At 35.5% G+C, this 132238-nt stretch overlaps 3 protein-coding genes across 24 annotated transcripts in view; 2 read left to right on the forward strand and 1 right to left on the reverse strand.

Moving 5' to 3' along the window:
• Positions 1-66201: 66201 nt before the first annotated feature.
• pitx2 (paired-like homeodomain 2) lies at positions 66202-77277 on the forward strand. 3 transcript variants are annotated; one of them, XM_073921145.1, is made up of 5 exons: positions 66202-66272; positions 68148-68357; positions 70588-70656; positions 74980-75179; positions 76055-77277. In XM_073921145.1, the coding sequence occupies exons 3-5, from the start codon at positions 70611-70613 to the stop codon at positions 76616-76618; spliced, it is 810 nt and encodes a 269-aa protein (XP_073777246.1). In that variant the 5' UTR covers positions 66202-66272; positions 68148-68357; positions 70588-70610; the 3' UTR covers positions 76619-77277.
• A 16566-nt stretch (positions 77278-93843) lies between these two features.
• Positions 93844-115185, forward strand: elovl6 (ELOVL fatty acid elongase 6). Its single transcript, NM_199532.1, is given in 4 exon segments — positions 93844-94056; positions 106496-106627; positions 110788-110939; positions 114383-115185. Coding segments are annotated over 4 exon segments (801 nt in total). The 5' UTR covers positions 93844-93973; the 3' UTR covers positions 114817-115185.
• A 10599-nt stretch (positions 115186-125784) lies between these two features.
• egf (epidermal growth factor) overlaps positions 125785-132238 on the reverse strand; it is a 47980-nt gene continuing 41526 nt past the window's right edge. For 12 of the 20 annotated variants that reach the window (XR_012389430.1, XR_012389429.1, XR_012389428.1 and 9 more), the window contains 3 exons: positions 130051-130150; positions 129873-129972; positions 128380-128624 (listed from right to left, as the gene is read on the reverse strand). Coding sequence is in view for 8 of the 20 variants with exons in the window: in XM_073921303.1 (XP_073777404.1) it covers positions 128455-128624; positions 129873-129972; positions 130051-130150 (370 nt within the window). In the remaining 12 variants the exon portion in view is untranslated. 20 annotated transcript variants of the gene reach the window in all.

The following is a 132238-nucleotide window of genomic DNA, read 5'->3' on the forward strand; positions in this document are numbered from 1 at the left end:
CAGAAAATAAATCACAAAGTATGGAAACTGTTAATAACAGATAATTTTTAGTGTATTCACATTTTCAATTTGCATATCAGAATGTTTAGCATCTGTCACATGGGATCATTCAATAATTTTTAAAACATGATGCTGAGTGCTATTCACTTTTTTTTTCTCCTTTTGGAGTCTGGGGGGAAAAAAAAGAGTATATGTCATTGAAACAACGCCAGTGTGTGTAAATGATGAATGACTTTTTTATTGTTAGTTTCCTTTCACAAATTGAACTTTTACTTGGTAAATGGCGAGACTTTATTTTTGATTCATTCAGAAGAATCAGACAAAGACAGTTTTTCCTCCCTTTTGTGTCATTCAGAAACAAAGCAGAGAGACTAAATAGAGATAATTATTTTATGAATTATTTCTTTACTACTCCTGCTAAACTTTCACACACAAACGTCCACAGTTTGTTAGCCAGAAAAAAAATTGTTACAAATGGACAGACAACTCATAATGTTTTTTTTTTAGTAGTTCATCTTTGGCGCACACCTGTTGGTGTGTATATAGTTCAGTCATCACTGGCCTGCTGCTCTGACAACATCAGCTATTGCTTCTCTTTCCTCAAACATTTTCAAACAGTCTCCTCGAGCGATTAACAGAGTGAATGTGAGTTCATTCTCCAGGCATAAACGCCCAGCATGTCTACATGGGACATTTCCTGTGCTAATGAAATCCAGAGCAGAGCAGTCAAAACTTCGCTGACCTCTCAGCATGAGGAATCATCTCCAAAAACACCCTAAACATTCCCGCTTTCTAGTGAGCATCTAAAAACATCTCCCGTTTGGTTTCAGGATTTTTCAGCTTGTTGGTAACAAAAAAGCAATACAAACTGTGCAGTCGATGTGCTGCCAAACTGGCTGCGGCCACTGAAACTGAAAGGGGAAAAAGAAAAAAAAATTGGACAGACTTCCACAATTTGTAAAAGAAGGAAAGAGAAAAGCCATAAAAATGTTGTAAATGCATGAGAAATGCATCAAAAGTACCTCAGCCGACTAAAACACACAAAAAATAAAAGGCTACAGCAAATGAGAAACAGAAAATACCATACGTCACTCTTTTACCCAAACATGTCATTGCTCCAGAACCAGTTAAAGGCTGTGTTAATGTTCTAAAAGCATTAGTAATGAAACCTTCAAAGTGTCTATCAATGCAGTGCGCATAGGGAAGCCGAACTTTACAGGCTCTGGCGTTGGCAAATAGTTTCCGAAATACATATATGTAAGCATTTCTCTCTTTTATTATTCAAAGAGATTTATAGAGCTCGAGTAAATTACAGTGGCCTTGAAAAAGAAACCAAAAATCATCTCCTCCATCAGTTTGACTCTGCGTGTGCCAAAACTTGGCCTTTTAACTCCACAAGCCTCTCTCTTACTCGAGCCCCCTTCTCTGCCGTCAGCGAACACAGCATGTGAACAACAGATCTGACATAAATGAAACAGCAGAGAGGCATAAAACAACACCACTCTTTTTGCTTTTGGAGACTTCATACTGCACTGGGCCACAAAATCTGAAACCACACACATTCACAGTCAAACAACTGCACAAACTAACATTCTGTTGACTATAAGCAACTTTGCAATTACATGTGAACTAACTTTTATTAGTGTATTAGCCAGCTGTTCGGTTTAAGGCTAGAATAAAGTATTGTTGTACTTACAGATTTATTTCAACTCAGTAGAAGGAATCTAAACAAAGTGTTAGCAAATTATAATATCTACAATTTATTTTATGCTCATTATTACATAATTGGGTCTTTAGTGACCCGGACCTATATTTATCTATCATGTATTAAACTTGTAAAGCTGCAAAAGCATAAAAAGTGCAAAAAGATTACAATAAAGTATATTTTGTTATCCTTTTGAAATTTGAAAGGTTTAACAGGCAACAAACCCCCCTGGTTGACCTTTTATCCATATGTTATCATTATTATTTTAATTGCTTTATTACTATTTATCAGAGTTGTGGCAGCATAATACTCAATCCAAGATGCGGGCCAAAAATGTATTTTCAGGGAGTGCACCTTAAAGGGTGAAGGTGAACAGAATATTATACCATATTGTGATTGTAAGAACACTACCCCAGAAATACCCTAGCATCTGGCTCTATTTGCAATCTTATCCATTTTAGCAAACATACAGTTGCAAACAACTTCAAAATTAAAATTTTGATCACTGACATTGTATTCTCCAAAGCCACCATCAAAATACACTTATATTTAATTGTGTACATTAGTTGCTCTGCATGAAAACCCTTTGAGCCATTTTATTTTTGCTGATTATTTTATTTTGTTCTACACTACCTGACAAAAGTCTTGCTGCCTAACCAAGTCCTAACCCAGTTTTAGGAACAACCAATAATCTTGTTGATCATTTGGTATCAAAACTGGCTTATATGAAAGGCAAAGGCCTCTAGATTACACTTATTTTAGAAAAATAAAATATGATTGTATCTTGGACAGTAAGGTCTGACTTTGCTACGACAAAAATTCAATTCAGCTTTATTTGTATAGCGCTTTTACAATGTCAATTGTGTCAAAGCAGCTTCACATAAATGGTCATAGTAACTGGATCAGGGTAGTTCAGTTTTTAGTGTTTAAGTTCAGTTCAGTTTAGCTCAGTTCAGTGTGGTTTAAAATCATTACTGAGAGTCCAAACACTGAAGAGCAAATTCATCGATGCGTAGCTCTACCGATCCTGAACCATGTAAGCCAGTGGTGACAGGAGTCCTGTCACTTAACATGAGCTTGAACGACTGCATCTACATCTCTGCAATGACTCAAATAACTCATTAAAAGTCATCTGAAAAAGCAAAGAAAGCAATCTTGCAAGTCTCCCAGAGTACATCAAGATTCTTTGGATTCATCTGCAATGCCTCCTCTATCTTACCCTAGATTTGCTTAATAATGTTCATGTCTGATGACTGGGCTGGCCAATCCTGGCAAACCTTGACCTTCTTTGCTTTCAGGAACTGATGCGGAGGCAGAAGTATGAGGAGTGCTAACCTGCTAAAGATAATTTTAAAGTTTTATGTTATACTCTTTAGATTAGCAAATACTACTTATTAATGACTTTAAAAGAGAGTTCACAAAAAAAGAAGAAAAAAAGAACATTTTCTTTAAACTTACAGCTAAAGTTAAAGTTTTCAAAAGTTAAAAACTTTCTTCACAATGCTTTACAGAAAAAAAGAGTCACCTACATCTTAGAGAGCACAGAGTGAGTAAATTAAGACCACAATGTCATTTTAAGCAGACAAACTACTAATACCTCAATGACAGAAACTTGACATTGCAAAATAACTTATAGTCATCAGAATGTCTAAAGGGGACCATCAAAATAAAGTGTTACCGAGTTTTGACATGCATTCAATATGATACATGTATATTATCAGTATGAAAGTGGTGCTATTCGGTTGCAGATGTGACTACGATGCAATTTTGGCTACAAAACGCAAATGCCAAACAGATGAATGGAAGACATGGTAACAAACACACACACATTCAAACACACGCACCCCCTCGCAACCACCCGGCATTTGGGCTAAGATTAGACAAATTAAATAGTATTATTCACGTCAGTGGCGCAGCTGTGCTTTAAAGTGGCTTCGTGTTAACTATCAAAATGGTTTGCTTTGAAAGCCACAGTCTTCCCCTTCATTGGTTAAATGAAAAAGCCCTCCTGCTCCCGTTGGGTGGGAAGTTTTTTTTTTTTGCTCATGCAATGGAAAAAAAAATCATGGCTGCCTTCTACAGCAGGCTTTGGAACGACTCAAACTTCTCTGGATGAGGTTTGCAGGGGTGGTATTGGTTTTTCATCTGAATTGACAAGACGTTTTTTATGGTGCATGTAAGCGATTAGGAACATGTATGCGTGTATGGGAGTTTGTTCTGTAAATGTGTGCACAATGTCTAAATTTCCCGCTGTGGGGACAGATGATCATGTCAGTCTCTATGTGCTCTCCCTCTGTGCTTAGAATGGATGTTCGGCTAGACACAAGCCGGAGGGGTGAAAATGTGTGTGTGTATGAGCACCAGAACATCACCCAGGGACAATGATGGATCTCCAACTCTCAAGCATATCATCACCTGCATGCATGTGTAGCACACTGTGTCAATGTGCTCACACATATGAAACACAGAGGGAGAGAGTGGGTGTGTGTGCGCTCGCATCAAAAACAGAGAATAACTGAGAAGATATAAAAAGTTCTGGAGGACAATATTTCTTGAGTCAACATGAAATCGAAATTGACCCTATCTATTTTCTTAATGCATGTTCCTGGACTTATTGTGAACGATTTATCAGCGAGTGTTATTCCAAAGATGAAGAAAAATCTCTGTCTTAACAATATTTCATTAAAATGTAACATGCTCTCCCTCTAAAACAACTTTCCCTTTTCTGCTGACATCTTGTTGGCCGAGCAGACTATTGGATGATTTTAGCCAATAGTCAAAGAGCTATTTAGTCACTGTTTTAGCGAACTCACATTCTTTTGTAATATGTAATGCCAAGTTTTAACAACAACAACAAAAACACACAATTACTAAATATATAGTACAAGACTTATTCCAGAACTGCAGGTACATTTAAATTTTACTTTAACTTGATTTATAAATGTATAATTTACAGTAAATTAAAAATTATTAATGTAAAAATTGCAAAATGCTTAAATGGGATAGGGAACATTTAATTGTGTTAATAATTGTTGTTTAACTTGTAACTTTTCAAACAACTAACAGAGTGGACATTTTCCCCAATTTTGTGCTTTAGCTTAATACGCTAACCTCAATACACATACCACATATGTCTAAAACATAAGTTTATGCACTTTCATCATATTATTGTTTTTAAAAAGTGAATGAAAAAAAAATGCTTTTTTTTATCAGTGCTTTAAAAATTGTCTTGCCTTTTTATAACCGGCATAAGAGTTGACCAAAACATAGATACAAAAACAAAATATATTATTTAAAACTAAAATTACAAATATAGAAAATATGTTTCGTGCAAATGTTTATTTAACTTAGTAAAAACTCATAAAAAAATATTAAAAATATACTTTTTTCAAGATAACTAAAGCTGAATGTAGAACCCAGGAAGTGAAGACAATCAAAATAGGTATACTGGGAGTCTTTAAAGTTAATAAACTTTAACAAATAGTACATAACCAATAAGAAAGAAAACAATAAAGATAAATGCATTAAACATTATGAATGAATGAACGATAAAACGAACAAACAAAACGGAACAGAACAGAATGGAACAAACTAAATGGAAAGAACAAACAAAACAAAACGAAATTAAACAAAGGGGCGAACAGATGGACGAATGAATGGAACAAACGAACTAACGAATGAATGGGCGTACATTCATTCATTCATTTTCCTTCGGCTTAGTCCCTTTATTTATTAAAGGGTCGCCACAGCAGAATAAACCTCCAACTATTCCAGCGTGTTTTACATAGTGGATGCCCTTCCAGCCACAACCCACAACTGGGAAAAACCCATACACTTTTGTATTTACCCTTGCACTCATACACTATGGCCAATTAAGTTTATTCAATTCAATTTAGTTTATTCAAAGCCAGGACTTGAACCAGCAACATTCTTGCTGTGAGGTGACCGTGCTAACCACTGAGCCACTGTGCCAGCCAAGTTAATAAACTTTAACAAATAATACATAACCAATAAGAACGAAAACAATACAAAAAAACAAATGCAATAAACATGATGAATGAACAAACGAAAACGAAACGAACGGACGGACGGACAAACGAATGGAATGAAAAGAAACAAACAGACGGACAGACAGACAAACGAATGGATCGAACGTACATTCATTTTCCTTCCACTTAGTCCCTTTATCCACCAAAGGTCGCCACAGTGGAATGAACCGCCAACTATTCCAGCGAGTTTTATACAGTGGATGCCCTTCCAGCCACAACCAAGAACTGGAAAACACCCATAGACTCTTGCATTTACACACGCACTCATACACTATGGCCAATTTAGTTTGTTCAATTCAATTTAGTTTGAGGTGACTGTGCCGGCCAAGTTAATTAACTTTAACAAACAATACATAAACAATAAGAAAGAAAACAGTACAAATAAATACAATTAATGTGAAAAATGAATACATGAATGCATAAATGAATGAACGTACAAATTGGAAAAAAATATATACAACAGAAAATGTAAAATACGTGTACAGATAATGTCAGTGTTTGCTACGGAAATCGAACTGACAAAGCAGTTATGAGGTAAATGAATTGGACTGATTGTTCACTGTGGAAACACAAATCACAGGGCTCTCGTTTGCTGACAGAGGATGTAGTTGCGCAGACCAGTGTGATGTGGACTGGACAATCCTGTGGCGAGTCAGATTAGTGTGTGGCTGAGCCAGTGCCCTCAATGACAATCCTTGTTTTGAACGACGATGTGCTTATGTTTTGAAGCTGAAGTTTACGCAAACTTCCCAGTTCAGCTGACCGACATGATCAAATGAAAGTTATACGCATTAAAAATAATGTGCTGTGTGTTAAAGATTGCGGTCTGGGTTGAGCGTTTCCAACTTTTTGATTGAATCCGGCCTTCCTCACGCCTCAGAGAAACTCGATCCGGCTCTCGGGCTGCTCAACACTGCGCCTTGAAGCATAACAAAGATTTCACATTTACTGAGGGATTATTCACCCTGTCTGTGCGCTTGGATCCCAGAGCTAATCATTTTTACTTTTACTGCCTCCATTAGAGAGAGGGGGTGATGGCAGTTAGCCGTGTGTATTTAGAAAGCAGTCAGTGTAATGGTGTTGTTTGAGACCCATGGTAACGTGACAATCCAGAAGTGAGTCAGAAGGAAACGTTGCGTAAAATAGGTACCAGGAAAAACAAGTTGAGCAAAAACGAAAAAATACAACACAGAAGTTTAATTTCGACGTTGATTTTTTTTATAGGTTTGTCCCTTGAGGAGCTGTTTGCTATTAAAGGGACAGTTCATTAAATAATTTTTTACTGAATTTGCTGTCGATTTAATTAATTTAGATGTAGGTGAACATACTTTTAACTACATTATTTCATATAAATGTAAAAAAAAAATCATAATAATAATAATAATAAAAGATCTTTGCTAATAAGCCAACACAATTTAACAGTAATTCATAATCTTCTGATTTAGTGGCTAATTTGTATGAATTTGTAAGATCTCATTTGTACAATTTAGTATGATTTGCTTATCCCCCAATTAGGGTTGGGTTCCAAGCCTCCTTTTTAAAAATGTACATTTTAGCCACCAAACTGACAAAACACAAAATAGTTACATTTCCTCGTGAGAACAGGGTAAATATGCTCATTCTGTTGCTAAGGCTTCACAATTTCAACCATTAAAAATAAAATTAACTAGCAACATTTCAACACCAATTTCTACTGCAAGTCAAGTTAATTAAACTTTCGAATAATGTGGGTGTTCTGGCACAGATACTGGAAATTGTTTATACTGAGAATTTTGTATGGGTTTGAGAGGTTGATATTTTCAAAATATATTATTATTAATAATAATAATAATAATAATAATATTAAATTATTATTATTTATAATAATAATAATAATAATATACTAATATAATATTAATAATAACTTTAATGCATCAGAATAAATATTGTCTCTAACCAGACCTATGCGAAACCAATAATATGAAAAATCCACAACAATGGGATTATGTAAACAGACTAATTCAAAAGGTTAAAATCTTTCAAATTAAGGATTTCATGATGAAAAAAATCTATGTGATAGCAGAAAAACACTTCTCTTTTATGTGTGAATGTATGATATTATTATACAGTATTTGTAACATTATTAACAACATAATTACCTTTAATCCATAACATCTGTTTATTATTCAGTTATATTATTTCTGTTGTAAACAATGTCATCTCACGTCTCCTTATTCATACTCACACATTGCAGACCATTTGTAAACAATAAGCATTTTCTTGTGCAGAATGTGCAAAGACCTCTATGTATCACCACACACTTTCGCTGGTTGTTCAAACTACTTATGTAAAATGACCCGAAACAACACAATTCGAGATGATTTTTAGGGACAACTTAATTGTTTAATGTTCATTGCACATGAAATAATTGTGTAGAATCCTGTGTGAGTGTGTATTTGTTATTTTTCACTCTCAAAGTTCCACAAGCTATTAATTTGCATTTTATGAACCACCAAGATCTATAGTTTCAGCTAAAAACAAAACTGAACACACACACACACACACACACACACACAAAGAAAAAAAAAAGAAACATTAACTGTATGGGTGTGTAAGCTAACGTCAGTTTTCGTTTTTAGCTGAACTATCTCTTTAATAACCATACAGGTTTGCATGTGCAGTTGTGAGAATGATGACAATGTGCATCACAATTCCAGAGGAGCAAAGACACCCACGACGTTAAACGAACGGGATGATTGCCAAAGACAAGACTTGTGGCGCTCGGCTTCCTGCAACACAAGGGATCATTCTTCAGTTAGTGCTTGTTTGAAAAGCTGATAGTCCCTCCCAAATGAGCCATTACTGATTGATGACTTTTTTTGTCACCATAATGCACACACAGTGTTCATTCAGTGGTTTAATGTGCGCATTAAGGAGCGAGGGTGTGTGCGAGTGTGAATACATGTGTGCTGGGACATAACTAAATGCATTTTTACACTGCCGAGTGTATGGGTGGAGCCCAACCGTTCAACAGCAACCATTCAGTATGAACGCATACGATGACTCGGAGAGTGGCTGAAATGTTAAGTGTCCAGTTGTAGGAGTCATTTTGGTAATTTTCCACATCGATAAATTATGCATTGACAAGAAAAAAGTAACTGCACAATGAACGGTGAATACTTATCTGTAGCTGACTAATGCATATATACTAATACACTGTGCACTACCTGACATAAGTCTTGTCTATCCATGTTTTAGAAACAGCAAATAATAACTTGACTTCTAGTGGAACATTTGGTATCAAAAGTGGCTTATATGAAAGGCAAAAGCCTTTAGATTAAGCTTATTTTACCAAAATGAAGTATGATCATGCTTAGATTTTTATTTTTTTTATTAGAACAGTAAGGTCTGACTTTGCTGAGACAAAAGTCTTGTCACTTTACAGAAATAATGTACAGTATAGAATATAAAGTCGTGGACCAGTGGAAAAGAACAAATATTGTGTATGACTCCCATGAGCTTGGCCGACTGCATTCATACATCTCTATAATAACACAAATAACTTATAAATAGTCATCTGGAATGGCAAAGAGAGTGTTTTTGCAAGATTCCCAAAGTTCATCAAGATTCTTTGCATGTTTCACATGCCGTCATAGTGAATGCAACCCTAAACCATGATTTTTACCTCACCAAGCTTGACTAATTCTAAGAATATTGAGTCCATGCAGGTTCCAAAAGGTATTCTGCAGTATTTGTGATGATTGGGATGTAGATTTATCTGAAAAATCTACCTTCAGCCCCTTTTCCAAATTAACACATAAACAGTAATACTTGAGAGAATACAACCAAGTAATACAACAAAGAAACAAACAAAGTGACAAAGAATGGCAAACTTTAAAATTAAACAGAAAAAATAACAGCAAAAACATTCAAATTAATGAATCAAGTTAAAAACTAGCTTGCTGTTGTGGAAATCTGATCTATTTTTATTACATTTTGATGAATTAAAGGTTGAAAAACAATGATATTTTGTAACATTATAAATGTTTTTACTGTCACTTTGGACGTTTAAATGTACATTTGTTGATAAGCAGTATTAATTTATCTTTAAAAATGTAGTAGTTTCAGAACATATTGTAATGGCATAGATATTTCACAAAAAAATGTAGATAGTCTGTAATCTTAGTATGGTCTGCTTAGTAAGTCTGCTAAAATGGGCTATTTTGAGAAATAATATCAGCAATTGGTTTGCACCCTCTGGATCACAGTGTAAAAATACTTCATATCAGTATCAGCTTTAAATTTCCTAAATTGGTGCCCCACTAATAGCGACGTACCAACTGAAACTGTGACCACAAAACCTTGATAAACAGCGAATTGGGAGAAATATGAACCATTACACCACTACTATGTTCAAAAGTGAAAGCGGCAAAATTTCAGACAAAGATTCAAAAGTGAGTCAGAATGTTTGTGAGTGTGTGCGTTTTGGATGGAGTGGAATCATCTCCCTCCGCAGGCTGTGATTTATGCAAGGCACACTTGAAAGTGTGAGTGGAGTCAGCGTTTTGAAGATGGTGAAAAAAGAAGAGGGAAAAAAAAAGAGGGGTGACGCTAGAACCGCACTGTTTAACATTCACATGTTTTACATTTCCAGCCTCTGCGAGGATGACATTTCATTTCTTACTACAAGTCATCTCACCCTGCCTAATTCAATTTACTCCACAGCCTGTCCCCCATTACCATCCTCCATCTGAGAAGCCTCTTCAATCTCCAGAAAAAAAGTAGCACATTTTTCTGTTTTCATCAGCCTGAGTGGAAAGCTTTGATGTCATTGGTTGCAAATAATTGTGTAAATAAAAATGGAATTTGCCTCTAATTTGCTTTTCCTTTTATCTCATAGTTTGATATTTCAGACTGGACAAAGCAAGCTCAAAGTCTCACACTAGAAAGAGGTTAGTTAACCCAAATATGAACATTTACCCAGAATTTACTCTCAAGATGTTCTAAATCAGTTGGTTTCCCGCTTTTTTTGTGACAAACACATACAAACGAATATATTTAAAGCATGTTGTTAACTAGGCAGTTGATGTTACCCACTGGCTTCTATTGAAAAAAAAAATACTTTAGAAATCTATGGCCATAATTTATCATTTATTTACCAATAATTAAATATTCTTTAAGTTAATTATTACAGAATTTTCATTTATGTGTGAACTATCCATTTACTCCCCAAAGTTTACTTCAGATAAAATGCATACATATACATTTCATTATGCCAACACTGTTTGAACATGTCATTACATCAGCAAGCACAACAGCAAATGGCACTGCAATATTAGACTAAAAATAACATATGTGACAAAGGTATGTTAGCATTAGCACTATCAAACTGTATGTGTTGAAACTACTGCATTTTAAGACTTGTATATGCAATGGTGCAAGTCAAGATTTTTGGCCAATCTAGGCTCATTCTGAAAACGTACCTCTATATAAATTTCTGCAGACCATCAAATACATCCCAAGAGCTAAGTTTTTTTGCAGTTTTTGTTTTTGCGAATCCACGAGAGGCCGCTGTGTATGCTTTTTTAGATCTAAAATTATTCTTGTGAGTGCCATTCGCGTCTTTTGTTCTTTCGTAATTCCACCAAAGGGCCAATGTCCACTGACTGTTTGACTGACTGAATGACAGATCGACTGAACCAACCTCCCTCTTCCCAAAACCCAACCAATAGTATTTAAAACAGATTGCTGCGCCCACCCACTTCCCTAAACCCAACTGACAAATTTAAAAAGCAATTCAGAAAAAGAAAAGCTATCATCTGATTTTACCATGTTTTTCTCACCCTGTTATTTACTTGTTTATTTTATTTTTTAACTTCTGTTTTTGTCTTACCCAGTTTCTGGAACTGTTCTTCACCCAACTCGAACCCCATACGCTTATTTCACGCGGCCGCCATTTTGAAAAATCAAAGGGAGGCTGCGGTGGGAAGAAACCCGGAAGTGTAGGTCCAGCACTGTAAACATTGCAGTAACATGCCGTGTACTATAAACCTCCAGCTGTTGCAGAGATTTCAAAATGCAGAAATGGTGTAAACATCACTTTAATATTATTCAGTAAGTTTATTTTAAACAATTAAAAGCAATTTAGCATCAAACAAGATCACAATCTCAGTGATACGCTTAAGTGTCCTCCTAGGCTTCAGCTCATGGCACTAGTTAAACACCGTGAGGACGCTTTCCTGCTTCAGCCTGTGTAACCCGGTGAGTGATAAAACAATGCAGTCCTCTGCAACACACCCTCGTGTTGTCTTTAATAGTGTTGTCCCAGTACTGAAGTTTTAAACCTGGCTATTTCCCGCTAACATGGAAGCGCCGCTGAGCGCGGATGACTGGCCTGATCTTCAGGGCTTCGCGCTTCAGTCTCCGTGTATTTGTGTTTGGTTTGCGCTCAGTTTACCGCTCTTCACCCAGTGCAAGCACAGATACACGGACTGGAGTGCGGAGCAGCCGTCAAGATCAGTCGAGTCATCACGCAGATCGCTCGGCTTGTCTGTGTTTGTGCTCAGTATACAGCGGTGGGTGAACTGATGACCTTCTCGGACAATCACAAGCATTTCTGTTGACCACGTGAACACAATGGCAAATCAGCGCTGTTTCAGGAAAGCCATCAACCGTGCCTTAAATGTTAGCGCGAAATTGCCGGTCTTTCTTTTAATTCAGTATCGTGACAAGTCTAATATAGTGAAAGAATCAGTTTATTAACTCGAGTTTGATGAATAGCATCTAAAACGTGTGTTTGGGAAAGAAAACGTTTGCTAACTAGTGCTATTTCCCTTAACTTAGCTGAAAATGAGGTCTGATATCCCTTTTTACATTCACCATTCATTCAGAACGGACCTTCGGGTCACCCGGAAGGCGGAGAAATGATAAATTTGTGTCACTTTCTCTTCGCTGATAAGATATATAGCCAGTTACACAACATTCCTATGTAACTCCCAATGACACTTACGGGTTTCTTCCCACCGCAGCCTCGATTTCGCTTTTGAAAATGGCGGCCGCGTGAAATCAGTCTATTGTCATGGTCATCTCCTCTCTGCATTGCAAATCCACTGACGTACATGGTAAGCTACTAGACAAACTGGTAACATCCGAGAAGCAGTCCATGCGCAGGTAAGTTGTCAGCTGGTAAGCGTGAAGAGGAACAGCATCATACCACCCCGCAGCATTCATTGAAAAAATAAAATGCAGCCATACATACTTCTGGCTATATAATTCCCGATCTCCAGAAATGTATATACTCTAGGGCTACATTTTTAGAATGAGCTTATGTTGCTTTAGGCACCAACTAGCTTCCATACACAGTAGTGCAAGTATGATGCGCATTGCTGGCCCTAGTTACACTCACCTCATCATTCGGGTCACGGCACTAATATAAGTTCACAGTTTTTTTTTTTTTTACATGACCCCAAGTGGGATTCAAATGTGAGTATCTGGCATGGATGCTGGTCAAAAAAAAATCTACTAAAGGCACACAGCTCTATACTCAATTTAGAGCAATATACTCCCATATTCACTTAGGATTGTTTTTACATTCCTTTGTCCACAATGTAAAACACTGAACAAAACTGTTCTTTCATGGTCAAAAAACAAACAAAAAAAAAACATGGCCATATAACAAGGGATTAAATATTATCAAAATTAAATTTTAACCAAATATAAAGTGTTTTGTCAGTCATAACTTTTGAAGAAACAAATGCAGAAACTGGACAGATATTAATATATCTAGTGCACAAAAAATGTGTTCATTGGATTTACTACATTTTCATAGCAATCTCACGGCAATAAAAACTGTTTGATTTAGTGGCTAATTCGTATGAATTTGTACAATCTAATTCATAAAATTTAGTATGATTTGCTCATCACCCAATGACGATTGGGTTTAAGGGTGGGGTTGGGTGCCAAGCCTACTTTTTAAAATCATACATTTTTATATGAATTTGCACAAATTAGCCACTAAACTGACAAAACGTAAAATACTTAAGTTTTCTCGTGAGATCAGGATGACATTTTTTAAGGTAAGTTATTAAGGTAAATAATTAATATGGGCTGAATTTAAACAAGGAAATTAAATTTAGTAATGTTCAAATTAACTTAAATTCGGCCCATATAAATTGTGCAACCACTTACCTTTAAAAAAAACTAAATCCAATGAACTGTTTTCATCAATGTGTATGCATACTCTTATCAAATGGAGAACACTTTAAAAAGGCTGTGCTTTCAACGGTGTGCATTGAAGAATACCCTGGGTTTAAGGGCCACACATCTTTCTCTAGTTAGATGAAGTGGATTGGCGAAAAGGGTGGGTGATAAATAGAGGTTTGGGGGGGATTGTTTCTCTGCGGTGCATTCCCTCAAAAAAAGCCCCACAACACCATGTTGTTCATTTGTCTGTCTGTCTCTTGATATTACTTTGTCTTGATGTCTGTTCAAACAATCAAGACAACTTACATTAAAAAAAAAACCTTTCTTGGAGCTTCCAAACTGTCTTATAAACCTGCCCAGTTAAGTTTTTACAAAGCCATCTTTTCAGTGATAGTTCATGTCAAGCTGTCTTTGTAAAGCCATCCTACCAATACCATTTAATTCGTTCCATCCCACACACAGATTCACTTCTGAAGGTTATAGCTAATCTAAAACATAGTAAAGCCATTACCAGTACACTCAGCTAGACAGACAAGAATCACATGCTCGACACTGGCATGAGTCAGAAATGGTAAATAGTGTGCCACTGCATGCGTGCTGTAGTGATATTGCAATGAAAACTCTTTGAAACCTATAAGATTAATGTTATTCTGGGAACATTTAATGGCAGAAAAATACTGCACAAGTTATCAATTCGCTAAATGGAGTGTGGCTGTGGGGCCGAGGTGGCTCAGTGGGTCGCACTTACATCTTACAGCAAGAAGGTGCTGGTTTGAGTCCTGGCTGGTCCTGTTGGCATGTTCTCCTCGTGTTTGTGTGGGCTTCTTTTGGATGGTCCAGTTTCCCCCACAGTCTAAAGACATGTGCTATAGATAAATTCAATTATTCGATAAATTGGCCATAGTGTATGACTGCGTGTGTAAATGTGAGAGTGTATGGGTGTTTCCTAGTATTGGGTTGTGGCTGGCAGAGCAACCCCTGCGTAAAACATACGCCGGAATAGTTGTTAGTTCATTCCACTGTGTTGACACCTGATAAATAAGGGACTAAGCTGAAGGAAAATGAATGAATGAATAAGTGTAGCTGCTGATGTGTGCACACTACATGATGAATTGGTGACAGTTGGTCACACATTGCACAACATATCAAAAGGATAAATTATTGATATCTTTGCCTTGACAACATACTACTTTTCAGCCAACAAGTGATTTAATAACATAAGTTAGAATTCTCTCTTGCAAGATAGGATTTATACCTGTCAAAAGCTTGTGATCAAAGCTGTGTGTTTGGTTTCCACAGCCTGATTTCACAAGAAAACAAAACTATTTTACATATTGTCAGAAAAGTGGCTAATTCCTGTGAATTCTCACAATCCTCAAACTAGGACTGGGCCAATAAACAATATTGTAACAAATCGCGATAACATTTATATCAATAACAATAATAGGCTCTGGACTTTTTTTTTTACTTTATATTGATCTAAGAGCCAATAACGCATCAGAAATGTTCAACAATGGAAATCTAAAAGTGTGTTTTTTAGAGATGTACCGAATTTTTGGCCATTAAAAATTTATCGGCCGAAAACATGTTATGCCATTCAATGGACCCTTTGGGTTTTTGTGGCTTCAGTCATTGTTGGGGTACTCTTTTAAATCTGGAAGCATCAACAACTTATATCAAAATATATATCGTTATCGTTCAAAATGGAAAATGATTAACGAGATAGCATTTTTGCCATATCACCCAGACCTACTTAAAAGTTTCAACAAGAGGCATGGCTAAACCTCAACCCTTAATCCAACCATCAATATGAATTAGCCACTTATTAAAAAAAGTAAAAAAAAAATAAAAAAAAAATACTATGTTGAATTTGCAAATAAATAAATAAATAATCAATTATAATGATAATGAGTTATTTTGCCGTTTTAAACCAAGTTGTTGGGTTAAATATTTTATTTAAAAATGTAACCAAGTGTTTGGGTTTGTCCACATTTTAAACTATTTTTATCCTTTATACTTTCAAAGTCTGTAAAAAATATTGTGCTCTATACCGACACTGAGGAGAAGAAACATGAATAAAGTTATTTATGTGCACACAAAGGTGTTCTCGCAGCTTCATAATATTCAAATTGCACCACTTACGGCATATGGTCTGTTTGAAGATGTTTTGGGTATTTTTCTGCATTTTGAAAGATAGATTTTGTTGGAGCATTTTAATGATGGAAGAAGAAGAGCATTTTGACCATTGTTGTCACTAGAAAATGAGAAAGCTGTCAGATTTCATCTAAAATATCTTAAAGGGCACCTGTTATTTAAGATAAGTCTTTTGTGTCTTCAGATTGTGTCTGTAAAGTCTCAGCACAAAAAACCCATTGGATTATTTATTATACCTTTCAGAATATTGGAATTTTCTTCTCTGAACACAATGTAGCTGTTTTTGTTGTCTGTGTCTTTAAAGGGTCACGAAACACCAAAACACATTTTTTGAGCTGTTGACAGTCGTATATGTGTCCCACACTGCTAAAAACACTTTTAGGACACCTATATTTCACTAAAAAGTGTAAATTGGTTGTTTTTGCGTTATTTCAAGCAAATTCGTACTTCCGGTTTGAAACTAATTTTTGAAGCTGCGTCACGGTCATGACATAATAGCGTTGTATTCCAGCGTGCAGACTGGGCGTCTGTGCCAGAGTGAGTCTTATTACGTCTTCCAGTGTGTTGCATTAATGCATGAGTAAGGCTTGGTTCAAACCAATCAGCGCGCTCTATTGTGCAACTTCATTAATATTCATTACTGTCAGAGTTTAGACGGCAAAGACGCCACGTTGTGTTGGCAAAACAAGCGTGAAGTGTTGCTTTTATAGTTTGCTGCAGTTAAGTTTTGTTTTCATTTTCTCTCTGTGAGAGCTCAGCTGGATCACGTGTGGATTAACAGTCAACGCGACGCTCGACAACAATAACTTACGTGTCTAAGGAGGATTATTGTTTACCTGAGAGCTGTTCTCATCTGCAAACGCTGAAATCTGGATTCGTTTGTAGTATTCTCTCCATAAAGACGCGGCTCTAGTTGCTGGTGATTGTCCTGTCTCTACAGATTTGGTAAGTGAGCGACCAGTGCTCTTTGTTTATTCAGTTCGTATTTTATTCGTATCAAACAAACTATTGCACCGAGTGCAATAGTTAGCACTAACAGTTACAACCAAACTATAACCTCGTGTTGGATTTTGTGACTGGAATAACACACGCGGCTTTCTGACGCTACCTGCCGTGTGTATCTAAGTTTCCGGGAAATGCTGAGGTTTTTTTTTCTCTCATTCGCCGTGCGGTATCAAACATTGCATGAAAAATACACGCTTAGAGCAGCGCCTCGAATCAAATATCACGTTTGTCGGGAGGGACATGAATTAATTTCCTGAATGAAAGAGCCAAACTGCAGTTAAAGTCCACCATTTAATCATTTGGCAAATAATTCGACAACAGATGTCCATGTAAACACAGTCACATTGTCCGCTGTGGGTGTGTGTTTTGACTCTGAAATTCAGCGCGCCCAAATAGACACTCCCACACCAAGCCTCTTTTCTTCCTCCGACACTCCCCCCTAAACAGAGCTGGACACGCCCACTTTTCTGACTTTTTCCAAAGTAGAGGTGTGAAAACACACTGCTGAAACGAGGGGGTTTCATGGCCCTTTAATGCTAGTTCCCTCCACCCACTGTTCCCACATGCCTGTCAGAGTGTGCCTCAATCTCCGCCTCGGCTGTATCAGATAAACAGACAGACATGAAGCAGATATCATGTAACGTTTGTGAGAAAAACTACAGTAAGAACTTTCCCAATGAATATTTAATTGCTTTGATTAGTTGTGGAGTTCATTTAAGCCAGGGGTCTCAAACTCGCGGCCCGCGAGCCATTTGCGGCCCTCAGTGCAATATTTTGTGGCCCGCGCCGACCGCTGTACTCTGACAGAATCAGCGGAGCGGGGAGAGAGAGCGCTCCCCGCTCCGCTGATTCTATCCGTACACAGCGCGCTTGTCACTCAATGCGCGTTGTCGCGTGCGTTCTGATCAGCTGTGTTGTCGCGCGCGTACTCAAGAGCGGTGTTATCGCGCGCCTACTGAAGGGTGGGACCGAGGGTGTGTCGCGTTGCGGGGGCACTTTTGATCATTTTGGAAGGGCACTTTCTATGCAAGACTAAAAAGGGCATGTGCTCTGCACAGGTTGAGCCCTATGTGTGCACGTGCCTGCCCTGCATCTTATAAATATTATCAGCCTGATCTCACGAGAAAACGTAAGTATTTTACGTTTTGCCAGTTTAGTGGCTATAATTCGTACGAGTTCAGTCGTACGAAATGGTATGATTTTTAAAAGGAGGCGTGGCACCTAACCCCAACCGTCATTGGGGGATAAGCAAATCGTACTAAATTGTACGAATTAGATCGTACGAATTCATACGAATTAGCCACTAAATGAAAAAGTTACGAATTGCCGTGAGATTGTGTTGATATTATAGGTAGATACAGACTGGAGTGGGGTGGGGGTGTTTTATTTATACATATATACGGCTTTTTTTTAGGTGAGGGAATGGAAGTTTTGAGTGAGTTCCCCCACTTTTTTCCCTAGGACTTCAATAAGTAAAAGTACAGGTCTAGACTTAATGATGATCATCTTCAAGCCATACTGAGGGTCTCAACTGCTTCCGCTCTAAAGCCATATGTGGTTCAGATTTGTGAGAAGAAGCGCTGTCAAGTCTCTGGCAGCAAGAAGTAGGCAAAAGATGCCATGTTCAGAAGAACTGTTCATAATCTTCACTCAATGTTCTATTAATGTTCAGGACACTTCATGTTCAGAAGAAATAATTAAAACTGTTAATAATGACATTTGAGGACTTTTTTTTGTGAAATCCCTTATGCGGCCCAGCCTCACCCAGACTTTGCCTCCTGCGGCCCCCAGGTAAATTGAGTTTGAGACCCCTGATTTAAGCCTTTCAATGAGTCACACACAATGTCATTACAAAGTTAATGCACACACAGACACAAACACACACAGCGGGCGCATTTAACTTTGCACTGTTTTTGCATGGCAAATGTGACAGGATTCACGTTAATATCCATCGCTGTATGAATTTTCGTTATGTTAATGTATAAAATTGACAAACCGGGATTGACTCATCTTTTATAATTGTACTGATATGCGGCTGTGGTGATAAAAAATGTAAAATTGCTGTAACTCATTACACACATGCACTGTTTTAAAAACACTTTAAATTTGTAAAACTCATTCTTGATCACATTTGATGATGATTGATGATCACAGAGAGCTGAAATGATCTTTTATTCCTAGTTGCTTTGTGTATGCCCTGTCTCGTTAATATGATTATACAACTTACTATAGAGACATTTGATTAGGCAGCTGTTAATCAAACCGGTGTGCAGGAAAACCGCACTCCTATGTCACGTTGTGGTAGGCCTCAAAATGGGAGGGATTTTGATTCTATTTTAACATCAGGAAATTTGAAAAAAAGAGACTTACTGTGGACACACAATACCCACACATAGTTCTATCCAAACAACTTCAAAAAAGGATTTTCATCATAGGTGCCCTTTAATTTATGTTCCCAAAACAAAGGTTTTCGGGATTTGAAACGAAATGAGGATTAGTGGAGCTATTCTATAATATTGATCTCCACTGTATACCAAAAATAGCATGATATTCCTTATAAGCATTACTTCAGATCACATTTCTAAACATTACACGGCCATTTCTGTTGACCTTACTGCTGACCATATCCAACTTATCAAGTTGCAAGTTTGGAATCTTTGCGTGGAACAAGCGGTATAGTGTTCATAACCTCTGTTTAGGCTATAGAGCTGACAAAATGTTAACTTAATCTGACTTGACACAAACGCTTTAGGTCTGTGGCCTAGGGGGTCGTGAAAAAGTGTTAGTGGGGTTAAGTGTGCAGGTTAGCAGTGGGCTATATAACAGACAGGAAAGGGGTGTAGCAAAGCAGTCAATGCACAGACCCAGTCGTCTACTGCTAGCATGTCTATAGCATTCTCTGCTTCAACCTGTGACAAATTAGCAGGTTGTGCTACCAGCAGATGTTGCTCAAAACAATCATGATTGATACCAGGAAAGCCTTTTCATTTTGTCTGCCTTCTTATACTTTTGTTTTGTTTTTTGATCCAAGCCGAGAGTCAAAATAATACCAGAAAAGGCTGTCTGACTAAAAAAAGAGAAGCAAAATGGCTGTAAATATCAGATTCAAAGTGTGCGGTGATCTCTAATGTGTGTTTGTGAAAGGGATTAGCAGCGCTGCTTCACAACTACAGCAACGACTGGTCTAAATCTGCGCCCTCTTTGAATCCGTGAGGTACTAATGAAACATTTTACATAGCAGAGGGAAAACAGAGAGCTAGTAAAACCAAGAGAGAAAAAGTTTTAAAGGCCTCAAGAAGGAAAGCTGAGAAACCAAACCCTAGCATATGCTGTGCCAAAAACTGGTTACCGAGCCTGTTAGCTTTTCTAAGGCTGTAACTTTTCTGTGCTACTTCCATGTGTTCTTCTGGAAGCAACGTTTTACTGCTAACACATTTCAGTACGCACATCTATAACAGGCAACGGTGCGCTAGATGTCGCTTTTCAGAGGGCGATGCCAAAAAAAGGATCCATGTTTATGAGTAGATCTTTTTCTGAGATGCATTCTAATATTTTAATTCCAAAAACATGTCGCATGCGAGATATTTATGCACATCATGTGCATCGGCGGTTTGTCGGCAACAACTTGAACGTGCTTGGTGGCGAACATTTGTTTGTGTTTTTTTGCGCAGACGTGCTCCCAATTTCAAAGGGAAGCATGCGTGAAACTCTGTGTGGCTCAGAGTCCCGCTCCAATGAGAAACACATTTAAGCATTCAGCGCTGAAATGTCAAACCCAGCGCTGCGCCAGCACAATAAGGGGAATGAGAGAACAGATTAATGCTTGAACCCTGCCTGTTGTCAATTGATGGAAAATAAATCACAAGGCTTTAATCATCGAGATTGTACATCTCAAATCTTCTACATCCCAAAGTGGGATGCACATGAATAACGCGGAGGAAACTTTGCATGCATACACACAAACTTAGCAAGAGACACATGCGGCAGCACATGAATGTGTTTTAAAAATTGGAAGAAAGTAGAACTGTATCAGCTCAGAGAACTTCCTAGTTTGATTATTTTTGCTGCAAGGCCATTTGGTTTAACAGTTTTCAACACACCTCACAGATTAATTACTTGAGAGATGACAAGCAATGTCATTGGCAAGACCACCGGGGCTCTACTTTCATTGTGAGAGAGAGGAATTCTGCAAACTTAATTTCAATGTAATAATATTAATAAAAAGGTGTGAAACTTCTTGCTTAGTTGTACAACACTGATTTTTTTTTTTTTAAACAATGGAGGCACTTCAGCGTAGAGGGTTTTAAAATTAAATTAGGATCCTCTTGAAGTCACATTTACCACGGCTGACATTTAACAACATCCTGTGACCTGATGGTTGACAAGCTTTTCATTAAGGACTGCTGTGCTCTGCTCTTGCATATTAAAGACATCTTATTTCCATTAGAGAATGGCACAGTAGCTCATTGAATTTCTCTCACATTTATTAAAAAAAAAAAGAGAAAGCAAAAAAAAAGGTAGAATTTAATTTGTAGTTAATATGTATTAGTGTAAGAATAAAAAAACTTCAATACTTAATTAAAAAAGTGCATGTTTCTGTTAAAAGTACTGTATATCTGTTATTATTAGCAATATTAAAAACTGAATTCAGAAATCTGAAATCATAACAATGTTTTGTTATAACATAATAATAATAACAATAACAACAATAATAACAATAATATAATAATAATAATATTAATAATTATTATTATTATTATTATTATTATTATTATTATTATTATTATTATTATTATTATTATTATTATTAATATTCATTCATTCATTCATTTTCTTTTCGGCTTAGTCCCTTTATTAATTAGAGGTCACCACAGTGGAATGAACCGCCAACTTATTCACCATTTGTTTTATGCAGTGGATGCCCTTCCAGCTGCAATCCATCACTTGGAAACACCCATACACTCTCATTCACACATACAGTATGACCAATTTAGCTTATCCAATTCACCTGTACCGCATGTCTTTGGACTGTGGGGGAAACCGAAGCACCCAGAGGAAACCCACGCAAACACAGGGAGAACACACAAACTCCACACAGAAATGCCAACTGACCCAGCTGAGGTCCGAACCAGCGACCTTCTTGCTTTGAGGCAACATTGCTACCCATTGAGCCACTTAATGATATTTACTGATTGTTTCACCCGTTTGCTGAATCAAACATTAATTAATTACCACTGCCCAAGGTGAACAAATACATTTTGTGTCCAGCTATAAGTATTTAGGCTTATTACTTAATCAGAAGCTTTTCTTCAAAGCACACGTAGCAAATTTGGTTCTCAAATTGAGAGTTAAGCTTGGCTTTTACTATCGAAATGCATCCTGCTTTTCTCTTAAAGCTTGTAAACATTCGTGTCTGCAACATCATGGTCAAAAAGGCATTATGCCTTACATTCAAGTGAATCATCATTTGACTGTTCCCCAGGTTTAAATTGAAATGGGGAGGCGAGTCTTTAGTCATGTCGCCCCGTCATCCTGGAATACTCTTCAGTCCGAACCAAAAATATCTGAGCTCATCCCAATCAATTTCGCTTTATCCCTAATAACAAACAACAACAGTCCATTTTTCAATGTATGGGTTTTTAACATATTGCAATGTGGTACAGCTGAATAACTAAACTGTAATTTTATATTATCTATACTTTTTATTTATTATTATTTTTCATAAGTCATGTAATGAGATCTTGATCTCAATGGGTTTTACCTAGTATAAAGAAAAAGATTATATAAATATATATATATATATTTATATATAAATTATGTGATTAATCGCGATTAATCACATTTGAAAGACTGAAACTTGTAATTTTGGCTATTTAAATGTAAAATTAAAGTAAGCGCACAACAAAAACTATTTAAATTCAAAATATAATTGTTTATTAGAATTTTTGTTTAACTTGTAACACAGATTTCTTTATGTAAACAACATACCCACAATAAACCATCAAGATCCTGTCTTTACATCCATATTTATTACAGAAATAAAAACACAGGGATGTTAATGCCATTTGAATTTCAAAACAATCAATGCCAAAAAAGCAAACATTGATTTTCAAGTTGGATTCTAAGTGGACTGCAAAAAACTGTCAAATTACAGTCATTGCAAATATGGAAAATGAAAAATTATAATAACAATAAAGTATTCAATACAAACAATTTTACACATTGAAAAATTGTATTGCTGTGAGTTGAGAACATTAATTATAAAGTAGAAACAATTTTGCTTAGTCCTCCTTTACATTCAGCCAGTTTCTAAAACAGTCCAGTCTGTTGACATTATCTGGGGACAATGTGGACCTTTTTTTTTTAAATGATGTGAGTTCAACGCAATCTCACGACAATTCGTAACTTTTTTGATTTTGCTACGGACAATGACGTTTAGGCAGGTTTGGTTTAGGCAGGTTTGTTGCTAAAAAATGCGCACGCACACACATACACACACACGCAGAACGAGCGCAGGACAGGGCAGCCGGAGCGACTCCCTTCAGATTCAACACGCATGACTGAGTTCATCAAATTTGCTTAAACTAAGCGTTCTAATGTATGGCTGTATTTCACAAGGATGCTGAAAGGCAGAGGAATGCGCTGTCTTTGACAGCTCGTGACTTCATCTGGCACTTTCTGAGTGCATTTACATGAACACCAATACTCCGATTTTAATATGATTAAGATAATACTCTACCACAGCAATTTTGATTGTCTTAAAGGACCACCGAGTCATGAAATGTGTTCGCCATGCGGTATCAAATTCCATTAAAACAAAAGTCGAAAGTTAAAAATGAAACACTTGAAATTGCATAAAACTCTGGAGGAAACGCTGGATAGCCTGGTCATGCGACATTAATTGTCTTATATTAAAACTTGCCTTCAAAAGGTGCTTCCTTGGTTTTATCCATATTTCTTTGCATGTTGATCACACATCGGCCACAACAGGGAAAAAAAAGACAAACTGTAACTGCGTTAATTGTATTCATTTTTTTTACGAGGTAAATATTTTAAATTAATCGCATGCGTTAACACACTCATTTTGACAGCGCTAGTAAAAATGTAAAAAATGTAATTATGTAAAACTGCAAAATATGTAAATATGTAAAAATAAAAAATCCAGACACTATGTTGATATAAACTACAAGAAAATGTCAACAAAGCCATTGCAGAGATATATTTTTGCGGAGTTTAAATCATGGTCCCATAAATGCAATTATATAAGCATATAAAAACAAAAAAACATGTCATAAATTATGAAACAATAAGTACCAAATTGTTACAAAGCACCTTTTATTTTTGCATAATATTTATAATACTGACACAAAAATGAAAATGCATCATTTATCAATGTGCCTAAAACATAAAAGTTCCGTTTGGGTTGTTTCATTTTTATTGGGACAAAAGACAGACATCAACATAAAAACAAACTGGATTTATAGCATTATGGAAAACATTTGAGGTCCGTCCTTAATCTGGTTTACTTCCTTTTTTCCCATTGTTTTTCTGTCTACTCTCACACCATTCAATCGAAGATAAAAGGCTAAAAATATAACACACACTCAAAGACATCACACTGAAAAAAAAATACTACTATTGTACAGTCTTTTTGGACACACATACCCTTCCTAAAAAGTCTGCCTGCTTTAATTTCACTCAAGGGGAGATCTGGGAGAAGATCAATGACACTAAACCCAGGACATACCCTCCACATACACACACACACCGTCTGCAAATGAAATGCAGAGGCTCGAGTGAAAACACGCGTCTCCACACACAAACAAACGCTGGCATGTGTACACACACGGTGCACTATTTAAATCATGAACGTCCTGTACAGTGTTTCAGCAGAACAGTGATGGTGACAGGACGAGCGTGTTGATTTACCCCAGAGGAAATGTCAAATGATTGACATGCCGGCCCACCTACTACCCATCACAGCAGGGTCTCGGCTGACCGGGCCACCCCGGCAATCACTACCATCGGCCTCTGCACTGGCGGATTAATGAAAAAAGAAAAGAAACAAAAAAGAAAAGAAACAAAAAAAGGAAAGGGGGAGGGGGAAAGTTCTGAAACTAAACCCAAGGTCCACCTGTCTGTCGGCTGAGGGGGGCTGGACAGAGCTGAAATAAAGCCCTTATGAGAGCACTGTGATCATAACCTTCACAATCCACAAGCCTTACAGCTGTCTCAAACTGGGCCGAGACCCTGACTGCACACACACACACACATACACTTTAGCACATGTGAACATACATAAATGCTTGCAGACAAACAACCACAAACCACTACATACACACTAGGGTTGTCACGATTTCAGAGTTTTCACAGCACGATTACTGTTGCCAAAAAACTCATGATAATAATGTATTACACTATATATATATATAAATACAACACGTTCCAATATGTTCATAGAAAAAGCCTAAGAAGGTTTTATTATGCAATTTCAAAATACTACATAGGAATGTGTTCGACAAGAGAAAAAACCTATAGGGATCTCACAATGAACTTATATGGTGATACAGGATCAAATACAACATAAGCATGTTTAAAAGTAAAAAAAATATCAACTTGGGTACAACAAAAAAGGTGCTTTCACACATGTAGATTGATTCTTTTGTTCAGAAACAGGGATTCAAATTGTTACAATGTTTATATTTGTTTATGGTGCGGTTTGCTTTCACACTACAAAGTTTCTAAACGGACCAAAATCTTTCCAATAAGCCACATGCGAGTTTTGGGGTCCCACAGATTCACACACAGCTGTCATGTGTCGTTATTTTAATTCATGGAGATAAGCAATAAGACAGTTTTAGCGAAAAGGTGCACTTTAATTTAGACCCCCATCGACATGGTCACTAAATATAAATCAGAGAGGTAAGACTTTCTCATACATAGCCTTATTTTAGTTGTCAAGAGTGTAAATCTACTATTGAAACAATCAATCTATTTAAACACATTGGGTAGAATTATGCATTATAGACTTAAAATATAGGTAGAAATAACAGATGAACTGAGACTGCAGTCAGATCATGAAGCAGATCAATGCTGATCTTTCTTTTGAGGTGTCGGTGTAGAAATGAACAAGACAATAGGCCTAATACAAAATATTATAATATGATATCGACACGTCTCTCTGCAACTGGGTTATGGACTTTCTGACTAACAGACCCCAGAATGTTAGATCAGGCCACATCTGCTCCACCACCGTCACACTCAACACTGGTGTACCACAGGGCTGTGTGCTGAGCCCTTTCCTCTACTACCTTTTTACCATCGACTGTAAGCCTGTGAACAGATCCAACAACATTATCAAATTTGCAGAAAACACCACAGTGATTGGTCTAATTAGCAATAATGATGAGACTGCATACAGAGAGGAGATACAACATCTGGCCACTTGGTGCACAGACAATAATCTGCTCCTTAACACCAACAAGACCAAGGAGCTCATTGTGGACTTCAGAAAGGGACGAACAGGCTCACATGATCCCATCCACATCAATGGGATGGCCGTTGAGCCTGTCTCATCCTTCAAGTTCCTGTACCCACATCTCAAAGGACCTTTCCTGGACCACCAACACCTCCAGCCTGTCAAGAAGGCTCACCAGCACCTATTTTTCTTAAGGAAGAACCAGCTTTCATCAGCCGTCTTGGTGAACTTTTACCGCTGCACTATAGAAAGCATCCTGACCAACTGCGTCACAGTCTGGTATGGAAGCTGCTCAGTTGCTGAACGTAAGCCACTGCAGCGGGTGGTGAAAATTGCCCAATGCATCGCAGGGACCACACTGCCAGCCATAGAGGACATCCAGAAGAAACACTGTCTGTGCCAAGCACGCAGTATTCTTAAGGACACCTCTCACCCTGCTCACAGACTGTTTTCACTGCTGCCTTCAGGCAGGCGCTTCAGGCTTCCCCGGACAAAAACCAGCAGACTGAGGAACAGTTTTTTCCCCAGAGCTGTCATCCTCACTGACACTTTTGCCACGCTAACTAGGCAAAAGGTTCTGAAACAAAAATCTACATGTGAAAGCACCCTAATAGTCAGTTGTATAGTACTCTAACCACTGCTGCTGACGAACCCATTAATGAACAGATAAATCTTAAAAGAGATTAACCATTTTTGTGGGAAAAAAGAATGCAGTTTTGAACAGAGAAGATTGACTGTAAGGTTTTTTAATAATAATTTTCAGACTAATGTCAAATGTTCATTGACTAAATCAGACTTTTTATTGATTAAAACTAGACTAAAACTAGCAATAATAATTAAGAAAGACTAAAATATGACATCTGGTAAAGTGAAAAGGCACTAATGCATTCTATTAGAGATTGAATTTTTAGTGTTATTACTCCTCTGAACATCCCTTGTGGACTTTGTGTGAGAGGGTGCCCTCTGGCCTCAAGTATGAATTAAACAAATTGCATGCTAGAAATTAAAGCTCAATAACTGAACCCGAGTACATGCTCGATTATTTATATTATTATAAATAATATATATATATATATATATATATATATATATATATATATATATATATTAGGGATGTAACGGTATCAGAATTTCACGGTACGGTAATACCTCGGTATGAATGTCACGGTACGGTATTTATTGAATCATTTACAGGAAAAAACAAAACTTATGAAAATACTCCAAAAAAGAGCCAAAAGTGTCAATGACATACAAATTAGCCATCTATCTGTAAGCTTTGAAACAGGAACTTCAATTTTATTAACAAAAAAAATATTAAACCATGTAAAAAAAAATTTAAGTTTTTAATTTAGTATTGTTGAAAACTCATCACATTCAACATTTAATCACTCACTCACTTAGATAGAGATGGGTTTAAAGGAAAATTATCATATAAATATAATCTGGTAAAAGCTGGTATCTCTGGGCATTTACAATGTCCCCTGCAACAGAAAAAAAAACCTCTCATTTGGTACTGAGGTTTCTGGGACAAGAGAGATATGACTTAGATGACTTATTTCTCGAGCGCCGAAAACGGAGCTTTTTGAAAACGCTGGAGAGGCCGTTTTCATTCTGAAACCTGCTGCTCCGTCTCAGTGTGGATGGGGAAAGACGGAGACATCTGAAAACGGAGGCGGGGCTGCAAACGTTCGCCTATCTGATTGGGGCTTTTCCTCAATATTAAGTAGCCCACACACAGTTCAGTCTCGCATCCTCTTCTTGTAAGTTAAGACTTCGCAAGTTTGATCAAGGCTGCAGTCTCCCCCTTTTCAGTTTGATATGGAAAACATACCGAGGACACGGGTAAATCTTCAAAGGGAACAGTGTACTTTATAACTTCATTCACATCACCTTGGCTACGTTGTTTCACTTTCTCAACAATAAAATGTAAACATGATTTAAGGAACTGCCTATTTCCTTTTTAATATTAGAAAACTTACAGACAGCAGAAATGTTGAGGCGTCGTGCTGCATATATGAGCGTCATCTTCACTGTGAGGATATTTATAACAAAACGGAGCCTATAACAACTACCTCCTTTCAATTTCAGTGAAAATACGAAACGCACCCTCACTTTTGTTGAATATCAGTTTTAATAATCGACAATTATAAAAGTATCACATACAATAAGTTTATACATTGTAGGAAATAAAGGCAAGCGATCAGTCAATGTACCTGGATTAATCATTAACTTATCTTTGCGCTTAACCAAAACATGTTACCCGTGAACAAGTAACTTAATAGATTCCAATGACCAAAGTCAGGAAATTGGCCTATGTCGTTAGATAAAGACAACAAGATGAATGAAATATCACGTTTAGCAAATATAGTGAGATTAGATCCAGCGGAAGATGCTTGATGAGCAGTCCGACAAGCAGAGCTCTCATCTGGGTAGAAATGCTGGAGCGCTTGCCCGAGAGTGTCTGTGGTCACGTGATGTGCGTTTTCAGCGTTTTGGTGTGGACGGAGAGCTGTTCAGAAACGCTGGGTAAAACGCGAGTGTGGACGCGGATCATTTTCATTCTACAACGCCGTTTTAAAACTAAAACGCACTCTTGTAAAAGGGGCCTTAGAGTTTGACAGCTCTTTTTGATCCCCGCTTCTAGCAGCACACTCCATTTCCGCATTACTGGATCTGTAGTGACAACAGACCGCAAGGGATGATGGGGATTGTAGTTTTCGCTACCTCCCGTTCGCTTCATTCGCCTGAGCAAATTTTCTCAGAAGACCTATAGTTTTACCGAGTCATGCGACTTCGGTAATATCGAAAAAAATTAATATTGCGGTATGACGGTATTTACAATACCGTTACATCCCTAATATATATATATATATATATATATATATATATATATATATATATATTTACGCCATATACAGTGCTGAATATTAATGAGTACACCCCATTTAGAAAATTTTGATTTTTATTAATTTTATTAGTGAATATAGGTCATATATTTTGGTGCATTTGAACAAAACAGATTTAATAAACAAATATATTTATTCAAATAATATTTAAGTCACAAAACATCCTTATAAATAGAAAGATAATGCAATTGGATTCATGTGAAATATTGGAGAAAAAATAAACTAAAAAAATTCTACAAAATTTTATACATTTTTTTGTTCGTTTTTCTTGAATTTTGCTCTTATTTATTTATTTTTTATTATTTAATTTTTTCCCCTAACATTTAAATTTGGGTGTACTGATTTTGGACCGTTATCATAAGTTATTTTGTTAGATTAGCTCCCGGCTTCAGTACCGACTAATCTAATGCATATGCGCAAAGATCAAATTGTAAAGCTTCCTATAGAAAATATCAATCTTAATGAGAGATTTCTGAGGGTTATACTCATATGTTGAGCCCTGTACATGTCATCAATACTGATATATTGCACCCCAGGCTCACTCTTCCTTAGAGAAATAAATACTAACATACTTGTCCAAGTATTCAATTTAACAGCTAAGATATGCCCGAAATATATAGGCCAATGGGCAGAAGAAAAGGTCTTTTATTTTTAGGCCCCAGAACAAGACGGTAACAAGCACTGTGCTCTTTAGCATCTCACTGCACACACAAACACACCACCTTAAAATAGCTAAAGCACATCCACTTATCCTGCGAAGGGGATTTGAACCCCTAAATAAAAACGAGGGATGTTTACTCATCCGTATCTCACCCTCTGCTCTCTCCGACAGGGGGAAAACAGGCGCTAAGCTCCAATCAGGCTCAAAAAGGCTGCGAGTCTGTGAGCCAAGGCTCTGAATAGCAGAGAGGGTAAAATGTGCCTCCAGAGAACACGGCCCGCTTCGGGCTAATTAAAAGTTGGCCTTCATGCAGAAAAAATGATTAGCACATTTGTGTGATAATGTAATTGCTAAAGTGGATGCGATGTGATGCACCTCTAACATTTTGTGTCAGTCAAAGCAAAGGAAAATTTTAACTATATGGAAACTTTGTGAAATGTTATGGAGAGATGGATTGACTTTCACTGCCAAAGACAGATGTCCTGCTCATCACAGATGACAGAATGTGCTTCGATGGGAGCTGATACTGATATGAATTATCTCAAATAGTAATTCAGTCATTCAGAGAACATTTGTAACAAGTGATACAGTATAGGGTCCAATGGTATGTGACCATTAAAGATTTTATTTCACTGTTAACATTGTCTTAATAATTATGTATATTTATTTATTTTATTTTGAGTTCCTTGTTTTGTTTTAAACATTGAGAAATTAATTTACATTTCAATGAGATATGAAACTAACATTTTATCAACATGAAAATCTGAATGTTTGGATACATATATTCTCATATTTGATATCTATTTGTGTACGATATATATATATATATATATATATATATATATATATATATATATATATATATATATATATATATATATATATATATATATATATAATTATAATTATATGAAAACAATGTTGAATATTAGTATTAGGGCTGTCACAATACCATTAATTCATCTTACGATTCTATACCAGCTGAAGAATCACAATATCCAAGTAGTATAGCGATACTGTATTTCATAACTCAAATTATAAAGAAATTTGTCAGAAATACTACATTTTACATGTTATAACAAGTCTTAAATTAATTTCAGAATTCCCCTATTATTGAAATAAATATTATTTGCACGTCACTTGCTTATTTTGTAAATAACTGAACAACAAAACATACATTAAAACAACGATACAAATTAATAACGCAATAATTACGTTAATAATTAATAACGTTACAAATATAGCAGTGTCCCCACAAAATCAGGCTCTATGAAGTGGTCAAAAATTGTTTCAATGTTTCCTGTTGCTATTTTGGGTTTTTCATCTATTGTTTTTTTTTTTTTTTTTAGAAAGGTAACAAGCTAAAGCAATTAAAAATTTCACTTTGTGAGTTGTTATTTTTAAGAGATTGCCGCGATTGTTGTTACTAAATCATATTGAGAGGAACAGAAATGAACCGATTCAGATGCGAGTTTGAAACGTCAGAAAACATGCAACCTTAAAGGGCTTCACAGACTATAAAATTAAAATGATCTACTGTTGCACAAACATGTAAGCATTTTAGTGACTCCTCCACATCCAACATTATCTATTGTAGATAGAGGTTAATGACTATGCAACAGTTTACAAACTACAGTGGCACCACCAGTATTTTGGAGCCATAGTATTGCAATACTACCATAGTACCAGTAAACCGTGCAACCCTATTAAGTATACATTTATTATGCATCACAGTGTGACCACATTTTTGTGGTCTAAAATCATTCTAAACTCATTTATTTTGCTTTTAGTAGTAACCCGTAAATGTGCTTTAAACACATGCAGTGGTTAAGTTTAGTTCCCATAAACTACACTCATCAAAATGCTTTATTTTTGCCTATTTTTTCTGTTGTGTGTTTTCCTAGGATGTCAGTTTTCCCTTTCAGTTTTTCTGCACATATATATTGGTGCAAGGGTGGTGAGACATCAAGGGAATGATCCATCTTCAGGTCAGGTTATTTTTTGCCATCTTCTGGAGTGGAAATTCTCAGGGGCAGGGTTTGATTTTCCGTCCAGTTTGGAGGGGATTACCTGGGCTTTGGACGCTCACTCAGCCGTTGCCCACCTTCCACGGGCTGACTGTGCCGAGACGTCTTGTGGCCGGGGCGTAAAGTATCCGTCATTTAGCAGCTAAACGTCCCCTCGCTTTTCCACAGCAACTCCTCCTTCAACTTTCTCTCTTCTTGGCCGCTGCTTCTCGTCTGATATCCAATGTGTTAATAAGGGAGATTTCAGAATAATTCAAGCCAGTTGTTGGCTTCCATGACGACCGTTACATTGCTTACTGCTGCCTGATGAAACTGTTCATTGCTGTGAAAAAAAAGAATGCTTCACATTCCACAGAAAATGCTGGCAAACATCTGACAGAGCTGTATCTGGTGACTTTATTATTTTTTGCCATGAAATGGATGGCGGAGATGTGAAGGCTGTCTGCCTTTTTTCTCTCTCGTTGCAATAACTCTTCTTCATCTTTGCCGTCTACCACCATTTTACAGAGGCAGCATGAAACTCCAAAACAGTCTGAAAGATATGGATCATGTAGCTTCATTTAGGCCTAGTTTTAGAACAGATCGCATTTGAGAACCGATCGAATGTTTAAACTGATAAGCCTGGACTTCATTTAAAGGGGACATTTTATGTTGCTTTTCATAAGATGTCAAATAAATCCCCAGAAAGTGTGAAGAAAAGTCTCAGCTGAAAATATCGGCCTTGTCCAATTTGAAGCTATTTGCTTGTAAGCAAAAACACAGTTGCAGTGCAAATGAGCTGCTGCCTTCCCGAAGAGGGCGAAGCATTTAAGCATATTCTGACACTCCAGAAACAACAAAACATGTGAATGTTAAAATGTCAGAAATGACCAGTAGCAGGTTTTGCACCAAGACTTTCTAAACAATTAGTGAATATATTTAAGCTCTTGTTGAGGCATGATCTTAGCAGGTTTCACAAAGTCAAATTTAAGACTTTTTAAGACCATTATGAATCAAATTTCAAACTTATACAGACCTTTTTTATTATATATTATATTGTAATAAGATATTTCTTATTTCCACAAGTTTTAAAAAAAATTGTCAAAACAAGCAAACCCTAGTTGAATTCATACACATTTCACATACAAATTTTTAAAAACTATAATACATTAAATGTATGCAAAACAGTCTGTCCAGGTGAGTGCCCTCACCATATATGGACTATAAATATACAGAGAGCACACAGGCTTTTTCAGAACTTTTAAACAAACATCATTGTAAGGATGATAATTAAGCCAAATTGGTAAATACAGTTTGGTTAAAAGTTCTTTTAAGATGGATTGTAGGTGATTGTATGCATGTTAGCATGATTGGATAGTTTTTAATGGACCAAGTCAAATTAAGACCTGATTACAATAATTTAAGACCAACAATAGTAAATTTCAGTTCCTTTAAGACCTTTTAAAACCTAATTTTTTAAAGACTTTAAGACCAAACAGACACCCTGTGAGGAGTTGTTAAAGAAAACATAAAAAGTCAGTCAACTGACTATACGGTTTATAATAGAAGCAGTTTTCAGATAAAAGAACAACATGGCTTGGGCCTCTGTAAACAGTCAGAGACAACATTTACATTAGCTGCATAGCATGTTTAGCACATTCAGAAAGCTTTTGAAAATAGCATTTGTTTTGTATGTTAACTTGACGCATTAAATGTTGGTACTGATCAATCCTTTAAAAGCCGACCCTCATTGGTAAAGTAGTAAAATCATAACATACATTCGGTTTAAATTTGAAACATTTTACAGACATTCCTTAGTACATTTCCCCAAATAGTTAAATTCAACCACAATGTCCTCAGTGGCTTGAATGTTAGGAGCCTGTATGGAGACTATATGATCGAATACAGTTAAAGTCAGAATTATTAGCCCCCATTTATTTTCCCCAAATTTCTGTTTAACAGAAAGAAGATTTTTTTCAACACATTTCTAAGCATTATAGTTTTAATAACTCATTTCTAATAAATGATTTACTTTTTCTTTGCCAAGATGACAGTAAATAATATTTGACTAGATATTTTTCAAGACACTTCTATACAGCTTAAAGTGACATTTAAAGGCTTAACTAGGTTAATTAGGTTAACTAGACAGGCTAGGGTAATTAGGCAAGTTATTGTTTAACAGTGGTTTATACTGTAGACTAGAAGAAAAAAATATTATCAGACATACCATGAAAATATCCTTGCTCTGTTAAACATCATTTGGAATATATTTAAAAAGAAAAAAAAATTCAAAGGGGGCTAATAATTCTTTAACTGTACATTACATACAGAATATTTGAAATGTTTTATTTCTATTTTTTTCTGGTGCACACACACTGCAAGTAAACAGAAATGATGTAGTGCTGCAGTGACACTGAGAATGGAAACGTTCAGATTGTAGGAAGATCCTTTTTCTAAATCATAGTGGAGCAAAATATAAACACTAGAAACACATTTGTTTCACACTTTGTTACAAAAAAGTTTTATTAAAACATTACTGGGTTGTCCATCATTTACTGGATTTAGATGCACTTGGCACCTGGTTATTGCACTTAAACACTGAAAAAGTCAGAGTTTCATTTCATGTCCACTTTAACAATAAAAAGTGTTGTACAGTTTCAAACTGAACCTACAATTAGACTGTAAACGATTTCACATCAGTGCTAGACATCCAAGTTTCCTGAACACACCTCGCAGGAAATCTTTAGTTACGTAATTCTATATTGAGCACATCAAATACTTCATTTATAGTGAGGCACAGGCTATTTGTAGTGTAGATAATATTTCATCACTCTGTGGTAAAAAAACTAAACAGACCCAAAAGCTCACGGTATGCGGGCGCCTCTTGCCTCACTTGCTCCACCTCTATTTATTGCTAGTGCAAAGGGCACGTTTGACGTCTCGTGTTGCCTCCCAGACAGAGAGTAGAGACCTCATAAAAAAGAAAAGAGAGCCCGTCTCACCCACCTGTTGTTGCTGAGGCGGGATGCCATAGTATGGCGGTGAAGTGGGCTCGTTAAAACCCACCTGCAATAGAGACGCTGGAGCAAGACTATGGAAACTTCATATGCCGCATCAGACCAGGCCCTGAACATGAGGATGAGTGGAAGTCCCCTCATAAAAAGATGAGCTTCCCGCTTTCATTTACACTTATTTAATGAGCTCATAAGAGCTCATATCAAGCTTCATTAATGACACAAACAAGTTCACTACAAGTGTTGTATAGTTATTACATAAAAAAGAGAAATAAATCCAAGTCAAATAGTTTTTGGAATACCAGGGGATGAAACTGATCTATCTGGCAGTGTAACTGATATGTGGCATGTAATACATTGTACAGCACATTAAAATAGCATCAATGTAGCATCTTTATTTAAACTGAATATTTTATTTATTTTTTAATTATTGTTAATAATAATAAAAATAATAACAAATAATTCTCATAATAGTAATTTGAATATCATTAGTAAGACTATATATATATATATATATATATATATATATATATATATACAGTTGAAGTCAGAATTATTAGCCCCCCTTTGAATTTTTTTTTCTCTTTTTTTTAAATATTTCCCAAATGATATTTAACAGAGCAAAGAGATTTTCACAGTATGTCTGACAATATTTTTTCTATTTTTTCTTCTGGAGAAAGTCTAATTTGTTTTATTTCGGCTAAAATAAAAGCAGTTTTTAAAATTTTAAACACCATTTTAAGGACAAAATTATTAGCCCCTTTAGGCTTATTTGTTTTCCGATTAGTCTACAGAACAAACCATAGTTATACAATAACTTGTCTAATTACCCTAACCTGCCTAGTTAACCTAATTACCCTAGTTAGCCTTTAAATGTCACTTTAAGCTGTATAGAAGTGTCTTGAAAAATATCTGATAAAATATAATGAACTTTCATCATGGCTAAGATAAAATAAATCAGTTATTAGAAAATAGGTATTAAAACTATTATGTAAAAAATAAATAAGGGGGGCTAATAATTCAGGGGGGCTTATAATTCTGACTTCAATTCAATACTATGAATTATATATATTCATACTAGGCCTATATAAATAGTGCTACAATGAATGCACATGATATTTTTGTCCTCCTCACTCTCCCCATTTGTTTAGAAGCCTCTTTGACATTGATTAGTTTTTTATGGGACACTGTGACTCTGAAACCCTAAACGGGTCGTCGTCAGCCCCCTGCAGTGAGATGACTCATCCCTGTCCCGCTGCTGGAAACACATGAGCGCACTTGACTCTCTGTATGTTTGGTGATGTGACTGTCCGCTGTTGGAACAATGGCTGGATTACAACAGATGACTATTAAAAGACCAAAGCATCCATGCCGAACAATGCTGGGGTTCGCTCATGATCTCCAGCAACTGCCAAAAAAAAATGCTTCCAAGGCTCCTGATCCCAAACTGAACAAATAAGAGCTGGCAAAAGCAATCCTGATTTTCTATATGTAAACTAATCGATTTAATTCCCCACTTTCTTGATTTTCTTTGATGTTTTTCTTCTTTTTTTAGCACGTGCGTCTCCAAGTATGCATATGTCGAGCTCGAAACTTGAGATGGACATAAATTAATCGCAAAGAAACTTTGGCAAATATTCAAACAAAAAGCTCCCTTATTTATTACGACATAGAGATTGACCCATTAGGAGACTCATAATTTTGGGCTGTCATGGCATTGGCATGTTTTTAATGGCAGAGGGACTACCTCTCTCTGAGTGTCATGACAATTATTGATGGCTGAATGAAACCTCGTCCAGACAACAAGCAAAATAGGAGCCACTTGTGCTGCATTGTTTTAAAGCTATCCATGCCACCTATTTTTAGCCGCTTATACAAACTATTCCACAGGTCCTCAAATGGTCATTCTTACAAGCAGCCACATTTTCACTAGGACGCAGTGGGACACCTAACCATTTGTTTCCACTTCTCATATACATTGTTTTTGTCCACTGTCCTTTCCCTCCCTCCCTCTCTGCCATTTAACAGATAAGCAGATATTCAACTGACTACGTTGATTATTTTTATAGAAGTGTAAAAAGCTCCAATATTGCATTCACACAAACATGTAAGCATATAATATAAAATAATAATAATAATAATAATAATAATAATAATTAAAATAAACAAAGTCAGGTTCTAAAATAATAAAATGTCATTAAAAACAGTAAATAAACAACCGACAGAGACAGACAGATCAACCTACAAATAGATAAACAACAGAGATAAATAAATAAATAAATAAATAATGCATGAAGGTAAATAAATATTCCCCTTAGATTTACTCAAATCAGATTCAGGCCTTGTTCAATTGTAAAAATTTATCCAATATGAATCTGTGCCTCATTTCTGCAGTGTAAGCAGGTATAGATCAGATTTTCAATGTGAATCGTGCATCAATAAAAACCTTAGAGAATGACTTTTATAAAAGTTTATAACCAATATAAACTAATATTAAACTGTCGCTAATATTAAACTAATATTAAACAAAATCGTAATTGACCATCAAGATCTGCAGGGTAAATACAGCCTATATGTGTCAACCATAATAACTTCAGAATTTTGAATAGTTGCATTGTGATATAATTACTTTACTGTGTATTAACGACCAGGACAAATTTAAAGTCTATTCAAGTCCACCATTCCAAGTCTGTACAAAATCTTGCATTTTAACCAACAGTAGACCTACATAGACTTAATATTATCATTGCTGCTTTACTTTTTGAGAATTAACAGCAATTATAGTCTACTCTTATTAACCTTTATTTTACATCTACAGAATTGTGAGAAAATTGTGATCTTGACTTTAAGCAAAAAAAAAAAAAAAAAAGTTATTCTCATTTTTGCCAGAATAATGTACGGAGACCCGGAAGGGACGTAAGGGGGGAGGGGGTGAGGGGTGGATAAAAAAAACTGTGTGGTGGAAAAAAAAACTGAGTGATAGGAAAACATATTACTAAGGTTTTTGCTTTCCCTCGCAAAGATGTTTTGCGTTTTACCATTCTATCCCACTTTTTTTACAATAAAGCTGTGCGTCAATCGTCGCCTTTCATACGAAACCTCTGAACCAGTGAATGCATGTATAACCGCTGATTGACAGAAGCGCTTCGTACAATAAACTGATCCCAGATCAGCTTCTGTACACGCCATTTAATGTAAAGAAAGCACGAAAAAAATTTGCGAGATAACACAAAACATCTTTGCGAGAGATCGCAAAACATCGTGGTGAGGCAACGCAAAAAAACTTAAAAATATGTTTTTCTATTGCTCTGTTTTTTTTTTTCTCCAACCCAGTTTTTTTTTCTTCCATCAATTTTTTTCCCACCATCACTTACCTTCCGGGTCTCCGTAATCATGCAGCCCTCATAGAAATTAAAATAAACTCTAAAATGTACCTCAAAAAATTACTTTATACAGCAACAATAATAATAACAATAATAATATGAAAATCCCAAGGGACCCCTTTAACCCTATGACTTCAAAAGTAATATAGCAGATAAGATAGTATCTCCCCAAAAAAGTCAGCTGTTCAGCATGAGTCAGAGTTCATTCAGCGGTTCAAAGTTTACATTCAGGGTTCATTTTACAAAAATTCACACATGGCAGCTGAACTGCACCTAATATGCATTAAACTAAACAAAATAATTAGTCCGTCTAACGCTAGTGATGTTTTGACTATACAAACTTGCTCCTCCCCGCACAAATATATTACATATACTGCTTGGCCTAATTTGTGACAGTAGTTGATGGAGTGAGGCATTCAATGAATCATAAAAGACAGAATATTACTTCAAATCCATATTGATTCTGCTTATAGAAACAAGGTGTTGTGTGGGTGTTGAGTCTGGCTCTGAAAAACTACACAGCGTTAGGAGGTATCGCTTACAGTGGCTCAAAAAGAAACATCTGGACAGGCACGACTCCAAAAAACACAAACCCTGCTGAGACTGGAGGAATACTGGAGACCTGGCAACCCGCACTATTAAACTCCACCTCTTACTACACGTACATAAACAGACTAAATATATAGCTTTCCGTAGCGCTGCCGTTTTCTCCAGAATTTGTTAGGTTTGCCATTCAGTAGGTGTGTGTTTAAGGTTAATAACTAATAAAGCTGAAATATTACAGATCGTATACATCACATCTGGTTTGCATTGGATTTTGGAGATATGTCAAAAGGGTGCAGCTAATATAAACCCTACATTCGTGAGGATAATGTACTTTAGCTATTAAAGCACAAAGAGCAAAAACTGTTGGGACTGGCAGATTTTCAGGTGATCATATCGATTGGTTTTAAATCATTTAAAAAGCGTTGATAGATGATTATGAATAGGCAAAGCTGAATGTTTAGCCACTGGATTGCTAACAACCCTTTATTAAGACAGAGAATTACTAGTTCTCATAAACACTCTCTTAGTCTTGCTGTTGGCCCTCTGCTCCTGTTCAACACACCACCTTACTCAGAAAGAATCTTCCTCTCCAGCTCTCATAAAACTTAGTGGGGTCACACTGTGCCATCACAAAAGCTGTCCAGCCAAACAATCCTTTGAGTGATCTAATGGTGTGTTTAAACTTGTAGTTTGGTTCTCTTAGTTCATTCATTCTTAACAAAAAAAAGACTAATTTTACTCATAGTTTGCTTATTGTGTTCACATTGTGAATTTTTATGTTTATTCCAAACTTCCCTCCGAAAAAACAGCTTACAGTCATCCAAAACCAATGCTATATGAGTGACTGTGTTTTTGTAATTGTATATTTTGAAATTGAGAACTGAAGAAGCAAGTATAAAATGTTAGAAGGTATTAAATAGCAATTCCTCTGAACCTTTGTCTTGGCCCACCATCCTATCTGAAAAGAGTGTGAATGATGAAGAGGATTGGGTAGAATGCCTTTCGTCATGTTTAATTTGACATTTTAACATTTTATTTTAGAAGTTTGTTTCATTGCTACAAAAAAAAAAAGGTTTTAATTAAATGTCGTAAATGAAACCGGTTTCTAAAAACGTAAATACTGTCACTTGACGGATAGCGGACTATGCAGAAGACATCAGCAAGCAAATTACAGCAAATACATCAAATACATAAGATCATTATAACATGTAAAAAAGCATATTAGCTAATAAAAAGCAATGATTTCTAGTTATTTTAAAATATTATAAAATAAATTAGGAAATTACCCATGACAACTATATTCATCTTCAGCCCACTGGCCTCAATCAAGTTGTTTTTGGCCCTCATAAGAAAAAATTTGGGCACACCTGCAATATACAAACAATACAGAAGAAAGTAAAATGATATTAGATAAATAGAATAAAATAAATAATAATAAAAATATAATATAAAAAAATTCTGACCTTCAGTTTTAATATAAATTAGTCTAAACCTCTTCAAATTAACCATTTCGTGTAAAAGACCCTTTTCACACTTCCAAGTTTCTTAGTAGCGTCAAAATTATTATTAAAACCCCTGAATTATAAGCCCCCCTGTTTATTTTTTCTCCAATTTCTGTTTAATGGAAAGATTTTTTTCAACACATTTCTAAACATAATAGTTTTAATACCTCATCTATAATAACTTATTTATTTTATCTTTGCCATGATGACATTAAATAATATTTTACTAGAGATTTTTCAAGACACTTCTATATCTTAGCATGACATTTAAAGGCTTAACTAGGTTAATTAGGTTAACTAAGCAGGTTAGGGTAATTAGTTATTGTATAACGATGGTTTGTTCTGTAGACTAATCAAAAAAAATATAGCTTAAAGGGGCTAATAATTTTGACCTTAAATGGATCTTAAAAAAATTAAGCTGCTTTTGTTCTAGTCGAAATAAAACAAATAAGACTTTTTTTTCCAAAAGAAAAAAAATCATCAGACATGCTGTGAAAATTCCTTAAACATCATTTGGGAAATATTTAAAAAAGAAGAAAAAAAAAATCAAAGGGGGCTTAATTTTGATTTTACTTAAGAGTGCAGTGAATGGGAGAGTACAAAAAAATTTTTTTTACAATCTTATTTGCTAAAATAATAAAAGAAAACTCCACAATGATGTTATAAAGACTTTCAGAAAAAGGAAAAAAAAATTGTGCGAGACTGAAACCTTAGACAGAAGAGAGAATAATATCAAACTTACTTTCCTGTACTACTACATTAAAAACATTTTTTTCTTTTTGTAAATTGAAGCAAAGATGATATAATACATGCATAAATGCATATGAATGTTCACACTTTCTTAAAAAATGCATATAATAATATTAAAAAAAAACTTTTAAGCATTTAAGATGCTGATGACCGTTAAATGAGCCAAAACAGGCTTTTGAAAAGGGTCTATTTATGTATTTAAAATAATCTCTGAAAAGTTTTATAGAATTTGTCTTCTTTCTTTACTAGAGAGATTCTGGTTTTCTCTTTCTGTTGCATTTCTGATGCTTGTATTCATGTCTTCGGTCTGTATCACATTAATAATTTAGGGTGTGTTCACACTTGGCACGTTTGCTTTAATTAAAGTGAAATCTAGTGCACTGATCTTTTAGTGCGGTTCATCTAAAGTGTGAATGCTGCCATCTGAACCCAGATGCGCACCAAACAAAGCAAGACCACCAAAAAGATGGGCCTCGTTCCACTTCCAAACAAACTCTTATGTGGTTAAACTGAAATATTAATGCAACACAGGCTATAAAGACATCTAAAGAGACCCAAAATGTGACATCACAAAATTCAGCAGTAAATAGGATACCATATTTTTTATCAACACAGCAGCAGTGTTGCCTTCTGTATTTCAATACAGCTGTTGGGAATGTGTCTCCTGCAGCATATCTTCATTTTTGTGTGACAGTGGATTTTCTGGCTCTGTTTTGACTCCTTTACACATTTTATAAGCTCTTCACGAGTTCTCAACTAATAAAAATACCATCAATAAAAATACCACAACGAGCGTGTTTAGCCCAGCACACAGCATCGTTTTAGCTGCTTGGAGAGTTCCAATACAATTTGTTAAGCAAAAATAAACAAATAGATAAACATATGCTCTAAATTAGTATTTAGATTTTAAATTTGAAAGAAATTTTATTAGACATTTACAAAATACAACAAAAAATTATAATATTTATTATAGTTTTCAAGTGGACTCTTACATTTTCCCATAGCTGTATATCTTGATCTGTGGTCTTAAAAACGACACTAAACCCGGACTAAACGCTTTTTTTTTTTTTTGGACTGAGCCAAAATAAGAAATTACAAATGTAAACACACCCTCAGTAAGACAGCAGCATTGGTTAGAAGAGGAATGAGACCCACTTTTTCAGAAGTGTTATTTGGTGTGCGCCAGTGTTTAGATAGCAGCATTTACAGTTATAAAAAGAACTGCACTAATTGTGCGTTCACACCGAAGGCGACAACAACGTCAAAGTTAGCTCTGGCCCCCTTTACTGCTCCGCCAGCAAGAGCGCCAAAATTCGCTACATTGATCTTGTATTTAATAAGGTCATTGCAACATATCAGCAAATCAGTTACATTACCGCATAAAACATACTTTCTAGCATGAAAATGTTGCAAGCTTTTTACCAAATTCATTTACTATGGAAGATCAAGCTGTTGGATGTGGTGTGGTTTCATAACTCATTACCATAAAGTTGACTTGATTTCAACTCTCAATTCAATTCTTCTGTTTTTCAATAAAGCATTTACAATGTAGATTGTGTCAAACAGCTTAACATCAAAGTTCTAGTACATTGAAACTGTGTCAATAGAGTTTGAGATGAAATTCATTTTAGTGTGGTTTAATTTTCACTGTAGGCATAGGACGATAACCGGTTCCAAGGTTTAACACGGTTTGGAGAAGTCAAGGTTTTAAAACCACCAAAGCTTTCTGTTATACCATTCCTAAAGTATATGTAAGTTTGTTTGTTTGTTTTTGTCACAACTATTCTATTTAGTTTTTAGGGCAACAATATCTCCCGCAGAAAAGGAATGTCGACATACTGGTCCAAAATATTTTAAATGTTTCCCAAATTAAAATATAGTGTGTTTAATGGGGGGAAAGTTTTAGTGTTTTTACCCAGACATTGAAAAAAACTTATTTTGGAGCAGTAATCAAAATAACGTGATACGGTGAAACCGTGATATTTTTATTCAAGGTTATCATACCGTCAGTATCTTATATCACCCCATGACTATTTCACTGCTGAAGTCTAAAAAATAAAAAGCCATTGAAAATAAATGACTTCTGACTACTTTGATGCTCTTGCCATGATAATGAAACCATATTGTTTAACAGAGTTACTGAATAAAACATTTGTTAAAGGTTTGATTGTTGGTGATTGGAAAGGTGTTGGCTAGATTAGGGTAGCTTCATTTGAACATAGGAAAATAAAGATCTGTTTAAAATGATTTAAGATACATGCAACACAATATTTCAATCAATTTTGGGTACAAAATTATATTTTGGGGGCAGCACGGTGGCACAGTGGGTATTGCTTTCGCCTCATAGCAAAAAGGTTGCTGGTTCAAGCCTCGGCTGGGCCAGTTGGCATGCCTTACAGGTAAATTGGGTAAGCTTGGCCGTAGTGTATGTGTGTGAATGAGAGTGTATGGGTGTTTCCCAGTGATGGGTTGCACCCCTAAGGGCATCCGCTGCATAAAACATGTGCTGGAAAAGTTGGCGGTTCATTCCGCTGTGGCGACCCTTGACTAATAAAGGAACTAAGCCAAAAAGAAAAGGAATAAATGAAAGACATTTTAAGTTTTTAAGACACCCTGTGCACTCCAATGTTCAGATGGCAGCATTCAAATGAACAATCGTACCAGAGTTAATTTTAATCTAACCAAACCGGTCAGGTGTGAACACATCATAAGCATGCACTCTGCAGATATCACTAAAGAGTTTAGGAAGGGAGGCGTTAGACCAGAAAGAGCTTTTGCACAGCGAGCTGTAGTTCCTAGAAAGCAAAGTGTTAATGCACAGGGTCAGTGTCACTATGTTTGACACTGATGAGGACAAAGGGAAAGCTTATGTAATGCAAACTGCACACACAGAATTTTTCCCCTCAGCCTGACCTAATTCTTCTCAAAATAGACCAAGTCCCAGAGAAAGGAAAGAAACGAGGGATCTACAAAAGAACAGCTAAGACCAGCGGAGAGAGGAAACATTAAGGAGGAGGAGAACAGCAGGATTCTTGGAACAGTTTCTACAACTCTGACACGTCGGGTTGTTGATTGACCGCAGAAATCTGGCCGTGAACCACCACTGCCTATTATTGTTGTATGGATTTTCTTTTCTTTTTTTTTTAAGACTGCGTTCGACTGCAATCGTTTACTGCAGTATCAGCATTTTCCCCAAAACGACATCTGAGGGCAGTCCTTGCACACACCAAACTTCCAGGGCTGCACTGGAGACTACTTTGTGGGAGCGATGCAACATTTCACTGCAATAAAAGTGAAAGTGACTCAGTCAGCAGTCAATGAATGCCTTGTGAAACACTTTTACCCATACAGTCTGTAAAAATAGAAGATGCAGAAATAGAGCGGGTGAAACAACCATAATTCAATACAGCTTAAAAAAAAAGTTTGTCAAGACCAGCTTTGATGTTGGTTAAAGAGTGCCTGTAAACAATTTGCAATCATTTTAAAATCTTAAAACTATACTTAAAACTTTTCAGTTGCATATTTTTATTAGTAGATTTATTCGGACTTGTGGAACTTGTAGTGTATTTCAATTGATTAAAGTCCTTCTACTGACAAATTTGTCAAACTAAGTGGTTTGAAGGATAGTGGCAAAGGAAATATTTCGAATGATCCTCACTTTAAGTAATTTATATTTACATTTACATTTAGTCGTTTAGCAGACGCTTTTATCCAAAGCGACTTACAAATGAGGACAAGGAAGCAATTTACACAACTATAAGAGCCACAATGAATAAGTGCTGTAGGCAAATTTCAGGTATGTAAAGTGTAAGAACATTAGTAATTTTTATATATTTTTTATAATTATTTTTTCCTGTAATACAGTTAGCGGTGGAGCCAGAGAGGCAATTGCAGATTAGGAAGGAAAGCGGAGACTAGGGTTGTAACGGTATGAATTTTTTACGGTATGATAATCGTCTAAAACAATACCACGGTTTGACGGTTTCGCAGTATACGGTATTAAATAGTAATTCTCATAGCAAAGACCCTGAAAAGAATAAGAACACGTTTTCTGACTGAACAAAGGGTTTATTTCAACAAACTTTTGAAAGAACCATTTTAATAGAACTATAGAAGTCTTTTATAAAAAATAAACTGAAAAATCTCCCATTTTAATAAATTAAATTAGAAGGAATAAACAAGCAGGGTCTTTTAAGATTAGACAAAAATAAACTTAAACTGTCCTTCCTTATAAGCAGGATAAATGGGAGACCAAAAGTGCAATACCAAGTTTATGGCTGTAAACATGTATTTAAAGCGTTGTTTTTTTCAGTCTAGGTTGTGATGAAGAAATGTAAGCATGTTGAGATTTTCAGGACTTAATCTTGACCGCTGAGGTGAGAGAATGTGTCCACTTGTACAATGAACAAATAAAAAAATAATAAATAATGTGTCAAAGTCCAAATAAACATGGTGCAAATCCTCAGTAAAAAAATAGATATAAATATTTACTATACTATAATAAGTTACATAACGAAACTAGATTCAATATGGAACATCCTTAGGTTTTATGTGCCAGCATGGATATGGTTGTCTGTGGATATGGATTTGGATATGGTTGTATGCAATGCAGACAAACAGCTGCACCTTCATTTGTGTCTTTTGAAAACAGCAAGAGCAGCAGTTCGTCTTTGCTGTGTCACTGTTTTGTCATGTTTCTGTGCTGCTGTGCATGCAAAAGTACTTAGTATGAGAATTATTTCATGCAAAACTTTTTTTTTTTGCGTTTTATTTAGCCGCGCAGAAATGTATGCCTATCTCTCATTCCGTGTTGTTCAAAAAGCTCAGTGTTGGTCCACAAACAAAAGTGAAACCTATTATTGGTTGTGATATAGCGAGTTTGAACCAATCTGGGCATGGAGGAGGGACAATGCATCAATGTATCATGTCTGGTTTGTCCGGAGACACAGTGACGAGCGTTTCTTTGTCATATCAGCGTTGTCAAATTTTGATGACGTAATCGCACTGATTCCGAAGCCTCTGAAAGTCCGCAAATGTTATGTGATACAGCACTGGAAAGCTGAGATTCTCTTCTTTATGCCAATCTTTGAATTGTATGAATCAGATCAGCGGATCAAAAGTTATTAAACATTTAAGAGCAATACTTATTTTTAGCCGCGGGCGCCTGTCTCGGTCTTTAAGGGTTAAAACCGTTGATATGCAATTGTTCATGGTATGATAATCGTGCACGTTCAAATCGTGGTAAACCGTCATACCGGTATATTGTTACAACCCTAGTGGAGACTAAATAGTTGAGTTTTTAGTCGTTTGAAGACAGCGAGTGACTCTGCCGTTCTAATGCAGTTAGGGAGTTCATTCCACCAACAGGGTAGATTAAATGCGAGAGTTCAGGAAAGCGATTTCTTCCCTCTTTGGGATGGAACCACAAGGCGACGTCATGAAATGATTCTTGTTATGAATATACCTAAAAAGATTGTTTTAGTATATAAACTATTGTTAAACTGTAAGATAATGTCAGTTATTCTGTAATTTATTGAGTTATTTGCTCAGAAAAAAGACCATGTAATCATCATACTTAAACACAGACCATCTGCAGCTGCCAGCTTGTAAAAATCATTGCAGTTCTTATAGTAAAAAGCAAGCTAATGTGTCCACTGCTTTTAATGCATTTTAACTTGGAAATCTTCAGTCATTTCAAAACAATCATAGACTAAAACAACTATAAGCATGTACGAGCACCTCTTCATGAGAAAACGAAAATGTTTCCTGGCGAGACACTGAAGCTTATTTCAAATGACGAAGGCTTCTGGTCTGCAGAGCACAGGCTGTGGGCTAAGATTACAGACATCTCAAGTTTAAAAATGCCACAGCTCTCTCCCGCTCAGCCGGCAAACTGCATCCCGCTGCACTTTTGCAGACGCTCTACAAATTAATTGCGTATGAGCATTTCTGATTGAGCCATGTCTGGGAACTTCTTTGTCCACTAACAGACTGAGAAACAATTTGAAGAAAGCTGGCATCTTTCAGCAGCAAATTTATGGCTGAAATTTTCTGCTCCTTTTATGTTTTACATGCTCAATTTTTACCAATTTACATTGGCAGTTCTAAGCGGGGAACAAGTCTGCACAAGATGTTGCTTGTAAAACTGATTTAAAAAATCTTGTTAACTTTTAGTGATTTTATGGCAAGCAGCATTTCTGTTGAATAAAAAACTGTAGCCTAATATGAGAGAAGATATTAGCGAGAAAAATGTAAATACTCAAAAAACATGGCACGCAAAAGAAAAACAGGAGCATTAGTATTATTAGGTGGAACTACTATCATGTTTTTCTTTTCTTTCTGGGAGCATTCTTGCCAAAACACAGCACTTTTTTATTAGCCAAGCTTTTGTCTGGAAGTCATCCACTAGTTCCATTTTCAATTTATGCAAATATTATAAATGGCAATTGATGATTAGGAAGCATTGTGTAGTTTCGTAACCAATGGTGGGTTCAAATTATGTCATAAAGAGAATATATTTGTTGAGTTACATGCACATGAATGCAATGACAAAAGTTATAAATAAGAGGAACCTTTAGTGACGAAATCAGTGAAGCATCTTTATCATCTGAATGGACATTATTCCGAATTATTTGGAATGCTCTTCCCACAAACATTAGGAATTCTGGTTCATTGGACTGTTTAAAGAAGCTATTTAAAACAAATTTTTAGGATTGTTTTTATTTGTCATATTTTTTTTTTATCTCACTGTTTTTTACTGAATTCTTTATTGTTTTATTGTGCTTTGTTGTTTTTTTACTGTTTGAAAGCGCTTTGGGTATTAAAAAAGCATCTAGAAATGTTTGTGCGATTGCAATGACAATTGATTTTACAACTTACCTTTTTAAAGCTAAATAAGTCATTTGCTTAATCATTTTATACATGTAAAGTAAAAAAGTTAAAGTATGTCATTAAAAGTTACGTCACAACCTTGCAATCTTGACTCACCAAAGTGACTTTAAAGCACCTGACATCATGCTTAAGACTTGTCAACTTGCAAATATGAACCTCCCAGGAGGACGATTGCGCCACAAGACAAGTCAAGAATCCGGGATTTAAAATCCTAACAGTAACCTGACACAGTGACTATCATAACAGACTAAAATATTGTGTAGTCTGAACCTGTTATTAGTGAATCAAAAACATGAAACAATGATACTATTGTAGCCTGATCCTGAAAGGTTGTCTAGTAATCAAAAAATACAACGCAATTGGGAATCTCCAACAAATAATTGTTTTTAATCAATCAAGCATATTGCTTGCATTTATCAATGAAGCGTCTACAAGTAAAATTACATAATGACTTTATATGAAATGCACAGTTAAAGAGTTTTTCTTTCCTTTGGAATTCTATAAAATGTAAATTAATGTAGCTAAAAAACCCTGTATTTTGGTTTAAATTGCCTCAGTAAAAATATTACATGTGTAAACAATGGCAGTGATGCACACATGCTAAACTCCTTGGGTTGTTTGTAATCTAATATGATTATTTGTTATTATAAATGCGTTATTTGCCATTTGTTATTGTATTCAGTTTGATCTGCATATTTATAATGATTATAATGAGTGCATGTGATGGCTATCAGCACACACACACACATAGTGAGCCGACAGAGCCTTCAAAGCATCCCAAACAGCAGGGGAGACAAGTGCTAGACACTGAATCCAGCATAACCTTCTGCCACATTCTGGCTGTTTCTCAATATGCGTTCTTCAGCGGTCTTGCGTCCTCGTGTTCTCGTGTAACGTCATCATCAGCTGCCAAAGTTCAGTTCCAAAAGTTCAGTTCCAATACTCAAGACCGCAAGTACAGAGGACGCGTGAAACTTCCCGGATGTGATCTTGATATCGAGGACGCACTGATGCAGACTTGAGCACCGAACTCGCTCTGGAAGTCCCAAAAGTCATTGCGACTGGAGGTGGGAAGCGCAGCATTTTATTTAGATTTATTATTAAAGTTCAGAGATATCACTTATTTACCTCAGGAGTTTCCCTGAATGAAGCGGTGAAAGTAAACATCAACATGAATATCTTAATAAAGGAATAAACACATTAAGGGTTGTTTGTTTGCTGAAATTCGTATTAAAATTTGTTTTATTTATATTGTATAGTAGAGTATATTTATAATGTTTTTATGCAAAATAGATATTTTGAAGAGGGGGGAAACAATAAATCGTTGTATGAGTGCTGTAATGTTTAAATTATTTCCATTTAAAACGTGTGAAGGTCACATGACCATCAGGAAGAACGCAGCATCCCATTTCTCAAAGGACGCATTATCTGCCCTCGCGGTCTCCTGAGTTCGTTCTTCCGAAGACACCTGGCAAGACCGGTCTCCACAAGAATGCAAGTCCGTTCTCTGCGTTCTTGGAATTGAGAAACAGCCTCTGTCTTTATATTATGCACTGTGTTTGTCATAATGTCATCTTTGCTCAATCCACTGAACGCTTTTTCAGACATATTTCTACATATGTACATTACTTAAACACATTTTATTCAAGAACATTTGAACTGGTATCAGTTGTTAGTTCTTTCTTTTTTATTTTACCTAAAGTATATTTATATTACTTGTTTGTAGCCGGCAGCTAGCTCTCTGCAACTCTCATATGGTCGCCTACTGAAGCTAAGCAGGACTGCGCCCGGTCAGTACCTAGATGGGAGACCACATGGGACAACTAGGTTGCAGCTGGAAGTGGTGTTAGTGAGGCCAACAGGGGGCGCTCAACCTGTGATCTACATGGTTCCTAACACCCCAGTATAGAGGAGTAGTCAATATACTGTTAGAGCACTGTCTTTTGGATGAGATATTAAACCGAGGCTCTTTGGTCGTAAAAAAAATCTAGGATGTCCTTCGAAAAGAGCAGAGCTTTAACCAAATTTGCCCACTGGCCTCCTAAATATTCCCATTCCATAATTAGCTACATCAATCTTGTCTCCTTTCCACCAATCAGCTGGTATATGGTGTGCAGTCTGGCGCAATATGGCTACCGCCACATCATCCAGGTGGATGCTGCACACTGGTGGAGGATGAGGAGATTCCCTACCATGTGTAAAGCAGTTTGACTGTCCCACACCTTTCAATTTTGAAATTATGGCTTTTTGCTTTGAGTAGGCTATTCAGTTCATATGATCAGATCAAACTTTTATTAAGTTTTTTATTTTTATTTTATTTTTTTATAAAATTAGTCATTCACTGTATAAATAAAAAATAAAAATAAAAAACATTTTGAAATATTTATATTTTTCGGCTATAGTATATCCCAAATCTTAAGAGTTATTGGTTATCGATATTGGTCAAAAAAATCCATATCGGTGCATCCCTAACAATAAACCAGGAAAATTACATGATATATGATCCCAATCCCTAGTTTTCAACATGTTTTTACTGCCCCAACAAACTAAAAGTAGAATCATCAAACAAGCATTCAGGCTTCATATTAAAACTGTTGGTCTTCTGGGATGTAAAGGTTGAGCAGCAGCAACTGGGGTTGTGATCTCAGATATGGAAAATAATAAAAAGCAGACACTAACATATTCCCCTGGCCAAGTCCTTCAGCCACAGCATCACTCCTTTTCCCTTTCCGCACAATCAACACTTTTTATAACTTCCCTAAAGCTGTCAGCCCAGCTAAGAGAGGCGAGGAGCACTCAAGAGTGGAGTGGAGGAGGAAAAAGAGGAGAGCGATCATCAGTGACGGCTGCTGAAAAAGAGGGAGGAGAGTCTGCCAGTGCCTCTCTGACCTCCACAGTTTGATTTGGCAGAGACGACGGATAATAGGTCAACATCAAGCATGTAGAAGAGGGTCAGGACGAGACAAAGAAAACGGAGATGAGAGAAAGTCTGTAGATGGAAAGAAATGAGGGGGTACGGTATCCCTTCACCAGTCTTTTGGCCCCCTGCCCTGCTGGTGTCTTCTCCACAGTGTCGGATCTCAACTTCACACCGTAGACAGCTGGAGGCGTCAACACTTGACTGGGCCTAAAGCTCTTCTACCCGCAAACCCAGCCTCTGTTTATGCTCACAAAGCAGCCGCCTGTCACAATACACACACACATCCCTCTGATGCAAAGCCTTGTGTATCTTGGTGTAACTCTGTGGGTCTGCAGGCCCCTCCCTGACATGAGGTATCATTTACTTCCAGAGCAATTTCACAACTGTAGCTTTTCAGCGTCTTTGTCAGAAAAGCACGAAGATCCCTGTAATATGTTTGGCCGAATGCCCCGAGTTGATGAATTTCAAGTAGATTGCTCAACAGATATTCTTTTGTTGGGCAAAAGCTGTAAATGTCTGACTGTAGCATCTGCAGAGGTTTCGCAGTGCAAGCCGTACTTCTCAAAGCTACAGAGAATAAGGCTATCGCCATGAGGGGGCAGGAAACCCGTTTGGATGATGCCAAAAACAATAACATTAACATGAACTATCTCAATCCAAGCTATCAGTTTCCTGTCAGGGCTCCGCATCTACAAAAGCCTCAATACTAGTTAGGGGTTAAAGATCCTACTACAAATCACGCTGTGTGGGAACACACTTAATATACTTTCTTAATAGGTTCCAGAGAGGCGAATGTCTGGTAATCAAATGTGCTTCCTTGAAATGAGTCCCATCCACCTTTTAGAGCAGACGGCCCGGAGAGGAGAATAAACTGGAGAATGACAAAAATGACAGATAAGATGGGGGTTATTTTCATTTGCGTTTTAATTTAATAATGATAAAAAAAAATGAATGTCTGAAGTTAAAAGAAGCATGTGCTGTCTTGCCACAGAGCAAAAGAAGATATGGAGAGGAAAAGAGTGGAGGACAGCACATTCCTGCGGAGTGAGTTGGACTGGCTGGCAGAGATGGCCCAGAAAAGCTGAGTGATGAATACCATAGGTTTGTGAAGTTGAAGAACCAGACAGAATCCTCATCCGCACTTTAACAAAACCACTATACTGAGGTAGTTCCTCAAAATATAATTAAATTTAATTAAATTATACAAAACAAAACAAAAATAAAATAAAAAATGAAATAAAATAAAATAAAAGCATATTAATTGACATCAATTTACTAAAAACAAAAACACTTTTTTTAAGTAGTCGTTTTGAGTTTATCTGTGTATTACACATGCTAGGTCAGTAGCTGGCGATGTCTTTTTTTGTTAAGAGAAAACACATACCTGCATACGTATGGTCCTGTTGTCCCCCATTGTCGTTTTGGTTGTAAAGCACATCAACATTTTACACAGAGATGATAATGGAAACATTTTTATAGGCTCACATTTACCCTTGTTTTATTCATTAGCATAAGCATTGTAGGCACCCAAAAATTTTCCTTTATGCCCCACAAAAGTAATGAACTGGCAAAAAAAAACTTAAAAAATCAGTTATCTTGTTGAAAAAAGTGTATTGCAACCAGTGCAAAATTTTATCGAAATGGGTAAGGGATACTTCACCCCAATAATTTGAAATGCTTTAGTGTTTTTTTTTTTTTTTTCCATACTGTGGATCTCAATATAGTACAATTCATTGCTTATGTTCTTAAAAGCTATTTATTTTGGGTAAATACCTCCACTTGTTTGTTATTTATTTACTTTAATTTAATTATTTTATTTTTATTTTCTGATATTGTTGGGGTTGCTATTTTTATACCAGTGGATTTCTTTTGTACAGTTTTTGTATTTAAAAAAGAGGTTTGACATGATAAAACTATCAATCACAGTTTACCAAACACAGAGTAATTCACAATGCAGGGAAATGTTTGGCTGATATCCAAGCACAGCATTGGAAAGGCATATACAAATCAAACACTTCCTCTTCAGTGGCATCTCTGCAAAGAGAGGTAGATCAAAGGACTATATTTTCATCTCATCTCTTTAGAAAAGCTTTCAAATTTAAGTTTCATATCGCTAAAGACATTATAAATGTTTAAAGCAAAGCCTTTAAATGCCACTGATGCTGCTGTGACTGAGCAATTTTATTGTGAAGAGTGTTCTTTTTCAATCTACAGGTAAAATACATGTTTAAATATTTTTTGTTTTTCTGTTTTAATTACGCTAGGCACATAAGCACGCACATTTTCTAAACCTTGTATTTCTACTTGACCAAGTCTGACAAGATTTGAATCTAATCTCTTGTGATATACTTCCATTTCCAACATTTTGGTCCCACATCACCTATACTCAAGTCATCACAGGGACACAATAAATAATAAATGATCCTGAAATTTCTGATGGAATTCCCATTTGCTGTGCGGACGATTTTTTCAGCACTAAGGATTACTGTTCATTTCATCTGGTGTCCTTTTCAAAAGTATCTGCTTGTCGGCAAGCACAGAGATCTCTTACAATCACCAACCGCAGCACAAATTAAACCAAGCACACAAGCCTCAGATATTTTCAGATATGATTTTAGATGAAAGTTTCCAAGGTGCTGGAAGTAAAGCCACTTTCGATGGATCACTCCCGCTCAGATGCTCAGACTCATTTTCATTAGGGATTCCCACCCTTTTGAAAGACTGAGGTCACAGACTGTTTTATGATTCCTCCTCAAGATACATATTTTGGTGTTGTGGATGTGATGAAGCACCAAGAATTTCCAATCAAGAGATTCTTCAGTCTAACTATCAGTCCATTTTCCTTACAGGAAAATAGCCATGTGTCATTTTACATTCTTTCAAGCATTCTTGTTACTTTAACACACTGCAACATAAAAGTCTAGACCAAATCTTGATTTCCTCTAAATAAACAAAGACAACCATCAATTTGCCATTGGAGAAAAATCTGGTTACACTTCATGTGTGTTCTCGTGTTTGGCTCAATTAAAACAAACATTGGTGTGATTGCTCTGTTAGTGCAGTTCACTAAATAAGTGTGAACATTGCCATCCAAATCCTGGTTAACATCAAAAAAACTTTGTTCTTTTTTGCCTTCATACATACAGTAAGTCAAACAGGATTATGAAACTGAAATACGAATGAATGAAATACAACAACAAAGCATCTAATCAAGAACAGGAAATGATGTCACTATGCTGACGCTAACTAATTACAAGCATTACAAGATATTAAGAAGGTAGTCTACTAATGACTGGTGTTTGACGTGTTGCAAAGTTACTTACATTCAGCAGAGTGTCTACTGGGGGACCATCAAAATACAGTGTAACTGAAAGTCACGTTTTCTAGCGCTCAAGGTGCCGTAGGCTGGGTGGCGAAGCAGCGGGGGTGACAGTGATTGATTGAAAGATGATTGATGACTGCAGCTGACCGTTCAGCTCACATTTCAATTGTTGTGATTCAGGCTCTTCGCACCTTGTAAAGCACTTTGAGAGGAGTGTGTTGCATGAAAGAGCAATGGAAATGGAGGAAGGCAGTGGGTCCAACAGGTGCCAGCCAGCCCCCCACAAGTTCATCAGCATGTTGCCATGGCGCCACTACTGCCCGGCCTGTTCATTGGGTCAGCAAAAAAAAAGCAGATGAAGTGGGGGCTTGGAAAAACATGGCAAAACTTAAAGAAAGAAACTGTTGAGAGACCAAAGTAGACAATCATTGAGTTAAGGTCTGATTGATTTGATCAATGCAATACAATTAGCCATTTCAGATTCCTTTTTATGCACATTAAAGATGTCATAATCAGTCAAGTTCACTTGCTTGGTTGAAGGGCAATGATCTTTTTAGTGACGTCTATAGACACTGGATTGATTGGCTTGGATGGGATTGTGCTGAGGCAGCTGGATCAGGGCTCCAAAGTGACCCCAATGGTGTCACAAATGGCCTCCATCCTTCAGTAATCAACCCCTGAAAGAGGAGTCAGGGGTCATCCAGCATCCAGTGTTCAGCAACACAACTAAACCCACCACAACCCATAGGATTTTGGCATATATGTCACTAAACCAGGTTCATGAGCTAAAATTAGAGTGTTAGTCAATAAGATGGTCTTTTTCAGACAGTTTATCAAAACTAGAAACAGTAGATATGAAAAATTACATCTAGGGCAGCATATCAAAGATGGTACCTCTGAAGATTCACTTGTCTGAAGTGTGTGAAGGCAAGGTTAGTTAGGTTTTAAAGAATGTTTATATTTGCATCAGTTTAATGTGTGAATTAGAAGTTATGTCTTAAAATACACCATAGTTAGTCCACTTTTCTCAAACATTCTCAAAAAATAGTTCATACAACCATTTTAAACCAACAATATTACATTTCTTGGAACTTCACCCATACATTTCCAACTTATTTTAATTTGGTCAGTCTTACAAAAACTTTCTACTTCATATATTGGGGAGAAAAATGATGTAATTACATGTTGTAACCCTTTGATTTGTATTGTAATGTGCAATATATTCTCATTCTCATCGTGTACACTGAGAAACGGAGAAAAGAATTGGACAGACATTTAGATTACAACCCTGAGGTTGGGTTATGGTGAAAATTAGACTCCCCCCTCTTAAAATCATTCGAGAGCTATTCATCTGCAATTTAAGTACAGCAAGATGAGGCCAGAAATATCACAGAGCATCCTCCTCTCAAATACCCCTCATTGTCAGAGTCCAGATAACTCTATCAAGATACACAAGGTGATTTCAAAGGCTTGTCTGGCTGTACAGACTCATGCCACAGGAATGCAAGGCAATAAGAACAAATAATGACAATAATGAAATTGCATTCTTGTCAGGGTACCAATTTATCATGGACACCCGAGAAAGTCCCACTGGGGGTGACTGTGGTCAGAGCCAAAACCTTTCGCCCTCTTCCAGACATGCAAAATGAAGTCATTTTCTACACAGATGGACCTAAAACAGAGAATTCATGCCTAATTTGATGAAGCTGAATTCTGGCTAGAGCAACTACACGTGTGAAGCTTTCGAAAGCCTTTGAAAAGGTGATAAGTCTAAAGGCCCTTTAGTAAATCAGTGGTGTGTAAGCATGTGTGTGAAGTTTGGGGCACACAATCAGACAGGCTCTTGTCTTTATAATTTTAGCAGCACCGACAAAAAAGGCGCATTTGGTAAGTGCGGTTCCACACACCTTGAATTGTATGTCATCTTTGAAGGGCACTTGGACAGAAGTAAAACTCTTCCTGTTAGCCAAGTAGTGGCGTGACAACTCAAACTGAGGTATTGCCACACACAAGGAGCAGAGACTGAAATACTCAAAGTAGCCTTGAGCGTTGTATTGCTATACACCAATAAGAGCAAAGCTACGCTTGGCAACGTTCTCCAGTGCACTTAGAGAAAGGCAGATGTGGCTTTGAAGTGAGCAAAAGTTCACTTTACTCAAAGAATGTCACATTATTGTTTTGAAAGATGAAGAATGATTGAATAGAACTCCCATTAGTATCATACTAGAGTATTGACTGGTAGGTTAGTAAGTTGACGTACAAGTTGCTTACAATTATTTAATAAAAAGTATGTAGGCAACTACAACAAAAATTTGCAACCTGATTAGGAGCTCTTAATACAACATGTGCCGTTCTGTTTTCAGATAGACACACTTAAAAATAATTCTGGAGTTAAAGGCAACTGAAAACTTACTCTAGCAAATGAATTCAAGGAGGGGGAAGAGTTTGTATTCCAGCTTCGGAAAGCCCCCCTGATGTTTGGCTGCATTTGGTACATACCAGGGGTTACTTGCCATGCGGGAGAGCAAGGTGCCATCAAGATCGCTTGGAAACATTTTATTTTAAGCAAAATTTACGAGGTCAGCACCTGCCATCAAAGTAAATTATGATAACGCTTAAGCTCGGCCCATTAGGCATTTATTCAGAACTATGTAGCACTCAACAAATCACAGACAGTCAGAGTGCGATTTATGATGCCCGTCGCCCTCCATGCATTACAGCTATAAAATTTGAATGCAGTGGCCGTGCATTAAATGACACTAGTGTGGCTTTAACATTTTTAGATCGTTGATGGTTGACCTTTACGACCATGCTGAAACATAAAACCTAAAATCAAGAAGATATAGAGTATAACTTACCAGTGTGGCAAGTCTGTTTTAAAACATATTCTTTATGATTGTTAATGTAGTGATATTATTTAAACTGCAAAATGTGTTGAGCCACATCAATAAAAAAAAAAATTACAATAAATGCAGTACCAAACGATTTAATATTGTAGGTTTTATTATGCCAGATTTTAATTTTGTAGATTTAAGATAGTGTACGTTTTACATGGAAAAACAAACACTTCACTCTTGTACTACTAGATTCATTGTCTTATTTTCCTTTTATTTAAAATTAAAAACTAGATCGATTATAGGTTCTGAATGTCGATTTTGTTTACTTTTTGATTAATCTTATTTGGTGTTTTTTAAAGCATGATTTGCTGTGATGAATATTAACAAAATGCAGTTTAAATGACTAACATGAAATACAGCATGTTACACCATACCCAACAGGGACGTCAACATGAACCCCAACATCGTAGGAGGTTGCATTTTGTTTGGAAATGAAAATCAGGTTGACCCAACGTCAGGCCGACGTCAATATCCAACGTCAGACAGACATTGCATATTGGTTACTTTAAACACAACCTAAAAACAATAAAACGTCAACGTCTAACGAGGTTACAGCTTGACGGTGTGTGGACATTACCAATATTATGTTGATTTGATTAGACATTGGATTTTGGTTGCCATACCTGACGAATAAATGTCAGTATTTGACGTCAATATGACATTGGTTTAAGATGTTGGCTTGACGTTGGATTTTGCTTACCTTCCATCACAAACTAAAATCAACAAAATATCAATTGTTATTGGACGTCAAAATAAAATAACAAAATAACATTCTTGGACACTGGTTGCCTAAATCTAACCTAATATTAACGTCTTATGACATGGTGTGTCTGATGGGTAGGTTGTTAAGAGCGGCAGAATTTTAATTCAGTTAATAAGGTATGCCACTGGAAATTAATTGACTAACAATGAAATTAGTAATTTAGTTTGCAGCAATCAGATCAGACCTTCAAACACAAACATTGAGTCAAAATTCAACAGCTTTTCTTCTCCGTCAGTGCAAAGCATTGAGGTGAATCAAGCATTGACTGCGTTTTTTAAAATTAGACAGGAACATGTTACAAAACCTAAATGCACACTGCCAACAAGCTTGTGTCTTTAGCAAGCAGCACCCTGCGCATGTGCCAAGAAAAACATCTTCAGCTTGGATAATTACAGTGACTTCGAGGGATTCCAGTGCAGTTATCTAAAGACAAAAAGATTATAAAATAACCTTGCTATTTCAACTCATTCGCTACACCTAGAAGTAGCAGTAAAAACACCAGTCGTTTTCCCCCCAAATATGCCTACGCATAGCCAATGTTATTGAAACATCCTTCCACCATTAAGCAAAGTCAAAAACAATTCAAGCACGAGCACATAAGTGGGTCAGACACTTCAAACGCATAGCAGCGATGCTTGTGAGTGAAACATCATACCAACAATGAACAGGCTCAGAGGAGCAGGCCATGCTAGATTAAAGTCTGAATGATGCTTAACCCTGGCCTCTGCTGAAATGAACGGGACTTTAGCTCTCTCGCGCGCACACAACGCACGCACCCATACACCCGCACAAAGGCTTTGATCCACAGTAAAGTGGCTTTGATGGCTGAGGTACAGGAGCCTTGTGGAATCATCACAACCTCATCTAATCTTAGCGAGCAATGCTTATTTGTACTAAGCGTCTTAGAGTTACAGTGTCTTACTCAGAGATACTTTATACAATTGGGCTCATATCCGAAGGCTGGGTTTGATAAATTAGTGATATGTATATTATTAAAAGTTGTGATTTGTATGCCACTGTGCATATTTCTGAGTGCTGTTTATGTAATTTGTGTATTATTGTATGTGCGTGTCTATTTTAGACATAAACAATGTTAAATTATTTTCCTTCCATCACAAATGAAAAACACTAAGCTTACTAAGGCAGAATGTATTTCAATCAACCATGTAGTCAAACAATATGTTTTAATAGGTTTTAAATTCATTTTCTTTCTATGGCAGGAGAGTATTTTCAAATCAACCATGATCTTTCGGAAATCTATTTAATATGCTGATTTGGTGACAAATTCTAAAATTTTTCTAACAATTTGATATTTTTGATACATAATATGAAAATTATATATCATTTTTAAACCAGTAAATATTGTCACAGAGTTAAGGACATGCTATTTCAAATATGATTGATTTTAACATAATATTTCAACAAGTTTAGCTAGTGCACTTTTTTTTGTTGTGACATTGTCTTAGTTTCATCACATTTACAATTTAGTGAGACAAAAAATAGATTATTATAATGGCCAAAACATATGATTATTCCTAATACAGGAATTGGCAAATGACTGATAAAAAAAATAATAAAAATAGTTGTAGTTTTCATTCCTTAGACTAGTATAACAGCATATTCTTACAAGCAAACAATATAACTAATATCAGTGAATTCATCGTTTTTTATACCAATTTTGTTATTAAAGAAAAAACTATTAACTTTATAATACAATAGAGCAAAAACACTAAATAAAACAATGCCTATTGGTTTCCAGGTCTAGTGCCATGGTCAAACTCGAGTTTGAGCATGCAAAACTCTGTCGTATGGCACTGCGAAAAGGGGCTGGATTAAACAAGATGATTAGACATTTTAGAAAAGCAGCAATTGGTTCATAATTTAAATTTCTGTCAAGAGAGGTCAAGATTTGATCTTCAATTGGTCTCACGCAATCATGTGATGCAATTTCGCAGGTCAGAGTACACCAAGTTTGAACTTTGCAATGCAACGAACTGCAAAACTTGTCGCTCAAGCTTGCATTTTTTATCTGCCACATTCGCATGCATATGAATGGATGACTATCGGATGAAAAGTCTAGTGTAACTGCAGCTAACAGTGATGATCTACTTGTCTTCTGTTGTTTAACATAGACAGTAATATTTACATCAGGTTGCAGTCAATTTAATGCCCAATTTAAGACCCTATAAAAAATAAATAAATTTCATACTCACTTAAGACTAGACATGTACAATTTGTCAAATCCGCTCACAAATGCAGTTATATTTATAAATTTTAACACAAAACACATGAAAGAGAAATGTAGCATGCAGGATAAAACTAATTATATTGTATAGCTTCAAATACTTTAGAATCAAGCATTGAAATAATGTTTTTACAACACTAGTGCATTCTAGCTTCTTTTTTAAATTAATAAAAGTCATTTTTGATTAATTTAATTTATTCATTCATTCATTCATTTATTCATTTTGCTTCGGCTTAGTCCTTTATTTATCAAGGGTTGCCACAACAGAATGAACCATTAACTATTCCTGCAAATGTTTTAGGCAGAGGATGTCCTTCCAGCTGAATCACACACTCAATCACACTCACTCACTCACTCATTCACCACGGCCAATTTAGCTATTCCAATTCACTTTTAGGGCATGTGCTTGGACTGTGGGGGAAACTGGAGCACCACGAGGAAACCCTGCATGCGAACACGGTGAGAACATGCAAACTCTACATAGAAATGACAACTGGCCTAACCAGAACTCAAACCAGCGACCTTCTTGCTGTGAGGCAACAGTGCTAATCACTGTTATTATGCTGCCCCCAATCTAATTCATTTAAAAGTATTAATATAAAATTATTGATTTATTTTCTATAAAAATTAATTCTAAAATGTTCAAAAAAAACTCAATAAGAAAGCATATTTTAATGCATACTATATTTTAAGCACTGAGCTCCAGATGTAATATTATCATTGTCTTAAATTCCCCAACTTGTTTCAACTTATGACCTTCACTACCTGAAATACATCTTGAAGAGTTTATGCAAAGGTCTGTGGAAACTAAAGAGAGTAAAAATTCCACTTTTCCTTCTCTGCTTTCTGTTAAACTAAACGAAACAGAGGAAGAAGTATTTACTTACTGTAAGTAGAATCAAATGCAATTACCGAGAATCGGTAATGTCAGAACAGTTTTTTAAAACACTTGTCCTATGACACTTTATGGAATAAAATCATTAATCCCCATAAGTGAAGTTCTATATTTTATTACAACAAAAAGTAAAACTAAAATAAACTTAATAATATGATATGAAGCTTTTCTTGAAATTCTCACTGTTCATTTCTGGGACATTTTAGAAACATATCACACAAATCAAGCATGTGTCATTTGAGGGTAAAAACTGATCTATCTATGTGTGTGAGTGTGTGTTAATCTCTTTTATCCTCACATCAGGGCAGGGCGTGTCTTGGTGTCTTCAGTATTAGGCAGCAATGAGAAGCTTGAGTAAACACAATCAATGAGAAACAGTACAGCACACACAGGCAAGATACACACTCTGACAAACATGAACACACATATGAACACACCCCCATTCCAGCCACCCACCGCCTCCATCCACAGCCACTTCCACTGCCATATTGCAAGTATCGATCGGCAAAAAAAACGACCTACTCCAAAGAAATGATTGTACTCGCTTTCATCCATTTAGAGGTAAACGTGAAATAAAAACTGTGCCATTGAAAAGCAACTGTCCCTCTGTCACACTTTTATTTTTTTTTCACATTACAATCTCTTCATCCATTATTGATGAAGTTAAAGTAGTGGCATGCTGAATGTGTTGCATAGGAGATTTGGGGCTAATCCAGCAGAAAACAGGCACAGGCACATAATGAAGGAGGAAAAAAAGGCACAAATGTCAACAGTTTCACATTGGGACTGGATTAAGCAACCCCCCACAAAGAGACTGTCTCACTCGTCTTCGTACACAAACACTCACACCATGTCTCACCCGAGGATTAACACACAACCAAGTAGTAAATCTGAGCTGATTTTTTTTATGTGCTAAATGTATAACTATAAAAGTCTGTGTTACAGTTAAAAATGCTACAGTAAATATCCGTAATCTGGTTAACAGTGAATAACCATTAATTGACTTTCACAGCCTGCATGGCACTTCACTTTATATGCCTTTTGTTGACATTACTATGGTTCTTTTTCTCCCATCATTGGTGTATATTAGAGTTTTACAGTATGTTCTAATCTAATGTTGAAAAATGTTTATTCCATTACATTTATTTCATGTTTGTTGCCATGATGGTGTTTTGTCATTGTTTAAATGACACTGAGCAGCTTTTATGAATTTGACTGAGTGTTGAATGAGCATGTTTCTCTGCTTGTGGAAAAAGATGTTTGTGGTGAGCAATGGTTTGTTACACTTGACTTTCTCATTACCATATGTTTATGGATGTGTTAACATGTCTGTGATAACATGCATGTTTGTGTAACAAAAGATATGATGTGTAGATGTTAGTATACTATAAATGAAAAAATAAGGTAGTTTACCATAAAAATGTAAAATTACTTTTACAGTTTGTGCTGTATTTTTAACAATGAAAAAACTGGCAGAAACAGCAACCAATTTTTCAGCTTTTACAGTGTACAGTGAAATTACAGAAATCCTAACAGTTCACTCATGTATAACTTATGACTAAATCCAGACATAATCTGCTGCCATTTTTGCCAATACTGCTGAGAATAGTGTAAAAACCTGCAGATTTATGCAGAATTATTTTGGGAGTGTCGTAACTAAAAACGTACTATATGAAATAAAAAAATAATACCTTTTTAAATGTTTTAATTAAATGTTTACAAAGCATATCCAATTAGATCCACTTATTTGGTAAACAAAGCAAGTCTTCCATATAATATATCTACTAAAAGACAGAAAACCTTATTTTACAAAACAATCATAGGAAAATGTTCATATTAGTCAATAAAATGACAGACATTAATTTAAAACTGAATGCATATAAATTTACACACAATAAATAGACTCAATGATGGGCTCAAAATCTGTGAATTTCTGCGCACGCAGATTCTGTGTGGGCCTAATTATGACAAATGGAAAGACGATGTTATAACAATACAATACAAAGACAATCGTTAAACAAAAACAATACAAATAAAGTGCAAAATTAAGCCTTTCCTGCAACACATTTGAGGATAAAGAGTGTTGCTAGTAACTAGGGCTTTGTGCTTAATCAAATACATAGGACATCGATAATATGTGAATATTTTGGTCTCAAAGTCACAGACACTGAACAAAAACAGGTAATTTGTAAGAATTGTTGCCAAAGCATGAGGAAATGCAACAACCAGCAGCTACAAAGCATCACAAGTGGCTATATGTGGTGGCTATATAAAGGAGTGTCTTGCTAAAAAGTCAACTGAAAGTATTGCCAGTGACAATCTAGTAGCAAACAACAGCAAAGTACAATTTCAGAGTAGTTTCAGCCATTTGTGTTTACTGTTTGCTCTAGAGAACAGTTTGCGTTTCATTTCTGAATATTTAAAAAACTAATTTGAATGAATGTTTAAGTAAGTTAGTATGCTTTCAGTTCCTTTTAACTAAGTCTAAAAAGCTACAGATTTTACAGAATATAGAGCTAAAGCTTATCAAAATCGCAATATCTGTCAAAATATAAATAAATAAATATTTCGCAATTAGATATTTTCCCCCAAATGGAACAGCCATACCAGTAACAACACACTGACAAGCGATGCTCAAGTTAAGTCTTACGAAATACTCTCAACAACAAGGTAAAAGCAGAAACGATGCTTGCACTGTCAATATTGATAGTATGACCTTTTCTTCTCACTTTATGTCTCTGTCTGTCTGTGCCATGGTGGACTAATTAAATGCTAAGCTGACTCTAGTGGAGGTGTGAGGTGCACCTGAGCTGTTGTCGTCAATGGTTCAGTAACCATCTGATCTCTTTTGCTGATGACCGGGTGCTGGCGTCCATCATGTTTGTCTCATTACCTCCATTTCATTCTTGGACAATTTTCCCTCCAGCAGCCCGGGGGCATCACGGCAACTAACCACTCTCACTCGCTCACTCCTGCTGTTTATTGGTCCCCCTGCATCGGTAATTAACCACTGTGTGCTCACATGTATATTTTCTACACATAGCTTGAAATAAGATGCTTGAGCAACTTAATTTAGTTATATTAGTGAGTATAATGTTTTTCGATAGACAGACAGACAAATAGGATAATGAAAAAATATTTTATACAAATCAATATAGATTCATTATGATATGAAAAAAGAGAAGTTATACATTTATTTATTGTTTATTTTAATTATTTTATCTGTCTGTGATTTTTACAGTAAGGAACATAATAATTTAGAGTTATAGAAAGACTAGTTTAACCTGAAGTAAATCTGCCTTTCCCGTTTCAATAAACTTGAAGATATTAAATCATTGACCATTCAAAACCACATTACATCAGTGAAAGTTTTTGTTACCATGGTAAATGAGATGTTAATAGCAGATCGGCCCAAGACAAACAGTTGAGTGTTTTTTAAATATATACTACAGCGTTGCTGGCTTCAGTGGTGTGTGCATGTGTAGGTACAGACTTCTACTGCTTGCATTTAAGTTCTTGGTAGGCCTGGTCATGACAGTAAATGTTAACCACAGTCTATACTCTATATGTGATGGCACTGCATTGCAGAAAATTCTCACACTCTGGACACTCATTTTGAAGCCTATTTTACCATTTTAAGAAGTGTCTGTCTACAGCAGTCATCAGGCTAATTAAGGGCTCTTGAGCTTATCATTTAATCTTACAAATCAACTTGGCAAATGGAAATGAACAATGTAGTTGTTTTTTCAAAGACTGAGACTCCTCCTTCCTTGATTCGGCTTATCTGGCACTTTTCCCATTGCTCACTTCCTCATCTTCCTTATATTTAAAAAGTAGTCATGGTAAAAAAAAAAACACTTCACCCACAATAAAGTCTTTTTCTTGCTGGTCTAACATATTAGCAGTACATAAACTGATTTGTTTAATGGTTTGTGGCTTTGCGTGCGCTACTTTGACAAGCAACTCTGGAAATATCATAAAATCTCTGTGCAAGTATAGACAGTAGTGTGTGACAACCACTGTTTAAACTAATTGTTTGAATATAATCTATGAAGCAGTACTTCGATTTTAATCTGACCTAAATCAATAATCTGTCAAACTATGGCAGTTTTCTGGTTGAGAAACAGAGCTTCTTGTGTGTTGAATGGCATCATGAAACATACAATTACTTCTTGTGCCCACAGCCTGACATACTTAAGTCATATTTAATTGATTCCTTGTGTGAAACTCGGTTCACCATTAATGAATCCAAACTGAACAAAAGCAAAAAAATAATTTGTTATGCGGCAGTAATTAACTAGAACGTCAGACATCTAAACTGTTATAGAAATAGATCTTTCACACCTTCCGTCTACTTAAAATCATTGTTCAGTTACATAAAATATGTTGAATGATAGATATTGAAAGAGAGTGAAATAACCGTTTCAAGAGGACATGATAAATGTTACTTAAATAACATACACAAGATTGTGCTGTGATTGGTCTGAAAATAATTTACTTACTGAAATGCTTAAATTTAGATCCTGAATTAAATGGGAATCTGATTGTCATTTTAACTAATTGGCTTCTGCTTGTAACATATATTGGCCAATTAAAGCATGCTAATGTCACTTAATTGTTTACCTTCAAATTAACCTTGATATTCACAATTTTAATATATCTCCTCTCATATGGTTATCATTAAAATGATTAGATGCACAGCACATCGGTGTCTTATTCTAAAGAGGTCTGTGTGGTTGTAAAAAGTCTTTGAACAGAGTTTTGCTCGGGTCATTTCAGCCCACACATCAGAGCCCTATAAGATATTCTTTCAAGTGTCCTTCTACGACGCCAAAGATGACAACAGCGAATCGATAACGAGGCAGAAATGAAAAGAAGCCGCCGGTCTGCCCCCGAGGCATAAAGATCTTCGAGCGACCCCTTTTTCTGAACTTAGGGCATTCCTTTGCAGGCTTTTTCAGCGTGAGAAAGCAAAGGCTCCAGCTGCTGCCAGATGAAGGTAAAAACGATGCAAGGACGCGTCTCTCCCACAGAATGGATGAGGCGGGTGATTCAATCAAAAATAGATATAAATACGTGCTTTTCCGATACTTTAAATCACCTCAGGTTTATACAAAAATCCTTATGTCATTTAATTTGGATGTCTAAACGGATATTTGAATCTGTGGAGATTTAAGAGGTTTAGTCTATATAGTATATTTGTGTAGGGTTGTCAGATTACCTTTTGATTGATAATTCTTGATGTCTTTAAAACATTAGGGATGATTTTCTAAAGAAAATAATACATGTGTATTTAAAATCTTTAAGATATATTTATTTACGGAAATTGGGCGGTGAATTGATCATATTATCCTACTTATTAATCTTTATTAAAACGAAAATAATGAAAAAGGCAATATTTAAGAATTCTTAAATATTTTAGCATTATGAAGTAATAATTTGTATACTGAAGTTGTGAGCGTCGATTTTAGGGTCAATGCGCTTTTTTATTTGCACCAAACAAAATAAATGCGTTTTGTTTAATTTATTTCTATCGCGTAATGCAGTACATAATTTCCGTCAACGCGCAAAATTATGGACAAATGTGCATGTCATTTTTAGGCTCCCAGGCCTATTAAAGCTCTGGTAGAGAGACTGGGATATTCCAATACAGGCTTGGGAATTCCCCCATGGCCGAGCGCATTAATTACTTGCTTAATGGGTGTATGACCCACAATGTAAAAAACGGATTATGCGCGTGAAACCTCCGTCCGGTCTGCTTTGCTCGTGTGAGATGCGCATGGAAATCAGTCCGGTGCACGCGGATCTTTAAAGATCATTTGCATCCAAGCCAGCTGTTCAATTCATCTCTAAACCTGACCGACACAGTTTGAGCACATGCACTTTTCAACATAAGTTGCTATTTTAAATTAAAGCCATGTTTGATTTAAAAATTAATCGTCTAAACAAAATTAAATAGGACAACCCTACCCATTCTGTTGTCAGCTGATGATTAACATCATATTTGCATATAGGCCTTCTCATATTTAAATAAAAGTCTAGAATGTCACAACTGATCGTATCCTAATAAACAAATTACAATGATTTTAAATATTATTCTACATTATTATTGTTGTTATTAATATTATAGTTGCATTTACCACGTTACGATATTGAGAATTTTGTCTTGTGTTAGTCCTTCCAAACAAAATGTAAACAACATATGTAATGCAATATATATATATATATATATATATATATATATATATATATATATATATACACACACTTTTATAACGTGTTCGTAATTATCTGATCAACATAAAGGTAAGGCAAGAGAGAATTGACAATGGAAAGGGGAGAGAGAATGAAACATTAACTGCACTTATATTTAATCTCATTTAAATTTAGGCTGTGTCTATAGGCATTTTTGTTAGCGTCTAATAACAATGATCGTTTATTGGCAGCCAGTTACAAATAAAATGTCCTGATTTGATCCATATTTAGCCATGGCATTTATATGGTTCATCTGTTTGAATTTGTTCTTTGAATTAACGTATTACAGTGTTTCGATTGCTAATTTGTTATCTAATTTAGCCTACCGTTTCGCATCACAAAGTTCACCCCTTACACACACTCTACGTGTTGGTTGTGCATACAAACACACCCACTGTGGCACGCATGCACACGCACGCGCTTATACACACAAACTCTCACTCACGCCCACGCGCTGACAGTCAAAGCTCGTGAGAGGGGGAAATGCACCACTCTCTGCGTCTTTGCGCGGAAAAAAAGTTCCAGTCGTGTAGGCTCTGCAAAAAATGAGTTACTAAAGCAACTTGTTAGGTTGTAACTGCAAACACTCTGGGTTGAAGATAATATATTCATGTTTTAGTGTTGTTTAAAAGAACCCAGAGATATCCCTTAACGTTCCCGTTGAGGAAGAAGAGGTTACGCTCCTTTTGGACCTGGCAGCAAGAGTTTATGTACCCGGACATCATCAAGGGCAAAGATAAACTTTTTCAGAGGTGTGGAATTTATCTTTTTTAAAGAGAGAAAATCAAGACTGGCACGGCTGCAAAGCAACGCTTTTCAACAACCACTGGTAAGTGCACATGACACCCTATCTTGAATGTGAGATAATGCAAGTGAAGGAATTCGTTCCACCTCGGGGTTGCAAGCCATGGGTGAACTTCAGCTTTAGTGCAGTTAGATGGAGAGGCATGATAAGTGATGCTCTGGCAGGTCCCACCTTGACTTTGCAGTTGATAATAATATATCGTTAACACTGAGACAAACGGGACAAGGACAACTTTACAGTTAGAGCGTGTAATGTACATTAACACTTGTATTATAAGCAGGAAATAAATCATGGCAACGAAATTTGCTTTCAAAACTAACAAATTTTATTGAAATACAATATAAATACTTTTAAAATAATCGTGTAAAGTCCCGGAAAGTAATGTAATTTTGTTTTAAGATTTGCATTTAAATATGTATTTATTTAAAGAGCATTTAAAGCCCAAGTATTTAATAATTATATTATTTTACTATCTTCAGTTAGGCTAATGCAATTTACAAGTATAAACATTTAAATTGACCATCTGAAGATAAGAACATCTTGTCATATTGTAAAATATTGATTTAAAAAGTACCATAACAGTTTATAAAATTAATACATCAATAATCTAAATTTCATTCACCTCAGCTAAAAAACATAGGCCTAGGTAACACGAAAATAAATAACATTATTAAGAAATCCGTATACACGCAAGACTTGGAGATAATCATGGTTCTATCCCTAATATTAAACGAACAGAGTAACTATAAATCAAATTTTAAAGAAAAAACGAAAACAAAACCTATTTTCTAAATATTTTCTTCAATTAATCTCTAGAACAAATTAAAAAAAGATATTAGTATAATGGCAAGCTCTGCTTTTGTTCTATTTAAATAGACCCAAATAAATTTCTAATAGAAAAATACATTCCAAAAATCTACACACACATTTTGCATGTTTTTCTCTGTTAATGCGCTTTATTACTGAAATTGCATTGATGTAGTCAAATATAAAATTTTATTGTGTCAAAACAAGTGTAATATTGTGTCTTACCTTTTTTGTTTTAACGGAATTTTATTCACACATTTTATTTAGGCATTTGTATAAAATTCGCTTAAAATTACACACCTTCAAAGTTATCGAGTCTGATTTAGAGGCCTAAATCAAAACCGAACGGATGGCATAATCAACACACTCATAACGAAAACAAAACCTTCACCTTTTAGGCTACTCTGGATTGTAAATTTAGACACTTATGTAAAATAATTTAGTAATTGGTACTAGTATGTCAAAATAATATTTAAAGCAATAACTTTTGACTTCACACAAAATGCGCACTACTGCGTACATCCAAAAAAAAAGGCACAAATTTAATTTCCAGACTCTCAAGTCTTTGACTAAAGGCACAGATGCGAGGCAGGTGAAATAAAGGGAGGGTTGAGGTAAAGCGTTGCATTCGGAGAGAGAAAAATGGAGAAGGAAAACGGTTAACAGCAGGATTGCATGCAAATTTCCGACTGAAATTATCATAAGCAAACAGATGAAGCCTGGGCTAATAAAGGCCCATCTGTGTTACTTCATATCGGGTTAGTATAGAGCTGCGATAATGAATTTTGTAATATCCAACCGACAGACATCTCAATCAGACACTAATCCCTTGATTTTACCGCGGAATCACTCAACTTCTAGCGCTCAAACTGCTCTCTCACCCTGAAACACACACACACGGCGCACTGTCTCTCCTCTTTGTGCGTTGTTTTCATGCGCGTTTGGAGACACGAGTCTTAATTAGGAGGGACTCGAGCAAGCGCTAAGGGATTTCAAAACAAATGATGAGGAATGTGCTCATCCTATTACAGATAGGAACTATCCAATATATCACAGTAGATTTGAAATAAATCATCACTGAGTGGCCCATCCGGTCAGACACACATTTAAAAATAAAGGTTGTAATACAGGAGATTTTGAAGATCAGAAGAACCTCAGTTCCCCCGAGAAACGTTGCTAAAAGAGACACTCTTTTTAGTGTGAACAGTATTTAAAAATACAAAGAGAATGTTCCGTTGTTAACAACCTATGTGGAACTGTAAGATTTCGTTGATGTTAAATGTTCTTCATTGAACTTCAATGCCAATAAACAATCTTTTTTGTTTATAAACCAAACGTACTCAAACAAAAGCTGACCTACACTATTACTGTTGACATACTATAAACACTGTATATATTTGATACACGTGCCTAACACTTAAAATAAGCTTTTCTCTTTATTTCACAGGTAAACAACATATAACCTACTAAATGGACTCCCACTGCCGCAAACTTGCATCAACGTGTGCTCAATTAGGTAAGATATTGGTGAATGACAACTCCATCTCCTTGCTAGGCCTTCAGAAAAAAATTTAATTTATTATCAAAATTGATTGGATTTGTTTGGCCTTTACATAAAATTATCTGAGGTAGAAAACGCGCTCATGAGGGTGTAAAACACCTTTGGTGTTTGATATGACTTTTCATTGGGAAAAGCGGAACCATTAGACGTTTATAGTCAAAGATGGACATCTGCTGGTAGGACAGGATCATACAAGGGTATGTGGAAAGGTCTTCGTAATGCCGCGTAGCAGCTTCTTCAGATTATTTTGGGATTGTAAAGCCTCTGATTTTAAATGTTCTCTAAATTATCTTGAAAATTATAAGACAAAATGCTCGGTTATAGCCTAAAACGTAGTCCATTGCACTGGAGTAATCATGTGGGTCCTCGATAAAATTTGAAAAACATTCATCTCATCTTTCAAATGTTCATTAATATGCTAATTAAAATACAGATTTAATTGAATTATAAATAGGTGTAATATACGTGTATCAAGTGTAAAAAAAAAACAATACAATTAAATTAGCATAACAATAAAAATAAATTGAATAACCCGCCTCCTCTAGCAGTTTAAGAATTTGTCGCATCAGAACAATTTTTACAGAAACTCAGACAAAATTAAGGGCTAATAAAAGGTTGATACGCAATGCGTGTACGGCTTCTATATCATCTGGCATCTTTATTAAGCTAATTAAAGCAAATAAGAATAAACCACAAAATCTACTTAGTCGCATTTGTTTGCCTTTCTTTTCTGCTTCTCACTTTGCTGATACACAAGATAAAAGTAGAAAATGAGCATCAAAATGCAAACAGCAAAGTAAGGGGAAAAGGCATTCGAGAGACTTGATTACCGACAATCTCGTCTCTTGTGCGGTAATATATGCAACGCTTGTTAGATAGACTCGGGGGAAAAGTAAATGTGTAATGAAAGCCTCCTCGTGAGGAGGAATATACTAATGGAAGAATCTAATGTCCTCTTAATCCTATGGAAAAGGCTTTGTCGTCTCCCTTATATTGACTGAATTGGTAATTAATGGCTCTGTGGTGCGCCATGGCCAATAATCCACAGCAGGCAGTGAGAGCGCTCTGAAGCATTTTGAGGGTCCACAATAAATACAGAGCAATAATCTAGTCCACATATTTCAATGCGTTTAACAAAAATGCACTTGTGCCATTTTCAATAGAATTTCTATGAGTAAAAAATGCGTAACACCTGTCATTATTAAGCACATTTCAGTGGATGTAATTATGATTTTACATGAATAGTTTGTGTTTTCAGATGGTAGTACAATCGGTTTAAAATGAATAAAAATAGATTCCCTTGCGAATAGCGATAGACTTTTTACTTTCAAAAAGGGGAATAAATGGCAATGATAAAATGAATAGCAAGTGTTAAAAACAGGCTGAAAAATATTTTTTAATAATGTTCTGTGTCTAAGCACTAGTGCAATGAATACGAGGTCACATCTAAAACACCTGTACATACAAGATTTGTTGGTTCTATATATTCTCCATATTAAATAATATCCAGTACGAAAAATGTGAACTGAAAAAATGTCGTAGATAAGTCGGTCGGGTCGTTTTCGTAAGCAGTTGAGTACCCTTTCCCCCCTTAGTATGGACTTGATTTTGCAGGACACACACACACACAAAAAAAACTTTCTGTGGATCGCCAAGATACAATTAAAGTAATTATTTGATTGTTAATTTAACTTTAATCACAAAAGCTTTAATTTAGCAGTTTTCAAGATTGAGATCGGTTTATCCAAGTTTACTATATATATATATATATATATATATATATATATATATATATATATATATATATATATATATATATATATATATATATATATATAACCCATTTGCTTTGATATTTTCAGTCGAATGACTACAAAAAAATACAATCCTAAGTAACGCAACGAGAAAGGATTTTTCCTTCTCATCTCAAAAAACACCTAACCTGTAAAACTAACAATTCAAAATATACACAATTTTATTTGAAAATGAAGATCGGGAAAATTATAAATAAATTAAAGTTGTAACATAAATAAATGTTTGGCATTTAAATAAAATGCGCAGTTTTATATGATTTGGCATGTAAATGACGATGGCGATGTTTTGAAGAAACTTGACACAAGGTGAAGGAGCTGGAAGTCATTAAAGATGCTCATTTAAAATTCTTAAGCAGATGAGCGTCTTATCAGATTAAATGTAGCCTACTCAGTAAAAGAAAAGTGGGTGCTTTCTCTCCCGCGAAATAATCACGGGCCGAAAGTGTATACCTCGCCAAAGTAATATACCTCGCCAAAGTGCTTTTAATCCTTATATTAAATTATATAAAATGAATACAAGCCTGAATAAACTTAACTTTAACTTGAATATTTTTTTCCTAATATGATTTTTTTTTTTATTAGGCCTCTGTGTATCATTTATGATTAAACTTTTATATGGGACAGGTTTACTTGAAAAGAAAGAAAGAAAGAAAGAAAGAAAGAAAGAAAGAAAGAAAGAAAGAAAGAAAGAAAGAAAGAAAAACAAACAAACAAACAAAAACAAAAGTATTTGACACTGTCAATTCAAGCTAATGAATAATAATAGATAATAATAATAATAAATAAAAGATTTTGTGCAGTTGTTTAGTCTGTGTTTGTTAAGTCTGGTGAAATTGTTTTATTGACGACAGAACTCTCTAAAGTTACAACGCTAATAATACGCTTTATTTTGTTGTAATAGCTGCTGAGAAAACCTAACCTGGGTTTTGAGCGTCAGGTGTACCATGATAAATGTTAAGTGATGTTAAATCAAGTGAATGCACGTTTTTTTTATTTACATGTTTTTAGAGAGATAGAAAAACATCTCAAACTGCATAGGCTGCATTTTCTCATTTCTTGGGCCGATTCATAGTCGGTTTGCCATAAAAGCTGACATGTATAGGGTTTAATGTTCCGTCAGATTGAGGGCGGAGTTTGTGACGTCAGGACGCATAGAGCAGCTCGGTTGGACAGATAGAGGGACAGCTGAAATGAAGAGCGAGGGCTGTGATGTGCAGGAGAGTGTGTGTGTATGCAAGTGGATATAATATCACATACCTGTCCCTGTCACTCTGGCTTTCCTTGCTCTCGGCTGAAACCGAGATATCTTTTACCCAGTCGAAACGGGAAAAAAATCTTTCCTTAACACTGGGCTTGTTTAATCATATTTTTTTATTATTAAAGCCGTTTCAGGAGTGTCGCTTTTAGTGGTTTAAATGAGAAAGGAGCACTGGCAACGCTTGCCGATACTTCACTGCTGGACACATTCGTTTCTTTCTTTCTTTTATTTCTTTTATTTATTTATTTATCTGTATTTGTGACCTGCGCTGAGGAAGTTATAGCTGCTTGCGAGCCGTCGGTAAATCGCTTGTCTTATCCATGACCTCTATGAAGGATCCGTTGAGTTTGGACCACCATCATCACAATCACCACGTTACCGGGAGTAAACACACGCCGCTTTCGATGGCCTCTAGTCTGCAACCGCTTCAGCGGTCTGTGGACTCGAAACACAGGCTGGATGTGCACACGGTTTCAGACACCTCCAGTCCAGAGTCCGTAGGTAAGACCTGAGGAGATTTTTAACTTGAGTGTTTTTGGTTTTGGTGTCAGTTATCATTAAGTGTTCTTCTCGAGAAAGAAACATTTTAAAACTTCGCTCGGTGTGAAAACAGAGTGGGTTAGCCGACAGAGCGAGCCATGTAAATATATCAAGAGGTGGAACAGGCAGTTGATTCGTAGGGCTATTGAAATGAGCTACATAAGTCATACCCTTTGACAGGACTTTATTTACTTAAATTGTTTGTGAAAATGTGGGCTTCACGAATGTTTACACAGTGGCAACTGCGCTTTGTACAGAATAGAGCAAACATTCCCAAACTACAATGTCATTGCTTTCGTGTGATAAAAAAATGCATGCTGCATTTATGGCGGTTAAAATATTTTCTAAATCCTGCATTAGCATTTGAACATTGGGTTTTTACCGGTACTGTTGGCTTTGCCAGAAAAAAGGATGTTAGGATGTTAAAACGAGCGTTATAATAAATTTAATTCAGGAACATCATTAATTAAATTTCGCCCGTTAAATTGTTACCAGGGAACCAACTTGTTATGTTACCATGATGTCAAATATCTTCAATTCAATAAAAAGGAATTAGAGATTTGTCTCCCTCACGCACACTTCTCTAATGTGTCAAAACCGTGCCTGAAGCTTGTTCCTCTGCAATTAAATATTTGTTTAAAAAGAGTGTTTCCTTTTGCATTACAGAGAAAGAAAAGGGACAAAGTAAAAACGAAGATTCGAACGATGACCCGTCGAAAAAGAAGAGACAAAGGCGGCAACGAACGCATTTTACTAGCCAGCAGTTACAGGAACTGGAGGCCACTTTTCAGAGGAATCGCTATCCGGACATGTCGACTAGAGAGGAGATCGCCGTTTGGACAAATTTAACAGAGGCCAGAGTCCGAGTAAGTTTGATAAATAAAATTACAAGAAAATAATATGTGATATAACCCTTAATATTTTTATAGTTTTTCTTTTTGTGTGTGTGTGTGTGTGTGTGTGTGTGTGTGTGAATTAAATCTATTATTTACTATTAAAATTCAACATAGCCTATTAGCTTAATGCTGAATTAAACGTAACGTAATTTTAGTGCATATTTCATAGATCCACTAACAATAAAAATAAAGATATATTTCTGAAATATATATTTTTTTTGCGTTGTTGTATGTGTTTTACATGTAAATATTTTTGTTCATACATTAACTTACTTTTTAGCTAGTCTAATATGCAGGCGCTGCATTCTATGCTTGCTAATTTTCCATAACGTTAATTGGGTTGCATACTAAATATGATTTTGTTTAATTGTTTAAATAAAAAATCTGTTATTGTATGTTAAGAGGCTAATTATAGGTGAGTCAAATTGTTTGCAATCAACACGAAATAAAGACTGACGCCCAAACGATGACTGACTTTAATGGAGTCACACAGTCGCCTTTTAAGAGGTGCAAAGCTTTTATTTTGTGATTGTCATTCTCGTGTTGTATATACTTAGGGTTAGTGTGTCTCCGCCTGCTTAGCGAGAATACACATTTAAAGCGTCGGGCGCTAAAAGTCTGAATGTGTATTGGGATTCCCGGGATCAGACAAGATTCCGGGTGACTGATAAAAAGTGACTTAATTAGGGAACCTAACTGAGTTTGACACCACCACCCATATCATTTATCTAGCCTACCTAAAACAAACGGAGCAGTCCGTGTTGTTCTAACTCGATGACAGTCTTGCATTGCTTTAGATAGACTAATTAATTATGTAGGCTAATTCTTTTCTACAATTGTTGCAGGTGTGGTTCAAGAATCGACGGGCAAAATGGAGAAAAAGGGAGAGGAATCAACAGGCTGAGCTGTGTAAAAACGGTTTCGGCCCTCAATTCAACGGACTTATGCAGCCCTACGATGACATGTATCCCAGCTATACGTACAACAACTGGGCTGCAAAGGGACTCACGTCGGCCTCTCTGTCTACCAAAAGCTTTCCCTTTTTCAATTCCATGAATGTCAATCCGCTGTCGTCCCAGACCATGTTCTCTCCACCTAACTCTATCTCTTCAATGAGCATGTCCTCCAGTATGGTTCCGTCTGCTGTCACCGGTGTACCAGGATCAAGTTTAAACAGCCTCAATAACTTGAATAACCTCAGCAACCCCTCTCTAAATTCGGGGGTTCCCACGCCGGCGTGCCCTTACGCCCCACCGACGCCTCCGTATGTTTACCGGGACACTTGTAACTCCAGTCTTGCCAGTCTGAGACTGAAAGCCAAGCAACACTCGAGTTTTGGATACGCGAGCGTGCAGAATCCGGCCTCCAATCTCAGCGCCTGCCAGTACGCAGTGGATAGACCGGTGTAAGAGACGACTGTAGAATTTACAATCCGAATCCCAGGAACAAGAGACTACACTTTTTGTTTCAAGGGCACTAGAAGAATAAACCACTGAAACGCGTCCAATCCTGTGATGGAATGTCAAGCGGGAACGGAAGGCAAAGGCTCCATTGCTAATAAGATTTGTTCTCTACACTAGCAAGTGCACACTAGCCAGTGAAGAGATTAGGATACCACAATATTTAACAACAAAAAAAATCTCATTTATTTTGACGTTTTAATTTTGGACAGTAATTGACTGAACGGTTGTATATAGGCTATACATATATCTTAATATCATCTCCAATTTGTAGAAGCGAAAGCTCTAACTCTTAAGCATTTTCAAGAATTCAGTTCAACACAGCATGTGGAAAACTTACAGGAATCATGTCTTGCTTGCGATCAAGGGAATGTACATACTAAACGCACCAGTCGTGTGTGATATTATAAATTTATTATTAAATGTCTGTGTGAATATAGATCTAGAATAGCAACCCTGGGTAATAATACGCAAATGTTTCTGCGAAATGAACTTGGTTTTTGCTCTGTGTATAATATTTGGTACGGAATTTTTGTTTCGTTTTTCAACATCCCAAAAATAAACTATTGTGTTTTATTTAATGGAAGTAAATATATTGTTCTAAAACATTTCAGAACGTTTTCTTCACAATTATTGAATTCAATTATTGATGGTTGTATGTGGCACACAATTGTGGCATTTCTACCTTTTATAAAGACTCAGAGGGAAGGAAAAAGTATCTAATACACATCAGCTTGACATGAGTCCGGTGAAGAGGGCGAGATGTCCCGAGCAGATTAGGAGTCGAATATACAAGACTGACTAGAGGCTGGGCCTCCAGTGATCAGCGACGCTTGAAATAACAGCAATAAGATCAGGCCAGGATGGACCACACATCACTGGACCATCTGCCAGCTGAACTCCTTTAAAAAAATTAATATGAAGTGATACATGATTGTCCATTAAGCTCAATAGAACGTGTGCAAGTTGAAAACAAGGCTCATGTGTCATATGAATTATGGATTACTTAGAATAATATATAAACCGCCATCCCACTGTGCAAACAAAACTGCATTTTTAGCAGACTCGCAGTAGGCGCGTGTAATTACAAGTGATCGCGACAATGAGTGTCAATTGACTGGCTGTTTGTAAACAAAGAAATCTCACAGCGTCAAATTACTGTATGGAAACGGTTTTAAAATAGAGTTAAGGGGATTAAGGGAAATGTGTCGCCCTAATAGAACATAACTGCGTTTGTGATTGGTACAGTTATTTAACTCCAGCTCAATAATAACTTATTGTCTTTCACGGGAAATACTTATACTGCACTATTGTTAGCCGCCCTCTGTTGTCCATCATTAACTTCGCTGAAGTATAGCGGATAAAGTACTTAATAGAACGGACAATGACATTCATTGAAAGCCAATCAAAACAAAGGCAGGTATGCCACATAGACAGGCGTTTGTATGAGTGTGATTCTATCCATGAAATTCATGTCACAGCGCGTACAGAACAGGATGAGAGAAGAACATGTACTTTGAGTAGTGTGGTTGGAACAACACAAGCGTGCTGTTAAACATGAATACTCTCATATAGTGATGATTAATGGAGCAGACAGAACAAGGGTGGAGAAAACAGTAAAATTGAATGCTACAATTACATTTATTCGAAATAATAGCGTGTTGTTGTTGAATGAAAACTAAAACGCCTTCGCTAATTTATAGCGTCTCCGTTAAAACAACAAATGCTTGTCTAAAATCCACAGATCGTAAATCATCCGTTTTCAGGTGTACATGCTCCTGGTTCTCTCAGTGAAGAGCTCTCAATCTAACCAGGCCTAAATTATTCATTCCCTGCAACATGACGGTCTGGGGTCCCAATACACATCTCAATAAACACTGTGAGCGGGGGGCCCACGGGAGCAATACATAGCAGATTCAGAGAGGAACCCTTCAGTCGGCCTAAACACAGCCGGGAAAGCTGTTGCCTCAATTTTCTAGAAGACTGCAGAAAGGTAAGGCATTTTAATGCGCATTATCAGCATAAAACTAAAAACATGCCCTTGCATGACGAAGAGAAGCGCCAAAAGTTTGCATGCATATAACTAGTTTTCTTTATGCTAAAGACTTTCACGCAGAGTTTTGGCTGGCTGACTTCTTGGTTCTTTTATAAACGGAGTAGTCTTGTTCCATGTCTGCTTTAAGACTACTTTAGTTATTTCTCCACCTTAAAATATTTTAAAATGTGCACTGACCTGAAAAATGTCTTCAATTCCACCTTGAATTCGTGTTCGATATAACATACAAGTAAGCATTGTTAGAGAACTTTGTTTTATATTATGCGTGTTGTGGCCGACTACGTTTTTTTTTAAATATATAATTAATATATCCACTTTTACTAATTTCAACGCTTGTTTTTTTTTTCTTTCAAATAACACAAAAATCTGTCTTTTTGACCAAACAGACTTCTTTAAATAATAGGCTACCCATAGGCTATATTCAAGCCGATAGTCTTTCCACTTACTACTGTATTAGATAATGGTTTAAATTCTGATTTGCATAATAATGCGCAGATTTGTTATTCAAACTGTAAATGGTTGCTTATTTGCATTGTGTGTCGCAGCCTTTACAAGAACATTGTCACTTAAATTATTATTATTATTATTATATGTCACTTATACGCATATTTCATTTCGGGAAATAGTATTTAACAATACAAATAAACAAATAGTATTATTTCAGCGGCATTTCTTTTTGATAAATGATCAACAGGATGCACCAAATAACACCAAAAACTATCTTCGTCTTCACAAAATTAGTAAAATCCCCCATACTTGATAAAATTCACCAAGGTGTATAATAATTCGGGACATTTCTGAATAATTTAGTCAATCAAAACTTGACTGAAATCATATATTAAGTTTTTCCAGCAATTAAAGGTTTGAATGAATGGATTAAATAGCCTATTTAACAGTCCATTACTGATGAAAACACATCGGACAATGTTAGGTATTAAGTAACAGGCCCATGTAAACATCTGTTTACCAAAATTGCAAAAAAAAAAAAATAATAATAATAATAACTGAAAAGATAATCAATAGTATGTAGGTTTTAATTTGCTCATATCTTCAAACGTTGTGATAGTGGCCAAAGATCACTCGTCAACAAGCCAGCTTTATTACATTGATAAACTGGACTGCGATGTTGTTGCCACCCATCTTGGCAAAAGCACAGTCTGTCCAATCAGATGAAAGAGATTTAAGCGCAAGGTCGGGGAGGAATGACCTCGCACATTCTCGCGCAGAGCTTACCTATAGTTCACCATAAAAACCTGCACTGACTGACCTGCAAAATATTCAGAGCCGAAAAGAATTAATCAATTTATATATTTCAATAGGCGGATTAAGAAATATTTTCTTTTTTTACACTAAGTAATTACAAATAATTTTAAATATATTTTTTGTATTTATATAGAACTGGCACTGGCCTCTTTTGGGATGATTACTGACCTTGTCCAAAACAGCTGTCCACATAATTTATGTAAAGGTTTTTGTGTCAGTTCCAAAATGTAGCTTAATTTGATTATGAACTTTCCATTTTCCTTAAGTACAGAAAACAATCTTCATTCAAACTTGCACATCTCATTTGCAGTCTTAAAACTGGATTATATTGGCCATTAGCCACCACGCTCTCAGCATTGGCACTGGCTATTGGAAACTCACTACTGAAAACAATTACAAAATGCTACTACTGTTACACAACCATTACAAAGTTATTTAAAAGCAAGATGTCTCCATTAATAGCATCTGAAACGTGTCTCCCTGTTAAATCAGGCGTTCACATTTGCAGAAACTAAGCTGGTACAGGCCTAAAGTGAATCTATAGACCCTCCAGACAGTCATTGTGTGTGCAAGTTAGTAAGCAAACACTGGACAGGGTAAGCTTGAATTGTTGGAGAAAAATGTATGGGAGGATTATGGGTGTGGAGGTGTGTATGGAAAACCTCAGGTGTTGCTTCCTATTTAAAGGCACAAATGAGAAATGACAACAATTTAAAGAATTTTTGATCTGTAAAATTAAAATGGCACTGACTTCATTCACTCCATATGTACAAAAGGAGAATATTCAATTTTGTTTTCCACTGAAGAAATAAACTCCTACAAGTCTACAAATTTCAGAGTGTTCTTTACATAAACTGTCTCTTAGGTAAACTGTCATGATTATACTTCGTCTATAAGGCAACTATGTGTCTGTACCTGCATAAGATGTGCCTTTCATTTCACACATTCTGGTTCTTTGTGTGAATATTTGTTCTTTTGTGTGTTTGGAAATCATGCTGGAATATTGCTAACCTACATGTCTATGCTTTCATCTGATGTGCTTGTATTTTGCTGGTCAAAGTGTGTGTCTACCTCTCTTAGGATGTGCCAGAGCTTGTGTGTATCCGTGTATATATCCTATCCCTTGACATGCTTGAGTGTGTTTTTTTTATGCATTCAGGTGTGTGTGTGTGTGTGTGTGTGTGTGTGTGTGTGTCTGACACGGCCCTGCCTTTGATGAGCTGAGTGTGACGCCGGGACAGCTTCTCTGGCCGCAGGCGTGTGCTATGTGGGAGCGTGTGAACGATCAGACATGGAGTAAACTTCCATGACTCAGACACTTCCTGCTCTCTCAACTTATATTAAAAAGAAACATCGTAAATGTTTTGACTCGAAAATCGATTAGGAATTGCTCACAGTGAGTAGCATGAAATAGCAGATGCGCGGATGTGTGTGGAATTAACAAAGATAGTATCAGTGAAGAGGCCCTGCTGCAACCTTTCTCTATTGTTTTGCAATGGGAAGAGAGTGACGGAGGACTGATGATGTAATGCAGTGCTTAAAGCCTATAAGCTGTCCAGACTGCAAGAAGCTTTTTGATGCAAAGAGATACAGAACATTTTCCTCAAATAACAGTCGGGATTCTGCTCTAATGATATTGTGAGGAGAATGTAATGATTGTGGATATGCTTTAACAAAACATTTCGAGACAAATAAGCCCAATGTAAGACCCCAATATACATATAGTAACTACTTTTCATTAGAATTACAATATCTACAATGTATCTGCCCTCGAGTGACTGAACACTGAATGGAAAATTTTACTGTGGTGTTCAGCATGATAACTGAAAATGACATTACATTAGTGCACTGATCGATTGAGCTTGAAATACAGTGATGCATGTATGCTAAGCTGCAGTTCGGTATGTAAAGTGGTTAAGTTTCATCATCAGCACATTATTTGCATAAAATAATAAATAATAGTCTATATACAGCACACAGTTTAAATGTCACCAGCAATATGCATTTCCCAACTAACTGCGTGTTTTCTTATTTGTTTTTTGTTAGTTTGTTTTTTGCAACCATGCATACTAGGGCTGCACGATAAAATCGAATATTAAGATATTTTTTTTGTGATAAATATTGTGATATGAATAGTTTGACAAGATGGTTTGAATAGCTCTATTTGACGGTTTTCTGAGACTAACAGTATTCATGTACAGAAACTGAATATCACACTGCAAAAAAAATTCTTACTTTGCTTTAACACGTTTCTAGTTCAAATATCAAAAAAAAATTAACAAACCCAGCAAAAATAAAAAGTTTTCCCTGTCAAAAGGAATAAGTGTATATTAAGAGTTTTTTTTTTTTTTTTTTTTTGCTTGTTTTAGGAAAATTATTTGCAAGTGGAGTAAGTGAAATCATTTAGTTTTCACTTTGATGTAGATATTTGGACTAGAATCAAGACAAACATTTTAGTAAGAAATGTTTTTGCATAAATCATATAACTTCCATATAAATACATCAATTAAATACAATTCGGTGGTTCCTGGTCAACTATAATTCAGACTGCATGGACATTGTATATCTTTGCGATGTGACTATTGTAAACGTGCACATTGCAATATCCATGCTACAACGATATATAGTGCAGCCCTAATACATACAGTGTGTCAACAAGGTGTCAACACTAGCTACATTTTCATCCACATATTTTTAATGTGCATTTTGGACATTGGCATAAAAAAAAGTTGATGGAAACGTCAAGATAAGCATACTTTTCGAAAATGTGCATTTAAAATGCGCAAAACTGAGTAGGATAAACGTTTTATTCAATAAGAAAAAATGCACATAAACTACATCGCAAACACTTTTATTGAAGAAATTCCAATACGCGCATTTAAAAAAGGTCATGTGATTTTTGTTATAAGAAATCATGTAATGGTAAAAATGTGCCTGAATGGACAAACCAGAAGGCTGAGCACACTGTAAAATATCTCAAATGTTGTTTTAGTCATTCTAAAATGCCTTAACCATCTCAGTATTAGTGTTAAATTATTAATTACCTGCAGAACTGTCAAGAGCTTTTGTGCACCACATCTCACACCTTCAAACGCCACCACGCGTTCATTGCGTGTCGGCATCTTCTGAGGAGCAAGTCACTTATTAAATAAGGAATATATTCATGCAGCTACTTGATATTTGGCACCAGCTAATCAGGAGTTGATGATTTTGTTCTCTTTGACTCGTTGGATGGAAACGCTGCTTTATTTGCACGTCTTTTATGCCATATTGCCATTTTTAGATGGAAACATAGCTGATGACTGCTTCCCAGTTGGAAAAAAAAACAAGTAGATGCATTAATAAAATGCACACATATGACGTATACTTTAGCTTTTAGCAAGCAATGGACAGACAACTTGCAAAAGAACTGTTTTTTGCACCACTCAGTTAGTCCACAAAGAGTTAGCACTGAATCAGGCTGTTGCTTCACAACTGGAACGAAAACAAGAAAACTAAAGAGAAAACAAAGACAACAAACTACCGAAGACAGCAAAAACACGAGACACTTGTATGAAGGGATTAAACGTCACTTAACTCTTTTTTTAAACAAGTACAGCAACATTTTTGCGACTAAGAACTTCTGAAGAGAGAAAACAGTCACTGGAAGAGGATGTATCTTTCTAAAGCAAAAAATGTTCATGCACACTATCAAATGAAGTATATTTTGTACTTTGAGTTCGATTTCTGATTTCTAAGAATAGGAAAAAAATAGATTAATAAAGAATACCTGTTGTCTATTCTCTCATAAACAATTCAAAAGGAACTAGAGAGTCATAGGAAGAACACACCCTAAAACTGACAAAAAATATAAATATGCACTCTTCTCTATTGACCTGTCAAATAGCGTTTACCATGCAAACTTTAACTTTTGAAAAGCAGCTGCATGCAAACACACACACACACACACACACACACACACACACACACAAAAATCTGACAAACACTGTACAGGGGTTTTTGAATTGTGAGTGCCTAAAGAATTAAGCGAAAGGCAGGAAGAGGATGAATGACAGCATTGTGTAGCAGTGTTAACAGTAACAAGAAACTGCAGCTCTCTCAACCTCATCACCTTTCACAAATATGACATCATCATTCGCTTAAGCCTTTACACATCAAAAGTGAAAAGGTCAAGAGCATTAAGCCTCAAGCAAGACAACACTGTTACTACACCACTGACTAACTGACTAGGTGCTATACTGAATGAGAGAATATTCAAAATGCCAGTTGTAATAAACAAATCATGCTCTGAGAACATAAAGCGCCAAGCTCAGATGCAAGATGTTCGGAGACCCTGCCTGGATGTTGTATGTTAATGCATACACCACTGTCTTCATTTGACGTTTAATCTTTCATAAGGGGAGACATGTTTGAACCCGCAGGCGGCCTAATAAAGCAGTGAAAGCAATCTGCTGCGATTCTTTTTCAAACATCCTCCTCATTACGTGCCACAGTTTGCGCTCGAAAATCCTGCTAATCTCAGTGGAAGGATGACGTGAGCTGATCGACATTAATGGATCTGTAGATGCAGAAGTGCAAGAACACAGGGCAGAGAGTTTAAGAGGAAAGTATAGAAGAACGTTGACTCTGTCCTTCAGCTCTGTTGTGTTATTTGTCGATGTAATGCTTTGATTGTCAACTGAATTCCTTTCTTTTTTGAACTTCTTACTGCAGCAGGTGCAGTTTTACTTTAGAGATGATGCTGTGGAAATTTCACTATGGGAAATCTGTGCAATTCTAAAGAGTACCAAATTAGGTTTTTTTAGCTTGAAACAATAACAAAACTCCTTGACAGTATGCCATCACAAATTGTAAAAAAAAACGATAGAAGAGACAAATTTAATTATTAATGATCATTTAAATGGACAAATTCTGACTGAGAAAATGAGCAGGCCAGTTTGTTATGTCTATAGGCTACAGTTTTTAATTAAAAACAAGTTTTAACAGATTCCTTATTGTTTTAATGATGAATGATATTGAATATAATGATATAATGAATTAGCATTTAAAAAAAAAAGTTTTTTTTTTTTAATTTTATATTAACTATCTGACAAGATAATGCAAAAATGAGTGGATAAAATGTCACAAAAATGCAATTTCTGAACCTTATAATTGAATAGAAAATAAGGCAAATAACTGCAAAAAAATTAATAAAAAAAAAAAAAACTTTTTAATAGGCTGGCTACGGGCCTGTAATGTATGTTTAAAAATGGAAAGGCTGATGGCATGAATGTTGTTTTTTAATGTTAATTATTAACATGTTAACATTGTTACTATTAACTACTATTTTGTTCTTTAGTAGGTTATGGATAAAATATAGTAACTCTATTGAATTAGATTTTTGGAAATTGCCAAGCGCCCCCCGTCATTGTCCCGTGGATTTTTAGTTTAAACACTTTTTTGAAAAGCATGTAGTTGGGTTCTATTTTTAATTGAGGTGAACTTGTACAAAAATGACATTTACAAATGAAAATTAACAAGAAATAAAATACAAAACAGAAACAGAAGATAGATGCAATGTTCCAGTGAAATATCTTTACAATCTCTATGATGCATTTAGGTTCATTATGATTGACAGTTTCTTTCAGCAGATGACAACAATCGACATATCAAAAGTAGCAAAACAAAACAGTGAGTAAGCCTATTACTGTGCTGACAAGTAATAATCAAGGGATAGCTCTAATATAATCAGGCCTGTTGCCAGGGGGGGGATCATGTGGTATAGTAGACCAACCCCTCACTGACAAAGGTCCAGAATTTGTTGCATAATGTGCCCATTTTGACTGCTATGCCATAATATATAGTGAAAATAACCCATCGAAAAGGCTTTAAGACCAAGCGGAATCCTCTGCTGGGTGTAGCTTCTGTGTGACTTCAGCTAATTAGTTTTGGCCAATGCTAACAAATATTTTTCATGAATCCAACATCCAGCTGTGCAAGAAAATAAACAATCTGACATATAAAATAAGTCATCTTTCGCCACTGTATTATTTTTAAATAGAGCAAACAAGTAACTTATGATAAATCCTTTAATTATTTTTTATTGAAATTATCAAATTCTGACTGAGAAAAATTGAACATGCTGGCCAGTTTGTCGATTGCCTAATAAATGACAATAGGCTACACTTCTTAATTTAAAACTTTAACAGATTCCTATTTTTCTTAACGATACATGGTGTAATTAATTTGTATTTTAATAATAAGTATTTTGTTCACATTTCTTTATTCTAAATGTTTAGGAAATATTTAGTACATTAAAAAGTGTTGTGATGACCATCCAACAAACCAATTCAGCTAATAAAAAAAAAAAATAAAAATTGTGCTTAAAATGTCACTAATTTGCTGTATTTAAATCTCATAATTAAATAGAACATGAGACAAATAGCTGCAAAAAGGCCCACTTTTTGAGAAAGAACCACCCTTTCACCAGGCTGGCTACGGGCCTGATTATTCACACTTATTCAAATATAGCCTAAATCAAATAGCAAGACTTACCCAGTGAAGAAGAGGTATCCTCAACTGAATAGTAGTAATGACTGTTCACTCATTATGCTAAACTGAAATACAGAAAAAAGACATGACCGTTTAGAAACAGGTTACAATTACAAAGTTGAAATCTATAAACATTTTAAGACGGAGGATAAAAATAAATACTTGAGAGGGTTGACACCGTCAGCATTAATGGTTTAGTTCCAGAAATTGGTAATGAAGTGATATGAAATTACAGGTTTGAAGAATAAAAAGGCTGAAAATAAGGAACCCTAAACTCTTAAACAAAGTATCATTTTAATACCATAAAAGGGGTCACCAGGGCGATGGTTCTAAATACAGTTACAATGTTTCAAAGAAATACAAAGTTACTTTCAGTGTCAGTCTGATGTTACAAGGGAATGTAAAAGTTACTGTGCATATTTATAAGATGAGTATAAGCTTAGAAAGAAAAAAATAGTAGGTATCAATCACTTTTTAGTAAATGGGGAAATTAAATTGTCTAATTTGTTTATATAAAAACACCATTACTAAAACATCATCGAATGTCCCACCAAATCAAAACCTAAACCGCATTTTCAAGTGTTTGCAAATCTGGTGTCATATACATTTGTGTCCAACAGGGGGCAGTAAAACTTAACTACATTAACTGCAGATTTCCATAATCCAGAGTATTCAGCCATTTAAACGCCCACGCGCACATCTTTTATTTGGGACACAATAGCATTTCTAACCAAATTAATTCTCATTAACATTATAATACTTAATTGCACTATTGCTCCTCAAGATATGTTCACAACAGGTTGAAACTGTCACAATAGCTGCTTACTGTAAGAAAAAGGGTGACTGGAAAACAGCCAATATATATTTGAAATAAAATATTTTTAAAAATAATGCAGACATGTCATTGTTGATAATGAACATTGAACATGATGAAAATTAACAGCAGCAAATAATTCAGAAAAACGATAATAAACAGCATGGATGGAAATTTTGAATAAAACTGTTGTTGGGATATGTGAACACTAGATGGACAAACACTTAGTGAAGGAATAAGAGAAGTGAATTGTACAAATAATGGTTTTTACAGATAACTACAGCTACAACCATACAACTAAAACCAGTGAAATAATTATAAAAAAAATATAAAAATAATAAATAATAATAATAACAAAATAATAATAATAATAATATAATTATAATAATAATATAACTATAATAATAATAATAATAATAATAATAAAATAGCAAAGGAAACTTTTCTGCTTATTTAGTTTAACTCAACATACTATAATGAATACCTAAATTAAGACATTTTTATTGCTTTTCAACTGTTTAAAATTTTAATTTGTTAATAAATATGAATATTCATTCATTCATTTTCTTTTTGACTTATTAATCTGGGATCGCCACAGCGGAATGAACCGCCAACTTATCCAGAACATGTTTTACACAGTGGATGCCCTTCCATCACTGGGAAAAATATGAAAATTAAACATCAAATATTACAAAAAATAAATGTAAATAAAAAAAGAATAGAAATTTAATAAAAATCCAATAGTATAACCAGTAATATACTAAATTAGTACAGGTAGAAATATATATTGTGACAAAAAAAGATAAATCCTTTGTCTGAAAATATAAATGATATTACAATTATTTTAAAACAATTTATGTGGTTTGAGCTTTGTCCCAAGATACCACAAGCTTCAGGTAATTTAACTCCCTTTTCACCATCTCAAAGATAGGACATTTTTACAGTTACGTAGTCTGAATTGTTAGTGACAAACTATACATCACATATAATTTTCAAGTGTGAACTCAAGAAGTGTGATGACAGTTAAAGGGATAATTCCCTCAAAAATAATAAATGAAGACAATTAAAATGACCATTGATTGCTCAAAGGGTTTTTAAAATTGATTTTGTTTTTCTGTTGAACACAATAGCAGACATTTTGACGAATGCTGGGGTGAATCATCTTCTATAGAAGTATAAAAAATGACTATGGAAGTTTCTGCAACCAGCATTTTCCAAAATATCTTCAGCTGTATTCAACAAAAGAAAGCAACTCAAAAAAGTGAAAGTGCAAATGACAACATCTTTTTTTTTTGGTGTGTGTGTGAACTACTCCTTTAAAAAGAAAGAAAAGCAAACAAGAAAGGAAGAATAATTTTCTCCAAATTGCACATTCCCCCTCTGAAATTATCATACAGTATAATACTTGAATATCTCTTACTAAATGCAAGTTAAATAATCATTATATAACCACTTATATGATTAACACACAAAAACATAGCCATTTGGATTGCCATCAAACAACTTTATCTTAACGTCCTACAGGACCTGACATGTTTGATCTGAGGATGACATTTGAGCATTGAAAAACTATTTTTAAAAAAAAAACAATCCACAATAATGATATAGCTATGAACCAAGATTTGAAAAGTGAATCAACAAGGCATTATTTCCAATAAATAAAACTAAAATAAAAAAAACTGAATACCTCTTTATATTATTGATAATATTTTAAATCAATAATTGCATATAAACAGTCAAAAGTTTGCAATTTTTAAACCTCTTATGCTCATCAATAATGCATTATTAGATAAAAAGCATTAAAATATATATGAATAATATGCTATTACATTTTAAAAGCAGTCTTATATGTACATAATTTAAAAAAACATTTAATGCAATTTCAGCATCTACTCTCCTTTTGTGACCGTCACACGATACTTTAGAAATCTTTCTCAAAGGTTGACTTGCTCAATCATGAGTTTCAAGTCAAGTTGAGCTTTATTTGTATTTTGCATTTAAATTGTGCAAAATAATTATTTAAGGTAGAAGCAAGCAGTGCAACATGATTGTGGCATATTTATAGTTAACATCGCTTTCATTGAGTTCTTGTAGATTTAGTTTAGATAAAGTGTCAGATGCATAAGAGAGAGAAGAGAGTTTCTACAGGTGGTTTGTCAAGCCCACTCACCTATGTGAAGCACAATTTGAAATGCACATTATTTCCAAGAGACAGTGATTAAGAGAGTGTATACCAGTGCAAATGTGCAACCTGGTGCAAGAGTCAGAGAGATGAGAGGCCGTCTTTTCTACAGGTGGCTTGTTAAGCCCACTCAACTGTATGGGACATACTCAGTAATGCATGGGGAGCGGGGGTAAATTGACAGGAGTTGAAGGCTCTAACAGCCTGTGGGAGGAAGCTGTTGAGTAGTCTAGCCAAACAGGCTCTATTACTTCAAAACCTTCTTCCTGATGGCAGGAGCAGAAAGAGACTGTGGAAGGGATGGGTAGAGTTGATAACTGTTTTGTTATCAATATGTGAGCAATAATAATGTCTCTAATTATTAGTAGTATTAAAACACTTTTTTTCTTTCTGATATGCTTGTGTAAAACTGATGCATTTTACTTTTCTGAATATTTGACAAAGAGAACATGTAAAATAACAGCATTTGAAAAACTCATTTGTAACATTAAAAATCTCTACTTGAAATTTTATTACAATGACCTCTAACAGATCATGTGGCAATTAAAATGAAGTAATGATGCTGAAAATTTAGCTTTAAACCACAAAAAAAAAAATGTTATTTTAGATTTGTTTAATTAAATAAAGCCTGGCTGAGCAAAATAGTTAACAACATAAAGAAAGATTAAGCAACTTTCACCAAATTTGATCAATTTAGACTTTTTCCACTAATTGGACTTCACCCATCATTAAACCTTCACTCACCATGGAAGCAAAAAAAGAATGTTTTAGGTAAAAGATATAATAGCAGCACGTCCTGACAGATAAATTGGCATCACAATACAAAATGCCATCTGATAATACCTGATAATACATCTGGATAAGTATAATTGACTAAGTTCCTCTCTCCATTATGACTCATGGTTTCTCACTTAACCACACCTTCTGACTTTCCCAAAACTACTTTTACTGTAACAGTATTATATTTCCCCCCCCCCAAGCATTATTGAAGCCCTGCTTCCAAGTCTGTTTTCTGAACTTGCTCTCACACTTCTTCACCTATACAAAGCACATGATGTTCCAGGTTGAATCAACTGTGGTCCTAAGAATCAATAAAACTACTGTAGTGTCCCCAGAGTTGAAATCTGCTGAAATATAGCTGGAGCTCCTTAGAGAAGTCGTGATAAGGTTAATGAAGGGCTGCTAAGAGCCACTGTCTCATATGGGGAAATTATCAAACCACAGCAGAAAGATACGGGAGATGCAGGGCATTTTGGCATGCTCAGTACTTTTTTGAGGTTTTATATTTCTCTGTAATACGATCCTCCTGTGTTATTTGTTTTTAAGTAAGAGGCTTATTGAATCTGAAGTCAATATGTATATGTTTAAAGTACACTGAATATCATTAAGCATGTAAATTATGTGTAATACAAGTTAGGTCATTCCAAGTAGTAATTACTTTTAATTACAACTTTAAATAATGTCAAAAGTTTTTCATGTATGCTTGCACAAATATCTGAGGGTTGGATGAGGTTAGGTTATAAATAGTTTAATTGATTTTTTACATATCAAAGGTATTAAAGTCAAAGGTTTTTACATGGGGTGACATGGTGGTGCAGTGGGTAACACTGTTGCCTAACAACAAGAAGGTTGCTGGCCCCAGCTGGCTCAGTTGGCATTTTTGTGTGGAGTTTGCATGTTCTCCAAGTGTTCACATGGGTTTTTCAGTCGGGTGCTCCGGTTTCCCCCACAGTCCAAAGACATATAATATAAGTGAATTGAATAAGCTATATTGGCTGTAGTGTATGTGTGGGTGTGAACGCAAGAGTGTATAGGTGTTTCCTATGCGTTAAACACATGCTGGCGGTTCATTCTGCTGTGTAATCTGGCGACTGCTGATAAATAAACACAGAGGATTTTCAGAAAACAATGTGGATGGTTGTATTCAATCAGATAAATTACGTACAAATCTACAGTAAAAACCTTTAGAAAACAGACTTTAAACTGTTAAGTCTGATGAGAGTGTATTTATGGATACAGATTTATGGATGAGTGGAGGAGAAAAAAATATATTTTTGAGAAAATATGTATACAAACTTTTCCCAGAGATGGGTTGTGGCTGAAAGGGCATCCGCTGCGTAAAAAAACTTGTTGGATAAGTCGGCGATTCATTCCACTGTGGCGACCCCGGATTAATAAAGGGACTACGCCGACAAGAAAATGAATGAATGAATGAATATGTATGTATACAAACTGATAACAGTGTCACTAAATTTATCATTTTATTTTTTGGTACAAACCAAAAGACTCAACAAAGTTGAACAAAACTAGTGTACAAGTGTGACTCGCTTATTTTTTTTATTATAACATTTCTATTCACTTAGTTTTACATCAGAAAAATACATCACAATTCACAGTTCAAAAGAACTACGTGCAAACATGTGCCATAAAGTCATCCACTTGTACTGCAAAAAAAAACATATATATATATTATTTCAGACCTCATTAGATAAAGCTTCATCTATGTTGGATTGTATCCATTATATTTAGTCTACTAATCGTGTGGCCCTGTCATCAAACTTCCAGTATTGTTTCTTTTAAAGAAATTTAAAAAAGCAACAAATCATCATATCTGGCAGCATCTTTACAATTCAATCAAGAATAATAATCTATCGTCTATATGGAAATCACTCTGAATTAGGCTAGTCATGACATGGTACTAAAATATCTTGATATGATTTTTAGGATATTTTAGTACCATAAAATCCCCCCGAAAACATAAAACAGGCTGCATTCCTTGAACTGGGGAGTAGATTAACAGAAACATGCCATCTTTTTGTTATTTAGGGAATGCAGTAAATGGCAACATTTATTTTAAAAGTTGCAAGAAACCTCTTCAGTAATTATACTCAAACAATTATAAATTATATAACAAAAATGATAATTATTTGTATAGCAGTGCATAATAAAATAGCAAAGGAAATATTTCAGCTTATTTAGTTTAACTCAACATACTATAATGATGAATACCTAAATTATTAAGACTAATACATTGTATTAATTTTTAACTATATTTCATATTTTAATGTATTAATCAATATAAATATTAAACATCATACTGTATATAATAAAAATGTAATAAAAATCCTACTAAATTAGCACAGGTACAAAAACTTATTATGACAAAAAAAAGATAAATCATTTGTCTATAAAAATATAAATGACATTCATTTTAAAACAATGCAATGTGTTTCAGCTTTGTCCCATGAGATACCACAAGCATCAGGAGGACAAGGAAATTTAACTCCACTTTCACCATTTTCACAGATTATTGACGAACTATATATCACATATCATTTTCAAGTGTGAACTCAAAAAGTGGGATGACATTTAAATGGAAAATTCCCTCAAAAATAAAAAATAAATGAAAATGACCAGTTTGCTCTTGTGGTTTTAAAAACTATTTAATTTTATTTAAAAAAAAAAACAATAGAACAATAGAAGATATTTTGACGAATGCTGGGGCGAATCATCTTCCATAGAAGTAATTAAAAAATCACAATGGAAGTTTACGCAACCAGCATTTTTCTAATTATTTTCAGCTGTATTCAACAACAGAAACTCAAAAAAAAGTGAAGTGTGCAAATGACAAAATTTTAATTTCGGTGTTTGTGAACTACCCCTGTGAAAAAAAGAAAAGCAATCAAGAAAGGAAGAATAATTTTCTCCAAATTGCTTCAATAGATCAACAGAAATATGCCACATATTTGTTATTTTATGGAAGAGGTGCACTAAATGGCAACATTTCTTTTTAAATTAGGAAGAAACCTCTTCAGTAGTTAAACTCAAACATAAATCATACAACAAAAAGCATCATTGTTTTTAACAGCAGCGCATAAGTGATCTGTTTATCACTAGGCTAATGCACTTTATTCATTAAAAAAAATCATTAACAAATCCAAAAAACAAATCCAAGTCCATGACAGGCTGGATGAGACTTTGGATGCAGGTCAGTCAAGGCCCTCGCTATATGGATTGCATTTGTTTACATGACAAATATATTTCATGCAAACAGACGAGACCGTTCACAAATATTGACTAATCACAAATACTGAGCTCATACTGTCTGGACAGCGTCCGAAAATGATGAAAAGCGCATCTCTTGGAATGTATGCCAAAGGTCACCTCATTGTGGATGACGACAGCTCGTTTAAGAGGAGGATGCATCAGTTCTGCGGCATTAGGACCTGGCGTTCCTCTTCCTCGCAGTCAGAAAAAGGAGGGCGTGTGCCGGCACGGAGAGTCAAATCAACTGACATTCGAGAACAACTCACCGAGTGTGCAGGAGGAGGAGAGAGAGATGCGAGGCCACGGCTGGAGCTGAGCCCGCGAGACATAGCCAGAAATCCCTTAATCACAACTCACTCGCTCGCTCAGGCTCACGTTCTTCAGTAAGCGTTCAGAGGACCACCAGAGACCATGTCGGTGCTGGCTTTGCAAGAATACGAATTCGAGAGGCAGTTCAATGAAGATGAGGCGATTCGGTGGATGCAGGAGAACTGGTACAGTAGCTCTGATGCATGATAAATGTGCAAGACCGCACTAATGACCACAGATGCCGTCGTATAGCCTTTCCTCTTTTGTTCTGACCAGCGTATTAAACATGTTAAGCATGAATTAAGCCTAAAAATCGTCAGGGACTCTTGAAAGTCACTGGCAGGTATATTATCCAGACCATGATGGATGCACAGTGTGATTTCCCCCCTCGAGACTCATCAATATTGTCTGAGTCTAGCGTTTTATTCAGCATCTCCGCTGATCTGCGTGGAATGAGCGATGCTATAGGCTATTTGAAGCATCGTAGCGCACTAATCAGATTCAAAGCCTATTCAAGGTGATGCTCTGCGTGTGTCCTTCGAGACAATCTGAACTGGTTTTAGTATATATTTAAAAACATACGTGAAGCGCATTTATTTTTCGTAAACAAATCTTTAAACGAGCATTAAATCGTTTAAGGTTAAACCGGTTCATCAGGTCTTAAATAGCTCTCACAAAGCAGCGACGTCCGATTCGTGACAGAATCGTTCTTTAGAGTCGAATCCTTCCCCTAATCGGGTGAACCGGTTAAAAAAAACAGTTGAAAATGCTTTACACATGAATGTAGAGTCGATCCATTTATCAATCAGCCAAGACTGACTGGAGTTAATTACTAGACTAATGGGCACTTACAGGAAATGCTAACATGCAAGCAGTAATGTTTAATGACTCAAAATCAAGCCTAGTCCAGAATCTCTGTAGCAAAATGATGTTCATAATACGAAATAAGTGCAAGTGAACATTCGCTTTATGCATGCTCTTCATAAACCTATCTACATATGTTCTTGATTCTGTACCGGTTCGCCATCATAGCTGTTTATTGCACTGATCATTCAACTGTGTCGCTTGTTAAGCATCCGGCACATGGTTACGTTGAAGCGATTACTCATTGTAGATCAATTTCACGCTTTTGTAATTCTGTAGCGTTTGAGGACAGACGTAAGGCAGGTTTAGTATTCAGATAAGCTGACCAATAGCATGCGGATGTTGATGTCTGCTGACACACATCTGACCAATCACGGTTCCGCGTCACTGTGCCGACTTCTTCGGGTAGCTTGCATCACATCCATCGTCTTGTATCCTCCCGTGTGAAGAACAACACTGTCTTGTTTTTCAGGTTTATTCTGCTAAATATTAAATTTTCTTTGCATTTAAGCATATTTTTGATTACCTCAAACATGTGGGAAAGCTAAAACAATGATGGGAAGAACACTGTGCTGCTTGAATGACTCAGAAATGCAGATATAATGGGATATTTCATCCAAATATTATTCTATATTTCATTATTCACTCTAAATACCTATGAAAATAAAATGTATTTAATTTAAACTATGTCCAAACTATATTTTAGGCACATTGACAAACTTGGTTACTTCACGCTTTTACTGCAAAGGGGAAAAGCAATGCTAGTCAATAACATTTTAAAATGTAATGTTGTAAAATCATAAATAGACAACACAGGAGTAAGTATTTACATATGAGTGACTAATTACAGCAAAACAAAACACGTCCACAAATGCACTTAAAACACCCTTGCTGCTTTTATCTAGTTTCATGATCCTGTCTCGACTACTATAAAATATATTTATTTATAATTTCCCTATCAGTATTTCTTTGATTTTGTACTTGACAGAAAAAATAAATAGTGCTGCACAACATCTAGATTTAAAACTATAAATGTTAACAAGCTACAAGAGAAGTCTAATCAAGACTATAACAATCTGTAATTAAGATAAACAGCATTTAGTATCAATACATTTATATACTACTGTATGTGCAAGTCTTTGGCAAAGGTCATTCAGAGTGAGGGGATGAGGAAAGGGGTTAAATACCAATTAGCTGTACCATTACTCAGCATTTTAAAGCCTAGAGATCACATTGTGTAATTGCCTTTTGCTTTGGAGCATGATACGGAGAGTAAAGATTTGCTTGAGAAGCATTTTTCAGAACCCTCTTGCTGTTCTGATTTAAAAACCAGCTGCGAGGTGCATGTCTCTGCTTTATTAATCCCCTGTGATGAATGACTGCAACACCACAGGATCCTTTCGTGCATCTTCCTGATGATCAGGAAAACAGAATGTCAGCTTTGACAAACAATTCCTGCATTATTTATGCAAGACAAGCACAGGAGCTTCAACATAGGCTAGAATTTTCTGACGTTGTGAGAAGAAAAGATCTTCAAGTATATAAATATATGGCTGTAATTTACATTTCAATTTGGATTAATTACCACCTGAATGTTGGAAGCAGCATGTGTTTCATAGGCATTATTCTTCGCATACACAACTATGTTAATGACTATTTAAATGTTTCAGCATTAGTCACAAATGGCAGTATTTAATAAGGATGCTGCGGTCAGGATTTTTTTCAGCCGATACCGAGTACCGATTCCTTGTCATGCTGATCAGCCGATACCAAGTACAGATTCTAATGCTTCAAGCTTTATAATGCATTAAGCTCATTTTCCCTCTAAGTATGAATCCTTAAGAGTAGATTTCACTTTACCTAAGAAAATAAATTAAGGATGCTGCATATAATACCTTAACATACCTTAATATAATACCTAAACATACCTTAATACCTAAACTGCATAAAATACCTTATAACCATTTAGGTGTGAACATGATATGGCCAGAAGCAGCTTTAGACGGTATAGCAGGTCTCACAGCATCTGTATAAATATAAGCTGTTGTGACGTAAGCAAATCGATCGATCACGACCCACGCATCATTTACCTCCTCACGTGTTGTGGCTGCTGTAGACCAGTATAATATAACAGAGCGCACGTGCATCTTCCTCTGCTTGTAAACTCCTAAACAAACACCTGCAATCGCTTCATGAGATCGGTGAGATTGGAGAGTACTGATCAAGTCATGAAATGTGATTATCGGCCAATACTGATCTTTGGCAGATCGATTGGAGTAGGGCTGGGTGATTAATCGAAAATCGAAATTGACATTCAGATCCTATAAGCAATTTAATTCTTCTATTATTGTCAATTACTTTCCCCACCGTATGTGGAGTCACGTAACACTGCTCTTTTAAGGCTGATTTATACTGTGTCAAAAGTACAAGTATGGTCTGGCGCAGCCTTCCTGTGGTCGTATAGCCATAAACCTCTTGAGAAATGTAACTGCACGTCACTCGTTTGCACTACATTGATGATGATTGAAAGCTGTGCCAGATATGACGGCATATTTTCTATTAAAATAAAATGCAGTTTAAAATAGTATTTACAGAATATACAAGTTATTTTATTTAGAAGAGATACTGCTTATTATCTACTTTTGAAGACATTGAAAATAATTAATTTTGTTTCTAAAACTGCAAGTTATTTGTTTTTACTTTTTTATAAGAAAAACGTGACGGTTTGTTTTAGGCAATGTGTGTTTTAATTTCAGCTGTTCAACGTTGATGTTCAATAAATTATCATAGAGAGTAGATAGTGTATGTTTCCTTCAGTTATATTTAAATCAAGTAATCCACCCTTCATTCAAAAATCTCTGACTTGTAAGCATATTTACTGTACAAAACCTGTCAGTGAACTGTGGAAGCAAAAATAAAATAAATAAAATAATTGATTATTAATCGAGTTAAAATGTTAAATTTTTCGAGATTTTGAACTTAGGCTATATCATCCAGCCCTAGATCGAAGCATCCCTACTAATAAATGCACACAATGCCAGAATATCAATATATAGTCAATAAGTCAATCATAATTTCCGAAGCAATTGTGTTAAAAAAAAAGATAATCAAGCAATTCAGTCATTTGATTACTCATTCTACAGAAACACTAAAATAAATGATTAAATATTTTCCATAGACCTGTATTTAGACTAGAGTCTCACTCCAAATGGTATTTCCTAACCTGTCTGTCGTCATAAAGGTACAATATGTAGCAATAAATGTGTGTACGTGCGATTACAGTACAAGACTATGTGTGGGTTATGTAAAGCATGACTTGTAAAATTGCATTAATATTTGAAAGTGCTGTGTCATACCTGTGTGGCTTTGGGCCATGTGTACTTCTAATTTAAAGATAATTTATATATACATTTAGAATTAATCAACTTAAACTGAATTATATATAAAAAAAATTATAAAATCCAGCTTTATAAAAAACATTATCAGCATGCAAATAAATTTTATTATAAATTCAAATGAAGAAAACACTTAACTTTAATATAGATTACAAAACAGAATCTTACATAAATATGGGGCCACTAATATTTGTTCTCTATTCCCAGCATAGATCAATGATACCAAGCTGCCATGGCTTGTGCAATGTGCCATGTTTCGTGTTGGTCTGGCTTGACCAGAGAGAATTAGCTTCAGGTTGTGAGGATAGCCACAGGTCATCTCTAATCTGGGTGTATTTTTATCCTCTATCCTCACTACACTGCGCTGCCCAAAAGTTTCTTTAATGAGCTCTCAAAATAAAGACACAAGCAGACAGGAGGCACAGAAACACAGTGGATGCAATAAAGTGGACTGAATTCCACACAGACTGCCAGCCTTACATAATGAGACACATAGTAGGGTTTCCTGGCACCATCAAACTGATGTCCCCTGCAGTGCATGTCACTTAATATAGTCTTATGAATGCAGACAGCCACTTTACTACTACACACTGTGGGATTTAGTCTAAAAAATAAAAATAAAAAATAAAAACACCACCACTTGCATCAAGAGATGAACACACTTTGCCTTTCCTAGATTTTATATTTGACTCTAAAAGAGTTTGCATCATTTACTGCTCATGAGAAATGTGTTCATCTGTAGAACACAAATTAATATATTTGAAATGAAATATAAACTGAGAAGTTTATCCAAGTGACACAATGCTCATTTCTCTAAAATGTTGGTTGTTAGACAATAATAAATGTGTAATATGTAGACTTTTAAACCTAAAAGGATGTTTATGATAAAATGTAATTCTTGTAATGGGATCATCAACATGTTCACTTTAAACAGTATTAAATAATTATTTTTATTTTATTTGTAATTTTACAATGTTAGAAAGGCATGTGAATTTAGCAGTTTTTGCACATAATGTGAGCTGTACTGTAGACTACATGGTTGCAGTCACTATATTTGTTTCTATATACTTCCATATAGGGCTGCACGATATTGGAAAAATCAGACATTGCGATATTTTCTTTTCCAACTTTCAGATACATAAATTGAACAATCAAACCTAAAATTACATGGTCATCATCGTATGAACAATTCAACAAAAAAATAATAATATCTTAATGTTTTACTATTTAATAAACAATCTAATCCTGCAATGTGACTACTGCGCACACACACATTGTGATATCCATGCTCTAACAATATATTGTGCACCTCTACTTCAATATAAAGTTTCAATGAACAACACTGCACAAAAAAAGAAGTTGAGGTAAAACAAATACAGACTTGTTCATTATAAATAAGCAGAAAACCTTATGAAGATGCCATACAATCACACTTCAACCAAAACATGTTCAAATTGTGGCTATATCACCCAGCTTGGGGGAACAGACTTCCCATGGAGGGACAGAAATTTCTCAGAGTCCATAAAATATCTTCATTTGTGTTCTGAAGATACTGATAATGAAGATAAGATTTTGAGTTTGTAATAATATTAGGGTGGATAAATGATGACAATTTTTATTTGTTTATGAAATAACTCTTTAAATTAAAAAGGCTTCTTGTAACAACATGTAGACTACCACCATCCACAGCAGCAAAAAGAATAAAAAAAAATAAGAAAATGACCTCTGAAAGCAGTCACCTTGTGTATTTTCATTGTGAGTTGCCCTGAAGAAGAGATTGCATTTGATGCTTGCAAGGGGTGGTAGAGAAAAACACACCCCTGGCTAAAGCCCTTTCAACCATGTCACAAATTATAACATCAGCCATTGGTTTGTTTAGCCGTAGCCTTGCATGTTAAATGCAATAGCAATTAGGCATGCTAGCCAAAAAACTGTACAGCAAGAACACAACTATATTTTGGAGATTAACATGCAATTTAAATAAAAAAAGACTATACTTTTGTTGTCCTTGCTGTGAAGGTTTGCTCTGACAGAAAATCTTTTCTGTGCTTATACAGTGCATTCTACTAATATGCACTTTTCCAACATTGTGCTGTGTTCAGTAAAAAAAAAAACACTGAATCAAGCACAACAGATTCTGCCATCGTCATTAGTCTAAAACTGCTATTAGGCTGCAGATTCGGTTTATTTAGCGACTCTAAATGACTTGAGAAGCAGTTCTATAGCAAACTGCTTGGGCCAGATGTGATCCCTTACAGGTATAGCATCACCTTCAATCTTTGTCTGCTACAGGTCTGCTGCTCTCAGCTGAAAAAACGAGAACATAGACAAAAACACAGATGAAGAAGTCAAGGACTTGATGGTCTTGCAATATATAGACCTACTTACTGGGAGTTGATGACGCAGGACCTAAATCTGTTAGGTGTATATAAAATATTTGTTGTTTAGGTTATTTCTGTGCTACATCCTTTTTCTTGAAGCTCCTAGAACTCTGCTTTTTAAACACAGTAACAAGGCCTGATGGGAATATTCTCTCAATTCAGTTTGAATGAAGCAGGGCTCTGCTGGCATATGACACTCACAGCTCAGTAAAAATCCATCTGAACATCCATCTTCTTAAAATAAATAACCATGCCTGTTCTGTACAGGCAAATTCTTCATTTTTTTGCTGGACAATATGTTGAATATTTGAGATAATTTAGCCAGAAATTTGAAATTAAGTAACAATGTGAGCACAATTATTTAACACACCTTTCACTTGGCAAGTACTACAGTACATCAAGATCAGGTTGTTCAAATGGATAAGTTTGATTCATTTTAGTCTGATGGAACTGTTTATTACTCAAAAGTCCACACGAGACATATTAAAATATATGTGAAGCTAAAATAAGGACACATTAAATTAAACAAACTGTACAAAAATAAATAAATACAATTCTATACATCAGAGAATCTGTTAAAATGTCAGTACACAAAAATAGTAATGGATGCTGAAATTCAGCTTGGTCATTGCATGAATAAATGATAGTTTAATACATATTAAAAAAGGGAAAATTTTATAAAATAATATTACTATTTTACTGCATTTTCGTAAATCAAATATGCAGCATAAAATCTTAAACATCATATAAATATACTTTCTATTAGGCATGGGCTGATATAAGATTCTGACGTTATGTTAACCTTGGATGAAAATATCACGGTTTCACAGTGATTGTGATTACTGCTCTAAAATATATTATTTTTAAATGTCTGGGTAAAATCAAAAACTTTTTTCCCTTTTGAACACAATATATTTTATTTTGAGAAACATTTAAAATATTTTGGAGCAGTAAGCATGTCAGGCTAAATTAATTATTGACTTCTGTTGTCTACATTAAAAACAGATTTTTCTTTACAATTTAAAACGGCATCTTTTGATATCTTTTCTTCTGAAGATACTATTGTCCTAAAAAACAAAACAAAAACAAAAAACATAAATAAAAATAAAAAAAATCATACACATACCTTAGGAATGGTATTGCAGAAAATTGACGGTTTTAAAAACTTGACTTTACCAAACCGCGGTATACCTTGAAAATGGTTATTGTCCCAAGCCTAATTTCTATGTAAATATAAATTAAATATTTATAGTTTATTATGTCAGGAAAACTTTTACTAGATTTTCCTACATTGATTAAACAGTTACATAATCTTGGTTAAAATGGTGGCCATTCTAATAAATAAATAATATTAATACACTTTATTTATATAATTAATATATCATATTTCAGCCCAACCTAGCTGCTTTTCATGTCTGATTCTGCTTGGTATAAGGAATACTAAATAAATAAACAGTCCTAGCTGCATCTATTGTTTGGTTCTGGCAGAACACAATGACATTCAAACATAGTTTGTAATGGATTATCATTAGAAGCATCTTGCCAGCTGTTTTCTTAAGTAGAAGCTTGCTAGCTGGCACTGCAAAGAGAATGTGTCAGTAAGAGTGAGCAAGCACTGCCAATGCATTTAACTCAGTAGCAACCAGTAAAAAGACTACAATCTTCCAATAACCCTGATAAATTGGTTCTATAAAATTTGTAAATACCACTGCAGCCTCCCTTTGTCCACAAAGAACAATGCAATGACAAGTCAAGGTTGGAGGGGGCTGTATGCATAGAATGGACTCACTGTTCTGAACTGAGAGAGGTCAGTGTTTCTCGCATCCAGTGGGCAGAGAAATCAAAATGATTCGCAGCGTTCTTTTCTCAGCCTACACCCTGCTCATCTTCACGCAGTGTTTATTGAGGTCATGTCAAAAACATGAACAGATTGCTTAACATGGCAGACTTCTGGGATTGAATTCATTACAATTTTTTACTTAATTCAGTATATTCTTTGACGTTTTTTCATTGAGTTGCTTCGGCTTTATCCATTCTACATAAATGGGCAATTAAAACCATGACGAACTTTTTGGCCCCTATGTTTACCTATTTGTAGTTTTTGGAAGCAGAATAAAAAATAAATTATCTAAGAGAGATGATACTGGCAGAGAGAGACGTGTCCCAGTTTTGGCTTAAAATGCCAGCTGGATGCTGGACTGGCAAAGCTCCCATCTGGTTGATTTCTGCCATTAACAAAAAAAGCCACCATCAATAATGCATGCTTATGATTTTATAAAAAATACAACAGCCAAAATCAGGAACCACAGAATAAGAATTTAAAGAGAATTTATAAAATTTAAACTTCACTATTTGCTCGCCCTCAATCAGTTTCACACATTTGTGAGGGTTTTTTACTTTCTACTGAACACAAAATAAATATTTGAAGAATGTTGGAAATCGTTGACATCCGTAGTAGGAAATCAAATACAATGGAAGAAAAAGGATTACGGTTTCCAACATTCTCCTGAAAGAAACTCAAACTGGTTTAAAGTGACTTAAGAATGAGTAAATGATTACAATATTAATTTATGTGTGAACTTTCGCCTTAATATAGCAGTCTATATAAACAATGATTTATTTAGAGATCCACTGTCTATCATGGTTTCAGAAGAGGTCAGTCTCAGTGTTGCCAATTTCATAGTTTTCAGTGTAACTAAAATACTTTGAGCATAATTTGCAGATAAGATTTCACACAAGAAGAATCAACTGGACTAGTTTGATTAGGAACTGTGTGGGTATGTTACAAAGATCTGACAATCCTTTGTGCCGTGCATACTCCAGCAACAACAAGCAAAACATATGTATGCACTTCAATGCCATGTCAGATTAAACTCCTAATAGAGTTGAGCACAAAGAGAACAAACAGAAAGAAGGCTGTCAAACGTCACATTATGCAAGTAAACAAGTTCTTTCATGTGAGTGGTCAAATAAAAAAGCAGAAAAAAAAGCTACAAAATGTTAAAATGTCTTTGAATGTAAACATTTAGGGACTAAAATTATGTATATTAGATGATCCGTGAAACAAGTGTCTATTAATACAACTCAACCAGATTTTATTATTGAAATTCGGATATTTAAACATCTCAGAGATCTACAACTTAGTCAAAATTGTTTGAAAGAGTTCAAGAACAGTGATTACTGATTTAGAGCCTGGCTTGCTTTGAAGTGTGCTTAGTAATTTGCAGATTTTTGTCAAGCTCAAACTAAAAGATATTGCAAAACTGTATATGATATGGCAATATGGCAAAATTGTAATCTAAATTATATTCCATATTGAAGATAATGATGTATATTTTGGTGTAAGTTGTTAATGCTTCTAGATTTAAAAAAAGTACCCCAACAATGGCAGAAGCCACAAAAATAGAGGATCCATTAAAGGACATAACATCTTTGGACAAAAAAAATTTGGTGGCTGAAAATTTCTGAAATTTTTGAGATTTTCTTGAAAATCTCTAATATCAACACAGTTTTAGATGCCTCTTATTGCACATTTCTGCTGTGTAATTTGCTCTTAGATCAATAAAGATTAAAAATAAGTCCAGAGGTTATCATTGTTATTGACATAAATTTTATCGCTGTTTGATATAATTTTGTTTATCGGCCCAGCCCTACTAAAGTAAATTATAAAAATCATAACAGGACTACTCCAAGTACCTAAACAAATATGGTACAACTTGTCATTTTCATGGCTACTTGCCATTGTTTTAATTTAAAGTATAAACATAGATTGGCACATAATCATGACATTTGCTCAAGTTGGTACTGAAATTTAGTTTTAATGCTACCGCTATTAAAGATAAAACTGACGTGTATGTATATGACCAATTCAATGCAAATGTCAATCTTGCCATAAAAAAAATTAAGTTTGCATCAAAATATGGAAACTATTTCTGGGTTTTTTGGGTAAGCAAGTATTTTACAGCACTATAGAAATACTCAAAAATGCACCTGTGAATGTTTTTAAACTATTATATTTGATTTACCAAAGTCACACAAGTGGCAATTTAACATCTGTCACATCCATAATAAAGAGGCGTCACATCCATAATGATACTTTTTTTCTCATAAATGTGAAAATATACAATAAAATCAATCATTTTTTTTTGTTTTATAGAGATCCAACTCTTCTCCTTTTGATTAGCAATGTTTCTTCTGGGATGTGTAGTTTAATTCACAGAATTTCTACTTAGTATGTTGTGTACTGTAAACCTGCAGACTTTGTCACATCCATAAATTGCTTATTTTCCTTATTTAAAGTACAAAATGTGTTTACAGATTGATATGTTTCTGGTCCCTTAACTCTGTGGTCAGTTGTTCTGGAAAATATAAACAAAAGTTTTACAATAATGTTAACATATACTTTCTATGTGAATTTATGTTTTGAGTTTTACTGCAAATGTCACATCCATAACGCTGGAATTGCTCATATGTAAAAATTAATGATGTCACAGGAAACCAGAACACAGAACACTGGTTTCCAGCTACTACCTCAGCATTCTTTATAGAGGGCCCGGATGGGACCTAAAGGAAACAAATTTATTGCAAATCAGATTTCAGGGGATCACAGTGTCCTCAAAATTGAATTAAACTGCACTGTGAATATTTCCAGCTTCCAGATAAATGCAGTACGGCTTTGCCAGATATTATGAGATCCTAAAAGCAACACAAGCTGTCAAAATAAGCCCATTAAGCTGTTTGTGATGAAAAGCTCCTACAAGAGTTTATTTCATTTTGGCAAAAACTAAGTGATGAATATAGGATTTCAGAAACAATGACATATTTATATATATTTGATGCATTAGGACAAATTTGTTGTGGCAAATAGATTACATTAGCAGTTCAGGATTTAATGAGATATAAAAGAAACCCATCCAAACCTATGAATGCTTTGTAAACAGTACACAATGTGTGTTGGCCAGTATGTAAATAATTTAAGACTGGAATTGCAAGCGCTGGCTCTTGCTTTTTTAACAGCTACATAACCACATTATAACATAGTTGTAACAGTAACAAGGCCAGTTTTGAAGGCGGATGCTTTATATATTGCAAAATCTACAAATTTGACTATATGAAGTATGTGTGTGACCATATGAAATGTGAGAATGTTAAATGAAAAAAAATGCAGTTGTTGTAAATGTAATATTTTTATCTGCAGAAGATGAGTGTGTGCTTTCATGCAAACAAATGCATGGGGTCAGTTTAAGAAATTAAGAGCTTCTCTGCATGAAATTTATGAAAAGTGGCAGTATACATTAACCATGTCAGTCTTCTCAACACTGATAATATTTGAGAAGCAAATGATCATATTAGACTGGCTTCTAAAGAATCATCTGACTCTGAAGACTGAAAATATTAGTAATAATAATAATAAATCACTAATATATCAAGTACATGCAGTCATGGTAATTATAAAATCCATACATTTTTACTAACGTACATGTATATGACTATATAGGGCTGGGCTGATAAATGATATTATATCGAATAGCGATAAAATTTATGTCAAAAACAATGACAAGCTCTGGACGTGTGTTGTAAAAGTGTGTTATTATTAAAGATGTACCATATTTTAGGCCAAAAATATGTTATGCCATTTGATGGACCCTTTAATTTTTGTGGCTTCAGTCTTTGTTGGGATACTCTTAAATATGGAAGCATTAACAACTTATATCAAAATATATATCATTATCGGTCAGTACGGAAAATAAATTATTGAGATTGCATTTTTGCCATATCGCCCAGCCCAACTATAAGCTTTTTGGATAAGCTGTTTATATAAGCGTTTAGCATGGTATATAGTTTTCATTGAAAAAAATAAAAATGCTTCAAATTTGAACCTGAAGCAGAATCAAAACAATCAAAATGACTAATAATAGGTTTTTGACAGATGCATTATAAAGTTTCACAAAATAAAACTAATTTTCTAATTTCCCTTCTTACAGGAAGAAGTCTTTCCTCTTCTCTGCACTCTACGCTGCCTGCATACTCGGTGGGCGGCACGTAATGAAACAAAGGGAAAAGTTTGAGCTGAGGAAACCTTTAGTATTATGGTCTTTAACACTTGCCGCCTTCAGGTAAATATGTCTATCTGTAATTAGGTCATAAAGTGTGCTGCAAATGTTTGTGAGGGTGTGCCACAGGTATTTGCCCTTTTGCCTCCAGCACCTGTTAACAGTAAAAACATATTTGCCTATTTAACGCATCGCTATGACGTTAGTAATGGAAATACAAACGTAATATGTAAATTAATATATAAAGTAGTAACTGCCAACTAACCGATTTATGAATGATATATTGTGCATCACAGGTGCAGACATCATAATTCTACTGCTGTAAAGATAAATAAAAAGTAGAATCTGTGTGCCATGATCTTAAATTTGCCAAACGATTATACTTTGCAAGAAGCAAAACTATAAGACACCAAATTTCTGTGATGTGCACTAAGATTTTTTAATGTGATGTACTTTGCACATTACAAAACAACACTGCAATGAACACAGTTTTCAAATGTTAAGATTAATTACAGAACAAACTATTGTTATACAATGACTCGCCTAATTAGCATAACTTGCGTAATTAACCTAGTTAAGCCTTTAAATGACACTTTAAGCTGAATACTAGTTGCTTGAAAAATATTTAGTAAATTATTATGTACAGTCATCATGGAAAAGATAAAAGAAGCCAGTTATTAGAAATTAGTTATCAAAACTATTACGTTCAGAAATGTGTTTAAAAAATTATCTTCGTTAAACAGAAATTATGGGAAAAGGTATAGATGGACCTAATAATTGAGAAGGGCTAATAAATCTGACTTCAACTGTAAGAGGCCAGCATATATGATTTTGTATAAAGCTTGCACCTCCTCATGACATCTTACTTCCCAGCTAGCAAGAAACATTCTCAGAATTTTGGCAAGGTTGTCTCAAAGTTATGAGCAAACATTCTTCAAGCGGTGTTAAAGAGGTCAAGAACTGCATAACAAAACTATGTGGTTCACTTATAACATTACCTATATTTTACTTTAAAAAATAATAACAACAATTTAGAAGAAAAAGGCTACATTTTCTATTATTATGAGCTTTTTGAAACCCTCTGTAGCTATTGGGTCACAGTAAAAAAACAGATTCCAGTCTTTAAAAAGCATGCAAAAAGTTATGTTTAAAACAAACAATCAGTGTCTTATTTCTTATTTTTAGTGTCTTAGGGTGCTTTCATATCTGTAGTTCGCTTCATTTGGTCCGCGCCAAGGGTAATAAATGATACATTGTTGCATCTTCTGCTGTCTTTGGTCCGAACCAGTTGAAATGAACCAAAATGCACTTATCTGATAAAATCCACATCTCTTATTGGCCAGATGTTGTTGAACATATTTCCTAAACTGCTTATTGATTGGTCAGAATTCACGTGCGGGAAAATGCCAATGAACTCCTGCAGGTAAAAAGAACCGGCAGACACAAAATGTCGCTTTTTAGTATGAAGGGACGACTGCGCTGACTGATTGTATCCCTGCTTTAGACAAACTATACATTTCGAGAATGAAGCGCAGCTCCGGCTGGAAAACATTGTTTTAATGCATCGCTCGTCACTTCAGGAGTAGGCGTGAATTAATTTAGCTAAACTGTGACATGGTCATCTTGCGAAAATATTACCAACAATCCATCAGGTAATGTTTTTCCCTCTCTCTCTCTCTCTCTGATGGTAAAGCGCTGTCAACAAGTATTTTTCCTCCATATCCCATAATGCACAGCGCATCGGCCTACCGCAGCTGAATTAGTCTGAAAGGCGCAGTACTTTTTTGCGGTTGGCCCTGTTTTAGTACGGATCATATTCCAACCACAAACGAACCGCTCCAGGGTTCGTTTGAAAGCGTCCCGAGACCACCTCTTCAAGCAGGTCTCGGTACGCTTATTTGGTCCGCGTTTGGTGCGCACTCGAGAACGATTGCTGCATTCTCACCTGCCCAAACGAACTGCACCAAAAGGGAAAACAAACTCTAGTGCGATTCAATCTAACTAAATAAGGCAGGTGTGAAAGCATTTTTAAGGTGCTTTCACATCTGTAGTTCGGTTCATTTGGTCTGGACTATAGGCAATAAATGATACATTGTTGCATTTTCTGCGGTCTTTGGGTCGTTTACAGACCACACTGCTGGCTTTGGTCCGAACCAGTTGAAAAGAACCAAAATGCACTCATCTGACAAACACCACAACTCACGTGCGGGAAAATGCAAATGAACTTCCGCAAGTAAACAATCCGGCAGACACAAATTTTCGCTTTTTAATATGGTGGGACGACTGCGCTGATGATTGTATCCCTGCTTTAGACAAACTATACATTTCGAGAATGAAGCGCGGCTGCGGCTGGAAATAATGCTGTTTTAATGCATCGCACGTCATTTAAGGAGGGGGTGTGAATCAATTTAGGTAAACTGTGACATGGTCATCTTGTGGAATTATTACCAACGTTCCATCAGGTAATGTTTTTCCCTCTCTTTCTCTGATGGTAAAGCGCTGTCAACAAATATTTTTTCTCCATATCCCATAATGCACAGCGCATCGGCCTACAGCAGCTAGATTAGTCCAAAAGGCACAGTACTTTTTGTGGTTTTAGTACGAATCATATTCTCACCCTAAACGAATCGCTCCAGGTTTCGTTTGGAAGCGTACAGACACCACCTCTTCAAGCAGGTCTTGGTACGCTTTTTTGGTCCGCTTTTGGTGTGCGCTCGAGTACGATTGCTGCATTCACACCTGCCCAAACAAACCAGACCAAGAGGGAAAACAAACTCTAGTACGATTCAACCGAACTAAATAAGGCAGGTGTGATAGCACCCTTAATTATCTCACAGAATGCCTTCTTTTTCAAACATTCAACAATTGTATTGAGTAAAAACATGTTATTATATGCGATATTTGCACATACGTTTAGATGTAGCAGCAACACAGAGCCACAGTTTACTAAGAAACGATACAAACATCTGTCACAAGTAAACACCTTAAATCAAACTATTACATTGTGTAGGACTTTTGCCACATTTTGCGACAGGCCATACACATACAGTTGTTTAGATGCTGTATTCTCTGCACCTACCTCATGAGGGTGACATGAATAAAATATTGCTGAAATTGAAATGAAATTGAAATTGAATATATCACCATTGATTAAAAATGGTGGCATAATGATGTTAAATGATCTATGCAATATAACAATTTAAAAAACAGAACATGAAGGAAGCATCCTAAAAGTAATTCATATAAACATCTTAATCATATTATTGCCTTATTCATAAATAATGTAAATCGCTGAGATCCATGTAAACATAGTCATTGTCTACATTTTCTTTGTGTAGCTTTCAAGTATGGCTCTGTAAATGTTGCTCCATCAGACAGCAGGTAAGATACTGCTGAATACAAAGCTGGACTTACTGCCAAATTGCTGAATAATTCGATTAATTATCGAGCTCTACATTTTTGCATAATGGTTTATAAAAAGCAGTTTTTGGAGCAAGAATTATGAGTTCGGAAACTGACAAGATGTTTTCATAATATAATAACCTTTGAAATTTCATAATATGAAATTTAATATCTGAATTCATAAAGCGTTCATTCAAAGTTTTTGATCTTTAACAAAATTCCCCCATATTTTGCTCAAGTTTTCTGTCTGTGACAAGTTATAGCTTAATTCTTGTTCATCTTCCCTTAGCATTTGTATAGCCCCCCAAAAACATAATAAATCCAAAAGTAAAAAAATATTTCTAAAAAACATTTAGTACTAAGAATAATTATTATAATTAATTAGGAAAATTATACAGACATTCAGAAATAATATTTTCATGAATTATTAATAATTAGGAACATTAGCTCATATGTTCTAGAGCATGTATTTGTTAGCTTGGTTGAGGTAAATAATATAACATATCACACTCTTCTGTGTGGACATCAAGTCAACTGTGTCTGTAGAAAGACAATGACATGGACTGGCTTGCTTTTCCAGGATTTTCACATGATCCAGCCATTGGCAGCTATCATAAGAAACCTAAAACTGCAACCTGAGTGCTAAGTAACTGTGCAGCCACACAAGGCAAAAGCCAATAAATAAATCTGACCAATAAGAATAATGCATTATCTAAATCAGCAATGGTACACCATCAGTTATAACAGTCAATGAAGTTTACATATATATATATATATTTCATTTTGAATTTCTGAGTTGTAATGTTTATTGTTTTCTTCAGTATATTTGGTGCCATCAGAACTGGGGGCTATATGGTAAACATTTTGATGACCAAAGGCCTAAAGCAGTCAGTGTGCGATCAGAGTTTCTACAACGGGCCAGTCAGCAAGTTCTGGGCTTATGCTTTTGTCCTCAGCAAAGCACCTGAACTAGGTGAGTCTATGATAGTCATTATTTGAAGTGGATCAAAACATTTCAAAGTTGCCCTAAACCATTCAACAACACCCATTCCTGTGTTTGAACAATTTTGGGAAACTTTTTTGATCCACTTCAGATGTTGACATACTGTAAATATATGTACTGTATGTATTTTACATTTAAATTGTACCCAGCATACTTAGCATAAGAGAGTAAAATCCAATTAAATTATTTCTCAACAAATCCTTATGAAATTAAACAGTTCAGTAGTAACCAGACTATTGTTTTTTGTTGTAAAGTTACATTAGCATGTAGTAAATACACTATATATATAATACATTTATGTAAAGTTATGACAATTGTAATGTATAACCGGTGTAGCCACATTCCCAAGATTCCCCAAAACCTCATCTTGATTTAAAACAACACAGAAAAATGTAATTCAGTGCTCTACAATCTAGCCTGCTCCACTGACAAAGCACTGCAGAGAAGCCTAGTGTTCATCTGCATGAATATAATTGGTTGTGAAAGCGTAACAGAATTTGTTAGCATGAACCTTGCAGCATAACCCCAAGTCTCGAAAGCTGGGATAGTGGTTCTATTTTCCACCTGCCTGGGCCTATTGTGTTTGCCATGTCCTGACGGTTAGTGGTCTACCAGGCCGATTGTTGAGACAAAAAGAGGACAATGTGAGGACCCTTCACATGCCTCCTAAGGCCAGAAGGCATATAGAGAGACAACCACATATATAGACTTTTGACAAGCTGAAAACATCCACTTGTCTTCTGATACCAACAAATGGAAAACTTAAACTAAAGCAATGAGTAAATGCTCAAGAGGGGAATTTTAATTTTAAACAATGCTTTTTATTCATCAAAACATTTAACAAATGTTATTATCCCACATGACTTTGGTGAATAAAGCGTAATTTCTATTATGTATGGTCAAGACAAGAGAACAAAATATTTACTTATTGTGAAACTGGCACAAAGAATGCTTATGGAGTAATTAACAAAATTGCTGCAACCAGGGAAGTCTCTCTGATTGACATTCAATTACTTGCACATCTGTTCAAGCAGAACAAATACTGTCATGTTAGGTTGCTTTTTAAGGCTGACACCTGATGTTGGGAACACAAATTTATTATACTTGACCTAATTTTATTTTATACTGAAAGCATTTTCAAACCTTGCCTCAGTTAGGTATTCAACATAACTAAAGTCTAAAGCAGGGGTTTTCGATCTCAGTAATGAAGGCCCGATGTTCTGTAGATTTTAGCTCCAACCCCAATCAGACACACCGAGGCTAGCTAATCAAGTTCTTACTAGGCTTTCTAGAAACATCCTTGCAGCTGTGTTGAGGCAAGTTGGAGCTAAAATCTGCAGGACATTGGCCCCCTAGGACCGAGTTTGAGAACTCTTAGTCTAAAGCATAAAAGTACCTTTATCTATTTACATGTAGTACATTTACCTCACCTCACTACATCATATAACCATCACTACCATGATGTTCAAACTAAACTGTTCAGAGTCAAACTACATCAGGCACTGTTTCCACCTTACAATAAAGGGATAGTTCATGCAAAAATGAAAATTTACTTGACAACTATATTTTTAAATAATTTTAATATTATTATTTAATTTTTATCATTTACTCATCCTCAAGTGGTTCTACGTATATCTTTATAAAACTATCTTTAAGAAAATCAAACAGGTTTGTAACCAGTGAAGGGATATTAAGGTCCTGTCCACATGCACACAGGTATTTTTAAAACCACACTTTTTTCTATGTAGTTTCGCTGTTTGTCCACACAAAAACGCAGTGTCAGTTAACTGAAAGCACAACTTTTTGAAACTCCAGCCAGGGTGAAGATTTTCTAAAAATGTCTTGTGAATGCTAAAAACGGAGTTTTAGCCTCATGACGTCAACTTGCGCACTGTTTTCTCCTCTCTGATTGGCCAACATAGCTGGGTTTAGGGGGATGGTGAAGTCAGTTCTTGTCACGTGACTCATGGAAAAAGACAGTCTGGCTGCAGATTTGCACTTGCACCTCCAGGCTTGCACGCTCAGGTAACCACGCTTCCTCTGCAAGTGACATCATTTACAATCGCCACCTGTGGCCGCTTGCATAAAATTCTCCGGTAATTTAATTTAAGGTCCTGAGGTGGAAAAATCTCTGAGGTAACGAATTTCATTAAGATCGTTGCAAAAAGTTTTTATCTGTCACCCTTACAAGTGCCTTTTTTTCTAAGCTTTTCACTGTAGTTTTTGGCAACATACGGCAACGGGTGCCACAGTTGCTATAGTTTAGTAAACAGATCGTTACAAACGCGAATGCTTGCCTTACAACAGCTCTACAGTAATGTTACACATCCTCTGTGTCGCTTTCTTTCCATTAAGCGAGTTGAGACGTTCCCTTATCGAGTTGATCTCGACATTATGTTTGGAGGACCTGTAAAACTGGGCGGGGAACATGTAGAGGATCATGTAATTTCATATGAATGCACTCCCACGCAGACGTGCTAACTTATCAAGAATAGTTATAAAAAAATAGTTTCCCAAGTCATTCAAGAATCATTGCTTCAAGTCCATAATGTGTATTTGTTAGTTGTAATACTACAACTCCTTGAAATGTTTAAAATAAAAACTAAAATTCAAATTTTGCAAATTTGGTGTTTTTTATTCATAACTTTGGAAGAATACCTTCTGTCTATATTTAGACCTGTTAGTTGATATAAATAAATAATAAGCTTTGCTTATATGAATGTTAGTAGTAGCCTGCTTTGGTAAGTGCAACTCTGCAGCCAGACCCTTCTCTAAAAAGAACTTTAGAAAAGTTGTGATATGCAAACAAACTCCTAAAAGGCCGCCGTCATTTGCGATCTCCAGCAGTAGATCTTCTTGCAGAGACATATGTTGGATTAACCTGATTTGTTGACAAATGAGTTGCAGATCTAGTCCTTGGCAGTTCGCAAGTCCTTCACTGGGTCATTTCCCCTTAGCAAATAACAAGCCATTTGTTTCTTACTCATTTTACTACTTGTAGGGTAAATTTGGGTGCACAAGTGACCAAGATGTAAGCAAGAGAATACGGTCATTTTTCAAAATAACGATTTTCAAAATAAAAGATCATTCAGACTCAGATAATAAATTAAACTAAAATAATTAATGACTTCATGTGCGGCCTGGTACCAATTGATTAATTGATAGTCTTGCCTGAACTATCCATTTAATGTGTATTTTCAGAGATCTAAAGTTCTCAGTCGAGACACATTACCATTTTCACCTGTTGAACGCCTTTAAAGTTGTTTCTTGTGACCAAACTTCAGATGTGTTCAGATTTTGTCAAGAACCTTCAACAAACCCTTCATTTCTTCATTAAAGAACTGTAAAATCTACTCTGTCAATTCTCCACCTCTATCTCTCTCTCACACAATCCTGTGTTGTTATGCTTTCAGGTGACACACTGTTCATCGTGTTACGCAAGCAGAAGCTGATCTTCCTGCACTGGTATCATCACATCACAGTGTTGCTCTACTCCTGGTACTCCTACAAGGACATGGTGGCCGGCGGGGGCTGGTTCATGACCATGAACTATCTGGTTCACGCCGTCATGTATTCATACTATGCTCTTCGGGCAGCCGGCTTTAAAATCTCTCGCAAGTTCGCCATGTTCATCACCCTGACACAGATCACCCAGATGGTGATGGGCTGCGTCGTCAACTATCTGGTGTATTTATGGATGCAACAAGGCCAAGAGTGCCCGTCCCATGTGCAGAACATTGTGTGGTCATCGCTCATGTACCTCAGCTACTTTGTGCTGTTCTGCCAGTTCTTCTTTGAAGCCTACATCACCAAGAGGAAATCCAACGCAGCCAAGAAAAGCCAATAAATGAGAAAATTATTTTACACTAGGAGAAGTTGGGAGGAAAAAGTGGACCAATGAATGGAAAGCAGACGGATGAGCTTTTGTGGTTAGGGCTTATGGACTTGCAGAAGTAAAAAGCAAAGACCATGAGGGGCTACTATCAAAGCATACTGTACTACTAATGTATAGAGATAAACCTCCACACCAGTAGGGGGCTCTATTGAGCTGCACTGAGGAATCAATATGATTATATCAGTTGAAGAAAAAAAATGTGTCTTTATGTGATGTTTATGTGCCCAATGCGATTCAATGTGTTAAAAAATGTATAGATTAAAAAGGATGAAAGAAAAATTCAAGTTGAAGTTGAAATGGACTGGGACATTTTGAAAAAAAGAAGAAAAAAAAATCAAAGAAAAATTATATGGATCAAATTATTATTGTGTGATTATGTCCAAACATTAAATGTTGCTCTTGCATTTTTATTTTTATTAATTAGACACTAGAGTGTTTTTGGTAGTTTTCTATGAAAGCCATGTCAATGGATGATTGGTCATTGTTGAGCTAAAAATGCCACAGTGTGTTGACTGTGTTCTGTGTTCATAGTCACAGCACCAAAATTCTCTCAGGTCTTAAAAGTTGTCCATGTGATGTTCATATCATTTTAGAAAAGAGAAATGAAAACAAAACAAAAAGGGCAATGACATGTTAATGCCATTGGATGCACAAAAAAAGGGAATGAAAACAAGATCAATGAAGGACATTTGGGTCAAATGATCATCAGACCACCTGAGGCTCTTGTAGAGTATGAATCATCTGCTCTCTCTGAATCTGTGGTTGTTTTGACCTCTGAAAGGCATGGCCTTCTACCCATGGCTTAAGGTCCTCATTTTTTCCAAAGACAGCCGGCAATGAGAGCCAAACTAGCCCTGTCTAACAGACCATAAAGTCAAGCATACTTGCATAAAATGTCTATATTCACTGTAACAAATCTGAATAATCTGTCACTGAATGGTGTCCATTGTGCTCGTGTGCATTTGCACTGTATACATGTAAAGCACCTATAGACGATTTTAACAAAGAGCCAAGAGTGCTGAAATAATATAGTCTCTGCATTTTTTATTCTGTTTCTCCCTGTTTACTTTGTTAAGGCTATGTGGGAAATACTGTGTCTAGTGCACTCAATTCTGAAATTCACTGTTGCAGTGAACACGCTCAGCGACATGCCAGATGGGAGCACTATTGCCTCAGCAACAATGACATAAGACATAAGTTCAGACTGTCCTGGTTTCTAAAGCCATACTGCCCAGCATGTTGTATATGTACAAGCAATTGTGTGAGAAAAACTGACAGACTAAAAAACATACAGTGCTCAGCACATATGATCAAATAACAATAAAATACACTTTTAAAAAAATCTATTTTACCCATGTCATACAGAATGCCACATGTTGAGAAACCATTCAAGTAACAATTCCAGTTATAAAAAGGTAGAAATTCTGGTAAACTAAAAAGATATTTACACACAGCCAAGTTAAGGTTACTCTGTGCTTGCTCAAAATTCTGTGTAAAGAGGCATTGCAGCATAAAAACCACATTAAATTTAGCCTCTGATCTGCCTTAGCCTTTAGAATAATAGTACACAGTTGATTTTCTGTGTAGTGCTTTTATGGCACTTCTGAGAACCTTTAAACAATCTGTGCAAAGACCATTAAATGCCACATCAGAAGCACCATTTAATGCCACCTGTGTATGAAATGTGCATCAGTGCAGATGTAAAATGATTTGGAATTACATGCCACTTTAATTCTACAAGTACATATAATGAAACGTGATTGTAAATAATTGTTCTATATGAGAACAATCGGGTCCTTCACAGTTTTGCCTTACATACCCACTGCTTCTGAAACAAGAAAAACCAGTGATGTGAAAGTGGCTGACATGATAGTTTTTTTTTTTTTTTAAAGACTGTCTACACTCATTCAACCCATCATCACCAGCACACAGGATTAAAATGAGAATTACTTATTCAGCACCAAGCTACAAAAACATGCAAGATGTTAAATCCTGTTCAGCCATTGTATCCACTTTCTTATTCAATGCTCTCTATAGATTTCTTTGAAGATATATATTCCATTGTTTTGTTTGCATTACAATCACATGTACAGTAATACACTTGATTTGACTTACTCACTGGCCTATGGAGAAATGCCACAAAAAGCCTTAGGTCAGATGTGCCATGCTCTGTCTAGCTCACAAAAAAAATCAGTTATCATTTTGAAAGGTCAAAGACTCTGCAGACAGTACAGCATGTCAGTCGGGACTGCTACGGGTTTGAAACTACTGCTTCCAGAAATCCATGCATATGTATTAATACATTACTGGAATGAATCAAAACATATGAGACCAAACAGTGTTGAGTACTATGCTAGATATGGTCAGGATGGAATACTACACAGTTATTGTTAACAACTTAATAAATAGGTAAAGCAAAGGATATTATTCCTAAATAACAGATTAAGTATTTTGTTTCAATGCCACATGATTTGACTATCAAGATTAACGTAGACAGTGACATGCTCTTAGGTTTCTATTTATTAATATGTTTTAATAGTTTCAACCACCATTAACATTTGGCAGTCTGACCAAATAATGTTTCAAATTGCAGCTAGTATTATTCATTCATTTTCTTGTCGGCTTAGTCCCTTTATTAATCCGTGGTCGCCACAGCGGAATGAACCGCCAACTTATCCAGCAAGTTTTTATGCAGCGGATGCCTTTCCAGCCACAACCCATCTCTGGGAAAACAGCTAATATTATGTCTGGCTAAATCACACAGGAAATGGCAAGTCATATTAATCACAATGGATTGTGGGAAAGATAACTCATTACAATTTTTGCTATGTATAAAAGTGTTTAGTTGCATATGAAATCACAAACTGTTTTGAGTAGGTAGTAGCTTTCTCCACAAGCACTAAAAACTAGGCTATCCAGCCTAATATTAATGTGTTTATGGTATGCATATCATCTTGATGTATTGTATCTGCCATGTTGTCATACTGGTACATATTTACTTCAGAAAATTAAGTTTAAAATAAAAAATAGTTTTTCACCTACTATACAAGTAGGTTAGAATGCAATTAGGCAATTAGTTTATGTAAGATTTTTTTTTAATGTTTTTTTGTTTGTTTGTTTTTTAGGACAACAGTATCTCCAGCAGAAAAGATATTTAAATAAATCGTAGCAGTAGAAAATTGTAAAGATATCCGTGTTTTTGAAACTAATGAAGACAGCAGAAGTCAATGATTGATTTGAATTATTGTAATATACGGTTTTAAAATATTTGCAATATTACCCAAATTAAAATATACTGTGTTCAACAAAGAAAAAAGCTTTTGTTTTTTACCCAGACATTTAAAACAAATATATTTTAGGGCAGTAATAATCTTGATACCATGAAACCGTGATATTTTTATACAAGGTTATCATCCTGTCGGAATTATATACAGGCCCATGCCTAAATGCAATTACAGATGCAGTACACAATTACATGTACTACAACAACAGAGCAAATAATTTTACTAAGTACTCTGGTAAACCTTATAACTATAAAAATCTAAGATTAAAAAAAGGTCTATATATTTATCCAGGTAAAACAGCAAACTCAATAAACTAAAATGCCTCTTATACATGCTCAAATTTTTATTCATCTCCAGCTGGTTATAGTAAGTGTTAGGGAAAGTTACGTTTAAAGGTAAAAATATAACAATGTCGCGCTACAGCTTAAAAAGTAACTAAATGTGGTATTTAGTTACTTTTTAGGGAAAGTGATGAATTATTGAAAACAGTTCCTTCTGTGTTACGTTTTCATCTGGCTTGTGTGGTAGAAAAAAATTATATATGTATTTATTCATTCATTTTCTTTTCGGCTTAGTCCCTTTACTAATCCAGGGTCGCCACAGCGGAATGAACAGCCAACTAATCCAGCACATGTTTCACGCAGCGGATGCCCTTTAAGCCACAACCCTTCTCAGGGAAAAATCCATACACACTCATACACTACGGACAATTTAGCCCAACCAATTCACCTAACCACGTCTGGGGAAACCGGAGCACCCGGAGGAAACCCATGCGAACACAGGGAGAACACGCAAAATCCTTAGAGAAAAGCCAACTGACCCAGCCGAGGCTTGAATCAGCGACCTTCTTGCTGTGAGGCAACAGCACTACCTACTGCATTGCCATACAGTTGAATTCAGAATTATTAAATCCATTGAATTATCAGCCCCCCAACCCCACCCCAATTTCTGTTTAGCGGAGAGGTTTTTTTCAACACATTTCTGAACATAATTGTTTTAATAACTCATTTTTGATAACTGATTTATTTTATCTTTGCCATGATGACAATAATAATATTCATATGCTGGATAAGTTGGCGGTTCATTCCACTGTGGGAACCGCTGATGAATAAAGAGACTAAGCTGAAGGAAAAATTATAAATGAATGAATAATAATAATATATTTTTAAAAATATACATCAAGAAACGTTAAGTGAATAAACAGCAGGCTGAATCAAATGAAATGAAACTTTGTGTTGATTTAAGGGATAACGAATCTGTTTTAAGCACATTTGATCATGCACATTTAGTCTCAGGTTTACTCATCATACATGTGTAGGGTCCAGCCAGTTGGTCCAATGACGGTATCCAATGGTGGATGAAGGTTCACTGCGTGTTCGGTCTTTCCAGTGCACAATGTTGATTTATATTAAACTTAACTCATATCTGACTCCAATTTTAGTATGAGATGGTTTAGAATATTAATATGTTTATCCTCGTTTTATCTGACTCCAATTATAAAACATTGAGAAGGTTATTTTGTTTCCTTTCACATTATTTTAGATTATGATTGAATATTCTCTTCGGTTCATCATTTTATGTTATTCTCGTTCATTGGGATCTCTATAACATCCTGAATCTTGTACCGGCCGAGTATACAATTTCTTAAGCACAAGCATGTCAGTCTTGGTCACTAAACAGGGGCGATTGACCGCTATCCTAAAAAGGCAGAACCCTACTTACTCAGATTAGGATATTTTTTATGCGGTCCCCATAGGTCTGCTACCTCCTAAATCAGACAGAGCTATTTAGTCATATAACGATCATTACTATAGAATTAAGCAGACCAGTCGTACTTAAACTAGTAGTAACTTTGAATAATCACTATACTATCTAAATAGTATTAAAAGTTTATCGGGTGAAGGACTATCCCCTTAGATATCCTTTTACAGCCTAAGTATACATGAATAAATGCCAATTTGTTAGTCGGAGCTCTAGAGACATCGTGTAACGTGCCGCAATGCTCCGTCTACCGTGTTCTAGTCCGCTACTAACCTGAACAGGGGCTTGTGGTGCTATGAAATTACCACAATCTACTAAAGATAATAACACGAACTCTGTTTGAATCATTCAAAACATAACAATTTATTTGTCAGGTAAATGTATTATGCCAATTCAATCAGTCAATTCATAAATGATCAATACAAAACATCAAATTATCAAAGATAAATCCAAGATGAAAAGATGCATACCTGACTTTGAAATATACATAACATGGGGCAGACCCCATGTTATGGGCTGATCTGGTTAGGCAGAATCGCCCTGAGCTTTTCTTAGCCCTTACCTTAAATAATCCAAGAATTCCCTCAAGGAAGGGGGTGTGAATAACAAAGAAGGCATTCACACTTAGTGTAAAAGTCACACCCCTCACAGTGGTTCAAAAGATGCCTGAAGTTATATATTTATTGTTCTGATTATGTCTATTTCTGAGAGAATGAGACCATTGTACCAATCGCACTGAGACATTTCAAATGATATCAAACATGATAATTAAAGTCAGTTTGGTTAATCTAAAACATTCAAACATTGAAATGACCATATGCGTGAGTTGGGGGATGAAGCTGAGTCTCAGCATAGTCAGATGCAAATGCAGCAGGAACTGGTTTTTCCCGCATTCCTCCCTGGTGGGTTGTGAAGTCACCAGTCTCTGTTTTCAGCTCATGTTTTGAATTGTCAAAGATATCAGAATATTTGCAATATTTCAATTCTTACACATGACATCTGCACTTGTTCCTGAATTCTCTAAACAGGGGTACAGGGAATATGTCAGTCAATAAATGAGAAGTTTCTGATTTTCCCCTTTTTTTAATTACAAAGTAATGTTTTACCTAATAGTTACTTGAAAAAAGTCATCTGATTATATAAATTACATCTGATTCTATTAACCCCATTAACATTGGTTGTAGACAATATATCCTGAAAAGACTCCACAGCAAAATGGGATTTTAACATTAGGCTACACAAAAAACCTTTGTGCAAACAATTTTCATTGAAATCAAGTACAAAATAAACGTCAAGCTTGGCCAGCAATCAGCAGTGTTGTGTAAAATTGCGTGTTTCTGTATCAAAAACCAGCTCAATACACGTACTTTAGGTTAAGTGTCAATCAGTGCGAGTTAAAGACATGACAAAATAATACATTTAACAAACCGCTGTTTCAAATACTGTATCCTACCTGTTCCTCGTGCTCGTCGATGCTCAACGAGGACAGTAAACACCTGCATTCTCGAGACTGCGGCCTTCGCTAATTGCTGTTTGACATCGCCACCTGCTGGACAGGTGAAACTCACGCAAGATTAGTTTGAAAGTACTTTTCATTACTACTGCTTTACTGCTGGATTTATCCATTTACAAGGTTCAAGTCAAGACACAAGGGTATGAAGTCAAGACACAAATGCAGAAATTAATCTGAAAATAAATGTTAAATGTGTCTGTTAACTGTACAGGCTATAGGAATTATAAGAATAAATTGAATGTCATCACATTTATAAGCTATGGATTCTTAAACATAAAAAACGTTACGAAATTATAAATTTCCATTGTATAGACTATTTTTCATTATTTTAATGCGTTGTCACAAATAATACTTGTCCTGGTGAGTTAAAATTGCCAGAAATGAAAAGACTTAACTTAAATATTTTTGTTTGCAAATACATTTCAATTACTTTTTTTTTTTTACTTTATTTAATACTTTTGTAAATTACTTACTCCCAGAGCTATCGAAGTTAATATTTAGCCACATCATGTTGGTGTTTCGTAACATCTAACTTAATTTTTACGAGACGTGTCCTTAGCCCATCGCTCAACCCCTAACCTGGAGGTCCAGGACAGGACAAACACACATACACTACGGACAATTTAGCTATAGCTTGTGGGGGACTTTTTATCAACTGCAAACTCCACAGAAACGCTAACTGACCCAGCCGGAGCTCGAACCAGCGACCATCTTACTTTAGGCGACAGCTATACCCACAGTGCTGGCCCAGGTTAACCTAAATAAAATATGTCGCCTAATGAGGAAAGACATGTTATGATCACATGACTAATTTCAATACTATCGTTAACGTACTTACTTTATCAGTTACTTGCTACATCGTTTATATCGTTTGCGAAACACTGTCATGAATGAAAAAATTCCAAACACTACAGGTAAGTTACATACATACATACATACATACATACATACCAGAGAAATTATGTTGTTTATCTTTTCAAGTTGTGTTTTCTTTCGCTTCACCACAGTTTACGTTTATAGTAAAGTCAGGCATGTGCTGCCGTTGACAGATTTGAATCAGTCAGTGCGCTGGCTGCGCGCGCTTATGACTGCACATGCGCATTGGTTTGCCAAAATATAAGCGATTTAATAAAAAGAACATATAAGACAGTTTATGTTATTAATTTAGTTACTGAATTAAAATATTGTTTAAATGTGAGTGGAGAAAGCAGTTTTAGAGATTTTGGTATTTTCACAACGAATGCTGTACGTATCAAGGTCTTGCCTACTTCACAGAGGTAGAAAGAGTTCTGAAAAATCATACTCAAGTAAAAGTACCATTACTTGCCTAAAAATGTAGTGCAAGTAGAATAAAAGTGTCTGTTGTGAATATTACTCAAAAGTATGAGTAAAACGACATTTCAAAAGAACTCAACATAAGAGTAGTGTGTAGTGAGTATTACGCTTTTAAAAGCTGATCCATTTACATGTAATGTGTCCATGTGTGTGTGTAAACGTAACATTCTGTAGTCTATCGAGCTATTGCCCAGCAGGCACACAACGTCATAAGACATTAGATTAAGGTTGTAATGTCAGGTGACCAAAATTCAATGTCTAGTCAGCGTCCAAGGATGTTATTTTGATGTCCAATAATGACGTCAAATGACATTGATATTTGGTCAAGTGACATGCTTTTACAGGTTATAAACTAAATTTTGCAGTTTGTACGAAATGTTTTGAGAAATGCATTAACTGTTGTGCAAATGTAAATAGTGTTGTGAGAAATGCATGAAAGCGACAGAAAAACTGTAATACCTCAAATACCAAAGTACACAATACCTTTGTACTTAACAAGTACAAAAATGTTCCTCTTAAATTTTTTAGGTACTATTATATACTTTTTAGGTACCAATAAGGACTCTTTAAGTACAAACGTGTACCTTTTGAAAAGGTACTACCCCAGTGAAAGCTTGCGTACCTTTATTTCTGAGAGTGTAGAGTGGTGCTGCAATGACATTACCAGAAGAACCAGAAGAACAATTTGCCAATATTCTGAGATATCCTTATGGGGTTTATTAATTGGATTTTTCAGTCTATATCATTATGTTTACCAAAAACATATGTATATATCTTTTCATAAATGAAAAATCTTGAGGGAACCTAAAGCAAATTATCCTGTTGTCATTTATAGACACACTAGAGCATTTCCCATAAGCCATTAAAAAGTTCTAACACAACATGACATCTATCATGAGTCTCCAGCACACTGCAGTGCTTTCTGATCTGACAGCTCTATTAGGAGACTGATGAGCATCCTTGTCGATAGAATTGAGCCTTAAGCGCATGTGCCTGTGCCCAAATTCATGCATTATCCCTTGCTCTAAATCTACTCAAAGCCTAGCAAAGCAGCACAGCTCTGGGCAGGTCACAGGCCACAAGGGCTCTGCGCTGACCTGGAGGATCAACAACAAAGCCTTTGAGTGGGCATCTAATGCCTTATTTAGTCTCCTCATCTGTGCACCTTTTGGAATCTCCACAGACCAACTGCTCTCTGTCTGATGGGAGTGGAAAGTATGAGGGGAAAAACTGAACGCAGAAAGAGAGACACTGATCCGTTGTCACAGGCCAAGCGCAAACACCTTTGTTCACACACTTTTCCTCTTTCCTCGCTCTCTCTCTGTCGCCTTCTTTCTCTTTCACTCTCAGGTGGATTAGCTCTCTCATCCTTTGATCCCCCCATTTTAATTCTCTACAGCTGAGAGAGGGAGTGTGGCCAGATTGTTTCAGATCCTAATTCACATATTGTCAGTCGGAAAAAGTGTGGAAATGTAGGTTGTTGCAGGACATAATGAAATCAGTGTTAGGAGGAGATAGTTCTTACAAAAATAGAAAAAACTGTTTTGCACAAAAAAAAAAAAAAAGAGTTTACTTGTTCAAATTACTTACTTAAAACGAGCTGAAACAACACAATTCTTGAGGTTTTTTTTGGACAACTTAATTGTTTTATGTTTAATCCACTTAAATTTGTAGTATGTTTTATGTTCAATCCACTTAGAAACATTAGAAACAGTGTGTTATGAGATGTTATACAGTTTCAGGTACATTTCATACAAATATTATTCGATCAGCATTGTTTTTTCTATCATTTTCGTTTGTAGTGGCGACATTTTAAACATAATACTTCATATAAATACCCTAATATATTTATGATTTTAATTAAATAACCAATGTGGCATAATAATTAAGAAAATACCATGTCAGATTGGTGGAATTGTCAGTTATCATTGATGGATAGATGGATGGATGGATACATGCATATATGGATAGATGGATGGATGGATGGATATATAGACAGACAGAGAGACAGATAGACAGACAGAAACAAATAGACATACAGACAGATAATAGATAGACAGGCAGACAACTAATGGATGGATGGATGAACGGACAGACAGACGGTTAGGTGGGTGGGTGGATGGGTGGTAATATAGATAGATGGACGGACAGACAGACAGACATGTAAAATGTACATTCTTAAGAGTTATAAAATAAAGCTACATAGACTAAATCTGTTCACTGTCCCAAAATTTTTTACAGTAAATTAGCGGTGCAAATAATTATATTGACACAAATATGGCCCAGAAATTATGTGTTGTGACCACTGGAAATTGAAGATGACAAAATGCTTTGACATTAAAAAAAAAAAAAAAACGTGTCCAGTCATTTTGGAGTCTCTTGGCTGTTGAGAGACATATTATCAGAGAAATTGATGTGGGTTCAATTTCATCTTTATTACAGGCTCCATTCCCCCCAGTTTGGAGTGCAACCTGGACTCCAGTGTTCATCGAGTCAGAGAGCAATATATAGATAAGTGGACCCTCTCTAAAAATCAATAGATATGTGGGCCAGTGACGGCAAAAATAAAGAGATTAAAAGAGAGAGAGAGTGTGTGTGTGTCTATGTGTATGTGCTTACAAAGTGTGTGGGTTGTTCTTCCCTGCAAACAAACAGCTAGCTAACAGTTGACCTTAGTCAAGAGGTCAGATGTTGCTGATAGTAGTCGTTTTTCATTCTGCTGTAAAATAGAAACATATGAAAGAGCTACTTGTATTTTATTCTTTCTTTAATTGCTTCACTTGTATTCTCATTTGTAAGTGGCTTAGTATACAGTTGTGTAAATGAATACATTTTAAATTTAAAAGACGAGGAAATTAATGCTACAATAAAATTAGTGTCTGCAGTGGGTACGGAAAGTATTCAGACCCCCTTAAAATTTTCACTCTTTGTTATATCGCAGCCATTGGCTAAATTCATTTAAGTTTATTTTTTCCTCATTATTGTACACACAGCACCCCAATATTGACAGAAAAAAACACAGAATTCTTGACATTTTTACAGATTTATTAAATAAGAAAAATCACATCAGACCTTTTGCTCACTATTTAGTAGAAGCACCCTTTTGATCTAATACAACCATGGGAAATATGCAACAAGCTTTTCACACCTGGATTTGGGGATCTTCTACGATTTCTCTGTGCAGATCCTCTCCAGATCTGTCAGGTTGAATGGTAAACATTGGTCGACAGCCATTTTTAGGTGTCTCCAGAGATGCTCAATTGGGTTTAAGTCAGGGTTCTGGTAGGGTAATTCAAGAACAGTCACAGAGTTGTTGTGAAGCCACTGCTTTTTAATTTTAGCTGTGTTCTTAGGGTCATTGTCTTGTTGGAAGGTAAACCTTTGGCCCAGTCTGAGGTCCTGAGCACTCTGGAGAAGGATTTCATCCAGGATATCCCTGTACTTAGCCGCATTGATCTTTCTCTTGATTGGAACCAGTTGTCCTGTCCCTTCAGCTAAAAAACACCCCCACAGCATAATGCTGCCACCAACATACTTTACTGTTGGGACTGTATTGGACAGGTGATAAGTAGTGCCTGGTTTTCTCCACACATACAGCTAAGAATTAAGGCCAAAAAGTTCCATCTTGGTCTCATCAGACCAAAAAACTGTATTTTTCGCCATTTTAGCAAACTCCATGTGGGCTTGTGTAGGCCCACTTTGCCATAAAGCCCCAACTGGTGGAAAGCTGCAGTGATGGTTGAATTTCTATAGCTTTCTCCCATCTCTGGAGCTCAGCCACAGTGATCTTTGGGTTCTTCTTTACCCCTCTCACCCGATAGCTCAGTTTGACCAGACGGCCATCTCTAGGAAAAGTTCTGGTCACCCCAAACATCGTCCATTTAAGGATTATGGAGGTCACTGTGCTCTTAGGAACCTTTAGTACTGCAGAATTTTTTGTAACCTTTTCCAGATCTTTGCCTTGTCACAATTCTGTTTCCGAGCTTAATGTGTGCTAGCAGCAGTATCTAATATTGAGAACTAGTATATATTTTAAAAACAATATTTTTAAAAACAAAATAACAGCAAATAATAGCCAACAAATAAGCAGTTCTTAAAAGAAAAGATACTAGTAGCTAAAAATAAGTACTAGTAGCATGAAAACAGATACTAATGCAGTTTATAGAGTAAACTTTGGTTTCACTTTATATTAATTCACCCTAACTACTATGTACTTACAACAAAATAAAAATACAATGCACTTATTGTGTTCATAATGTATTGCAGAACACTTCAGGTGCTATTGAGGTGGGATATGGGTAGGGTAAGGGACAAGTTTGAGGTATGGGTTCGTTTAAAGGGGGGTTAAGGTATAAGAGATGATCAACAGCGCAATTAGAAATATAATTTCAAAAATAATTACAGATGTAATGGCATGCAGGTATTTAATCAAGCATAAGTACAATGTAAAACATGTATTTACACAATAAGTAAATTGTAACAAATTATTAATTTAAGTGTAAGTATTACTTAAGGCCATTTAATATAAAGTGATATGTAAAATTTAAACCGAATATAATCTGCATGCTTTAGTAGACAGTTTTTGTTCTTCACAATGCTAGATTTTTGCTATTCTTTTTAAATGAATCTTGGTACATTTGGAGCTTCAGATGATTTTGTTTTATTTTGGCATGTTTACATGTATTTACAGTTTGGTTGTAAATATGGATATCCAACGTCACATCCATGAGAAGAAAAAGCTGAAGAGAATGAAAACAAAACCCATTCAGTCAGATGTTATTTCATCTTGAATAACATGGTCCTTCAGTATCCTCAAAACAGCAGAACTAGGTTAAAACCCTATAATCCCAGCATATACACTGTATGTTAGTAACACTGATATATAGATATGCCCAAATATTGTGTATAATTTATAAGACTTGTGAAACGTTTGACCAAGAAAGCAGAGCGGATTCTGACCTACTAACTTGAATAATTTACGCATGATTCAATCACTAACCTGAGACTTTAATCTGTTTAAATTTCATGTTTTTATATCTGTTTATATATTTTGGATACCGAGACATAAATCTGTTTAATAATGTTTTGATACGTGAGATTTCAGCATTGAATGTGTCTCTTTGTGAATTGATGTCAGCAGGTCCAGATACGCCACTGAAATGTTATTCTCAAACACCTGAAGCAAAATAGGCCAAGTGCATGTTATTTTCTGCTCACAAAGCAGGATGTGTGTCTGATTTTCCTCTTCAGCAGTTTTCCATTACTAAAACAGTGACGGTTTTTCATAACTATAATACAAAAGATTCAATATAAGACCCTACCCAATGTCTCGACAAAAAACGAGGCATCTTTACTATTTACAAAGCAACATTTGTTGAGAAAGGCTTTGGATTTTAGATCTAATTATGGCTCAATAGTGAAAAGAAATGGCAATCTTACAAACAAGATTTTCTTTAGATTAAATGAAATAGTCTCAACATATTTTATGGTTTTTACGGATCGCTGCATGGCTCATCTCTTGACTTCCGCAAATATGCCGTGACCTACTTTTGTATAAAATCTGCTGACAGATAACCACATCTACTGTATGTGGAATCTTGTAAAAAAAAATGTACGGTAATGTATCGTAACACTGTATGACTTTAATCTTGAACATATTTACATTAGCAGTTCATGGGTCAGACTATTTGTGGTGAATCACTGGGATGATGTCGGACTCTGAGCATCCTCTAAGGAGATTAGATTATCAGTGGTTTTCTCTGTGAGCAGTATTTTGGGAATATCGCAGGATACGGAGCAGATGGCAACAGCCAGGCTACAACCATCTCTTTGTAGCTTCCCAGCCTCTTCTGAAGAAAATCTGTCTCCTGGTTTAAAAAGAAAACAACCACAATATATAAGAATACATTTATTAGATATTAGATATAGAAGAATTAGAATTATTCAAAGAAATAAAAAAATGAGTCATTGACATGTTTTTTTTTCTTGTTTATGTAAACAATATCAAAATTCAGATATTTACTGTATAAATTAGGGCTGCACAATATATTGTTTTAGCACTGATATTCCAATGTGTGAATGCGCAATATACAGACCGCAGGATCTGTAATGTGGAGTCAGGATTATAGTTGACCAGGTACAATTATGGAGTCATTTCAGTGCAACCATAAAAACGTGAAAGTTTATTAGTTGTGTGTTTTAAGGCCTGTAACTGTTTAAAGCATTTGGGCACAAGGAATTATTGCATTTTGTAGCTTTAACAAAAACTTAAACAAAAAATAAAAATATTGCAATGCATAAATTCAAATAACCAAAGTAGATTTAGAACACACTTCAAAAATGTTTTAATAAGGTTACTTTGAGTTTTTTAGACATATGTGCCAAAAATGAAACACATGTAGTTAATTAATTTGTTCTATCTGAATAAGCACGAACCATATACTGTATGTACTGTATACAGTAAATATGAACTTAGAAATTATTCTATGAACTATAACAAAAGTGTGGTGCAATCTATGGCTGAAGATCTTGTTTTATTTTATCATGTTTGTATTTACAGTTTGGTTGTAAATATGTATATCCAACATCACTTCAATGAGAAGAAGTTGAAGAACAGAATGACCCATTCAGTCAGATGTTATTTCGTCATGAACAACATCGTCTTTCAGTGTCCTCAAAACTGCAGAATTAGGGTAAAACCTATATTAATTTATAAAACAGCACACTCAAAATTCAAATATTTACTGTACATATACAATATATTGGCTTAATATATTAGACCTATATAATTTCATAATTTCCCAATAAAAAAATGGTTAAAAAACAAATATTAAAAAGTTTTTTAGTTATGGTTATTATATTTTTTTTATAGTTTTAATAAGGTTACTTTTGAGTTGTTGTTTTTTTACATGTTTTCTGTTTTATAACTGTTCACCAGATTTTATTTATGTGTTATTTTGTTTTGTAAAGTGCCAAAAATTAAACAAATGTAGTTTATTAATTTCCTTTATCTGAATAAGCACAAAATATATATGTACTGTATACAGTAAATATCAATTTATAAATTATTCTATCAACTGAAACAAACTGTGATGTAATCTATGACTGATTCATACCTGTTTGTGTAGGGCAAGAGGAGCATATTGTTGATGTGGTAGACTGTACATGAAGGACCTTATCAGCAGTGCAAGTAGAAGTGTCCAAAACTACATAGACCTGCATACACATAATGTGTCAATGCACAAAATCCCCAACAAAAACAAACAATTAAAAAGTTCTTAGGAATCTTCATACCTCTGGAGTGGCTGTTGTGGTCTCAGTGAAACTGTCTTCACTCGCACTCATTTCTCCTACACTGTCCTCTAAGGAACACCCTCCAAAATGTCTTTTAGGCCTGATAAACAACAAAACACTCTTATCCACTTTTTTCCAACACCCCATGTTGTTTTACATGAAAAAAAATAGTTACATTGAGATGGCATTAATCTCCTCACAGTTTTTCCATCACATGTCAAAATTCAACCTATTCTAATTAGAAAATAATATTTAGCAGACCATGAATAACCTCAAAAACTTTCAACAGCAACATGTACATGTTGAACTTACTATACTGTACGGAATACAAAGAGAAAATTGGAAAATTGTGTGTTAAAAAGCTAGATCTTCTTGATTTGATATCACAAATACCTTGAGAGTACACTGACAAAAGCTGGTGCTAATATAATTAAATCTCTAAAATATCTTGTTACAGAGCAAAACATGTGGTTTTCTGTTGCCAGTATATATGCAAGTATATATGTTCAGGTCAAGACTTTTGTCTAACATGAGCTCTATAGGCAGATCGAACTTTGTATGCCTGAATTATAACTTTTTTATGAAATGGTGAAAGTTTGTCAGCTACAGATACTGTATGCCCTTTAACGAAATTCTAGATCTTTGTGATTCAACTGATGCCTTTGGATTACACTGACCAAACTTGGTGCTGATATGAATAAATCTCTAGAATCTACACTGCGCTCCATTCGGAAGAGCTCATCCTTATACCTATGACTCTCCCTTAGAAGGGTTTACCCTGCGGAGTGACAGCTTCAAAGAGATGGAGGGTGTAGGGGTCAAAAAAAGCTTCTCTTTGGAACGCACTTTTTCACCATTTTAGCAAGACGATCATAGAGGTTGCACTGTTTGTGCATTAGTTTATGGCCACAAAACACTAAAAATAATATTGTTAACAATAATAATGCGGTCACACTAGAGTTTGTGCGTGCGAAAATCTGTTGTACGGTGCTGTGAAAAGGGGCAGGATTAAACAACATGATTAGACGTTAAAAAAGCTAGCTCTGTTGGCGCAATAGCCTAGTGGTTAGAGCGCCGACATGCAGTAGCACTTCAGGGCGTCCCGAGTTCGAGTACCGACTCGAGGACATTTCCCTACCCCCTCTCTCTCTCCAACATTACTTCCTGTCTCAATACTGTCTTATAAGGCAAAAAGGGCAAAAGTAAATCTTAAAAATAAAGCGAGCACTGTAAAATAAATCTGTAATTTTAAGGTTTATTAAACTGTAAAAAAAAATAAAAAATCTGTAATTTTACAGTTTATTCACGGCAGCCGGAAAAAAAGTAAAATAATGGTTGTTTAATTTACAGAAATTTTGAATTTTTCTAAATTTCTGTAATTTAATATCCGTTATTTTATGAATTTAGGTGAATAGAGTAAGCTAAATTGTACTAGGTTGCAACTGGCAGGGCATCCGCTGTCTAAAACATACGCTGGATAAGTTGGCGGTTCATTCCGCTGTGGCGACCCCTGATGAATATAGGGACTAAGGTGAATGAATGAATGAATCCCATACCAAAGAAAAAACATATTTTTTCATATGACAAATCTTTCCATTTTACTGATGAAGCCTTGTGTGCTTGAGTTATGAAGTCTGTAGGTTCAGTGACCTTTGAATGTATTTCCTTTGTTAGTTTCTGAAAGGTTGAATGTCAAACTCATTGAACTGGCTCCTAGGAAATGTATTACATTCATATCTATGTAAATAGTAATCTGAGGTGTTTTGATTTTTTCCCGACAGTCTGCTAACTGACACCGAGGCCAAAACCAATCTCTGCATCCTGTTGAGTGAGAATGAAATCTGGAGACCTGCAGTGAGACGTGAAGGTATGATAAGTAGCATTATTACAAACGTGTATTTGATATGTGGGTGTCTCACCCCTACACCTGGGGCAATAATGGGCTTCGGGATAAACCAAACCAGTATCATGTTTGTATGTGTGTGCGGTGACAGCTGATCTAGATTAAAAAAAATTGGAAGAAAAATAAAATGGAAAATGAGTAACCAAGTGAAAAAATGCAATTTTTGACAGAAAAATCGCCACCCATGTAGCTTTTAAATAAGGTTATAGATCGCTGGGTCCATTTTAGGCAGCAGGAATGACCTATTTTGATGTGTAATTGCTGTAGTACAAGCTAAACCAAGCA

This window comes from Danio rerio, chromosome 14 (genome assembly GCF_049306965.1).
Source record: "Danio rerio strain Tuebingen ecotype United States chromosome 14, GRCz12tu, whole genome shotgun sequence".
Taxonomy (NCBI): Eukaryota; Metazoa; Chordata; class Actinopteri; order Cypriniformes; family Danionidae; genus Danio; species Danio rerio.

Excerpts from the sequence above, each read along its gene's own strand:
- pitx2 (XM_073921145.1), top strand. The coding sequence starts at position 70,611 with ATGGACTCCCACTGCCGCAAACTTGCATCAACGTGTGCTCAATTAG. Across the intron at positions 70,657-74,979 it reads ATCAACGTGTGCTCAATTAG|AGAAAGAAAAGGGACAAAGT; the intron begins GTAAGATATTGG and ends TTTGCATTACAG. Across the intron at positions 75,180-76,054 it reads TAACAGAGGCCAGAGTCCGA|GTGTGGTTCAAGAATCGACG; the intron begins GTAAGTTTGATA and ends CAATTGTTGCAG.